This window comes from Papio anubis, chromosome 7 (assembly GCF_008728515.1).
Source record: "Papio anubis isolate 15944 chromosome 7, Panubis1.0, whole genome shotgun sequence".
Lineage (NCBI taxonomy): Eukaryota > Metazoa > Chordata > Mammalia > Primates > Cercopithecidae > Papio > Papio anubis.
In genome coordinates, this window is record NC_044982.1 from 110,549,105 (window position 1) to 110,693,283 (window position 144,179).

The window sequence follows — 144,179 nt, forward strand, 5'->3', positions numbered from 1 at the left end:
GTCTACCCAATCTACTTCATAGTCATCCAAAAAGAAATTATAGAGAATTAAAATATATATGCTTAAGGAGGTTCCTGGTATCAGTCTGAAAGGAACCGTTATATTTGGGTAGGTGAGGGGTTAGTGGCCTTGCCTGGATGTCATTATTTGCTTCCTTGCAGTTCCCAGGGTCTTCCAGCATCTGTCTCTGGAGTTCCAGTTTCAACCACCCTCTCAGACAAGTTAAAATTTTTTCTCCAAGAATGCTGCCTGTGGCCGGGCGTGGTGGCTGACGCCTATAATCCCAGCACTTTGGGAGGCTGAGGTGGGTGGATCACAGGGTCAGGAGTTCAAGACCAGCCTGGCCAACATAGTGAAACCCCGTCTCTACTAAAAAATACAAAAAATAAGCCTGGCGTGGTGGCGGGCGCCTGTAATCCCACCTACTCAGGAGGCTGAGGCAGGAGAACTGCCTGAACCTGGGAAGTGGAGGTTGCAGTGCCGAAATTGCCATTGCACTCTAGCCCGGGCAATAGCGTGAGACTCTGTCTCAAAAAAAAAAGAATGCTGTCTGTGCTTTCTCCTAAAGCATCTTAGTGTGTGCCTTCTCCATCCTTTCTTCTAGCACACATTTATTTTCAAATATTTTTAAAGACCTCTCTGTAGGAAAGGCACTATAATAGCAGGTGTGATAAGAAGGGATGAGAAGACAAAAATAAGTTTTACATGGTCTCTGCCCTCAATAGCTCTCAGGCAAGATGACTGCACAACCATGATCCATTATGCAAAGTGATGGGCCATGAAAAAGACACAGTGCACTGGGATTTGAGAGAAAGGACAGATCAGAGGAGGTTTCATAGAACTGCTAGTATGTTATCTAGGTCAGTATGTTATGTCCAGATATTTAAAATATGTCAATATATCTGTATGTATATATTATTTTAAAAATTAAAAACAGTCATTAATCTCAGGACTGGAATAGATCTTGTGAGATTATCTGATTCAAAATGGTATCATATGTGTTTATAGACATGGCAAGTGAGACTCACAGAAAAATATGCTTGCTCGTGGTACTTTTGTGAATTTTAAAAAATTGTCATGAGATTGCTTGAAGACCTTAGGGATTTCATGTGCTCTGTCATATTCAGAATTGATCCATTCCATCAATTGATTTTTAACTATACAGGAAAATCCTTCCTAAAATTTGATTGGGCCCTATTTTAATTACCCACATTAAAGTGAACTTTTAGTCACATGGAGATCTCAGTCACATGGAGATCCCAGATTCATAGGATTTGGCAGTTTCAAACCAGATTTCTTCTACAGCTTTCTGACCCATGTCAAACATTTGCTGTAAGTGTTTCCACCCAGTTTTTGCAGTAACCATGAAATAATCTTTGTTCTCTGGGTATAGCTGGCAAGAGTATGCAGCCATGACAAGTGACTGGCAAAAACGACTGCATACAAGTAAAAACAAAGCACCCTTCTCTACAGCTGTCAGTGGGGTGATGCTTTCAAACCCTGCAAGGACATGGCCTCCTACTTGTATAGGATTTTTGCTTTCAATCATCATGTACATGATGGTAATTGCCAGTTCAAACACATAGTAGCCATAGCTCATGTCATCAAAGTCTAAAATCCCAGACACTTGATATTCAGCATTTCCAGAGGCTGACTTGCTGGACTCTATTAAAATATTATGGTCATTAAGATCTCCATGATTGATACCTGAAAATAGAAAAATCACATAAAAATAGTTATTGAATATTCCAATTTATTCCCCTTCCATTTCTCTTTCATAGGCAAAGCCATTCAGATAATTTGATGAGCAGTCAGAGATAAAGGGCCAAGCCCTATTTTTCTTGAAGTAAAATAATTTCATCTGAAAATAATAAAAGCAGTTAATTTGGGGTGGTTGTTTCGCTTTTCATCAATACAAGGCCAGAAGATGGAGACTGCAGTCACTACAAATACCTGATTTTGGCTATTAAAAGAGTAAAGTGAAAAGAACTGCTCAAACCCAGAAATGTTTAAAAAGAATAGAAACATATTCATATTGTTAGAAGAAACAAAGAGTCCTAGAATGAACCAGATTTACCTTTATTTTCATCTAGGATTTTATTTTATTTTTATTCTTTGAGATAGAGTCTCACTGTGTTGCCCAGCTGGAGTACCCTGGCACAATCTTGGCTCACTGCAACCTCCATCTCCTGGGTTCAAGCAATTCTCCTGCCTCAGCCTCCTGAGTAGCTGGATTACAGGCGTGTGCCACCACACCCAGCTAATTTTTATATTTTTAGTAGAGACAGGGTTTCACCATGTTGGCCAGGCTGCTCTCGAACTCCTGACCTCAAATGATCTACCCGCCTCAGCCTCCCAAAGTGCTGGGATTACAGGCCTGAGCAACCATGACTGGCCTCACCTAGGATTTTAAACAAAATTTTCTGATAATGTGGTAATTCTAAATTTCCCATTTTTTGATTACTGAAATAGGTGATGATATATATATATATATATATATTTGAGACGGAGTCTCTCTGTCTCCCAGGCTGGAGTGCAGTGGCGCGATCTCGGCTCACTGCAAGCTCCGGGTTCACGCCATTCTCCTGCCTCAGCCTCCGGAGTAGCTGGGACTACAGGCGCCCGCCACCATGCCCAGCTAATTTTTTGTATTTTTAGTAGAGACGGGGTTTCACTGTGTTAGCCAGGATGGTCTCGATCTCCTGACCTCGTGATCTGCCCGCCTCGGCCTCCCAAAGTGCTGGGATTATAGGCGTGAGCCACCACGCCTGGCCTGGTGGTGATATTTTAAGTCAGTACTACTCAAAGTGGGGTCTGTGGCCAGTACTGGTCTACAAAATGTTACTAGTCTGTAAGAGATAAGAACAGAGTTGAGAGTGTTTAGAAAATTTTACAGTCATATGACATCCAAGAGTGTGATCAGTGGCCTTGTCTCATTGAACGGAGCGTATAGGAGTTCAAGTTTTGTCAAACTCCCGTGGTTAGTTGCATGTGACACGAACTGTAAGCGAATCATGCATAGTAGGACCATATGCCAGACTGTAATGGGTTGGGGGAAAAAACCCACACTTGTCTTTTACCATAGATAGTCTAAGAAGCACGGATTTAAGCCACTGACTAAAGATTAGTAAGAGATGTCAATGAAGCCCTGAGGCACATACATGATATAAAGTATATAATTTTAACTTTTAATTATAATGCTGACTTTTTCTATATGATTTAGGATTGTGTAAATCATGCTTAAGCAATGTAACATAGTGAGTGGGCACACAGAAACAATATTATTGTAAATCATGGATTTTAAAGTATGTATTTCTGAAATTGGGATATATTATATAATTGACTCAAAAATATATAAGGTAAAATTTGACTGGGCGTGGTGGCTCATGCCTGTAATCCCTTTGGCCACTTTGGGAGGCCAACGAGGTGGATTGCTTGAGTCTAGGAGTTCCAGACCAGCCTGTACAACATGGTGAAACCCTGTTTCTATTAAAAATACAAAATTTAGCCAGCGTGATGGTAGGCATCTGTAGTCCCAGCTATTCGGGAGGCTGAGGCAAGAGAATCACTTGAACCCGGGAGGCAGAGATTGCAGTGAGCCCTGCACTGCAGTCTGGGCAACAGAGCAAGACTATCTCAAAAAAAATTTATATACATATATATATATGGCAAAATTTGACAGAAATACAAGCAAAGAATAGGCAATCTGCAATCATAGTAGGATTAAAATATACTTTAACATGTACTTTACTCAATAATTGTTAAAAAAAAAAAAAAAAAAGCAGACCAAAATGTAAGTGAAAGTTACAGAAAATTTAAAAATTATTAATAAACTTGACATAATGGGCATATATAACTTCATACCCAACACTGCAGAATACACTTTCTTTTAAAGCACACATGAACCATTCATAAAAATTTACCAAATACTACATGATAAAGTGTATTTGAAATGACTGAAATCATATAGAGCTTGATCTGTCTAATATGGTAGCCACTAGACACATGTGGTTATTTAAATTCATTAAGATTCAAACTGGAGGGCTGGATGTGGTGATTCATGCCTGTAATCCCAGCAGTTTGGGAGGCTGAGGTGGGCGGATCACTTGAGGCCAGGAGTTCAAGACCAACCTGGCCAACATGGCAAAACTCCGTCTCTACTAAAAATACAAAAATTACCCGGGCATGGTGGTGCATAATTCCAGCTACTAGAGAGGATGAGGCATAAGAATCACTGGAACCCAGGAGGCAGAGGTTGCAGTGAGCTGAGATCATGCTACTGAACTCCAGCCTGGGCAACAGAGTGAAACTGTCTTTAAAAAAAAAGAGGGCCGGGCGCGGTGGCTCAAGCCTGTAATCCCAGCACTTTGGGAGGCCGAGACGGGAGGATCACAAGGTCAGGAGATTGAGACCATCCTGGCTAACACAGTGAAACCCCATCTCTACTAAAAAATACAAAAAGCTAGCCGGGCGAGGTGGCGGGTGCTTGTAGTCCCAGCTACTCAGGAGGCTGAGGCAGGAGAATGGCGTAAACCCGGGAGGCGGAGCTTGCAGTGAGCTGAGATCCGGCCACTGCACTCCAGCCCGGGCGACAGAGCGAGACTCCATCTCAAAAAAACAAAAAGAAAAAAACAAAAAAAAAAAACCAGGATTCAAGCTGGGTACATTGGCTTATACCTGTAATCCCAGCACTTTCAGAGGCTGATGTGGGAGGATCGCTTGCAGCCAGTAGTTCGAGACCAGCCTGGGCAACATAGTGAGACTCCATCTCTATAAAAAAATGAGTGATGCATGCCTGTAGTCCCAGCTATAAAAAATTTTTTTTTAGCTCAGTAAGATTAAAATAAAATTGAAATTCCTATTCCTTAGCAGCACTAGCCACATTTCAAATGCCCATAGCCACATAGGAGCTATTGTATTGAACAACACAGATATAGAACATTTCCTTCATTGAAGAAAATCCTACTGGACAGCACTAATATAAAGTATGTTCTCTGATCACAATGTAATTACCGTAGAAATCAACAATAATATATAACCAAAAAAAGTTCATCATATTTTGGGGAACAGGATTTATACTTCTAAATATCCATGAGTAATAATACAAAAAAAGTAGCCAGGCATGGTGGCACACACCTGTGGTCACAGCTATTTGGGTTACTGCAGCAGGAGGATCTCTTGAACCCGGAAGTGGAGGTTGCAGTGAGCCGAGATCGCACCACTGCACTCCAGCCTGGGTGACAGAGCAAGACTCCAGCTTAAATAAATAAATAAATAAATAAATAAATAAATAAATGGTGAATTTCATGGTTTGTGAATTACAACTCAATAAAGCTGTAAAAAATAACAGGGCCCTGGTGCGGTTGCTCATGTAATCTTAGTGCTTTGGGAAGCCAAGGTGGGAGGATCGCCTGAGCCCAGGAGTTTGAGACCAGTCTGAACAACATAGAGAAACCCTATCTCTACAAAAATAAAAATATTCACCAGGCATGATGGTAGATAGCTTAGTCCCAGCTACTTGGGAGTCTGAGGTGGGAGGATCGCTTGGGCCCAGGAGGTCGAAGCTGCAGTGAGCTGTGATCGCGCCACTGCACTCCAGCCTAGGTGACACAGCAAGACTGCCTCAAAAAAAAAAATTTAGAATTACACATCCAAACATACCATACCATGAAAACACTTGCCAGAGAATGGGACAAAATATTTGTAACACATATAACTAGCAAAGGACTCACATCCAGAATATATTTAGCATTTCTACAAATCAATGAGAAAAAAAAAATTCAATAGAAAAAAGGCCAAAGACTTGATTTGGCACTTCTCAAAAATATATTTCAAGTGGTCAATAAATAGGGAGATGGATTTTAAAACCATGATGTAATGATAAAGTATTATGTACAAATCAGATTGAGAAAATTTTAAAAGTCTGACCACACCAAGGGTATAGAACAATGAAAACTTTCACACTCTTCTAGCTGTAGTATAAATTCATAGAACCACTTTTGAAAACATTAGTATTATCCAGTGAAGCTGAATATAGACATTAGACATGTCCTATGACCTAGCAATCCTACCCCAAAGTATACACTCAAAGACTAATGAACATGTATACTGAGACTCAAGCATGTTCACGGCACCACTGTTCTTAGTAGCCCCAAATAAGAAACAACCCAAGTATCTTTTAAGAGTAGAATAATGTGTGGTATATTAGTGAATACAATATTTTAGTTATAAAAGTTAGCCAACTCTAGCACATGCAATGACACGAAGAATCTTATAAAAGTAGTATTGAGAAAAGAAAGGGAAGACAAGTGAATATATACGGTAGAGAGGCAGAGCAGGAACAGGGAGACCAGTTATAAGGCCACGGCAATCATCCAGATCATAGGCTCTCCTTTGAAGAAAGAATGGATAGAATTTGATTGGATTTGTGATGTGAGAGAAAGAACAAAGTGAAGCCTGATGACTCCTAACTTTTTGTCCAGATTAACTAGGTGAATGGTGGATACCACTTTAATGAGATGAAGAAGACTGGGGGAAAAACAGGTTTAAAGGGAAAAAAATCAACTCTGTTTTTACGCTACACCTTACATTGTGTTTACACAAAGTAAGTAAACACCGAGAAACACATACTGCCTATCTTAGGCCTTGATAGAAATGCCCTTCAGTTACTTGCCTTTTTTTTTTTCTGAGATGGATTTCACTCTGTTGCCCAGGCTGGAGTGCACTGGCACGATCTAGGCCCACTGCAACCTCCACCTCTAGGGTTCAAGCGATTCTCTTGCCTCAGCCTCCTGAGTAGCTGAGATTACAGGCACATGTCACCATGCCCAGATAGTTTTCCCATTTTTATTAGAGACTGGGTTTCACCATGTTGGCCAGGCTAGTCTCAAACTCCTGACCTCAAGTGATCCACCCACCTCGGCCTCCCAAAGTGCTGGGATTACAGGTGTGAGCCACTGTGCCCAGCCAGTTCCTTGCCTTTGACCAGTACTTAATGCTGGATGAAAAAGCTGGTTATATCTAGATATATACCCTAGAGAAACACTTGTCTGTGTACACAGGGAGATATATACTACAGCAGCGGTTCCGAACCTTTTTGGCATCAGGGACTGATCTCATGGAAAACCATTTTTCCATGGACAGGAGACTAGGGGAGGGATGGTTTTGGGATAAAACTGTTCCACCTCAGATCATCAGGCATTAGATTCTCACTTAGATCTCTCGCATGCGCAGTTCACAGTAGGGTTTGCGCTCCTACGAGAATCGAATGCTACTGCTGATCTGAGAGGAGGCAGAGCTCAGGCGGTAATGCTTGCTTTCCCTCTGCTCACCTCCTGCTGTGTAGCCCAGTTCCTGGGGTCTGGGGACCCCTCTACTAGAGGGTTCATTGAAGCATCATTTATGTAGCAAAGAAATGGAAGCAACCTAAAATTCCATTAACAAGAGAATGGACCAAAAAATTATAGTAATAGTACATGCAAATAAGTTATGGTATATTCATACTATGGAATACTATTTAGCAGTTAAAACTAATAAACTGAACTAAAACTACAAATATTCATATGACTCAATCTGCAAAACATGTTGAATAGAAAAGGCAGGTTGCAGAATAATAATACACAGTGTGATACCATTGATGTAAAGTTTGAAAAACACAAACCCTACTATAAATAATTTATAAATCATACATATGTAATGTGCAAATTTAATGGGAAGAAGAGAGGTAGACTCATGTAAAGTTTAGAGGCGGCTTCAAATGTAGCAATTTTGAGGAAAGTAAAAATATTATTATTTAAAAAGCAATAGAAGCAAATATGGCAAAATTTTAAGATTTGATAAAGCTAAATTGTACCTCCATACTTTTTTGATGATATGAAATTTGACAGTTTAAATATCAAGAAAAATACTTAATTGGGAGAATACTCACATTCTCGAAAATGACTTAACTTGGGCTTTACTTCCTCCTTGAATAGATGAATGACATGCTCGACAATCTCTCGGTTTCGATTCTGGCCCAGGACATACAGGTATTTCTCCAGAAGAGGAACATTTTTCAGATTCCAGATGAAGTTCTTCCGATGAAGACTACTTAACTTTGGGTGATGGAATTTCTAAATCAATCAAAAGCGAGATATTCTTCGTCTCTTGAGAGAGCAACCACTGTTGAGAGGTGGGAGGTGCTGTACATTTTTTTTTTTTTTTTTTTTTTTTTGAGACGGAGGAGTCTTACTCTGCCGCCCAGGCTGGAGTGCAGTGGCATGATCTCGACTCACTGCAACCTCCACCTCCTGGGTTCAAGTGATTCTTCTGCCTCAGCCTCCCGAGTACCTGGGATCACAGGCATGCGCCACCATGCCTGGTTAATTTTTTTTTTTTTTTGTATTTTTAGTAGAGATGGGGTTTCACCATGTTGGCCAGGCTGGTCTCAAACTCCTGATTTCAGGTGATCCACCTGCCTGGGCCTCCCAAAGTGCTGGGATTATAGGTAGGAGCCACTTCGCCTGGCCGGTGCTACATATTTTTAATCAACCAGACTTTGTGAGAACTCACTCACTATCACAAGAGATCTGCTGCTTCAGAAGACTACCTGCTCTAGACTGGCCAGGGAGTCTCTGAGGGAGACAGGTGGCATTCTCTCATGGTCATTGACTTGCCCCATTTACTTTAACTCACAAAACAGTAAGCCCTTCATATCTGTGCAGGATCTCTCAGTTTGGGGAGCACATTCCCAGCTCACTTGATCCTCATAATTATGTAAAGATAGGCATTATTGCCCACAGCTTACAAAAGAAATTGGAGGCAGCTCTAAAGAACTCTGTTCTCACCCATGCCCCTTGTAACCTCTTTGACTTCATCTTCTACTGGCTTTGCTCACCTACTCCAACCACCCTGGCCTCCCTGCTGTTCAAGGAACATGCTAGGCATGTTCCCACCTCACAGCCTTTTGCTTTTGCTGTTTCCCTTTTTGGGGATGCCCTTCACCAGATGGTTAGTGCCGTCATTTCTACCAGGTCTTTACTCAAAAAACACCTTCTCTGTGAGAATGTCCTGACCACTCCATCTAGAATTTCAACCCTCTCCCTGATATTTTGTACCCGTCATCTCTGCTTATTTTTTCTCCTTACCACTTATTGCTAACATTTGTCATAGTTCACTTACTTATTTTACTGTCTACTCTCACTAGAATATAAGCTCCATGAGGGGTAGGGCTGTTTTTTGTCTGTTTCGTTCACTCCTGTATCCCCACACCTAGAACAGTGTCTGGCATATTGAAGGCACTGCTTGAGCAATACTTGCTGAATTAAAGGATGTTCTTAGAATTAAAAAATTCTGGAATTGGAAGGGCCTTTAGACTTTGACCACTCTATCTAAAGATGTAAATAATTTTCACTATCGTTGCACGAATGGGAAAACTGGGGTTCACAGAGGGATAACAACTTGTAATTATAAGGCTGAGGGAGGACCTGGATCTTGTGACCCACAGTTCAGACCTCTTTCACAGAGTGAGTGCTGGAAGATGCCTTGATGGTCATCCAGTGAAGTTTATTTCAAACCTTTTTGCACGACTTGCAGTAAGAAATATATTTTACATCATAACCCCAGTATACAGGCACACACATATAAAGAAAAAAGTCTCAGTAAACAATACTCAGACCATTATATGTGACATATTCTGGTGTTTTTAAAAATTATATTCTGGCCGGGCATGGTGGCTCATGTCTGTAATCCCAGCACTTTGGGAGGCCGAGGTGGGTGGATCATTTGAGGTCAGGAGTTCGAGATCAGCCTGGCCAACATGGTGAAACCCCATCTCTACTAAAAATACACAAAATTAGCCAGGCATGGTGGTAGGTGCCTGTAGTCCCAACTACTTGGGAGGCTGAGACAGGAGAATAGCTTGAACCTGGGAGGCGGAGGTTGCAGTGAGCCAAGATTGCGACACTGCACTCCAGCCTGGGTGACAGAGTGAGACTCTGTCTCAAAAAAAAAAAAAATATATATATATATATATATAAATAAAATTTAAAAAATATGTATCTTTTAAAAGTTCCTCTAGGCCGGGCATAGTGGCTCATGCCTGTAATCCCAACACTTTGGGAGGCCGAGGCGGGCAGATCACAAGTTCAGGAGATCGAGACCATCCTGGCTAGCACGGTGAAACCCCATCTCTACTAAAAAATACAAACAATTAGCTGGGCATGGTGGTGGGTGCCTGTAGTCCCAGCTACTTGGGAAGCTGAGGCAGGAGAATGGCATGAATCTGGGAGGCAGAGCTTGCAGTGAGCCGAGATCATGCCACTGCACCCCAGCCTGGGTGACCAAGCGAGACTCCATCTCAAAAAATAAATAAATAAATAAAAATTTAAAAAAAAAAAAAAGTTTCTCTGAATGGATTTCAATACTCACTATTATGACCGGGAGTTTGAGAACCTTCCCCTGATGATTCTCTTATCAGTAGCATTTTCTTGCTAAATAGTCATGTAGCCTGTTTGAATACTTCTTGATATGGTTTGGATCTGTGTCCCCACCAAATCTCATGTCGAACTGTAATCCCCAATATCGGAGGTGGGACCTGGTGGGAGGTGATTGGATCATAGAGGTGGTTTCTTATGAATGGTTTAGTACTATCCTTTGGTGCTGTTCTTGTGATAGTGAGAGTTCTCATGAGATCTGTTTTATTGTTGCTGTTGTTGTTTGTTTGTTTTTGAGACAGTCTCTCTCTGTTGCCCAGGCTGGAGTGCAGTGGTGCAATCTTGGCTCACTGCAATCTCTGCCTCCCAGGTTCAAGCAATACTCCTGCCTCAGCCTCCTCAGTAGCTGGGATTACAGGCACCCACCAGCATGCACAGCTAATTTTTGTGTTTTTAGTAGAGACAGGGTTTTACCATGTTGGCCAGGCTGATCTCGAACTCCTGACCTCAAGAAGGCTGCAGAAATTTGCATACGTAAAAAGGAGCCAAGCAATAATAGCCAAGACAATGGGGAAAAGTTCTTGAAGTCATTTCAGAGACTTGTGGCAGTCCTTACCATCACAGGCCTGGAGGGCTAGGAGGACAGGATAGTTCTGTGGGTCAGGCCCAGGGTCCTGCTGCCCTACACAGCCTTAGGATATTGCTCCCCACATCCCAGTTGTGCCAGCTCAAGCCATGGATCAAAGGGGTATGGTACAGGTACAGCTTAGACCACTGCTTCAGAAAGTGCAAGCTAGAAGCCTTGGTGGCTTCCAAGTGGTATTAAGCATGTGGGTGCACAGAGTGTAAAAGTTGAGGCTTGGGAACCTCTGCCTGGATTTCAGAGGATGTATGGAAAAGCCTGGATGTTCAGTTAGAAACCTGCTGCAGGGGTGGAGCCCTCATGGAGAATGTGGAGGAGAAATGTGGGCTTGGAGCCCCCACACAGAGTCCCCACTGGGGCACTGCCCAGTGAAGCTGTGAGAAGAGGGCCACCATCCTCTAGACCCCAGAATGGTAGATCCACTAGTAGTTTGCACCCTGCCCCTGGAAAAGCCACAGGCACTCAACACCAGCCCTTGAGAGCAGCCACAGGGGTGGGGCTGCCCCAGGCCTTGGGAGCCCACCCCTTGCATCAGTGTGCCTTGGATGTGGGACATGGAGTCAAAGGAGATTATTTTGGAGCTTTAAGATTTAATGACTGCCCTGCTGGGTTTTGGACTTGCATGAGGCCTGTAGTCCCTTCCTTTTGGCTGATTTCTCCCTTTTGGAATAGGAGTGTTTACCCAATGCCTATACTCCCATTGTATCTTAGAAGTAAACACCTTGTTTTTAATGTTATAGGTTCATAGGCAGAAGGGTACTTGCCTTGTCTTAGGTGAGACTTTGGACTGTGGACTTTTGAGTTAATGCTGGAATGAGTTAAAATTTGGGGGAACTGTTGAGAAAGGATGATTGAATTTTGCATTGTGAGAAGGACATGACATTTGGGAGGCCAGGGCAGAATGATATGGATTGGCTCTGTGTCCTCACCAAATCTCATGCCAAACTGTAATCCCCAATATTGGAGGTGGGGCCTGGTAGGAGGTGATTGGATCATGGCGGTGGTTTCTCATGAATGGTTTAGCACCATCCTCTTAAGGCTGCTCTCATGACAGTGCGTGCATTCTCATGAAATCTGTTGTTTAAAGGTATGCAGCACCCCCGCCTTGCTCTCTCTTGCTCCTGCCCCTGCCATTTAAGACACCTGATCCCACTTTGCCTTCTGCCATGATTAGAAGCTTCCTGAGGCCTCCTCAGAAGCAGAAGCCACTATGCTTCCTGTATAGCCTGAAGAAGCATGAGCCAATTAAACCTATTTTCTTTATAGATTACCCAGTCTCATGTATTTCTTTATTACAATTCACGAATGGACTAACACACTTCCCATGGTATGTACTTTTTACCCTTATTGAGATGGCTTTGTGTTCTTCCCTTTGTGCAGTTAAAATCTGCCTCTGCCTCTCTAGCAGTATCCATGCCACTGGTTCCAACTATGACCTCTGAGACCATCTGGAACAGGATTAGTCCTCCAGGTTTTTGAGGATAGCACTCCTGCTCTCTCTCTTCTTTCTTTTTTTTTTTAATCTGAGACAGAGTCTCACTCTGTTGCCCAGGCTGGAGTCCAGTTGTACAATCTCAGCTCACTGCAACCTTTGCCACCAAGGTTCAACTGATTCTCATGCCTCAGCCTCCCAAGTAGCTGAAATTACAAGCATGTGTCACCATGCCCAGTTAATTTTTTAGTATTTTTAGTAGAGACAGGGTTTTATCATGTTGGCCAGGCTGGTCTTGAACTCCTGGTCTCAAGTGATTCACCCACCTTGGCCTCCCAAAGTGCTGAGATTACAGGTGTGAGCCACCCCACCTGGCTTTGGAGCTTCTCTTCTTTTTTTTTTTTTTTTTTTGAGACAGAGTCTCACTCTATCACCCAGGCTGGAGAGCAATGGCATGATCTCAGTTCACTGCAACCTCCATCTCCCAGGCTCAAACAATTCTCCTGCCTCAGCCTCCACAATAGCTGGGATTACAGGCAACTAACTTAAAAAATTTTTTTTCAGTAGAGATGGGGTTTCACCATGTTGGCCAGGCTGGTCTCGAACCAGAGTCTTCTCTTTTGTACATTTAACATCCTGTGTGTTAAATGCCAATTGTGATCACAAAGACATTGCATAGTAAGCACTGAAAAAACACTGTTAGGAGCTGTTACTTTTGGAGACTGGGATTATAGAGGAATGGAGATGATGGTGGAGAGAAAAAAATTTTCATTTTATACCTTTCAGTACTGTTTGAAATTTTATACTGTGCATATTTATTATTTTTAAAGAAAGTAAAATAGCTGGGCATCATGGCTCATGTCTATAATCCCAACTAGTTGGGAGGCTGCAGTGAGACGATCACTTGAGCTCAGGAGTTCAAGACTACCCTGGGCAACACAGTGAGATCTCATCTGAAGAAGAAGAAGAAGAAAGAAGAAAGAAGAAAGAAGAGGAAGAGGAGGAGGAGGAGAAGAAGAAGGAGGAGAAGGAGAGGAGGAAGAGGAGGAAGAGTAAAAAGAGAAAGAGGAAGAAGAAGAAGAGGAGGAAGAGGAGGAGGAAGAGGAAGAGGAGGAGGAGGAGGAAGGAAGAGGAAGGAAGAGGAAAAAAGAAGAAGAAGAAAAGTGAAATAAAATATTCTAGTTGGGTTTCCAGTGGAGCGACAGTCTACTCAGGGAAGGCTCTGAGTCAGCTTCTGAAATGATGGCACGATTGTCCCACACAGCCGTGGAACTTCTCTAGTATGGGGTACTGGGAAGAATCCTGGGGTTGAGTCAGACAGATCTAGGTTTCAACTGGTTCTACCACTTAATATCCCAGATATTAGTTTCCTTAGATAGCAAAATCAAGCTATCAATGACCAGCTTTACAATCAATTGTGGATTCACTAAGACATGAAATGAAAACTTCATACATATAGGTGCTCAATACATGTTTGTTAAAATCAGTGTTGTCCTTGATCTGCCTGATTTCTCTGGCTTTTCTATCCACTTGGTTCCTTGCTACACCAACCTGAATTCTTGACAATTTAATCAGCACTCTTTATTAGCCTATCTTAGCCTGCCTCTTGTTATTAGGCTGGTGCAAAAGTAACTGCAGTGTTGCAATCAAAAGTAATGGCAAAACCACAATGACTTTTGCACCAATCGAATAACTCCCTCATTCTCTACCTCACACCTCAGCTCCCATTTCCCATGCATATTGTATTCTCTAGTACAAAGCTTTTACCACAGTCATACTCATAAGCCTGTCCTATATTTTCTTCTTTCTTATAGTTAATGAAATCTCCTGAGATTGACTTCCAGCCCATCTGTGGACCAAATGGCAACCAAATTCCAGTACTATTTGGTCCCTTCACTTGTTAACTCCTCAGTTCTGGCCCCTACAATCCCCAGAACTCCTACCTTCTTTGGATCCCACAGGCCTACCTGACCAACTGCGGGAAGCTTCAATGGCCCAACCATGTCCCCAGCAGAGCAGCCACCAGCCTCGGCCATGCCTACATGACTAAAATACCACACTTGTATATATTATCTTTTATAGACTCTACAGTTCTCATACTTACAGAAAAACTAAGAACTTAGCTCCTGCAAAGGCATAGGGTAAGCCTGGGTGAGGGGATGAGCAAAAGGAATAATGCATGATAAAAATGCATGTAATGCCAAATGAAGAAGGCTTGGTTCCCTCTAGAGCTCCATTGTCCTCTGTAAGACAACTTAAAGTAAGTTGCACAGCAGAGCAGTAGGTGGCTAAATGCACAGCAGAATTGACTCACTGTCAGCAATGATGTGGTGCTATTTCCCTCTGAAACCGTATTACTTTTTCAGAATATAGCAGGAAAAGTTGAAAGTTCAGTGGCCATAGGCATATGAATGAAGCCCACAGATAGGGCAGAAGGAAAGGTTACTGGTAAAGGAAAGCTATTATGTAGCAGACAGTCATTTAAACAGCTCAATAGTAGGTTTAAGTCTGAGGAAGGTAGACAGACTTTACTGAGCACTACAATCAGTTCAAAGGTTTTTGTTTTGGGTTTTTTTGTTTGTTTGTTTGTTTTGAGATGTTGTCTCACTCTTCTACCCAGGCTAGTGTGCAGTGGTGTGATCTCGCCTCACTGCAACCCCCGCCTCCTGGGTTCAAGTGATTCTCTTTACCTTAGCCTCCCAAGTAGCTGGGACTACAGGTACCTGCCACCACGCCCGGATAATTTTTGTATTTTTAGTAGAGACGGGGTTTCATTATGTTGGCTAGGCTGGTCTGAAACTCCTGACTGCAACTGATCCACCCACCTTGGCCTCCCAAAGTGCTGGGATTATAGGCGTGAGCCACCGCACCCGGCCCAGTTCAAAGGTTTTCTAAATAAAATTAATATGTGAAGAAAATTTCCTAAAAATAGATTAATTAGAACGGGCTATTTAAATCCAAATTATATTATTATGAACAAATGAACATTTTAACGAAAGACCACAAATGAATTTGCTCAAACTTAATTGAAAATTATTTTAAGTGAAATGTTTAATATGTCTACCACCCAAACCCTTGTAGAAGCTCAATAAATATGTGTTGAATAGATGAATAGAGTGCAATATAAAATGGTGATTATTGTAAGTACAGAAAAAGGTCTGTGGGTTTATAAACATATGCTAAGCACCAAGTATGCCCCTGGGGCTGTGGAATAGTGTGGCACATGGAATAAATGGTTCAGAGAATGTCATCTCTGGATGATGGAATTACCAGTAACTTAATTTTTCTTTGTATTTTTATCTAGTTTTCTTTAAATAATGGATCACACAAGGATTTTTAATCAGAAAAAAAGGTTACAATATTTCTATTTGATGATCTAAGGATAAATGAATACTACTTACACTGCAGGGGCTTCAGTTTTTTTTTTTTAGACAGAGTCTCGCTCTGTCTTGCCCAGGCTGGAGTGCAGTGGTGTGATTTCGGCTCACTGCAGCCTCTGCCTTCTGGGTTCAAGTGATTCTCCTGTTTCAGCCTCCTGAGTAGCTGGGATTACAGGCACCCACCACCACACCCGGCTAATTTTTATATTTTTCGTAGATGGGGTTTCACCATGTTGGCCAGCTGGTCTCAAACTCCTGACCTCAGGTGATCCACTCGCCTTGGCCTCCCAAAGTGCTGGGATTACAGGCGTAAGCTACTGCGCCCAGCCTGGTCTTGAGTTTTTGGCCAAGAGGGGGTTTACCCTCCTGCCAGAAAAATCAAAAACAGTGGACAAAATACATTAAACACTGGTTTTCAAGTTATTAGACATTAGGTAATGAAAAACAGTGATCCCTGAGAGAATGAAAACAAATAAGGGTCCCAGGTGTGGTGGCTCACGCCTATAATCCCAGCACTTTCGGAAGCCGAGGCAGGTGGATCATTTGAGGTCAGGAGTTCAAGACCAGCCTGGCCAACATAGTGAAACCCTGTCTCTACTAACAATACCAAAAAATTAGCTGGGCAGTGGTGGCAGCTACTCAGGAGGCTGAGGCAGGAGAATCCCTTGGGCCTGTGAGGCGGAGGCTGCGGTGAGCTGAGATCGTGCCACTGCACTCTAGTCTGGGTGACAGAGTGAGACCCTGTCTCAAAAAAATTAAAATAAAATAAAATAAAATAAAATAAACACACAAGGGTAGTTTGCCCCAGCTCACTGCCTTGACAGAGAATGTGGTGCAGAGAGGGAAGACCCAGATGGAGCCCAGAGGACTCTCTGAGTTGAGGAGGTAGAGCTGAGAGTCCGGGAAGACCAAGGTAGTTTGAGTTTGCAGGACAGATGACCAGGAATGGGAGAGCTGCAGAGAGAGAGCACTCCAGGGATCTGCATTATGTTTGCCTTGAGAATTTAGCAGATTGGTGTATGACCCATGTGTAAATGTGAGGAAACTACTCAAAACTGGGGAAAGAGCTACCTGAAGGGATTAGAGGAGAGTACCTGGCACGCACAGGGCCAGGAAGAGTGCCTGTTCCTACCGTCCACACTGGAAAACCTCACAGTTCACAGGACACTGAAGGATTCTGATTAGTAAATTGATCCTTGGTCCCATCTATTAAGTAGTAAAAGCATGACCCAAAAGGATCAAACTGCTTCCAAGTAATTTCACTACATCCACTCAAGGAATCCCAGTGGAAGGTAACCATAAGAAACTCAAGGAAAACTATACAAAGTCACACCTTAATCAAACTGCTCAAAACTGGAGATAAAGAGAATTTTTTTTTTCTTTTTTTTTTTTTAAGATGAAGTCTTGCTCTGTCACCCAGATTGGTGTGCAGTGGTACAATCTTGGTTCACTGCAACCTCCACCTCCTGGGTTCAAGTAATTTTCCTGCCTCAGTCTGCAAACCACCTGGGATTATAGGCTTGCACCACTATGCCCAGCTAATTTTTGTATTTTTAGTAGAGATGGAGTTTTGCCATGTGGGCCAGGCTGGTCTTGAACTTCTGACCTCAAGTGATCCGCCTGCCTCAGCCTCCCAAAGTGCTGGGATTACAGGTGTGAGCCACCCCGCCCGGCCTCAAGAGAAAGTCTTAAAAGCAGCCACATACATACAAGAGACACATTACATTAAGAGGAACAATCTGATGGCAGATTTCCTGTCAGAAATAATGCAAGCAATGGGCTGGGAGGCAGAGGTCACAGTACTGCACTCCAGCCTGGATGACAGACAGAAACTCTGTCTCAAAAAAAAAAAGAAAAGAAAAGAAAAGAAAAAATGCAAGCAAGAAGTGGAGCAATGTCTTTCTTTCTTTTTTCTTTTTTTTTTTTTTTTTTTTTGAGACAAGGTCTTGCTCTGTCACCCAGGCTGGAGTGCAGTGGTGTGGTAACAACTCACTGCAGCCTCAACCTCTTGGGCTCAGGTGATCCTCCCACCTCAGCCTCCCAAGTAGCTGGGACTACAAGCATGCACCACTACACCAGGATAATTTTTTGTATTTTTAGTAGACACAAGGTTTCACCATGTTGCCTAGGCTGCTCCCAAACTCCTAGCCTCAAGTGATCCTCCTGCTTTGGCCTCCCAAAGTGAAGGGATTACAGGCGTGAGTCACCGCACCTGGCCTAAACCTCTTTTCTGTATAAATTACCCAGTCTCAGGTATTTCTTTATAGCAGCACAAGAATGGCCTAATACTAAGACCAACCCCCTGGCGAGACGTGGGTAGCTCATGCCTGTCGTCCCAGCACTGGGAGGCAGAGGCGGGAAGATTGCTTGAGCTCAGGAGTTTGAGACCAGTCTGGACAACATGGCTAAACCCCATCTCTACAAAAAATACGAAAATAAATTAGATGGGTGTGGTGGCACACTCCTGTAGTCCCAGCTACCCGGGAGGCTGAGATGGGAGGACTGCTTGAGCCTGGGAAGTTGAGGCTGCATTAAGCTGTGACTGTACCATTGCACTCCAGCCTGGGAGACAGAGTGAGACCCTGTCTCAAAAAAAAAAAAAGACCAACCCCATCTCTTCCTCCTTCTCCTCAGCCCACTCAAAGTGAGGATGACAGTGAAGACCTTTATGATGATCCATTTCTACTTAATAAATAGTAAATATATTTCCTTTGTCTTCTGATTTTTTTTAATATAAAAGGTACTCAGTCAATATTGAATAAATGAAGATGTTTTATGGGTGAGTCTAAAAGGCACCTGTCATACATTATATTGTTTCTATAGGGCAAAAACATCCTTAACATACACTATTAATCCATTTGCAACCTAGCTATTGCTTCATATGGAACTCCAGCTGATTATACTGTAACTGGATGAAATCATCACGTTTCCATTTGTGAATATTGATTGTTTTCAGTGAGCAGCATGAAGAATATCATGAATTTCTAAAAATTTAGGTAATCTTTCCAATACACCAGTAAGATTTATTTATTTTTTAATTTAAAAAAATTGGCCGGGCGCGGTATTTCGCTTGAATGCGACTTTGGGGAGGCCAAGACGGCGGATCACGAGGTCAGGAGAGATCGACCATCCTGGCTAATGCAGTGAAACCTCGTTTCTACCAAAAAAATACAAAAACAACTAGCTGGGCTGGCGGCGGCGCTCAGTCCCAGCTACTCGAGGCTGACAGTGAGTAACGGTAAACTCGGGAGAGCTTGCAGTGAGCTGAGATCCCACGCACCGTAGCCTGGCGACAGAGGAGACTGCCTCAAAAAATTAGCACCAGTACCTTGTGAGACAGTGTTGCTCTGTCGCCCAGGCTGGAGTAGTGGTGTGATCTCGGCTCACTGCAACCTCCACCTCCTGGCTCAAGCAATTCTCCTGCCTCAGTCTCCCAAGTAGCTAAGACTACAAGCACATGCCACCATGCCCTAAATTTTTGTATTTTTTAGAAGAGGCAGGGTTTCGCTATTTTGGCCGGGCTGGTCTCAAACTCCTGGCCTCAAGTTAGATCCCTCTGCCTCAGCCTCCCAAAGTGCTGGGATTACAGGCGTGGACCACCACACCCGGACTACACCAGTAAGAGTTTGGCAGAAGTTAGCCTTACTGTCATAAAATGTATGCACTCTAGGACTCCATTCCCTTCATAACATACCTTAGGTGCACCATACATAAAAAGAGAATCTGATTCTTAGTTTATTTTAAAAATAAAATAACAAACAAACGTCCCTTAGAATAAAATAAAGCCCCATATCTTACCTGCAGTGTCTTATCCAATTTGGCAGCTAGCTTTCCAATTTCATACAATAGCTGGGGGCTGATGGGAATCTCAGCTATGGGTCTTCCTGGGAGGTAAGTCAGCAGCCTCACCAAGTAGCTTTTGATTTCAGAGCCACTATCTAAATGGATGGAATAAAATATCCTTTGACTATTTTAAATATATACATTGAGAGACAGATAGATATAGATATTTAGATATAATAGAATTAGAAGCTATTATGCCTTTGCAAGTATTATTGAAAAGAACAGAAATTACAGAACAACAACAAAAATGTGCTAATCTAAAACAGCTCGGCAGGATTCTATGAGGCAGAGTTGAGTGGATGAAGCAAGAAGGTAGAATACACAAACCTTAAGAACACTGGAACTGGCCATTTACATACCAACAAAATTATAGCCCTAACTCTGCTGGCCTTAGCTCTACACAGAAATTACCTACTGTGGTAAATGAAAGCAACAACACATACTCTTTCATAAGTTCACAGTTGAAGGGAGTGAGGTACCAATAAATGACTTCCAGAATCAGGCTTCCTGCAGGACAGCCTGTGTTTGCAACACACAGGACAATAACTATGTCTCAGGGAATAATGGGCCTCAGGTATTTGTAGCAATGCAAATTAAGAAAGAATGGTGAACAATTAAGAGAGAAAAAGACAATCAAGATTTCGAACCTTTAAAAAAACTTGAAGAAATTGGTTTTAGCCTGCTGCCTAAAGAGCTGAATTAGGTCCATTGTTGGCATTTTAGTATTTTGAGGTGAAAAGGACTGTCTCACAGATGAGGACTGGTGGTCTTAGGGATTTAAGTGGTCTATGTGTCCAAGGTTACATATACAGTAATGACAAAGCTAAAATCTAAAATTCCTGATTCCCAATATGCTTTCTACTATACTGCAGCACCAGAATTTATAGCTTCTCTAAGTAATAAAAATATTTTATTATTTTTCTGGTTAAAAAAAAAAACCGGCCGGGCATAGTGACTCATGCCTGTAATCCCAGCACTTTGGGAAGCCAATGCAGGCAGATCACTTGAGGCCAGGAGTTCAAGACCAGCCTGGGCAACATGGCAAAACCCTGCCTCTACAAAAACACTACAGAATTAGCTGGGCGTGGTGACGCGTGCCTGTAGTCCCAGCTACTCAGCAGGCTAAAGCGGGAGGATCACCTGAGCCCAGGAGGTCAAGGCTGCAGTGAGCTGTGACTGCGCCACTGCACTCCAGTCTGGATGATAGAGTGAGACCATCTCAAAAAACAACAAACAAATAAAAATAAAAACCCCAAACCACCAACAACAAAACAAACAAACAAACAAACAAAACAAAAAATGTTCCCCTGATTTTCACAAGTTCCCTTAGTTACTGTCTGTCAGGGCCTTTCTAAACAGAAAACTTATACCACATTGGGCTCTAACCACTACTCAATCAGAGGACCAATCACCACTTTGATGATGCTGTGGCTTCTCCCAACACTGAAAAAATAACCACCTCTAAGGGTGTACTATTGAGGTTGCTAAAAAAAATAACAACCACATCTACACTTGGAATTATGAACTTGCCCTTCATAGTTCTACTTGTGGTCAAAAGGCAGTGATGTGTCTGGATAGGTAATGGGTCAGCAAGTTGGTCATCTCTTACCTATAGACACGAGAGAAGCTGTGTTGTCTCCTTTAGTGCGACACACAGAGGATGTTGGAAATCCAGCTGCTTTCAGAAACATGATGACGTGATTCAGCACTTCAATCCGGTCTGGATTTTTGCTAGCCTTGGTGTTGCTTATTTTGAGGACATATTCAGTTGGGCCATTTTTGGTTTTTGAAACGTAGACATGAAAGTTTTGGTCATCATAGCTAGGAAGTGGCTGGACCTTGGAAACTTTCAACCCAAACACTGACTCCGCTAATGCAGAGGCCTGTTCCTCACTGAAAGTGGGTTTGCTAAGAGCCTCTGACTGCTGATCATTTCCACTTGACATTATGTCTAGGGGAACAAAAAGTAGCAAACAGAAAGGGGACATAGGATGAATATATTTATTTAAATAATTTTTCTCAAGACAGACCAATAATGTTTTTACTGATTCTGTACTTCTTTTGATTGTTAAGTTTTACTCATAAAGTTAAAAAATATCAAATCAGTGAATAAGATCAAAAAGTAGATGTTTTGGCAAGTGCAAACAAATTCTTTTTTTTTTTTTTGAGACGGAGTCTTGCTCTGTCACCCAGGCTGGAGTGCTGTGGCCGGATCTCAGCTCACTGCAAGCTCCGCCTCCCGGGTTCCCGCCATTCTCCTGCCTCAGCCTCCGGAGTGGCTGGGACTACAGGCGCCCGCCACCTCGCCCGGCTAGTTTTTTTTGTATTTTTTAGTAGAGACGGGGTTTCACCGTGTTCGCCAGGATGGTCTCGATCTCCTGACCTCGTGATCCGCCCGTCTCGGCCTCCCAAAGTGCTGGGATTACAGGCTTGAGCCACCGCGCCCGGCCAACAAATTCTTATAGGACAAATTATTTTTAAACTTACCTCCCAAACACAGATCAGGAAAGCACATTGGTATCACCTCGTCCAATCCCTCCTCCTCCCCCATTAATTTTATAGGGGAAATTTTGGTTCTGAGAGGTTAAGTGACTTGCCCAAAGTTACATATTAAGTCATAGTAAGAATTCAGCTCTCGGGCTGGACCTGGTGGCTGAAGGCTATAATCCCAGCACTTTGGGAGGCAGAGGCAGGCAGATCACCTGAGCTCAGGAGTTCGAGACCAGCCTGGCCAACATGGTGAAACCCCATCTCTACTAATAACACAAAAATCGGCCGGGCGTCATGGTGGGCACCTGTAATCCCAACTACTCAGGAGGCTGAGGCAGGAGAATCACTTGAACACGGGAGGTCAAGTCCGCAGTGAGCCAAGATCGCACCACTACACACCAGCCTGGGCAACAGGGCGAGACTCCATCTCAAAAAAAAAAAGAGAATTCAGCTCTCCAGACTTCTAATCCATGATTATGTCCTTTTGACTATATTCCTACCATCTTAGGTTTAACAATAAATTCAAATACAGTGATCTTTTATAGTCACAGTTTTGCTAAATTATAAGGATCATCATTTAATTTATTATGCATATTTTAAATAGAAAAACATAGACTGATGAGCTAAGTATTGTGTGAGTCACTAGAGGAGATAAGGCCAGAGAGCCAAAGAAAACCCTGTATTAACTATAAGTATTAACCTGAAATGACTGAATCAACACTGAAGTGACTGAGATTACCTTAAATTGTAAAGAATATGTTTTCCACTGCTGAGAGGAATAGCGGCTTAAAATTAAAATTAAGGTCAATTGCAAAAAATAAAGTTACATTTAAGTTTGTGACCTATAAAATTAATATCTACCAAAACTGTGACAGAAGCTGAGAGGGAGAGAAATTACTACAGCCTAAGGGAAGACATTCTTGAGAAGATAGATTTGAACTTTTACTTTTAAAGATAGAGATGGGGGTCTCACTTTGATGCCCAGGTTGGTCTCAAACTCCTGGCCCCAAGTGATCCTCCCACTTATACCTCCCAAAGTGCTGGGATTACAGGCTGAGCCACTGGACCCGGCCTGAATTGATTTTTTTTTTTTTTTTTTTTGAGACAGGGTCTCGCTCTATCACCCAGGCTAGAGTGCAACAGCGTGATTACAACTCACTGTAGCCTCAACCACCAAGCTCAGTGATCCTGAACCTCAGCCTCCTATGAACCTCTGCCTCCTGGGTGGCTAGGACTACAGAAGCCACCATATCATGCTAATTTTTTGTATTTTTTACAGAGACAGGTTTTCACCATGTTGGACAGGCTGGTCTTGAATTTCTGGGCTTAAGTGATCTGCCTGCCTCAGTTTTGTAATCCCAAAGTGCTGGGATTACAGGCATGAGCACTACGCTGGGCCTTGAATTTTTAAGTATGATTTGGATACATGGGGGAGGCAGGAGACTGTTTTCTTTTACTTGGTAATTCCACCCTCTGCTACTCGTAGCTGGTATATTTCCTGAGCATCTAGCTACATATGAAAGACAATGTAGGGCTTCTGAACATCCTTCAGGAACCAAATATTTAAGGTTGTTACGATCTCATGTTGTTTTCCCAAAATAGTTTTATTCTAATCCTTCTTTCATACTAAGTTGTAAATAATTGATAACATCGTGAGAGTGAGCTGCATTTTAGGGTATGTTTTGATTGCTGTTCAGGGGATACGGTATTATATAAAAACAATCATATGGGCTGGGCACAGTGGCTCCTACCTGTAATCCCAGCCAGAACTTTGGGAGGCCAAGGTGGGAGAATCACTCAAGGCCAGGAGTTCGAAACTAGTCAGGGCAACATAATGAGACCCCCTTCTCTATTGAAAAAAAATAAAGAATCTCATGAACAGTTAGCTTTTCTGGAAAGAGGAAGATGTGTTGCTTCTGACAGGGAAGGGGCATGAGAGAACTTTCTGAGAGGCAAGTGTTCTACATCTTGATTAGTTTTTGGTTACATGGCTTACATTTGTCAAAACTTAAAACCTAAGTAAACTAGTAAGATTTGTGAATATCACTGAATGTAAAATTTACCTTTAAAAAAGAAAGAGCCTTTCTGAGAAACTGGCTAGGAAAAGGGAGGTGGATCTTAGGACTTTCTTGGAACTCCAAAAATCAGACCATATGTCTGTTAATGCCTAATTTACTTGGCTCTGTCACAGCAAAAACCCACCTAACTCCAGTGAGGGAAAGGGGATAACATTCAGGAAGACACACCAGAAATCTCCTATATGACCCCCTCCCTGCCTCAATCCCAGGACTATAAGCTGATGACTCAAGTTAAAATAAGGGTAGGTAGAGACAGTGGCTGACGCCTATAATCCCAGCACTTTGGGAGGCTGAGGTGGGTGGATCACCTGAGGTCAGGAGTTCAAGACCAGCCTGGCCAACATGATGAAACCCCATCTCTACTAAAAATAAAAAATATATAAAAATAAAATAAAAATCAGCTGGGCGTGGTGGCTGGCGCCTATAATCTCAGCTACTCAGGAGGCTGAGGCAGGAGAATCACTGGAACCCAGAGGGGTGGAGGTTGCAGTGAGATGAGACCGCATCACTTCACTCCAGCCTAAGGGAAAGAACAAAACTCTGTCAAAAAGAAAGAAAAGAAAAGAGAGAAGAGAAAGAGAAAGAAGAAAGAAAAGAAAAAGAGGAAGGAAGGAAGGAAGGAAGGAAGGAAGGAAGGAAGGAAGGAAGGAAGGAAGGAAGGAAGGAAGGAAGGAAGGAAGGAAGGAAGGGAGGAAAAGGTAAACCTCAAACGCTAACCACCCCCTGCCCCCCTCCATGGCCTTCCCTGATCCTCCTACCCAAAGTGATTGCTCCAGCCTCTTAACTTGCATAGCTTGTGCCACTGGTCGGTTTCCATCACCTGTTACTGCAAGTTAATGCATTCTTGACAATCATGTTTCCTGTTTACTTTCTAACCAGGCATTTGCTTTCAGAAGCAAGTTAGGCCATTCAGATTTTGTTCACTGAAAATATTGTGACAAAGCCTAAATGGAGTTTCAAAACAATCTTTGCACTTGAAACTTCTGGGAACCAACACATCCTGTCACACTGTATTTAGGCTTAAAACTTTACAAGGAATTTTAACATTCCTTCTGGAGAGAGGTAAACTGGTATAAGGTAAGTATTCAAAATGTAATATGAACTGAAGCATTAACTCCAAGATGAACTCCTGGAGTCATTTTCAACTCCCAAAGTGTGAGAGATGTCAGAACAATTCTGAATTTTTTTTTTTTTGAGACAGAGTCTCGCTCTTTCACCCAGGCTGGAGTGCAGTGGCGCGATCTCGGCTCACTGCAAGCTCCACCTCCCGGGTTCACGCCATTCTCCCGCCTCAGCCTCCGAGTAGCTGGGACTACAGGCGCCCGCCATCACGCCCGGCTAGTTTTTTGTATTTTTAGTAGAGACGGGGTTTCAGCATGTTAGCCAGGATGGTCTCGATCTCCTGACCTCGTGATCCACCCGCCTCGGCCTCCCAAAGTGCTGGGATTACAGGCTTGAGCCACCGCGCCCGGCCACAATTCTGAATTTGAAATGAATGATAAGTTCCTAAAGTTGGAAGGAACCTTAGAGGAAACTGGTGAAGGCCAATCTCCTTTCTAGTCCAGATGTTCCCATACAATCTTTGACTTGTTAAGCTCCTTTTAGGAGAGCCCTGTTTTCCATAGCCATATAAAGCAAGGTTGTTAGCTCTGGCCATCCAAAGCGACTGATGTAATAAAAAGTTGTGCTAGGAGAAATAGGACATATTTTAGTCCCAGCTCTGCTACCTAACCTCTGAAACTCTGGACTAGTCATGTTCTCCTCTAAAACAGAGTTGGACTAGATTATTAATAAAAGTCTCCTCTAGCTCTAGTATTCTTTTTTTTTTTTTTTTTTTTTTTTTTTTTTTTTGAGACGGAGTCCTGCTCTGTTGCCCATGCTGGAGTGCAGTGGTACGATCTCGGCTCACTGCAAGCTCTGCCTCCCGGGTTCATGCCATTCTCCTGCCTCAGCCTCCCGAGTATCTGGGACTACAGGCGCCCGCCACCACACCCGGCTAATTTTTTGTATTTTTAGTAGAGACGGGGTTTCACTGTGTTAGCCAGGATGGTCTCGATCTCCTGACCTCGTGATCCACCCGACTCGGCCTCCCAAAGTGCTGGGATTATAGGCGTGAGCCACGGCGCCCGGCCCTAGCTCTAGTATTCTATGCCGCTAAAGTTCTTTTAAGTTTGCCTTTTTTCTTTATACAAGGGCTCCAAATCATAGAACTAATGGCACAGATCAACTCCTGAAAGTAAAGAAAAACAAAGAAAAAAATACGTTTATCAGACATGTCCATCTTAATCAAATGTCTTCTATGTATGGAGAGGAATTCTCCTTTTTTTTGAGACAAGGTCTCACCCTGTCACCCAGTCTGGAGTAGTGGCGCAATCACTGCTTACTGCAGCTTCCAACTCCTGGGCTCAAGGGATCCTCCCACCTGAGCTTCCCAAGTAGCTGGGACTGTAGGCAGGTGCCACCACGCCTGGCTTTTTTTTTTTTTTTTTTTTTTACTTTTTGTAAAGACAGGGCCCCACTATGTTGCCCAGATTGATCTCGAACTTCTGGGCTCAAGCAATCCTCCTTCCTTGGTCTCCCAAAGTGCTGGGATTACAGGTGCAAGCCATCATGCCTGTCTTTTTAATTTTATTTTATTATTTTTATTTTTTTAGAGACAGTGTCTCGCTATGTTGCCCACTCACACATTTTTAAAAATTATTAACTTTTTTTCCAACTTCATTCAAAAGGAGAGGAGGAATTCAGGTACTATAGGTTGTTGCTCTATATATCCGGCCAACAGTATTTTACCTCCTGAAAAAGCCCGCAGGAAGCAAGTGTGATTTCCAACTCCAGGATCTGCGCCAGACTCTCACCACCTTTGTCCTACAGCCAGCGGGGGCTGGACCTTAAGCTCTGTACTTTGTGCAAAGTATACCAGACAAGAAACTGGAGTCATTATTGATTCTTTCCTGTCCCTCACTCCCAACGTGTAACAAAGTCTAGTAAATTCAACCTTAGCATGTCTTCCAACTCTACCTTTCTTCTCCTACATTCCTTTTTGCTGCGTCCTTCCAAGGGATTATACCCAGTCAATGTCTGTATTCTCAGCCCCTAGGCTAGTCCCTTATTTAATATTAAATGGTGAACCAAGGGTGACCTTCACTCCACAGACCCATGGGGCAGTTCACACCCAAGGGGATCATGAAACAGAAAGGTGGGGAATCTAGCATCTGTAGTTTTTCAAAGACAACAATACACTACTAGGTGCTTTTAAGGGTCTTCCTGGTGGGTGAAGGGGAAAGAGTGGTGGGTGAGCGGGCTGTGGAGGGGCTGCTGAACCAAGAGGCAGGAAAAGAGAGGAGGAGGGCGTACGAGTCAGGTTCGCAGCGTTATCAGTGAGGTCCAGTGGAGCTCAGAGACTGCTCCCAGTAGACACCTGCCAGGCGCCGGCACAGTCCTCGGCCAGCGACCCCACACAGACCTGGGAGGGCTGCCCTCGACAGCTTCTCGGGTGCCACGCTTTCATTCTGGGGGCCCAGCTCAGCCCTCCTAGGTTACAGGTGAGGTCCGGGGAGAAGGGTGACTTGCCCATCACGCACGCAGCGAGCTGAGGGTAGCGCGGACTGGAGGAACCTGAGGCGTAGGACTCGCAGCTCCACACTCGCAGCGAGACTCCCTGCCCTCGGGGACGCCCCCGACTCCCGCAGCGGGGAGGCGGGGCTCGTCTCTGCTTTCCCCTCCTTGGTTCACCCGCAGCGACCCGACGTCCTGGGGTGGATCCCGCTCTCCAGCAGCCGGGTATTGCGGCCTCGGCCCGGCACTGTGGCCAGGAGGTACAGCAGGGTCCGCAGGGTCCGCAGGGTCCGCAGAGGCCGCAGCCCCCGCGCCCCTCCTCCAAGCCCCGCGAGTCCTGACTTCTGATTGGCTCCCCCTCGTCCCTCGCCGCCCAGTCAGCGCAGACTATTGGAAGGCGGGGCGAGGCCGGGAGACCGGGATTTTTTTCCTGGCCCCGCCTAGGAGGCTGCTACAGAACAGAACAGAAATTCAGAGATCCGACTTCCGTTGACTTTCTGCAACTCTGCCCCGCCTTCTCACAGTGAGTATCCCAGTCGGAATTCGGCTACATTTTCATGAATCGGACTCCTTATTCCTGATTGGCTCTCCGGGTTGCCGCCCCACCCCGAGTGGGCAGGTTTTCGGCTCTTGAGTGGCACCTCCGAGTTCCCCAGGGTCCAGGTTGTCGTGGCGGTAACCCTGACAGCTCCTCACCAGCATCCACGTTTTGTTTCCTAGCCTTCCCTCCTTCTGTTGGAGGCACGTATCCTGGAAGTGATACGTTTAGAAAACGTGGCCCCAGGGAGACTCGACCCTAGACCAGCCCCAGGAACTGCAAGAGTCCTGTTTGGAAGGCCTGAGTAAGGCCTGGCTGCGTTCCGCGGGGAGATGCTGGAATGTTAGAACCCGAACAGTTTAGGCAGGGCGCAGGTGGCTCACGCCTGTAATCCCAGCAATTTGGGAGGCCGAGGCGGGAGGATCACCTGAGGTCAGGAGCTCGAGACCAGCCTGGCCAACATGTGAAACCCCCTCTCTACTAAAAATACAAAAATTAGACTCGGGGGTAGGTATGCCTGCAGCTGCAGAGAGATGTACGGGAACAGACACACAACTCTCCCTCCCAGATAAGCGCAACAAAGAGATGCAGAAGCAATCCAAGCCTCTGATAAACTCTCCCACCCCGAATCCTTAAAAACTTACTTAGTCTGTAAGAGTGTGCCTCTGACCTAACTTGGGCAGACGCCCCTGTCAAGTTTGTTTTCTCTAAAATAAACCTCTCATGATCTTAACTGTCAAGGGCATGAGGCACTGATAAATAGCTTGATGCCCTTCTCCAGCCAAGCAGGACTTCTCGGGTAAGTCAGAGCACTCTATCTACTGTAGGCTACTGGAAGAGAGTCATGGGCACTGGTCCACTCATGCCTGCAACTTGGTCTCTATTTTGTTTTTGCCAAGGCACATCCACCCTGCTTTCTGTCAGGATATAACACACTCGGATTATCTATAGTCACCCTGATTAACTTGGATGATTCTCAAACCCCTATCAACCACCTACTGAGGGAGGCTTCTTCCCCTGCTTCACTTCTTTTTTTTTTTTTTTTTTTTAGACAGAGTCTCTCTCTGTCACCCAGGCTGGAGTGCAGTGGCCGGATCTCAGCTCACTGCAAGCTCCGCCTCCCGGGTTCACGCCATTCTCGCCTCAGCCTCCGCAGTAGCTGGGACTACAGGCGCCCGCCACCACGCCCGGCTAGTTTTTTGTATTTTTTTAGTAGAGACGGGGTTTCACCGTGTTAGCCAGGATGGTCTCGATCTCCTGACCTCGTGATCCGCCCGTCTCGGCCTCCCAAAGTGCTGGAATTACAGGCTTGAGCCACCGTGCCCGGCACCTGCTTCACTTCTAATCTCCAAAAGGCAGGGCTGTTTTTCACAACCCCAGGGGAACATAATTAATATCTCATTCCTTTAGATTGTCAGAGTAATTTTGACTTGGATTTTTCTGTAACCAGAATTGGAATCCTGCTGGCTCCCTTAGGCCCCTCTGCATGCCTTTTCCCTTGAGTGGCTTCTGAGTTATTTCCACCTGACATTATTCCAGCTATATTGGTATTTTTCTACTTCTCTTGGGATGAGGGAATGGGAATTAAGATTGAATCTGTAAATTGTGAGAATTGGAGGCAGGGCTACTGGATCCACAACTGCCTCTTTGGTATGTGCCTGTTTCCACTCCGTGAATTCTTTTGAAATATTGTATTTGGTAGGGTGCGGTGGCTCATGCCTGTAATCCGAGCATTTGGGGAGGCTGATGGAGGTGGATTATTTGAGTTCAGGAGTTTGAGACCCGCCTGGACAACATGGTGAAACCCCATCTCTACTAAAAAGACAAAAATTAGCCGTGCATGGTGGCAGACCCCTGTAATCCCAGCTCCTAGGAGGCTGAGGTAGGAGAGTCGCTTGAACCTGGGAGGTGGAGTTTGCAGTGAGCCGAGATTGCACCACTGCACTCCAGCCTGGACCACAGAGCAAGACTCCGTCTCAAAAAAGAAAAAAAAATGTACTTTGTAAATTGCCTTTTTCACTTTAAGTGACCATTTCCTTGTTTTAAAGAATATCCTCATACATAAATCTTTCGTGCACTTTATGTGTTTAAACTGCTCAGCGTCATATTACTAGGAATAAGATAATAAACACTTTTAAGGCCTTTTTATTTATTTATTTTGAGACAGGGTCTCAATCTGTTGCTCAGGAGTGCAGTGGCACGATCTCAGCTCACTGCAGCCTCTGCCTCCTGTGCTCAAGGGATCCGCCTGCCTCAGCCTCCCGAGTAGCTGGGACTATAGGCACGCATCACTACGCCCCGCTCCTTTTTTGTAGAGACGGGTTTCGCCATGTTTCCCAGGCTGGTCTTGAACTCCTGGGTTAAGCAATCCTCCCACCTCAGCCTAGCAAAGTGTTGGGATTACGGGCGTGAGCCACTGCACCCGGTCTAAGCCTCTTAATACATGTTGCCAAATCATGTTTTCCTCTCAATAATGCCAACATTGGATATCGTGATTTTTTTTTTTTTTTTTTTTTTTTTTGGAGACGGAGTCTTGCACTGTTGCCAAGGCTGGAGTGCAGTGGCGCCATCTTGGCTCACGGCAAGCTCCGTCTCCCGGGTTTACGCCATTCTCCTGCCTCTCAGCCTCCTGAGTAGCTGGGACTACAGGCGCCCGCCACCACACCCTGCTAATTTTTTGTCCTTTTTTTTTTTTTTTTTTTTTTAAAGTAGAGACGGGGTTTCACGGTGTTAGCCAGGATGGTCTCAATCTCCTGACCTCGTGATCTGCCCGCCTTGACCTCCCAAAGTGCTGGGATTACAGGCGTGAGCCACCGCGCCTGGCTGGATATCATGATTTTTAAAAGTTCCACCAACGTAAGACAAGATGTGTTGTCATTTTTTTTTTTTGAGACGGAGTTTTGCTCTGTCACCCAGCCTGGAGTACAATGGTGTGGTCCCAGCTCACTGCAACCACCACCTCCTGGGTTCAAGCGATTCTCCCGCCTCAGCCTCCCAAGTAGCTAGGACTACAGGCACATGCCACCATACCCAGCTAATTTTTGTATTTTTAGTAGATACGGGGTTTCACTATGTTGGCCAGGCTGGTCTCGAACTGACCTCGTGATCCGCCTGCCTTGGCATCCCAAAGTGCTGAGATTACAGGCGTGAGCCACCGTGCCTGGCCAGATATCTCATTTTAAGCCGGGCGTGATGTTGCAAGTCTATAGTCCCAGCTACTCCAGGAGGCTTAGGCAGGAAAAGTGCTTGAGCCCTGGAGTTCGAGGTCAGCCTGGGCCACATAGTGAGACTGGTTTCTAGGGGTGAAAAAAATGTCATGTCGTTGTATTAACGTTTCTTCAGTTGGCTACTGGAGCAGTTTTACGTAGTGGCTCTCAAACGTAGCTCAGTGGCTGGTCATGGTGGCTCATGCCTGTAATCCCAGCAGTCTGGGAGGCTGAGGTGGGAGAACTGATTGAGGCCAGGCTTTTTTTTTTTTTTTTTTTTAAAGAGCTCAGTGATAAAAAAAAAAAACTGGAGTGAAACAAAATGAACAATTTGCAGTGAGAGTATAGACATGGTTTTACATTATAAAACAATGTCCCATAAAATATCCCAGCAGTTTTATGATACTTCCTTTATATATTACAAGTTGTTTAAAATGCTCAAAATTGGCTTTAGTCTCCACAGTGGGCTACAGCTAAAGCAGCGCTTAGAGGAAAATTTAAATATTTACATTTACATTGGAGGAAAAGTGTTAACAAAGCTGGGGGAAAGGAGGAAATTAAATAAGTAACAGGAAACACTTAAGAGCAGAAACCAATAAAAGACAACAAACCGGGCACGGTGGCTCATGCCTGTAATCCTAGCACTTTGGGAGGCTGCGGCAGGCTGATCACGTGAGGTCAGGAGTTTGCGACCAGCCTGGCCAACAGGGGGAAACCCCGTCTCTACCAAAAATATAAAACAAATTAGCTGGGCATGGTGGCACATGCCTGTAATCCCAGCTACTCGGGAGGCTGAGGCAGAATTGCTTGAACCCGGGAGGTGGAGGTTGCGTTAAGCCGAGATCGTGCCACTGCACTTCAGACTGGGCAACAAAGCCAGACTCCGTCTCAAAAAACAAACAAACAAAAAAAACCCAAAACCAAACAAAAAACCAGAAAACAATGTAAAAAATTGGCTCTTTAAAAAATCAATTCAATTTCTAACCCCTTAGAAAGACTGATCAAGGAAAAGAAAGAAAACACAAATTACCAATATTGGTAATAAAAAGGGACCCTGCCACAGACCATACAGATATTAATAGATGGAAAATATTGAAAAAAAAATGCTTTAAAATTCAGTACTACCACCACGTAAACACAACATTCACAGTGACAACACACTTATTTAAGAGACAGGATCTTGCTGTCACCCAGGCTGGAGTGCAGTGGCATAAATCATAGCTTGCTGCTGCCTCAACCTAGGCTCAAGCATCCCTCCTGCCTCAGCCTCCTAAGTAGCTGGGACTACAGGTGCACACCACCACACCAAGCTAATTGTTATTACTAAGAGACAGGGCCTTGCTATGTTGCCCAGGGTGGGGTCAAATTCCTGACTTCAAGTGATCCTCCTGCCTCCTGCCTTGGCCTCCCAAAGTGTTGGAATTATAGGTGTGAACCACCTCGCCTGGCCCACACTTGTCGTTATACAAGCAAATTTTGTGAGAATTATTTGCTTTTGCAATAAATGCATTTTTCAAGTATACAACACAGGTTTATAACATACATCAAATCAAAATGGTAAAGCTGAAGCTACTTTGTAATTAAAAAGCAAAATTAGCATCAAGTGAAAACTGTAAACCAACTAAATGTTACACTGATGAAGCTGGAAATTTCCTCCCAGGCGGATATTCAAACTATCAGCTTGTGCCTATGTTGGTATTAGCCTTTATAATGCAAAATTCTTAGAATACTAAATTGGAATCCTTAGAAAATTCTAATAAAGTGCCAATTGTGGTTTATGATTACTGAATTCTAATAAATAAACCTTACTCATTTAGGTTGCTAATAGTGGGAAGAAAGGATACATCTTTTTGAATCAATGTCCCCGCCTAAATCTCATGTGGGATTGTAATCCCCAGTGTTGGAGGTGGGGCCTGGTGGGAGGTGACTGGATTATGGGGGCAGTTTCTCATGGTTTAACACCATCCCCCTTGGTGCTGTCCCTATAGTGAGTTCTCCTGACATCTGGTTGTTTAAAAGTGTGTGGAACCTCCCCTGTCCCTCTCTTCCTCCTGCTCCGGCCATGTGAAGTGCTTGCTCCCACTTAATCTTCCACCGTGATTGTAAGTTTCCTGAGGCCTCCCCAGAAGCCAAGCAGATGCCAGCATCATGCTTCCTGTACATCCTGCAGAACCATGAGCCAATTAAACCTCTTTTTAAAATAAATTACCCAGTCTCAGGCATTTCTTTATACAATGCGAGAACAAATACACCTGGGATCCTGGCTCCCAGCTTCCAATGACTTGCTTCATGAACATTAATGAACAGGCAGCACAGAGAGCAGGCATCCTCCTGCCCTGCGCTGCTCCTGTAGCACAGAGGCACAGGAACACATAGCATCTGGATGGCAGCACATTTCGTGTTTTTTTTTTTTTTTTTTCTGAGACGGAGTCCCGCTCTGTTGCCGAGGCTGGAGTGCTGTGGCGCAATTTCCGCTCACTGCAAACTCTGCCTCCCAGGTTTACGCCATTCTCCTGCCTCAGCCTCCCAAGTAGCTGGGACTACAGGTACCTGCCACCATGTCCGGCTAATTTTTTTATTTTTAGTAGAGACTGGGTTTCACCATGTTGGCCAGGATGGTCTTGATCTCCTGACCTTGTGATCTGCCCACCTTGGCCTCCCAAAGTGCTGGGATTACACGCATGAGCTACTGTGCCCAGCCGGATGGCAGCACATTTCCTACATCATTTTGTTTTATTTTCAACTACTACAAAATAGAACAAGAATCAAATGTGATAATACAATTTTCTTTATTAAAAATAATTTACAGCATCAGTAACATATACACAATTGTCATCAACTGAACTTCGCCTCCAATATATTTTTATACAATACTTAACATTATTGAACTTAAAACTGTTACACTGTTTTGTTGGCTTTAAATAATAGACAATGATTTTTGTCTATTACTTAGTGATAGACAAAGTGATTACTTTGTCTGTTACTTAAGTGAGATTATGTTTTCATAGCCACATATTATGTGTAAAATTGATAGAAACATCAGCAATATCACCCTTTAGGGGAAAAAACACTGAAAAAGCCAAAGTCCACCCTCTTCTTCTCTCTTATTACTCCAATCAAACTAAGATAGGGTAAACATCCAGTATCTTAGTATCTTCTCCTAAACCTAAAGACAAAAGAAAGGTGTCTTCTATTCAACCACAGAAAAATGTCAAATAATTTCTCCTCATCCTCTCATTCATCACTGTGAAAGCAAATGAACACAACCTTGTTACCATATATGCAGGCAACTATGATTCTGACTTAGGTCCTAGCTTTACATTCCTTTAGTACAACTGTTGTTTGATTACCAACGAAAACCTGAGCACTCTGGCTAGAGGGATACTAGTACCTTCTTTCAAATGTCAGCATGGAGATAAATAGTGACAACTGTCATCTTAGATACTTTTTAGATATAATAATGGCAATTCAGTGGCTGGATGACATTTTCATTGATTCCATTGTGTAAGAGTAGCAAAACCCCAAAATATGAAAATGGCAATGACATGTAGCATAATGTTTTTAAAGTATAAAAAAAAAACCTGCTGTTGGTAATGACCTTTGAAATTGTACTTTAAGCTTACAACACTGATTTGCTTTTCTTGTGTGTCTGACATTACACTTCCTTATTTTTTTTGGTAACACAAAATTATCCAGGTATAGTCAAAAAAGAAGATATAGACAATAAAAACTAACAGATGCCACATTTTGCAAACATAGCATTTGGCTAGAGGCAGAATTATAAGGTATACATATTAAAACATACATCCACGACTCTCCTCCTCAATTTGGAACCATGTTTATCAAGTTTTTACTTCATTGTATATAAGCCAAAAAATTAAGAGAACCTTGATTTGTTCCTGAAATACAAGATTTGCTTGTATTATTACTGGACTAGGTAGACTGGATATGTGAATGTTTAATTCATAGTTAGCTAGCTTTACCATCATCTCCTGAATCAGCTGCTGAGGATGCCTGTGCCTCCGCCCATAACTATATATAGAGTATGCTTTCAAAACAATATAGGCCGGGTGCGGTGGCTCACAACTGTAATCCCAGCACTTTGGGAGGTCGAGGTGGGTGGATCACGAGGTCAAGAGATTCAGATCATCTGGCCAACATGGTGAAACCCTGTCTCTACTAAAACTACAAAAATTAGCTGGGCGTGGTAGCGCATGCTTGTAGTCCCAGCTACTCAGGAGGCTGAGGCAGAAGAATCGCTTGAACCCAGGAGGCGGAGGTTGCAGTGAGCCAAGACCATGCCATTGCACTCCAGCCTGGTGACAGAGCAAGACTCCGTCTCAAAAACAAAACAAAACAAAACAAAACAGATTTGTTTCCTGCTGCACAATCTGGAATTACCATTTCTTCAGAGCACATACAGGCATTTCATCATTCAACTTGTAATTTCTCCTAACTCATGTTTTCATGTAAATTAAAAACACATGCACTGACAAATAAATATACAGTATATATCAAGAACACAATATAATTTGAAAGTGTCGAAGAAAATACTTATACAAAATTTAAATAAGGAAATCATTTTGTCAAACTCTAGTCCATCTTATTGTCTAAACACATATTTGCAAAATATTTTCAAAAGATTGTATGATTATGTGCAAAGTTCTCAGTGGTCTTCATCCACTGGTTTGGTAGTTTCAGCATTTTGCTTAAAACAAGTAATTATTTATGCAATGTGAACTAATTCTGAATTGCAGTAACTAAGTCATAGAAAGATCTCTATGTGAAAAAAAAATCACTACAACTAACCTTTAGCCTGCTAAATTTCTTAATTAAGAAATGGTATGGAACCTTCTATAATTAATTTTCCAACCTTTTTTTAAAAAATTGCCAAACATCTTGTTGACAGAACATTTGATGTGATGGGCAGACATGCATATTGAGGATACATAGTACTCAGCAATAACTTAAGTGTTTTATCCTTACAGTCAGCTTTGGTTAAAACATAACAAAATTAATAAAATCATGCATCGCAGGTGATAAATGATTCAAAATGACAGGAAATCAATTTAATGAAGAAATAGCAACATTTAAAAAATGCATAGGGTTGAGTACCCGTATAATTGAGGGTGGATAATTTAAATGTCTAGAAGAAATCAGTTCAGAGTTTAATGATTAAATAACATTCTCTTTAGCAACTATGAGTGTGAAATTTTGGTTAATGACACCGAAAATATTAGGTTATAGGAAGTTACAGTATTACATAAGGTGAGCAAAATAATCTAATCCAATTAATATAATGCCATCGGGGGCTTGTCAGATAGTCACAGTGGCAAACTGCTGAAACATTAAAGGCTGCGTCATATGTGATATGTATTTCCACTGCTAATACATGGTGCCACACAATCAGTTGTATTTTGCCATGGTCCATCTTTGTATGTGGAGGGAACCTTGGCTGGACTGGACAGAATGATTGTGACCTGGGGCAGGTTCTATCCCTTGAAGTTAGACTAAGGATAAACCTGATTATATGACAAACTAAGAATGCCAAATGTGTCCAGCTCAATTCTGAAGAGCAATTAATATACTTAAAAGGTCCACTTATAAATGAGATTCCAATGACCACAATTTTAGAGTCTAATCTGGCTTCTTGTATTTCAATCTGCTACTCTTAAACCAACAAACAGTAGTACACAGTTTTATTGGTGCAAAACTAAACAACTCCAGGAAGGTTACTCATATAAGAATCTTCAACACAAATTCTGCCTTTATTTACAAAATGGTCTGATAAAATATCGCCCCCCCCATACTTACAGGTCTCTTCCACAACACACTTCACACGTTGATTTTAGCAATGTTAATAGCACCATTCGTATATTATTTAAAATCAAGAAGATTTCATTTCAGTTACTATGTTGATTCATCATCATTTACATCCATGGATGAGATAAGTGAGTATACTGGGACTATCTGCAGCTCCATGGTAAGGATTCCTGGGTCCAGCACAAAAGGCTTTGCAGTTATCAGTTATGAAAGGTATCCATGGTAAGTAGATACTATGAGAATTTTCGTGCCACAAAGTTTAATAATCCTCCATGTTTGTACAATGTTATTTCCACATCATCTTCAAACGAAGCAATCACGCTGAATACTTTTCCAGTGCTTGTCTTTAAAGAAACAAAAACATCTCATGTGAGCAAGTAAATCTTCCAGGTGCTACTTGGTGGTTAAGACCATTTGTCTTCATATTTAATGACTATACTTGCCACATATTCTGTCTGATTTATCCTGGTTCTAATTTCTTATATTCTGATTGCCTGAAACTTTTCTGCTGCTTGAAAAACACCTGAGATACCTGATCATGGGCTTCATAGCTAAGTAGAAAAATAGCTACATTTAGATTTTGACTTATTAATTGGGGAAGTTATACTCACTATTCATATTCATTTTACACCAAATATTCATTGCATATAATCAATAACTCCTACTCTTTCCCCTTTTTTCTTAGTTGTAAAGTCTGTTTTGCTCTAACTTTGAACGTTCAACTTTGCCCTCTCTTTGGAGTGGTATGTATGCCTCCGTCAAAATTAGATCGGGACAGCAAAAAAATGACCACCATGAAAAGGAAACTGGCACTTGTTAAGTGGAAGTCAAGATTCCTCCATGTGTTCTTTTTTCTGGTATAAGCATCCAGTTCTTTCCACTTTTCCTCAGAGAACTTGAACTATTAACATAGCTAGATTTAAGTATGGCGGAGGGAGTCATCTTAAATGGCAACTTAACATGCATTAAGGGACTTCACTATATAATTTACAGCAATTGATGCGTATTCAATTCATAAACATTTGAGTGCATAATCATATATTTGAAAATTTTAGAGATACCTGTATATTCAATGTAATTCCAGGAGACAGTTCTTCAGGAAATGTTAAAGAAAATGTTTCTCTACCGGAGAGGCCCAAGGAATCTGCATTTTCTCCTGGAAGGAACTGAAGTGGAGCTATGCCAATTCCAATCAAATGATCTTTGTGTATTTTTTCATAACTTTCGGCCAAAACAGCTTTCACACCCTGTAATAAATGTGCATTTTATTTCCTCCAATCACTTCTGAAAGTTATTTACTGAGCATTTAAAGGGGGTAAAAATCTACTTTGGCCTTTCTCTAAATACTTTTAGTCTAATACCTCATACTGCATCAATATTCTATCAAAGTATTTACAGAAACTTTTTATAGATTATTTTTCTGAATTTTTATGGAGCTCCCTAAATTATTCTGGCTCCCCTTCTGCTGCTCTAGGGTTAAGTACTGCCGCTGCCTACCACATCATAAGAGCTCTATAAATGGGCTGGTTCCTTTGACCCCAAAGTAGGGCTCAGAAGGATTTCTATTTAAACATGACAGATCTAATATATGTGTTCAACACTCTTGAAATGCCACTAAAATAAAGGAATAAAGAAGGTATATGGGGCCAGGCACAGTGGCTTATATGCTTATAATCCCAGTACGTTGGAGGCTGAGGCAGAAGGATTATTTGAGGACGGGAGTTTGAGACCAGCCTAGGCAATATAGAGAGACCCTGTCTCTACAGAAAAAATAAAAAATAAAATAAAAAATAACAAGAACAGGCTGGATGCAGTGGTTCATGCCTATAATCCCAGCACTATGGGAGGCCGAGGTGGGTGGATCACTTGAGGCCAGGAGTTTGAGACCAGCCTGGCCAACATGGTGAAACTCCATCTCTACCAAAAACAGAAAAATTAGCTGGGCATGGTGGTATACCTGTAATCTCAGCTACTAAGGAGGCTGAGGCAGGAGAATCACTTGAGGTCGGTAAACGGAGGTTGCAGGGAGATCACGCCACTGCATTCCAGCCTGGGCAAGAGAGTGAGACTCTGTCTCCAAAAAATATAAGTAACAACAATAATAAAGAGGGTATAAGCCCATAGCAACGAAGGGAATAGGATGAGAGAATTCTATAAATATTTAGAAAACAGAGATAGGTAACTGATTTAGAAGACAATGTTGAAACCACAGAATGATAAAATGAAATTAGAGAGTGATACCAGTCAAGGTCTGAGTTAATGTGCAACACAAGCCCCAGGAAAAGGATTGAGATTCAGAGGATGAGCTTCTCAGAATACTTGTGGATACAGGTTACAAGGCCACACAAAGCATCCCCACTCCACAAGAGTAGAGGTTTATTCTCTGGAAAAAAAAAATGAGCCAAAGGCTCTAGACTTGTGTTTTTCAACTTTTTTCTCCACTGTCTACCCAAGGAGTCTTTTAAGACTTCCCCCCCCCATAATTGTGTCTTCCTGTTCACCTCCTTTCTCTCCAAAATTTTAACACCACTAAGATGCCGTGTATCTTTTTATGTACTCTATATTTATCTGTACTTCACGTGCAAAAAGTAAAATTTTTTTTTTTTACCACCTGAGAACCAATTTCTGTTCTTTGGGAGTGCCATCACCCCTCTTGAGAATATATTCTTTTTAAAAAATTTTTTTACTCATTTTCTGTTACAGCAGAAATAAGGAAGAGAATACATTCTCTAGACTGACAAACACTGGGCATAGGGGCTTGAGAATACCCCTGAAACAGGAGACTAAGTAGATGTCTACATCCTGAACAAGTCTCTTTCCTTGAAGACACTGAATGGCCTCAGAGAAAATACAGATAAGGACATATAGAATCTCTCAATGAAAAAGGTAGCTTATCACCCAATCACCTATAGTAAGGCACAGTAACTGACAAAACCCAGCCCCCATCCACGGCTTGTAATCAGTTTTTTAATATCTAACAAATGGAGGGCCAAGCATCACCTGCCATATGAGGAAAGCTTTCAACATCAAATACAAACACTAAAACACTTTCCAGGATAAAAAAGAACCTATACCTATCATTAATACTCATAATAATACTTATAATTAGTATCTTAAAAGGATGAGATTTTGGTTTATTCCTATAGCCCCTCAGAGTATTTACATTTTAAAGGAGATATTAAAGATTAAAATAAGAATGAGGCCTACATGATATGTGTTTCAGCCAGCCTTTTTAAAGCTACAATTGTAAAGAGAAGCACTTGTCAGTATGAAATGGCAAAAAGCACATGTCACATGACTATTCCCCCCAGCAGATGGCCTATTTGCTCTGCAATAAGGAAACAGTCTCAGGAGAAATGTCCTCCTGGCAGACAGCCAGGCACCACAATCTCCTATTTAGGGGGAAAAAAGGTGAAGCTTGGCCCACTACTTCAGAGTCTTTTACCCACTAATGGGGCAAATCTGAGAAAACTGAATCAAAAGGAGGCAAGTAAAATTAACAGTGGGGGCCGGGCACAGAGGCTCAAGCCTGTAATCCCAGCACGTTGGGAGGCCACAGCGGGAGGATCGCTTGAGCCTAGGAGTTCAAGATCAGCCTGAGCAAAATAGGGAGATTCCATCTCTACAAATAATACAAAAATTGGCCAGGGGTGGTAACTCATGGTTGTAGTCCCAGCTACTTGGGAGGCTGACACAGGAGAACTGATTGCACCTGGGAGGTCATGGCTGCAGAGAGCAGTGATTGCGCCACTTCACTCCAGTCTGGGTGACAAGGACACGGTCTCAAAACCAAACAAACAAACAAACAAAAAAAATCAATACGTATAATTATAAAACAACAGTTTAAAACAGAATTTCCTTTCCCTCTATTATGCTGACTTCTTCACATAAGACTGATGTAGGTTTAACCAAACTCAAGAGTATTAAAATGATACTAACGAAATGAGTACAAAGTATTATCTAAGATCACTGAAACAAACAAAACCCTCTATACCTATGAGGTTCAAATAACTATAAAAAATCCAAATAAACTTTGACAGTATGTTACTGACAAAAGGGAACATTTAAAACTCTTTGAAGCTTAAGATGATAAATTTTAAGATTCAATACCAGTAAATATGGTCCTTTGGCAGCCCAGTCTCTGGAGTTTCCTGAACCATATTTCTTTCCTGCTAAAATAATCAGCGGGATACCTTCTTTCTGGTACAGCTCTGCAGCCTCAAATACATCTAGCTGTAGATTAAAACAAACACAAAAATCTTTAATACAAATTTTGATCCAGTTAGAATTGTCTAAATACTTTGTGTGCATCCTCACCGTCTGTCCTGACGGAAAATGAATTGTTTTAGGAGCTGGTTTTCCAATAAACTTATTAAAAAGCTTGATATTTGCAAAAGTGCCTCTTGTCATTACAGCATCATTACCTCTTCGAGCTCCGTAAGAGTTGAATTCACGAGGGGTAAGGCTACAAGAAAGTAATGAAAGTCAGTTTTCATTACATATGGAAAACAATCACACACTACTGAGTTGTAAGACTTATTAAAAATTTTTTTTATCACAGAAAATTTCAAACATAAACAAAAGAAAACAAAACCATGAATGTCCACACGCCTATCACTAAGCTATAACTTAACGGATTCTTGGTTTCTTCTACAGTCAACCCCATTAGATCATTTTGAAGCAAAACTGAGATATATTTTAACAGCATACATTTCAGTACATTTCTCTAAAAGATATAGACTTAAAATCTTTACACCAAAAAAAAAAAAAAAATCACAATAATTTATTAACATCAGATAGTCAATATTCAAATGTCACTGATTATTTCCAAACTACTTTAAGTTGGCTTGTTCAAATCAGGATCAAAATGCAGTTCATAAATGCATTCAGTTGATCTCAAGTGTTTTAATCTACAGTTGACCTTTAAACATAAATTTGAGTTGTGTGGGTCCACTTATACAACGATTTTTTTCAACCAAATGCTGACAGAAAATATATTATTCACAGGATGCAGAAAACTGCAAATACGATTTTTCATGCATCTGCAGGACTGACTGTAGGAATTTTTCATGCATCTGCAGGACTGACTGTAGGAATTCAGTATGTGTGCATTTGGGTATACATGGGTGGTCCTGGAACCAATCCCACATCTATACTAAGGAGTGACAGTATATGTTCCCTCTCCTTCCTCCTGCTTGTGCTCTATCTGATGAAATAAAGTCACTTGTATACTTCTCTGTACCCACATTGTGTTGACTGCATCTCCATGGATCATTTAACAAGTTCTTCTGCCTTCTGTTCTTGTAAATCACATGTTAGATCCAGTGGCTTGATAAGATTTGGGTTTTTAATTTTTGGCAACAATGCTTCATAGGTCATGTGTACTTCTATCAGGAGGCACAAGATAGCCAATTGTCTTTTCCTGGAATGTTACCAGCTCATTGTGGTCTAGATTGCTTATTTTACTAGAGACTGTAAAATAGTGACACTATAATTCACCCATTCCTTCTTCATTTTTTAGCTATAAAAGTTCTATAAAGAAAAACTTTCCAGCAGGCATGGTGGCTCCTACCTGCAATACCAGCACTTTGGGAGGTCAAAGTGGGAAGAATGCTTGAGCCCATGTGTTGGAGACCAGCCTGTGCAACAAAGGGAGATCTCATCTCTACAAAAAATTTAAAAATTATGCAGGCATGACGGTGTGAGCCTGTAGTCCCAAGCTACTCAGGAGGGTGTGACAGGAGGAGTGCTTGAGCCCAGGAGTTCCAGGCAGCAGAGAGCCAACTGCCATTGCCCTCCAGCCCGGGCAAGAGTGAGACCCTGTCTCTACAAACAAACAAAAGACAAACTTTCCTTCATCAATGATTTGGTTATGCTGAAATACATTCCATACAGGAAAGGCTGGTTAAAGAATTGATAATATTTACCAGTTTTCAAGCTAATGAGCTGGTCCTGGCCCTGAGACCTTTAGACAGAAGACTGATGGTCTCTTGACAACTCCCTTGTTTTTGGTAATCTTGGTAATTTTTGGTAAAATCGTGTACATTTTCCAGTCCCAGATCTGGAATCACTAATTTCTCCATGAAGCACTGGTCCACCATACTGGGAAATAGTATTTAGAAAACATAATCTGGGTGCTAGGGGTATTGCTACTGGATTAGTGACTACATATAACGTTTTAGGGAAAAATAACTGAACATAAATATCTCAACAATCAACAACTGACTTTCATCGGCCTCTGATCTGGTCTTTTACGCAGAGGCAACAATACTCTAAATTTGTGCATTTAAATTCTTACTTCAGGGTGGGAGTGTTAGGAGGTTTGAGTGTCTTTATTTTTAGAAAATTCTAATTGATGAACACTACTGGATTAAATGTGCTAAGAAATACATACCAGAAGGCGTAATAATTACAAAAATTGTACATTTGAGAGAAGTGTTGACTGTTTTTTTTTGGAAGTATGTCACAATTATGATGAAGATGGAAATCACAATCAAAAAAATATTTATAGGAAAGAAAACTTATTTCTCACCACTTTATAATAAAAGCTATGCAATATTATCACATGTCAAGACAAGCTATATGGACATTTTGGCCAGGCACGGTGGCTCATGCCTGTAATCCCAGCAATTTGGGAGGCCGAGGTGGGCGGATTACTTGGTCAGGAGTTTGAGACCAGCCTGGCCAACGTGGTGAAACCCCGTCTCTACTAAAAATACAAAAACTCTCTGGGCATGGTGGCGTGTGCCTGTAATTCCAGCTACTTGGGAGGCTGAGGCAGGAGAATGGCTTGAACCTGGGATGCAGAGGTGGCAGTGAGCTGAGATTGCACCACTGCACTCCAGCCTGGGTGACAGAGTGATAGTCTTTTGAGTGACAGTCTCAAAAATAAATAAATAAATTTCAATGAAAAAGCCTGTCATTTTAATTAGACAAGCATCAAACAACCATCCAATAAGCTAATCAGGTAGCAGTACTACACATTCTGCTTTTAGCAAAACTTTGTCTCATTGTCAAAACAGTCCTTTGATAACAGGGCAACTCTACATGATTAATCATGTAGAAATGAAATAAAATCTTACTAGTTTAAAATTTTTATCTCCAATATAAACAGCCTTTACATTTACATTTATTGTTCCTATAAAATTTTAGGCTCATGAAGCAGAAATTCATTGTCTTTTGATTTGATACACATCATTCCCAGCCTCACACATGTACATTTCACAGCCCATAAAATACACATTTAAATTCCTTACTCCCATAATGGGAAGCTGGTTTTAACCAAATGAGCAGGCTTCATTTGGTAGGTAAAACCAAGCTGATTTTTCAATAAAGTAGCACTGAAAAAGAAAAATCTTATTTCCAATCAGCTGTTTATTGAGACTATAAGGGCTCAATTTAAAATTGCAATTTCATTGTCTAAAGTCACAAGCAAAGACAGGTACAGAAGGTACCGCCCCCCTCCATTCTCCATTCTTGCTTAAGACAAACACATTGGCAGTCAGATATCTACGATAGCATGTATTTACTGGAAAAAAGGAACATGACCAATAGAAGCCTCTGAATCAATAAGAAACAAGAAAAAACAAAAACACTCTAAAGCCATGTACACATACCCTCTGTTTGTCAAATACTTAGCGGCAGCACTATTCCTAGCGATACTTCCTGCAGGTGATATATGATCTGTTGTGACAGAGTCTCCCAAATATAATAAGACATGGGCATTTTCAATAGCCTGGAGTGCAACTGGCTCTTTGGTCTAGAAGGTAAAAGTTCAAGGCATTTAACTCTTTACAAGACTTCTTAGTTTATAACAATCTTTAAAAGATCAAATAGTCAAACAGTACTTACGAGTTTATCAAAAAATGAAGGGCATCTGATGTAAGTAGACTTTAAGTCCCATGGAAACAAAACTGAATCTGGTGCTTCTAAGGAATTCCACCGTTTATTCCCCATCTGTGAATACAGTTAAAAGGGCTCAGAAGAAGAGGCACATGAAAATGATCAACGGAATAAAATAGTACTTAGGTCAGAACAAAAACAACAAAAATAGGCCTTATCCATTTGGAAAGAAAATTAAGACAGTGTATTCTTCTTTTTTTTAATGTAAAATTTTTATTTTTGCCCAGGCTGGTCTTAAACTCCTGAGCTCAAGTGATACGTGTGCCTTGGCCTCCCAGAGTGTTGGGATTATAGGCGTTAGCCACCATGCCCAGCCAAAACAGTGCATTGTAAAAAATCATGAGGTTTTTGGACAGGATGATTAAAAATTTGCTCCTCAAATTCTAGCATACCAGATCTCCAGGTACACTGTAAGGGGAAAGTTTCAATATAAACTGAACATAAAGACTACAGAGTCCAAAAAAAGTTAAAGAATTTAGAAAGATTTCTACATGTTGCCACAGAGAGATTAAGCATGTATGAGGTATGCTGTTAATGTCTAAGAATGTTATAATGGAGAAAAACCTCTGCTTTTTCAATATATTTGTTCCACATCAAAGCCTTCAAACTACATCCAAAAATCTCACCATTTCTTAGGCCAGGCACAGTGGCTCACACCTGTAATCCCAACACTTTGGGAGGCTGAGGTGGGTGGATCACTTCAGTCCAGGAGTTTGAGACCAGCCTGAGCATCTTTATTTTTTATTTTACAAAAAATAAAAAAATTAGCTGGGCCTGAGCGCCTGTGGCCCCAGTTACTCGGGAGGCTGAGGAGCAGGATTGTTTGAGTCCAGGAGGTTAAGGCTACAGTGAGCTGGTTCAGGCTACTGCACTCCAGCCTGGGTGACAGAGTGGGGCACCATCTCCCAAGAAACACCAAAAAATAAATAATAATTTTAAAAAATTGCATAATTTATATAATTATTCTCTTTACAGCTTATTTGCCTCTTCCCAGGAGAATTCTGGGTTTTGTTCACTGATGTATTCTGAACACCTAATCAATTCTTTCTTTTCCTCCTCAACTTTTATTTTAACTTCTGGGGTACATATGCAGGATATGCAGGTTTGTTACACAGGTAAATGTGTGCCACGATGGTTTGCTGCACGGATCATCCAATCAACACTAATCAATTCTGATACTCTAAGACATTTTCTTTCTTTCTTTTTTTTTTGAGATGGAGCTTTGCTCTTGTTGCCCAGGTTGTAGTGCAATGGCACGATTTCAGATCACCGCAACCTCTGCCTCCCAGGTTCAAGCGATTCTCCTGCCTCAGCCTCCTGAATAGCTGGGATTACAGGCATGCGCCACCACACCTGGCTAATTTTTCTGTATTTTTAGTGGAGATGGGGTTTCTCCATGTTGGTCAGGCTGGTCTTGAGCTCCTGACCTCAGGTGATCCACCTGCCTTGGCCTCCCCAAGTGCTGGGATTACAGACGTGAGCCACTGTGTCCAGCCGCCATTTGCTTTTTAATTATAGATTCCAGATACAAACTATTACACATTGAAAACCGCGTTCAAAATAACGTAATTTTAATTTTTATTCTAGTCAGAAAACAAGATATATGAAATAAAAGAACACTGCAAATTGATTAAACTATTTAAGAAACACATAAGACTCTTACTTCTATTTTATCTTTTAATGCTTTAAACATGGATAGTATAACATGTTCTTCCTCTACTCGATGAACTTCTTCTCGACTAGGCCAAATATCATGCAGGTAAATGTTCTTGCCGGTGGAGTCAGTACCTGGTTAAAATTTTTGAACATGACACTCAGTAAAAAAATAACTCTCTGAAAATGTTCATACCTTTTCAAAGACATATTATGGACATCAAGTAAATGATTCAACTGGGTGCTTCAGGCTTAAGCGGCTGGAAGAACTAATTACCTGCACATTTTATTTTCTTCACATAAACACAGAAATTAATAACTATACATTATCATAAGTTTTCCTGAAATAATTCAAAGAACAGATGGTCTAAGAAACATTTCAAAAATATAATGACTTCTGTGGGGAAACATATGTGTAGGTATACATATACATAAAGGAAAAGATACCTAAAGGTTCTGTCTGGAAATCTATATTCACTGTGCCTGCTATGGCATAAGCTACCACTAACGGTGGAGAGGCAAGATAATTGGCACGAACACAATCACAAAGACGACCTTCAAAATTTTTGTTTCCAGATAAAATTCCACAGGTAACCAAATCACCCTGAAAAAAAACACAAACACACAAACAAACATATTCAATTCTAGAGATGGTACAAATTTGGATAATCATATATAAGCAATCTTAAAGTCTGAGGGCGAGATTAACCAAAAAACATATTACTAACTTTTAAATACAGAACTATCCATCTTGCGAATAAACTAAATCAATTCCTTATATTATGAAGGAATTATTTCAAGGATCTACAAATGAGTCTTTCAATCATTTAAACATTCACAGGTTACAACTGCCAAGAGGTGCAGAGTTTACAGAAATATAAACACATCAATATATATTTTCTATAATTTAATAACAAAACATAGTTAAGAAAACCATTTAGATGGCCTGCCGATCCACACATTTTACCTGTTTTACCGCATTTAAAACTGCTTCTGATAAGGGGGCTGTATTTCCCACACAAGTTGAACATCCATAACCAACGATTTCAAATCTGCATTTCAAAAAATAAATGTGACTGAATAGCACATCACAATATTTATAGAGAAAAGACAAGTCTTATCTTGTATTTCTATCCCTGTAGTAAGATTACTTAAAAGACTATTCATGACACATGGATTAACCTTCATCAATATATTCACTTCACAACATTCTGAGCAATCAAGTCTAACTCTCAGGCATGCTATTTGAACCAACTCACTGCAGCCTTAACCTCCTGGGCTCAAGCAATTCTGCTCCTCAGCCTCCTGAGTAGCTGGGGCCACAGGCGCTCACCACCAGGCCCAGCTACTTTTTTTGTAAAATAAAAAATAAAAATGCTCAGGCAGGTCTCAAAGCTGAATGCAAATCTTTGAAGAGCCTTAACAGCACTTATCAATGCACAAGAGAATTCCCCCAAATACTACTTGCTAGGAATATAACATGACCTTTTAAAATAATTGATTCTGTACTTCCATCCAAGGGTTTAAAATGTAAACAGGACCTGGCTATAATAACCTGACCAAAGGTCCCAAAAGAGGCACTGTAACTGGGCACTCTGATAGGAGTAATCTCTTAATTATCAACCAGTTAAACCCAAGAAGAGTCCCTGACAATAAATCCAAGATGATACAACTAAAAGATTACAGGCACAGTCCTCTAAATTACTTTCAGATGCTATTCTAAAAGCAAAAAAATCTAAAATTTATCCATTTTGCAAAGGAACTGATGACTCATATGTTCCAAAACAGACACTGAAAATACAGCTAGGCTGGATGTGGTGGCTCAGGCCTGTAATCCGGTCTGAGATGAGTGGATCACTTGAGGCAATGAGGTTGAGACAAGCCTGGCCAACATGGCGAAACTCTGTCTCTACTAAAAATATAAAAATTAGCTGGGTGTGGTGGTGTACACCTGTGGTCCCAGCTACTCAGGAGGGTGAGGTAGGAAGACTGCTTGAGCCTAGGAGGTCGAGGCTGCAATGAGCTGTGACTGCACCACTGCACTCCAGTGTGGGCAACAGAGCAAGACACTGTCTCAAAACCAAAAAATTCCTGCACAACTAGCATCAATTGTTTTGGATTACATAAAAAACGTATGTAATTTTTTTTTTTTGAGATGGAGTCTCGCTCTCTTGCCCAGACTGGAGTACAGTGGCATGATCTCGGCTCACTGCAACCTCTGCTTCCCGGGTTAAAGCAATTTTTCTGCCTCAGCCTCCTGAGTAGCTGGGACTAGAGGTGTGCATCACCATGCCTGGCTAATTTTGGTATTTTTAGTAGAGACGGAGCTTTACCATATTGGCCAGGCTGGTCTCAAACTCCTGGCCTCGTGATTCACCTGCCTCGGCCTCCCAAAGTGCTGGGATTACAGGCGTGAGCAACCGCGCCCAGCCCAAAAATCGTAAGTTACTTTCTCCAAAGTTCAGGGACAACTTAAAATTATGTATTATAGACCCAGTAACCTCATAAAACTAAAATTATGACAATTTTCAGTTAATAAATGCAAACTGTAAGATTTCTTTCTTTTTTGAACTGACCTACACAACTCACAGACATTGTACATACTTGGTATCTTTTCTTGTACTGTAACTGTTATTTGGTTATACTTGTTTGTCTTGTCTTTCCAACTAAGTATCTTGAAGCTAAGACCACATCTCCTACTTCTGTGTATCTGAGCTGGTGCTTTGCTCATTTGATATGCCCAATAAGTGTTTCCTGAGTGATAAGGCATCAAAAATTGTATGGTAATGGCAAGGTAGCAAGTAAAACTAAAGCATATTTTTTCTATCCTCTTTTCTTTTTGTTGTTGTTGTTTTCTGAGAGAGTGTCTCGCTCTGTCCCCCAGGCTGGAGTGCAGTGGCGCAATCTCGGCTCACTGTAAGCTCTGCCTCCCGGGTTCACACCATTCTCCTGCCTCAGCCTCCTGAGTAGCTGGGACTACAGGCACACGCCACCTTGCCCGGCTAATTTTTTGTATTTTTAGTAGAGACAGGGTTTCACCGTGTTAGCCAGGATGGTCTCGATCTCCTGACCTCGTGATCCACCTGCCTTGGCCTCCCAAAGTGCTGGGATTACAGGCGTGAGCCATTGCGCCCGGCCTCTATTTTTTTTTTTGAGATGGAGTCTTGCTCTGTCGCCCAGTCTGGAGTGCAGTGGCAAGATCCTGGCTTACTACAAGCTCCGCCTCCCGGGTTCACGCCATTCTCCTGCCTCAGCCTCCCAAGTAGCTGGGACAACAGGCGCCAGCCACCGTGCCCGGCTAATTTTTTTTTGTATTTTTAGTAGAAATGGGGTTTCACCGTGGTCTCGATCTCCTGACCCTGTGATCCGCCTGCCTCGGCCTCCCAAAGTGCTGGGATTACAGGCGTCAGCCACCGCGCCTGGCTCTCTATCTTCTCTTTGTATATGAAAGGCACAAACAAGCAGCTTCAGTACCTACTGAACACCAATATCAATATGAACAGCGATAGCTGTCACTTACCCAAGCTTACTGAGATACGGTAATACTCCACTTGAACTGAGGTAATGTGTAACCATCCCACTGCCTGGCGATAAACTTGTTCTTATATAAGGTTTAACACGCAGACCAGCTTCAACAGCCTTTTTAGCCAAAAGACCTGCACAGCCAACAAACAATGATTTATTATGCCAATGTTTCTTTCCCTCTCTCACTCATATTAAAGTAAAAAGTGAGAAGTAATTTATTTAACAGATTCATCTCCAATTCAGATTAAAGTATGAATTCATAAACTCATTGTCATTATTTTTTCCACTTTATTCTACTGATTTGCTTCATTTACAACAAATTTAAAATTACAGCAAATATACTAGCCTTTATGTTGAAAATTATTAAGATACAGGCTGACATCATTCACACAACTGGAAACAAAAGATGCACATATATAAGTACACATTAACAAAACCATCTTTTTTTTCTTCTTTTCTTTTTTCTAAAGCGAACCATTTTAAAGTCATAATTACAATAAGCTAAGGGGAATGTAACACATTATACATGGTCTTATACATCGAAGGAAATGTTCCAATGGGCGTACAAATTGATTTCATTTACAATCCTTGCCAAGACAATGATCTTTTACTACTTTTATAACTTTTAATGAAATCTCCCACACTGTTATGGTTAACTTCCAGATAATCAAGAAATACCTGCTAAATAACTATAGTTCTAAATTAACAAGAGAAGCAGATACAACCTAAAATTAATTGATAGGTAAGTTATAGTAAACAGTAAATTTACCTTCAGTGTAATAAAAACAAAATAACATAAATCAAACTCAGGCTCCTTAAGACCTAACTAAAATAATAGAAAGTCTCTCAATATCAAATGTAGACACTCTTGCATCATCTAAGAAACAGAAAGTTACAATAACAGAAAAGCTAACAATAATTAAGGAAAAAAAAAAAGTATGGCCATAAACTACAACCCACCTGCGGCAAGCATGACAGATGGATTGCAATTATTGGTACAACTGATAACTGCAGCAATGACCACTGATCCATGAGACAGCTTATATTCACTTCCTTCATAATGAATGGAGACAATATCCCTTTGTTTTTCAGCTGCAATTTGGAAGCCTTTAAATCCAACCTATACAAATTTCCACAAAAATATAAACTAAACATTCTGAGTATGTACAGAATAAAATACCGGCAGAAAACATAGCAGACTGGACATCTGATGATTTAACATTAAAAATCATATTTGTGAGTGATGCTGAAGGCCCATAACATTCAGTAGTTGTTTAATTCAGCTGAAGCATAAATCTGCATAGGCACAATAGGAGTCTGGTATGTTCACAAGCAAAATTTTTATCTACTAAGGAAGTCCAGCCTACCACTCAGAATCCAGATCTTATTTGGCTTTGTTGTTCTTAATCATCCCTGTTTACAGTAATTCTCAAGAGATGGCACATATTTTTTTCTGCTAAAATGACCCCAAAGATTTCCTCCAAAGGGATCCTGTATGTGTCAGTGTGGTATAGCCGAAACAAGACTGGCTATGAGTTGCTAATTATTGAAGCTAATTAACAGGTACATGGCAATTCAGTGGACTATTTTGTTTTTGTACAAGTTTAACATTTTCTGAACAAAAAGTCAAGAAATCATAAAAAGAAAGGCTCTGAAAGGAAAGTCAAGTACTAGAGATCTCAGAATAGAGAAAGTGACAAGACTAAAACTGTGATTCTGAGACAGAAAATACAAACCCCAAAAAGCCAGAGACCACCTGCTATTCAGTCACATTTACCAAATTTTATGACAGTAGGGCAGGTGTGGTGGCTCATGGCTATAATCCCAGCATTTTGGGAGGCTGAGGTGGGCAGATCACTTGAGGTCAGGAGGTGAAGACCAGTCTGGCCAACATGGTGAAACCCTGTCTCTACTAAAAATACAAAAATTAGCCAGCAATAATGGTTAATCCCAACTACTTTGGGGGCTGAGGCAGGAGAATCACTTGAGCCCGGGAGGGAGAGGTTGCAGTGAGCCGAGATTGTGCCACTGCACTGCAGCTTGGGCAACAAAGTGAGACTCTGTCTCAAAAAAAAGAAAGTTTCTGTAATGATGTATTCAATTATCTATGCTGTTCATCAATACAAGACCCATATGTAGTTATTCAGCATTTAAAAATGAGACGACTGTGACTAACAAACTCAACTTTAAATTGTATATAATTTTACTTGAAATAGACACAATCAATCTCTGATCCTCACAATGGAACTGTACCAAATGACTGACTGGCACATCAGACAGAAGGAAAATAAGGGGGCTGCTGGTGTGTGCCATAATATATAAAACATAGCAGTGAACTGAGTTTATGGGTCACCTTGTTGGTTCTTTACTACTTAGCACAAAGCTGGTTGAAAAACACAGATAACAATAACCTACCTTTTCATTTAAGCAAGCCTGGAAATCGCTTTTCATATCTGTCACAGCAACTCTATCTTGAGGTCTTTTTGGACCACTAACAGATGGAACTATTGAATTCAGATTAATCTGGATCACCTAGGAAATGAGAAAGATAAAGAACAAGGAATCAGAATTTCTTACAATGGATTCCAATTCAAGCATTACTTTCTAAAGCAGAATAAGTATATTCGTATTTATTTTAATGCAATTTGTTTTAATAGTACAATACACCCTCAATCCCAAGAAATAAAGATTTTAAAACAAGCACATTTAAATGTATGAAACATGAAAATTTGCTAAAAGCAAGACTAGTAGATCAGTATGCAATTAAACTACCACAACACCAACTGTACTGCATATACAAAATCTGGTTTCCCAAGTGTTTTTTCTCATAAAGATAAACACTGTCTTAACTGATGTCCAATGATAAAATAGATGCCTGTATCAGCTCTCAACTTATTGCCTCTGAGCTCCAAATTCACCCTCCTTTGCCAGCTCTGTGATCACAGAGGTAAACCGTTAGTAAACATTTCTCCTTTGTCAGCACACATGATGTGACAACTGGTCACTAGAGGGTGCTGAAGGGACACAGCAGAGAAAGGGTTCTTTTTCCTGTTCCAGAGGGTTTCACTGGCCAGCAACCCAAGCTTTTATTCCTTGGTTAAGAAATCGTATTTTTTGTTAAAAATCTCACTTCCCAACTAGATTTTTATTTATTTCTTCTGGTATTTCTATTATTTCCTTCAAGCATTTATGTGAATATAATCAACTCGAAACTTTTCATCATGGCTTTCAACATTATTTTATATCCCTGTTTATTCTGACTGATCCAACTACTTACACTTTATTTATTATTATTATTATTTTTATTGAGAAAAGGTCTCATTCTGTTGTCCAGGCTGGAGCACAGTGGCACAGTCAGGACTAAATGAAGCCTCAACCTCCTGGGCTCAAGTGATCCTCCCGCCTTAGCCCCACAAGCAGCTGGGACTACAGGCATGCGCCACCATGCCTGGCTAACTGAATTTTAGTAGACATGAGGTCCCACTGTGTCACCCAGGCTGGTCCTGAGCTCAAGCAATCCTCCCGCCTTAGCCTCCAAAAATGCTGGGATTACACGCGTGAGTATCCACAACTGGCTTACTTATACTTTCATTTAGTGGATTCAGGTGATCCTAGTCTTTGCCCATAAATATCCATTTAAGAAGTTTCTCTTGAAATCAACATCCTAATGATTTTAATTTCTTTATATAGTCAAGTTTGTTTTTGTTTTTTCTTAAGAGACAGGGTCTTGGGCCGGGCACAGTGGCTCACGCCTGTATCCCAGAAATTTGGCAGGCTGAGGCAGGTGGATCACTTGAGGTCAAGAGTTTGAGATCAGCCTAGCCAACATGGTGAAACCCCGTCTCTACCAAAAATACAAAAAATAGCCGGGCATGGTGGCACGTGCCTGTAATCCCAGCTACTTGGGAGGCTGAGGCAGGAGAATTGCTTGAACCCGGGAATTGGAGATTGCAGTGAGCTGAGATCACGCCACTGCACTCCAGCATGGGTGGGTCTTGCTATCACTCAAGGCTAGGTGCAGTGACTCGATCATAGTTCACTGCAGCTTCAAACTCATGGGCTCAAGCCATCCATCCCTTTTCTGTAGGGACAGGGCCTTGCTTATGATGCTGGTCTTGAACTTCTGGCCTTAAGTAATCCCCTTGCCTTGGCCTCCCAAAGGGTTGTAATTACAGGCATGAGCCACCACACCTGGCCTGGTGAGAATTTTTTTTTTTTTTGAGACAGAGTCTCGCTGTGTTGCCCAGGCTGGAGTGCAGTGGTGCGATCTCAGCTCACTGCAACCTCTGTCTCCCAGGTTGAAGCGATTCTCCTGCCTCAGCCTCCTGAGTAGCTGGGACTATAGGCACATGCCACCACGCCCAGCTAATTTTCTGTATTTTTAGTAGAAACAGGGTTTCACCGTGTTAGCCAGGATGGTCTGGACCTCCTGACCTTGTGATCTGCCCGTCTCGGCCTCCCAAAGTGCTGGGATTATAGGCGTGAGCCACCACACCCGGCCATTTTTTTTCTTTTTTTTTTTAAAGACAGTCTCACTCTGTTGCCTAGGCTGAAATGCAGTTGTGTCATCTCGGCTCACCGCAACCTTCGCCTCTTGGGTTCAAGCAATTCTTGTGCCTCAGCCTCCTGAGTAGCTGAGATTACAGGCCCCCGTCACTACAACTGGCTAATTTTTTTTTTCTTTTTTTGTAATTTTAGTAGAGATGGGGTTTCACCATGTTGGCAACGCTGGTCTTGAACTCCTGACATCAGGTGATCTGCCTGCCTCAGCCTCCCAAAGTGTGGGGATTATAGGCGTGAGCCCACCGCACCTAGCCAAGGGTTTGTAACAGGCATATTTATTTCATTTTATTCTACCACCAAAGTTTTCCCTTTTTCTTATTCTTTCCACTTCTGTAGTTTAAAAAATGTGAAGAAGGAAAATACATGGAAAAAGCACTAGATCTAATAAATAGAGGTGAAAATGATGGAAAATGATCAGAAGTAAAAAGATTTGCCCAAAGTAGCACACAAATTCAATTTCTATGGGTCCTATATGTATTCATTTATTCACCTAACATGTTTACTGAATATCTATTATGTGCCAGCATTGTTCTAGGAGCTGGGGATACAATACCAAACCAAATTTCCTGTCCTCATGGAGTTTAATGAACAGTTAACTAAAACTGTAAAGCCATGTTGTTAGAAACCCTTGACACACTCCTAGAAAATGAATTTTATTAAAATTAAGTCTTTCCTGGAAATGAATTCTGCCTATTTTGATATACATTTCCAACAGATAATCTTTTTTTTTTTTTTTTTTTTGAGACGGAGTCTTGCTCTGTCACCCAGGCTGGAGTGCAGTGGCCAGATCTCAGCTCGCTGCAAGCTCCGCCTCCCAGGTTCACGCCATTCTCCTGCCTCAGCCTCCCAAGTAGCTGGGACTACAGGCGCCCGCCACCTCGCCCGGCTAGTTTTTTGTATTTTTTAGTAGAGACAGGGTTTCACCGTGTTAGCCAGGATGGTCTTGATCTCCTGACCTCGTGATCTGCCTGTCTCGGCCTCCCAAAGTGCTGGGATTACAGGCTTGAGCCACCGCGCCCGGCATTTTTTTTTTTTAGACAGGTTCTCACTCTGTCACCCAGGTTAGAGTGCAGTGGCTCACCACAGCTCACTGCAGCCTTGACCTCCTGGGCTCAAGTCGTCATCCCTACTCAGCCTCCTGAGGATCTGGAACCATGGGAATATGCCACTACTCCTGGCTAATTTCAGGTAAGTATTTACTTAGATTGTAAAATATCTTTAAAACTAATATGTAAGACTGCATAGTAGTGTGTATCTTTAATAAAGGAATTTTGCAAAATACACAAGTAAACCAGATGCAGATAACATCAAAACTGATTATTCTGAAGGCAGATATTACTCTTATCATAAAGTAGAAATAAATTAGAGCAAAGAATTAAGAGTCACTATTACTATTTTAAATACTAAAAAATTAGACTTCATAGGCTGGGCTTGGTGGTTCACACCTGTAACCCCAGCAATTTGAGAGGCCAAGGCAGGAGGGATTGCTTGAGGCCAGGAGTTTAAGACCAGCCTAAGCAACATGGCAAAACCCTCTCTCTACAAAAAAAAAAAAAAAAACCAAAACCCAAAAACCACAACTAGACTTCACAAAATATTACAAAATTCACTACAATAAAACTCTATGTAAAATTAATGAGTAAAACAAAAGTACTGGGCTACAATAACATTACTTAAATAATAATAATGATAATAATAATAATAATGACAATAATAATAATGATAGCTACCCCCTCAGCCAGGCCCAGCGGCTCCTGCCTGTAATCCCAGCACTCTGGGAGGCCAAGGCTAGAGAATCCCTTGAAGCTAGGAGTTTGAGACCAGCCTGGGCAGTAAAAGGAGACCCTGCCCAGGGTCCAAAAAATAATAACATTAAAAAAAATAGTAATATTATAACAAAAAGGGTGGCTCACGCCTGTAATCTCAGGAAGGTGGGAGCTTGAGCCCAGAGGTTGAGGCTACAGTGAACCACGATTGTGCCACTACACTCTAGTCTGGTGAGAGAGCCAGACTGGGTCTCAAAAAGCAAAACAAAAAGATTAGCTACCCTTTACTAAGTATTTACTATGTGTCTGAACTATTCCATGAATTTGTTTTTAATATCTAAGAATCCTTAGAGGCAGATATTATTGTAGTATCTAAGAGATGAGAAAACTGAGGCAGAAAGGCTAAATAAATTGCCCAAGGTTATACAGCTAACATGTCTTAGAGCTGGGATTCAAACCCAGGTGGTCAAGTACTCCAGAATTTCCTTTTTTTTTTTCTTTTTTGACACAAGTCTCACTCTGTCACCTAGGCTGCAGTGCAGTGGCACGATCTCAGCTTACTGCAACTGCTGCCCCACAGGCTCAAGTGATCCGCCCACCTCAGCCTCCCAGGTACCTGGGACTACAGGCACAAGCCATGCCCAGCTAATGTTTGTATTTTTTTTTGCAGTGAAAGGGTTTTACCATATTGCCCAGGCTGGTCTCAAACTCTTGAATTCAAACAATCAACCCACCCCAGCCTTCCAAAGCACTGGGATTACACCACAATTTACACTCTTTACTACTAGGTGGGTTATTCTGCATATACCTGGGAGTATTCAGGTTCTCCTGAAGAATTCTGGTCATTTCGAAACAATTTCACAGCTTTAAGGTATGTTTCCATTGATTCGAGTTTGGCTTTGCTAAAACCTAAAACCAAGATGAACAAACAAAATGCAGTGAGAAATTTCTTTACTTATTTTTTTCAGACAGGGTTTCACTTTGTTGCCCAGGCTGGAGCACAGTCCTGCAATCACAACTCACTGCAACCTTGACCTCCCTAGCTCAAGCAATCCTCCCATGTCAGCCTCCCAAGTAGCATACCACCGTGTCTGGTTATTTTTTTACAAATGTTTGTACAGATGTGGGGGGGGGGGGGGGTCTTTTTTTTTTTTTTTTTGAATAGGGTGGTCTCGAACTCCCAGCCTCAAGAGATCCTCCTGCCTTGGTCTCCCAAAGGGCTGGAATTATGGGTATGAGCCATAACATCCCACCAATAAATTTATTATTTTTAGAAACAGGGTCTCACTGTGTCATCCAGGCTGGAGTACAGTGGTGCCATCATAGCCCATTGCATCTTTGAACTCCTGGGTTCAAGTGATTCTCCTTCCTTAGTCTCCCAAGTAGCTAGGACTACAAGTCTGTACTGCCACGCCTGGCTAATTTTTTATTTTTTATTGTCTTGTAGAAATCAGGGTCTTGCTATGTCGCCCAAGCTAGTCTCGAACTCCTGGACTCATGTGATCCTCCTGCCTCAGCCTCCCAAAGTGCCAGAATCATAGGTGTAAGCCACTGAGCCTGGCCTCGGTAAGGAATTTTGAAATCTTTGGGGGTAAGAGTACTGAATTCCAGTGATGAGCAAGAAACAAATACTATTTACATATTCATTTACATTTCTCTTTCTCCTAATCCTTGAGAATCTACCACGTGAGAAAGCCCAGACTACACAGAGAAACCACATGAGGGTGTTTTGCCTGACAGCCTTACCTAAGTCCTCAGCTGATAGCTCGTAATTTGCTGTCAGACATGCAAGCAGAACAAGCCTTCAGGATTCCAGGCCCTGCCTTTCAAATCTTGCAGTTGAGGCTTGAAACATGAAACAGAGATGAACTGTCCCCACTGTGCCCTGTCTCAATTACCGGCCCACTGAAACCATGAGCTAATAATTACTGCTTGTGCAACCCACTAAATTTTAGGATAATTTGTTACACAAGATCACTAAAATCTTAACTCAAGATTAATAAGCAAGGAATGAGGCACTTCTAACCATTTCTACTTTGAATGTTCTACCAACTCAAATGCAGAAGTTTTGCCTTTGGGGGGATCATTCCCTCCAGGATTCTATATAACCATTTATCAATTTTGCTGTCTGATTAACTAACATAATAATCTGCCCACACACTGAAGAATACTACAATATATCCTCCAAATATATATCTATGCTTAGAAATGAGTAACTCAGCAATGATTACCTCATTAAAGAGATTAAAAAAAGAGATCTTACTTTATAAAGAGCAGCCTTATGAAATATCAACATTATCTTGTTTTATAGGTACTTTCTACTTTAATCTAAACAGTCAATAGAAGAGTGACCAAAATTCCTAGTTAATCAGGTGACAAAAAATTTGGAACCTGTGGTCCTATGTTGTTTTTTGCAAAATTTTGTGCTTCTTCTTCTTTAGATAGAAAACTGGTTCCCAAACCCCTTTGTCTGATAGCTCCTCTACTCTTGGTTGTAGAAGGGGACTGCTGTAAATATGTTTAAGGCTGACTTCCATTAAACTGCAATCTCTGACCCCTAAGTAGAGGTGGAGGTATCCATTATTTTGGGGAAACAGTCAAGTCAGGACCAATGGTTTGAATAATTCCTTTAAATTGTTTTCAATGCGTCACAGTGAACTAGGGTTTGAGGACACAACACTCTTTAAAGACATCTGATGTTTGCTTGGAAGTTGTTGTTTCAACATAATGTAATTTTGTGAATATTAAATAACATGTATAAGGTAGTCATTTATAAAATATTATCAAACACATTGGAAATGTAACATGCTTATTCTAATGATCTTTTATCTTCTTACCTGTATGTTCTAAATGTTTTAATGTCACATTGTCAACAGGGAAAAAGCTGAGGATAGCACCATATTCCGGACACATGTTTGCTATTGTAGTTCGATCAACTATAGATAATTGTGAAACTCCACTTCCAAAAAACTCAACAAACTTTCCAGCCACTCCTACTTGCCTGAGGTGCTATAAAAGGGATACACAGAAACACATACAAAATTGCAAAGACAAGATTAGCAAGGATTGTTTGAAAACTATAAAATATAATTTTTAATCAATACTAGTGATGGTGAAGGAATGAGATCCTTCGTTGTCCTTAAGAATCAATTCATTCTGGTTTTGGGGGTATTTTAACATAAGGAGTAAAGACTGGTCCAATGTCACTGTTAATCAGGGTAGAAAGGGGCCTGAAAGCTCAAGGTGGCTATAATTAGCATTTTCATGTCTTTGAAATCAGGGCACATCAACTCAATAGTGTGTCTGTTTAGCTGGCAGCCCTTTTCTTTCTTTCTTTTAGAAACAGGGTCTCACTCTGTTGCCCAGGCTGGAGTGCAGTGGTGTGATCACAGCTCACTGCAGCTTCCAACACTCCAGCTCTAGCAACCCTTCCATCTTAGCCTCCCGAGCAGCTGGGAACTACAGGCATGTGCCACCACACCCAGCTAATTTTTTTTTTTTTGAGACGGAGTCTCACTCTGCCACCCAGACTGGAGTGCAGTGGCCAGATCTCGGCTCACTGCAAGCTCCGCCTCCCCGGTTCACGCCATTCTCCTGCCTCAGCCTCCCGAGTAGCTGGGACCACAGGCACTCGCCACCTTGCCCGGCTAGTTTTTTTGTATTTTTTAGTAGAGACGGGGTTTCACTGTGTTAGCCAGGATGGTCTCGATCTGACCTCGTGATCTGCCTGTCTTGGCCTCCCAAAGTGCTGGGATTACAGGCTTGAGCCACCGCCCTTGGCCACCCAGCTAATTAAAAAAAATTTTTTTTTTTTGTAAAGACAGGGTCTTACAGTGTTGACCAGGCTAGTCTTGAACTCCTGGCCGCAAGTGATGCTTCTGCCTTGGCATCCCAAACTGCTGGGATTACAGGTGTGAACCACTGCATACAGCCCCTTGTTCTTTCTTAGCAGTGCATAAAACAGTGGTGTTTGTTAACCACTGATGGCATCTTAGACTTAATGAAATACTAATAGACTGACGAAACTGTATATTTAAATAAAAAATTATATACTGACTATAAAAATTTTTCAAATTGTAATTACTGGCCAGTGTTTACAGCATCTTTAATCACAGGCAAATCCCACTTTGGTAGAATTTATTAACATGTGGTTTCAAACTTAATTCCTTCTAAAATTATTTTTCTTGGTTATTATACTCTCAAGTAACCCAACCAGTTATTCGTCTTTTCTAAATTGTAAAATGGTCTCAGATTGGTATACGAGTGACTAAGGAGGTGACTAAGAATGAAACTATCCTCAATCTATGAATAATATTAAGCCCTAACATTTTATAAGTGCCAGGGATCACTTAATCCAAACCCTTTTTTATAGATACAGAAACTCAAACCCTAAGTGTAAAGATGTTTCCTCATGTATGGTTATATTTTTTAGGATGAGAGAAATACAGATTAGATATTACAAACCAAAAGCTGCTCTCATCAGAAAAACAACACAGGATTACTCCTGTAAGGATCATAAATGGAACAGGGTCTCAAAAAAGAAGTAATAATATATTCAATAAATGTAAACATACTTAATAGTTTAATTTTTTAACAATAAATTAAAATGTCAAAACACACATAGTAATATTGTCAGGAAAAAACAGCCAGAGAAGGCTAAAAAGTTGCATTAATTTTCAGGATGTCTAAAGTAAAGAATTGATTTCTGTAAAAACATAATGGGATATTCCTTTTCCTTTAGAAATAATCCTGCAATTCCCAATTGACTTCTTGATCTTTTGGTACCATACATTGAATCAATAATTTCTCTAAGATGCCAAATTCTTTTCTAATTAGGGAAGAAGGATCAAGACCAAATGCTGGGAGGGAGGCATTATCATTTTCTTAAACTGGAGCATCCAGAAAGCCTTCATATCAATAATCTAAGCAAAAATGCTGAGACTGATACTCCTGAAAGCCTTTGTACCAATCATCTAACCAAAAATGCTGAGATTGGGATCCAAATTGGAATTACATGTGGAACATTTTCCAGGTACAATCGTTTAACAAAATAGGACTTAATCATTAAAATAAAGTTAGTAAAAGCCAGACATTTAGAAGAAGAGTTACAAATTATTATTCACTAGGAAATCCGTGAGTCTGTGTATTAATACGCTTAAGAAGCTCAGTATACATATTGAAGTTCTGCAGCCAGTATTTTAGAAATTCAGAGAAAAGGTTTTTACATAATCCAGAGAAATGTTAAAACGGCAAAAGAAAAATGATATATCACATTTCTACAGTCCATGTTTTTGAAAGCATTACTTAGTAGAGCAACAGTTTCTAATGGGCAAATAATTTAAAGAAGATACAATTAACTTTTGCTAAACATTTTTTAAAAATTCACGTAGAAAAATGAAAAAACATCATGTAGTCAGCAAGTGTTCATTAAGGCAACAAGGCACTAATAAGGCATAATGGTTAAGAGAATGGACTCAAGAATCTGACTGCCTGAAATCTTTGTTCTACCCCTTACTACTCAGCCCTTCGACCCTTTGGTAAGTCACTAAACCCTACACTGTACCTTAGTTTTCTCAGTTACAATGAGAATAGTAATAGCACCCATCTCACAGACTTGTTACAAGGAATAAACGAGCTAACATAAGTGAACACAACAAATTTCTTTGTATTTATTAGTACAAAGTAAATGCTACATTTGTTGTTATTACTATAACTATGATGACATGGCTAATGTCAGAGACCTGAGGATGCAGTAATGAACCCAAATCCCTGCTCTCATAGGGCTCTTCCATTTTTATAAAAATAATGTTCACTAAGTTGTAGAGCTACCACAACTTTAACTTACCTTTGTAATACCAAGAACAACATCTATGGATGTAACAAAAGGGTTTGATGACCCAGTTAACTCACATCCAACCACCTCTGGTAAAGTAAGAGAAACTGGCAGACCAAGCATAACTGCTTCTGTTTCAATGCCTCCAACCCCTAATGTAATAAAGACAGGTATATTAGCACCGTATATTTAAAGATAATTTATCTCTGTAACATCTGAGTCTCTAGGTGTTTCATGAGCTTGTCTTACACAGTACTTTACAGAGTTGCTATATTGCTATTAATGTAGACACTGAACCCAAGGCTTCCCAAAAGAAATGACTCCACGCGCATGGTCAAAAAACTATTATTTTACCTTTATATTCAAGACAAAGTATTAGTTTTAAGTATATTCAAGTTAAAATACTAGTTTAAGTATTCATTATGCTAGGCACTGTACTGTATTCAAGATACAGATAAAAACAAAATCCAGTCTCTGCCAACCTCAACAAGTTCAGTCTAATGAAAAAGGACAAAAAATTCAACAATTATAACACGCTGTGAAAGAGTAAGTTTACAAAGTGAGGTACACTGAACTCGGCAAGGGAGTTAAGGCTTTCAGAAGATAACTGAGGCCAGTCTTGGATGAGTTAACAGTAGACACATTTCAACAAAGTCATGGTCGGCAGAATGCATTCTGCCAGAAGAAATAGCCTATGCAAAGTCATGGGGTATAAAAGAGCACAGTTAGCTGGGCTCAGTGGCTCACGCCTGTAATTCCAGCACTTTGGGAGGCCGAGGTAGGTGGATCACTTAAGGCTAGGAGTTCGAGACCAGCCAGGCCAACACGGCAAAACTCCATCTCTACTAAAAATACAAAAATTAGCTGGGTGTGGTGGCATGTGCCTGTAGTCCCAGCTACTTGGAAGGTTGAGGCATGAGAATCACTTGAACCCTGAAGGTGGAGGTTGCAGTGAGCCAAGACTGTGCCACTGCACTCCAACCTGGGTGACAGAGCAAGATTCTGTCTCCAAAAAAAAAAAAAGAGACAGCCCATATAAGTAAAGAAATGACTAGTCTCTAAGATGGGTGTTGGTGAGTGGCTAAAGGGACACCAGAGGTTGTGAAGGGCCTTGTATAAAATGGCAAGAAATGTGGACTAATAAAGAAGACCAGGAGAAGCCACAAAATACCTTAGACAAAGAAGCAACCTTTGTAGACATATCATCATCATTCAATTACTTCACAAATGGTAGTGCTGTGCTAGGCACTGTGTAAATTTCTTTTGATAAATCCTCTTTTACAACACTGATCACAAACTCTCGATTAATATTTTGTTGTTGCTGCTGCTATTACAGATGAAAAACACGGAGCCTCAAAGAGGCTATAAAAACTCAATAATTTATGTTCTTTTACAATGTTCTTGACATTCTTAACCCCAAAAGAAATGAAATATATTTAGTCATTTACTTACCCCACCCCAGAATCCCTAAACCATTCACCATCGTTATATGTGAATCCGTGCCGACTACACTGTCTGGGAAGAGGAGGTCCTTTTCTTCAAAAACCACTCTTGATAAATATTCTAAGTTTACTTGATGAGCCATTCCAGTTCCAGGAGGGATTACTGCCACATTCTTAAAAACTCTTGAACTCCACTATATTTTGTTTAAATTTAAGAAATACAAATGTTAGTATATGAATCTGTGTTCACAATCAAGGTGTAATATTAACACTACAAATATTTTAACTAATGTTCAATACAGTAAATACAAAGTTCATTATCACATAGTTAAAAACAAAGATACAGATACTGAACCTAAATACATTTTTTATTAAGACACCCTTTAGGTCAAACAAAAATGTTTAAAAAGTCCAGACAAATGACAGTATTCAACTGTGTTCCAAAGATTCTCAGGAATGGGAAGAAAGAAAGGCTCAGTGTACAAGGCTCCCTCCAAGCTCTCTCTCCTAAACTAGAGCCACTGTTTTCATCTTTCTTTACACAATGGGGTTTCCAATAAGATTTCATTTGAGGCACAAAAGCGTTCTACTACTACAATGCCTTTAGAAACTACTAAAGTGGCTGGGCAGAGTGGCTCATGTCTGTAACCGCAGCACTTTGGGAGGCTGAGGTGGGCAGATTGCTTGAGGTCAAGAGCTCAAGACCAGCTTGGCCAACATGGCAAAACCCCGTCTTTACTAAAAATACAAAAATTAGCCAGGCAGTGGTGCACACCTGTAATCCCAGCTACTCAGGAGGCTGAGGCATGAGAATCGCTTGAACCCAGGAGGCGGAGGTTGCAGTGAGCCAAGATCACACCACTGCACTCTTGTCTGGGCAAGAGCATGACTCTTCCTCAAAAATAAAAATAAATAAATAAATAAATAATAAAATAATAAACAGGCCAGGCACAGTGGCTCATGCCTGTAGTCCCAGCACTTTGGGAGGCCGAGGCAGGTGGATTACCTGAGGCCAGAGGTTCAAGACCAGCCTGGCCAACATGGTGAAAACCAAACTCTACTAAAAATACAAAAATTAGCCAGGCGTGGTGGTGTGAGCCTCTAATCCCAGCTACTCGGGAGGCTGAGGCAGGAGAACTGCTCGAACCTGGGAGGTGGAGGCTGCAGTAAGCTGAGATCATGCCACTGGACTCCAGCCTGGGTAACAGCGAGATTCTGTCTCCCCACCCACCCCCCACCAAACAAACAAACAAACAAACAAAAACAACTAAAGATATAAAAATTGTACCTATCATTAGTTTATATATTACAATACAAAAATTTCCCTGAATCATTTATACCTTAAAAAACTGAAGCCTCTCTCGATTTCTGCCGAATTCTACTTCTTGATTTTTTAACACTGTTTCAGGTCTAAAAGGAAGAAGAGCTGGCATTAAATGTATGTGTTACAAAAAATACTTGCCTTGTTTCTTTCTAAGTCATCATTCTTAGGCATATATATATATACACAAATATATTATTAAAATCTTTGGAAGAACTATTTATTAGGTTTCTCAGAATTATTCTTTTTCAACAAAGTTCTGCTTTAAAATAACACACTAGAAAACTACAAAAATGAGTTGTACTTTACGGAGTGTAAGAAAGCCACATTACACCAATGTCCAAACCTGTACTTAAAGTGATAATAAAAATACACTGTTGGGTTATCCACTTCAAGAAAAGAGGACGGTAGTAGCTTCGACAAGCATGTACTTTCCTCCCCACCTGGCTCTTGTGCCTGTTAAACTAGGAGATGGGTGCTAATTATTGCTATGCGGCATTGATGAACAATATCTCAACATCATTTTATAGTTTAAAACCAGCTTTTTGCAAAAATATTTCATTTATCTCATACCAAAAGAAGGCTCTACTTTATGTATAAGTAACAGTTCACTTTACATGGATTATATAGTTTATAGGAATTATTTAAGAGACAAAAATAATTGACCTCTATGCAGTAACATAGTACCATTTTTAGAAAATTATTTCTATCTAATAGATATTTTAAAAAATTATTTCAAACAGCTTTAAGCTGGTTCTTTTACCTGCCAGCTGGTGACTGGGTGTTCACTAGACTATCAATATAACTTAGATTACACATGTCCTCCAGGGACCAGATTATTAGTCCAGATAATTACAGTTGTTTAATAGTCAACTTTTTTTGAGACGGAGTTTCACTCTTGTTGCCCAGGCTGGAGTGGGAGTGCAATGGCGTGATCTCGGCTCACCGCAACCTCTGCCCCACTGGGTTCAAGCGATTCTCCTACCTCAGCCCCCTGAGTAGCTGGGATTACAGGTATGTGCTACCACACCCAGCTAATTTTGTATTTTTAGTAGAGATGGGGTCTCTCCATGTTGGTTAGGCTGGTCTCAAACTCTCGACCTCAGGTGATCGATCTACCCCCCTCAGCCTCCCAAAGTGCTGGGATTACAGGCGTAAGCCACCACACCCGCAAAACTTTTTTTTTTTTTTAAACAAAGATTACTTTAATAATTCATAGTTGAGTCATCTTTTGAAGCCAAGCATATCTTAGGGAGATTTTTTCAGGGCCTCAGGGAACACAGCTTTCTGAGCCACTCCAATTATTTTACCTTTCAACAGCACTTATGGCTACAAAGTGCCATATAAACATTTATGGGCTCACAACCTGACTTCAAATAGGGGGTAATTTGAAGTGCCAAAGGTTATGCTCTCATCTTTCTACTCAACTTTTTAACTCTAATTAATACTTCATTGACATATTAAAGGATACCAATGAGTCACTATTATCACATAGCCAGGAACTACAATAAAATCTATCTTAATGCTTTGTAATTCAGAGTCAAAATTATGGGGAAATGTTACAGAAGATTGGATTTTTAGAAACAAAAATATAGCACTAAGCATTTACGATGTGCCAGTTATAAAAAGAAACAAAAACTAAAGAAATCAATGATTTTGAATCAATAAATCTGCCTTTTCAGGAAATTAATTTCTGTATAAGAGGTGTTAATCTCAAAAGTCAACATGTTCCTAACAACCAGGACAACTAGGCAACAGGAACAAGAAAGCGATTACATAAAACTGTCAAAATTTGATGGCAAAAGACTCACAGATTATACTGAATCCTTAGAAAGGAAGAGCATATGAGGTCACTATAACCTGTGGCTTTATAAAAATCTTAAGCCTAAAATTTTAGAACTAGGCAGAATTTGGAAGATCCGGTCAGGAACAAAGGAATTAACGTATTATTTGGTACTTAGGATAAATGAATGGACATTACTCTTAGCTACTCTAAATCTTAAATGTGTTAAACTTTTTAAAACCTAAAGTGTAAGTATTTTTTACTAAATTAAAAAAACAAGGCCAGGTGGAGTGCCACATACCTGCAGTCCCAGCACTTTGGGAGGCCAAGGTGGGATGACTGCATGAGCAAAGTTCAAGACCAGCCTGGGCAGCATAGTGAGACTCCATCTCTACCCCCAAAAAAGGTAGATAAAATTAGTCAGGCCTGGTAGTGTGTGCCTGTAGTCCCAGCTACTCTGGAGGCTTAGGCAGGAGGATCACTTAAGCCCAGGAGTTGGAGGCTGCAGTGGACTACAGATGGTGACACTGCACCCCAGCCTGGGTAACAGAGACCCCCCCATCTCAAAAAAAAAAAAAAAAAAAAAAAGACCGTTTACTAACAATGGGATAAATTGTTATATTTTACATGAATTATTTAAACTAAGACAAAAACAATTCACATAACTCTCTTAAAAATAAAAATACGGCTGGGCACAGTGGCTCATGCTTATAATCCCAGCATTTTGGACAGCCAAGGTAGAAGGATCACTTGAGACCAGGAGTTCGAGACCAGTCCGGGCAACACAGTAACACCCCTTGTCTACAGAAAAAATTAGCCAGGCATGGTGGTGCGTGCCTGAAGTTCCAGCTACTTGGGGAGCTGAGGCGGGAGGATCACCTGAGTCCACGAGGTCAAGACTGCGGTGAACCATGCTTATGCCACCGCACTTCAGCCCAGGCAATAGAATAAGACTCTGTTTCAAAACAAAACAAAAAAACCCACTTTGGAAGGTCAAGGCAGGAAGATCACTCGAGCCTAAGAGTTTGAGACCAGCACAGGCAACATAGTCAGACCCTGTCTCTAAAAATAAATAAATAAATTTTAAAAGTTTGGAAACTTTATAGTATATATTTTAAAAAGTCATAGGACTCCTTTCCCCGCCCCCCCCCCGAGACAGAGTCTTGCTCTGTCACCCAGTGGCATGATCTCGGCTCACTGTGATCTCTGCCTCCTGGTATAAGCAATTCTCGTGCCTCAGCCACCAGAGTATCTGGGATTGCAGGTACCTGCCACCATGCCTGGCTAATTTTGTATTTTTAGTAGAGATGGGGTTTCGTCATGTTTGCCAGGCTGGTCTCGAACTCCTGACCTCAGGTGATCCGCCTGCCTCGGCCTCCCAAAGTGCTGGAATTCCAGGCATGTGCCACCTCACTTGGCCATAGAACTCTTTTTCTTATTTAAAAAAATTATCTATTAGGAAATGAAGCCAAATCCTAGGAATAGAATTATTTTGTAGGCATATTTACTACTTTCCATGTTACCATATAGAAAATCATTTATTTAAAATAACTTACTAGATTTGAAACATAAAAAATAAAAATTTTATTGTTAACATAGGGTTTTTTTTTTTTTTTTTTTTTTTTGAGAGAGTCTCATTCTGTCATGCCCAGGCTGGAGTGCAGTGGCGTGATCCTGGCTCACTGCAACCTCTACCTCCTGGGTTCAAGAGATTCTCCTGCCTCAGCCTCCTGAGTAGCTGGGACCACAGGGGCATGACACCACACCCAGGTAATTTTTTGTAGAGACAGGGTTTCACCATGCAGCCCAGGATGGTCTCAAACTCCTGAGCTCCAGTGATCCACCTGCTCTGGCTTCCCAAAGTGCCAGGATTATAGTTGTGAGCCACCATGCCCAGCCAACATAGAGCACTTAATGCAATAGGAAAAGATAAGAAATCCCCTAGTAGGAAAAAAATGCTAAAAATATATACAGGGAATTAACATAAGAAATATGAATGACATTATAATGAGTATACGAATGGTACAAATGTACTAAAGTAAAAATTTTAGTTTAAAATGAGACCCCATTTTCTGCTTACAATCGTCAAAAAGATAAATTATATTTACAGATAAATCTTAAGAAAGGTTTGTTTTCTTAGTAATGGTAACAGAGAATGGTACTTAGAGATCACCATTTTCACTAAATTTACTTCTTTTAGTATAACAGGAAATACATATAAAAATTCAATCCAGTACTTAAGTGTGAAGGTAACATATTAGTTACAATACAACATAGTAATTGGGTGGGAATGAGAATAAATTTGATTTTCTTAACTGGAAAATAACCTGGTCTTAATAAACACTAAGAAAAACAATCTCATACTCAGGCACTGGTTGCAAATGAAAAGGACACAGGATGGGTGTATTCTCAATCTGTGAAGAAAATGTTCCTGAGTTTCGGCCTAGTTCTCCAGAATCACAAGATCCTCGGCAGGTAGTCTGGCCTCTGCAGGGAAGCTTCTTAGGCTGCACTTTAAGTGGAGAAAGCTTTCCTGCTTTCTGCAGGTCACCACCTCCAGGGTTTGGTGCATTCTGTATTGCACTGTCATTCCAAAAAGAAAACAAAATAAAGCCATTTAAAAGCGACAAAAATTAGCTCTTAAAAAAAAAGCACACTAGCAACGCTATCTAGAAGTAACTGAATGATGTTTGAAGGCTACTGTATCATTTAACTCAGGTTTCAAAGGCAAATCTCAGATTATATATATATGTGTGTATATATATAAAACAGGTCATTTAAATTTACAGAAATGAAAACATAATTCTAAGAGTCCAGTAAAATCACTTTCATATACTCTACTAATTCACATAACTTTTAGCAAGTACTGAAACAGATTGTTTCCCCCTAACAACTTAAAAGAAATTTAGAGCTACAGTTTATCTCGAGGGCAAAATCTCTCTCATGGGCTATAATAAATTACAGTCTTATTCCACTACTCCTGGGAATGTTTTTAAAAAGTTAATTTATGGCAACAGAAATATGTCTTCTCTAGTTTGGTCTTAGTCAAAGGGGCCTTATAAATACAAGATACTTATTTCAGTGGAAGGAAAATAGAGCTTTAGTGAGTTCAATGTTTTTAATCACCAAATAATTAAAACCATTCACGGCTCACATCTTTCGATTCTTTCTGAAAGACAAGTAGGTTAAAAAACAAAAAGGAAACAAAGACTGAATTCAGAGGTTCACTCCAAAAGGCAGGTCCTAGGCGTATACATTTCTACCAAAAATGTCAGCAGAAATACACAAATATGAAAATAACTTTACACTCAGACTAATTCCAAAAAAACCCACCATTCCAAACTTTTCACCAGTTTTAGCTTTTATATACTAGCCAATACTAAATTTAGCATACTTTTCTCTGCCATAAATTATCTCTATTCCTTTTCCTCTACACGACACATTTCCAGTCAGTTAACTTGCATGGCTGTCTATCTGTATTGACGTACCATTTACTGAAGTCAATTTGTAAAGAATGGTCAACTGTAAGATCTGTTGGACAAGCAGGATGGACTTTCTTAGGATCACCTCCAAGAGTTTTCACTGCCTCCCTCATAGCAGCAAAATCCACCATTGCCGGTATTCCACTAAAAAATAAAGAATGGTCAAATTATAGTCCAAATTGTTTTTTATACATGCTTAATAAATGATCAATATAAACTGTTTCATTTTCGCATTTTAAAAGTATCCCTGTCTAGTTTACATTCATTTTTCATAATGTAGTTATTATCTAAATTTAGGAGTATCCTGGTTTAATGGGAATTAACATTAAACATTATCTAAGGACTGAATTACTTGGGCAAATGTGCCAAAAATAATAAGAGAGAATTTTTGGAGGCATAAGTGAACTTCAAGGAAACTGCCTGTGAAACTCTCTTTCGCCATGTATTTTTTTTGATGCACCCTCCCCTTTTCCTAGTTCCACCCCCTTCTGCCTAGTGCCTTCATGTTACCCCAAAGCTATCCACAGTAGCTTTTGCCATTTTACATTCATTCACCCATCTATCCAGCCAAATATATAACAAGCATTATCAAATACCTTCAGTGTGCTAGATACCAATGGTACAAGGCCAAGTCAGACATAGTTCTGGCTCTCAAAAAATTTTAGGGAAGATAATGATTACAGAATAGTATCGTAAGTACTATAATAGCTGCATAAATTAACAGCTTGAGGCCAGGAGGTTGATGCTGTAGTGAACTATGATCACGTCACTGCACTCCAGCCTAGGTGACAGAGTGTTGACTGTATCTCAAAATAAGATCAAGTTTTCAATATGTTAAGTTTGAGAAACCTATTGGCTATGTGGAAATCATAAGCAGGTAGTTAAGCAAAAGCAGTTTCTGAATAAATAGTGTAAGAAATACCATTTATTTCTTATGCGGCTATGTATCGCAAGTACTGTAATGGCAGCATACATAGGTTACAAAGAGCTGTGGCACACAAACCAGATTTGAGTGAGTGGCTGAAGAGGATGTTCTAGCTAACCCCTATGCCTCTTTCAAAACTCAGCTCAAGGTTAACTCTTCCAATAAATAATCCCTGGACACCCAGATCAGGCAAAATCTTTCAGAGTATGGTAAAGGCTCTGGATTTTGTTTTAAGTGTGATGGAAGCCAGCTGGTATATAGAGGGATAATATGACTTGATTAACATTTGTAACCAAGTCACTCCATCTTCTGTGTAAAGAACAGACTATTGATTCCAAGTGTGACAGCAAGGATACCAGTTAAGAGACTATTGCAGTTACAGTCCAGGTTAAGAGAGAATGGGACTAGAACCACAACGACAGTGATAGAGGTGGAAAGAAATAATTGGACACAAGATATATTTCAAAGGTAGCACTGACAGAGCTTGCTGATAGACTGGTTAGAGGGTATTAAAGAAAGAGAAAAATCAAGGCTAACTCCTAGATTTGAAGCCTAAACAAATGGGAGCATATGGTGACATTTACTATAACAGAAAAGACTTAGAAAGAAATAGGTGAGTTGAGACAGACAATCAAAAAATCAAGTTTTGATGGCTGGGTATAGTGGCTCATGCCTGTAATCCCAGAGCTTTGGGAGGCAGAGGCAGGAGGATCGCTTGAGCCCAGGAGGTTGAGGCTGCAGTGAACTATGACTGCATTACTGCACTCTGGCCTAGGTGACAGAGTGAGGCTCTACCTCAAAATAAAATCAAGTTTTCAATATGTTAAGTTTGAGAAACCTATTGGTTACATAGAGATCATAAGAAGGTAGTTAAGCAAAAGCAGTTTTTGAATAAATGGTATACAAAACAGGTGCCTAATTTTTAATGAATTGCTTCAGTTTAGAAAGGGCAAAATTTTTAAGTTTATAAACTAACCTTAAAATTAAAAAAACAAAACAAAACAAAAAAACAGAGCCATCCATCAGGGAGTCTGAATTTTTATTTTTTTTCTATTTTTAGAGACAGGGTCTTTCACTGTCACCCAGCCTGGAGTGCAGTGGTGGGATCACAGCTCACTGCAGCCTCAACCTCCTGGGCTCAACTAATCCTTTTGCCTTAGTTTCCAGAGTAGCTAGGACTACAGGCATGCACCACTATATTCAGCTAATTTTTAAATTTTTTTTTTTGTACAGACAGGGTCTCACTATGTTACCCACACTGATTGCAAACTCCTGGGTTCAAGTGATCTTCCTGCCTTGGCCTCCCAAAGTGCTGGGATTACAGGTGTCAACAACCACACCCAGCCAAGAGTCTCAATTTTAAAAAGGAAACACACTCTAAGAGTTCATTTATGAAAAATAAACCCATTACTTACGTAAAATCTTGAAGAAGAACACGGGCAGGGAAAAAGGGCACTTCAACATTGCTTTGTTTGGTTTTCCAGTCTAAAATGTTCATAACATCTTCCTTCTTCATTAAAAAGCCATCACAATTCCGTACAGCAGCTTCCAACAAGACCCGTATTGAATAAGGCAGAACATCTGATTCAATAAAATATTACGATTAACAAGCAAACAGTCATACCTATATATTATTTTTAAAATGCCACAGCAAAAAGTTAGATAAAGACAAAAATGCAGGTTTCTCAATTTAAACAGTTCATTTTTAGTCTAACAAACTAGAGTATAACATCATTCATGTTAACATCAGGTGTTTTGTAACTGACTTTCCTGTACATAACCTCAAAGCCCTGAAAAAAGCAGAGATAAAAACCTTCATACAAGAGTTGCATTAATTTAGGAATATCATACTGCAACCATGACAAATACTTGACATTCAAGGAATTCACAGAAAAACTAAAAAGCACAGAATATCAGAATTGAATTCAATAATGTAGACATCCCCTAGTATGGCAAAAAGAAAATGATTAAATTGTATAAAGTCTTTAATAAATTTAAATTATTTCCAACAAAAATGACTAAGTTTAAAAGTAAACTGGAATGCCTGAGTGAGTAAAATTCATTTCACAAAAACTTTGATTCACTCTTAATTACTTTAAGGACACAACTGAGAAAGTGATTTCAATATTTTTAAATTTTCAATCATATTAAATTCTCACACCAGATTGTGCCACACAAAAGTGTTTCCTTACGATTTAAAGAGAAGACTGAATTAATATGGGGTTAGTTGAATAAATCACTGTAATTCACACAATGGATTACCATGCAGCTGTCTAAGGGAGTGAAGTTACATGCTGATAAACAATGAGCTCCAGAATATATCATTAAGAGAAAAAGCAGGGCAGAACAGTGTTTCTAGTATGCTAACTTTCCTGTAAGAAAGAGAGTTTAAAAATATACCCATAATATATTATTTTAAAATAATTAAACATAAGATCATCAAATGTGTATTATGAGAAATATAATTTTAAAAATACATTAGCATGTGTATTTTAATAAAAAGAAACAATGAAAGGATAAACGAAAAAACTAAGCATATATCTCACACAGCATTTCCACTTACTTCCTTATTGGGAGTACCTTCTTGGTACTAAATACAAAAAGAATCACAAGAAAGAAAAGTATATTCAGTCATTAGTGCTGCTATTCAGAGACTGTGATTTGTGTAACAAGCAGCAAGCAAAAAAGTACTTTTTGTTACTATGGTTTCAAGAGCATATAAGTTTAAAATCAGAGTAGCTAATGACAGCTAAAGTAACACGAAGTTTTTTTTTTGTTATTTCACAGGAGCGTTTGCATTTTGGGAATGAAATTGTTAAACCTGAAGTCTTGGAGAATATGCTAACTGTTCACTGGGTGGGGTGGAGGGGGGTGAGGAGGAGGAAGTATACAGAGAGAAGACTTCTGTGTCTGTTGAGTTACATTAGTTCAGATCGTCTAACCATTGTTCTATATATGTAATTTAGTTAATACTGTTGTGTTTAAAGTATACAAAACTCCTAATGCTCAAAGTATGTTAAAAGTAAAGGCAGTAAAATAATCCATTTTTAAACATCCCTTTTTTAGGAAGACCTGTCTTCTGGGAGTGGTATTTGTTAACCTACCTCTTAGAGCTAGATACAGTACTGTACTTAGTCACTGAAATGATAGAAGAGGGAAAAGGGGTGAAGGGTGAGGCTCTTTGCCAGTGTCTCTATACCCAGAGGACAGGTTTTAGATATTAATCATAGGTCTCTATGTGCATTGTTGGTAAAGCATCTGTTTATTGTGAACAAAGTTCAATCTTTATTTTGCAACATCTAAGCTTTATAGATGTCCTGAGGTGACAATGTATGATAAAAAGCAGAGCTAGTGAGTTAGCCAATTTGTAAATATCTTGGTATAATTGATAGAAAAGATGCATCTTGAACATAGAACTGTTAAACCACCTAGGTAGTGTATATCAGGACTTATTCAATAGGTTGGCAGCTGAAGGGCAGAAGGTAGCTTTGGGGTTCTCAACTAACAGTTCATGATATGTGAAAAAGCATGATACATACTGTATGATCTCATTCACATAAAATTGGATGTCATGTATATATACACACACAAGACCTAGAAGGGTATGTCAAACTGCTTATGATTGTGGATGACTTTGTTCCTCATTTCTTGTGTTTTTCAGTTTCCAATAGTGCACGTTACTTTTTTTTTTTTTAATGAAGCTTATTTTTAAAATCTGGGGAAAAAAGTCACAGTAGCCAAGTTAAAGAAAAAAAAAGTCCTTACACTTCAATTATAAACATGGATATGAACTTATGTTTTTCTCTTCCTAAAAAAAGGTATATCCTAGCTCTGTCACTGAAAATGCCCAGAATAACAACAACCCAACAGTAACAAACCCCTAATAACTGTTTGTTTTTTCTAAACACTATTTCCTAAACACACACAACAGAACACTTTTTCAAAGAAATGACTGATTCTAGTCTGGAGAAGGATTTGTACAAAATGACCCTGGGATATCCAGTGTCTGAAACCAAAGAAGTTATCAAAGACTAATAGGGACACTAATGGGTCAATTTGAGCATCAAAATGAGTAATAACTATAATTCACCAAAATACATCAAATATATAAATAGCCCTTAGTTCATAATGACTCTTAAAAAACCTTTCATTGATCACCAATGAAAGTTGCTAGGGCATCAACTCATTACTCTGAAAACTGACAAAGGGGGAAAATCAATAGTTAACATTATCTTTCCTTACTTCAGGTAACCAAATAGAGAAAAGTACTTTGTTATAGAAGAATTACAGCTAGTAAATGTGGAAGAAATGATGTAATTTGAAAGATCACCAATGTGCAACACCTAATGAAATAATGGATCTAGATAATGGTCACAAATAGGCGCTAAAATCATTAGGATTTATGTGGATGGGGAACTTGCAAGCTGATAACACTCATACCCACTTAGCATCACCAAAAGTAAGAGATCAGAGATATTATTTGCCTCCTGATGAAACAAAAACTACATGTACCAACTAAGAAGTGTTCTTGCAAAAACAAGGACGTAAATAAACCTGAATCTAATTAAACCTCTAGCTCTAACTCCCAGTTAACCGGAAACACAGGGGATAGTAGGAAAGTATGAAACCCCAAAGAAGCTATCAGCCAAGTCTAGAATGTGGGACATTCTATAGAATAAAGAACCTAGGTTTTTCAACACAAAAATGGCATGAAAAAAGAGGAGAAGAGGACTATTACAGATTAAAAGAGACTTAAAAGACATAACAACCAAATACTATGTGTTGGCCCTATTTGGACACTGTTTCATCGAACCAAATGTAAAAATATATTTTTGAGACAACCAGAAAAATCTGAATATGAACTCAGTTTTAGATTTTATTAAGTGGACGGGCTCAGCGGCTCACCGCCTGTAATACCAACATTTCAGGAGGCCAAGGCAGGTGGATCACCTGAGGTCAAGAGTTACAGACCAGCCTGACCAACATGGCGAAACCCCATCTCTACTAAAAATACAAAAATGAGCCAGGCATGGTGGCATGTGCCTGTAATCCAAGGTATTCAGGAGCCTGAGGCTCAAGAATTGCTTGAACCCGGGAAGCGGATTCTACACTGAGCGGAGACCTTGCCACTGCACTCCAGCCTGGGCAACAGAGTGAGACTGTGTCTCCAGAAAAAAAAAAAAAAAAACTGATTATATTAAGGGATTACTTAATTTTGTTAGGAATAACAATGGCACTGTGATTTTTTAAAAGTCCTTTTATATATCAGCTACGTATATGGAAGAATACAGGTTAAAAAATGGTGAAATATATGAAACAAAAAATTGGCAAAATGCTGATAAATGGCTGACAATTATGTGGTGGGTTATAAGACTATTCTCACCCTACTTTTTTTCCCGATTAAGAATATACTGATTGGCCAGGTATTGTGGTGTACACCTATAATCCCTGCACTTTAAAAGGCCAAGGAGGGAGGATTGCTTGAGTTCAGGAGATCAAGACTAGCCTGGTCAACATGGTGGAAACCCCATCTCTGCTAAAAATACAAAAAACTAGCCAGGTGTCCTGGCGCGCGGGTATGGCTCCAGCAACTTGGGAGGCTGAGACAGGAGAATCACCTGAGCATGGGAAGTCAAGGCTGATCCTGCCACTGCACTCCAGCCTGGGCAATGGGTGTGAGACCCTGTCTCAAAAAATAACAACAAAATGAATATATTTATTCACTTTTCTAGTATGTTCCAGCACTAGGTGAACAAATGAGATGTGGTATCTGCTCTTACGAAGCTGGAGCCTACTGGGAGATTCGGACCATAAACAAGTAAACAAACAAATATTTAGAAACAGTAGAAGGTGCTATGAGGGAAGTGAGTAGGGTTCAGGACAGAAGATAACACCCTTAGATGGGGCGAGTGGTGAAGGCACCTCTGCGAAAGTGTGATGACCAGCTGGGAGCGGTGGCTTATGCTTGTAATCCTAGCATGTAATCCTTTGGGAGGCGAGGCTGGAGGATCATTTGAAGTTAGGAGTTTGAGACTAGCCTGGCCAACATAATGATAGGCTTAATTTTTTTTAGAGCAGTTGTAGGTTCACAGCAAAACTGAGAGGAAGATATAGAGACTTCCCATATACCCGCTACCCCCACACATACGTAGCCTCCAACACTATCAACATTCCCCACTAGAGCTGTACATTTTTTACAATTGATGAACCTATATCAACATATCACAATCACCCCAACTCCAGTTTACATTAGGGTTCATTCTCAGTGTTGTATATCTCCCTACTTTCATGTTTGAAAATTTTCACACACACAGACTCATAAAACTGTATGTAAAGTAGAAAAAGGGCTACAGTATCCTTTTTGAATACTAGATTAAAAGCCTGTATTTACTACAGGTATGACCTCTGGAAAGTGACTAAGTTAATACATTTTCTTACTAAAATGGGTCTATCAGCTACCTAACAGAGATGTGAAGAATATCTTTCCTACCTCATCTATCCAGTTGGTACATGTAAAGCTCTCAAAGTACAATAAATAGTTGGCATTTAACCAGTATTAGTTTCCATCTTTACTTCAATCAGAAACATAAAAAGTCCCCCAAGCCAGGGGGAATTACAGGGTAAAATTTTTTTTAATAGAACATTTGGAGATAATGGGAAGGAAAATATTATCACAGAAATTATATACAAGATTAACCTTTTATTTAGATAATTATTATGGAAAAACAATCTCAGGAATATTTTTTGTTTGTAAAAGTTATAAACCCACTAGAAAAAAAAGTGACAGGGAGAGGCAAAGTCAACAAAATTTTGAAAAACAGAGTATTACTAGATGGATGACTAGTAATGGATTGAGCAGAACAGAGGAGAGCGAGCTGAAATTTATAAATGTCTACATGGGGGAAAAGTAAGCAGAAACGAAGTTTAGGAAATCAGGATTGCCTGGGATTTCTTAGGAGGAGTGTAAAAAGCTAGCAGACAATGGAACAATGCCTTCAAAATTCCAAATGAAAACAATTTCCAACCAAGAAATTTTTACACAGGAAAACGATCAATCAAGCAAGGTCTCAAAAATGTATTTCTCGGGCATCCTTTCTTAGGAAGCTAGTGGAGGACATGCTCTATAAAACCAGAAAGTAAACAAAAAATAGAAAACCACTAAATCTTAGAAAGTCTCCAAAACAGAGAGCAGACTCTTCTACGACAACGGCTATGCAAGCTACAATGCAGTCAGTCCCAGATGGACCAGAAGATGAAGTCCAGATAGGAAGTCACCAACAGAAGAAAAAAAAATAACCCATAGATTACATGATTATACCAAGAGGAGGAATTTAGTTCTTTTGGAGAGTTTAGAGATGATTTATTCATAACAATATAGAATACTAAGCAAACAAAAAAAGGCAATCCATTAATCCCAGGAAAAATACAAAGTTATATGAGAAATAAGATACAATCATCATTTACTACACGGACTAAGAACATTTATAGTCACAATAACATAAATGCTGAACATTGACTCCACCAAAAATTATGAGTTGCATAAATACACAGAAGAAGTGCCAAATTACCATTTTCACAGTACAAAACTACTAAAGTCTAAGACTGGAAAATCAAGAAACAGTAGTATAAGAAGGGCAATTTAACAACATGGAGGAAATTACCAGAAGAAACAGTCAAGGGAATTGAAAATAGTATTCTCTGGGGAGTAGAAATTGGGGACAGGGCAAAAGGCTACTGTTTTAGTTATAACTAAACAAGTAGGGTTTTAAAAAATTCTTATTCAAAAATTAAAAAGCAATTATCAAATAAGAGTGCTATGAGAAAACACTAATCACAAATGTATTTTATTTTTTTTTGAGACAAGGCCTTGCTCTGTTGCCCAAGCTAGAGCGCAGTGGCACGATCATGACTCACTGCGCCCTTGACCGCCTGGGCTCAGGCAATCCTCTCACCTCAGCCTTCAGAGTAGCTGAGCTACAGGCATACACCACTATGCCCAGCTTATTTGTGTAATTTTTTTTTTTTTTTTGTAGAGATGGGGTTTCGCCATGTTGCCCAGGGAGTTCTCAAACTCCTGGGCTCAAGCAATCCTCCCACCTTGGCCTCCCAAAGTACTGGGATTACAGGCATAAGCCACCACACCCGGCCCCACAAATGTTAACTCAACATTTTGTCATGAAGAAGCACCAACGATCTCAAATTTGTCTAAATTTGCAAAAGTAAAGACTAGAGACCTACTGCCAGGGAAGATGTAAATGAATAAATATACCACTCTCTCTGAAAACAGAAACAAAATGTCTTATTTCTCCCTGTGGTAGCCAATCTCCAAGATGATACCAATAATACTTGCCTTCTGATAGTCATGCTCTCATATAATCTGTACTGAAATCAGTTCTGCTTGTCTGACTCAATAGAGTATGGCAGAGATGACAGAGTGTGTCTTCCAAAGCTGGGCTATAAAAGTATTTTGGCTTCAGCCTTCCTCTCTTAGATTACTCGGTGAAAAGTCAGCAGCCTATTATGAGACTATTGAGCAGCACTGAGGAGAGGCCCATATGGAAAAGAACTGAAGCCTCTCCATCATCAGGAAGCGCCAGCCTGTCAGCCATGTGAGTGAGGCCTTGGGCCACGACTATTCGACTAAGCCACTGCAAATTCCCGACCTACAGAAATTGTGACTTTCATAAATGTTTATTGTTGCTTTTGGTTTAATTTGCTATGCAATAGACAACAAATATGCTTTTCTTCCTCAACTTTTCCAACAATAACATCTGCAGTTGTTTATTTAAGACTAAGGGGCAGATACAGAGGTACTTTATATAAATTATTCCATTTAACCCTTAAATTAAACCTACAGGTAGATATTCCAGTAGAAGAGTTATAACAAGAGAGTAAACTAGCAGATGTGAAAAATGAACACATGCTCCGGTTTTTTTCTTTTTAATAGAGATGGGATCTCCCAGTGTTGCCCAGGTTGGCCTCCCAACTTCTGGCCTCAAGCAATCCTCCAGCCTTGGCCTTCCAAAGTGCTGGGATTAAAGGCAGGAGACACCATGTCCAGCCTTGGTTTGCTTTTTCAACAATATTAATTCTACATCCCCACTTTCAAACAGGTATAAAGTTCAGGAAGGCCCATTTATTCCCTTTCTTCCTCCCTTCTCTCGCCATCTCACCTCCACATATGCTCTTATGCTCCAACTATACCATCTTGCAAGTTCCCTAAACTTCAGAACCTCTCTGATCCCCACTCTTACCACACCTGTTCTTCAACATTGTGGGGACTTTCTCCTTATTCATAGGCACCAGCCTATCCACGCTTTCCTTACTTACGCAGTTAGGGTCAATGTGGTTCAATCTCTCATCCCCAAACCCTACATTAATCCTCTTTGTTCTTTTACCCCATTTGCTCAAGAAAACACCAATCCTGTTCTTTTTTCACCCCACCCCCGCAGTTGGTCCACTCCATATCACCTCCCTGCTTAAGAACTATTCTCTCTTTTTTAAAACTATAATTCATCCTTTCCAAGTGTATGATTTAGTGATTTTTGTAACGTTGTTTACCAAGCTGTACAATCAACATCATAGATCAGTTTTAGAACATTTTCATCATCTCAAAAGATCTCTCATGCCTATTTACTGTTAATCCCTCTCCCACTCCTCTCTAACCCAAGAAACCACCAATCTATTCTTTGCCTTTCCTGTGCATTTCATATGAATGCAATCATAAAATAAAGTCTCTTACGTCTGTATTTTTTTCACTGAGCCTGCTTTTTACAGTTCATCCACATTGTAGCAGGTATCTATAGTCAATTTCTTTTTACTGTTGAATAGTATTCCATTGTATACCAAAGTTTTGCCTATTCATTCACCCACTGCAGGACATTTAGGTTGGTTTCCACTCTCAGCTATGAATAATGCTGCTAAGATCATTTGAAAATCTTTCTGTAATAAACGTTTTCATTTTTCTTGGATAGATACTTAGGAATGAAATTGCTGGGCCACATGGTAAATTTATGTTTAACTTTTTAACAAACTGCCAAATTGTTTCCCAAAGTGGCTACACTATTTTACATTCCCACTAGCAGTGTATGAGGCTTCCCATCTCTCCATATCCTCCCCAACATTCGTCATTGTCTGTCTTTTATACAGTACCCATTCTAATAGGTATGAATGGTAATTTGTTGTGGTTTTAAGTTTTATGTTGAGGAAGAACAATGAGGAAAAAATTCCTAAAACATCAACGCAGAGAAACTAGTACCCATGTAAATACATGATTATAACTTCAATCAGGTCTTCACTATTCACCCAGAAATCCTAATGTTTCTCTGATCTGCTTATTTTCCCACACTCCACATCAATTAACTCTTATCTTCATCCACTCTCCTTAAAATTTAATCTCTATCTTCCACAGGACCTACCCCCACTTCCTACCCCACTGATAAACAGAAACTAACAGTTACCTCTCAACTTCCTCCTACTATACCCACAAGCCTCGCTGCCTCTGAATTCACCCTTTCACCAGTTAAGGGAGCTGCGGACTTCTTCCTCCTACTAAATGATAACTTCTCTATAGGAGTTTTGCATCCTATTTCCATTAACCATTTTAGGACCCAAGAGTCATCATTTCCTCTCTCCTTTTTTTGCAAACTGGTTTCCAATTCAGTTGGTTTCTTCCCATCAACATTTAAACAGCTCTTAGCCCCAACTGACAACAAAAGTACTGCTTTCTTCAAATTCTCTATATTTTCAGTGCCCACTTTTCTACCTTCCATTCACCTTAGCCCTAATCTATATGATTTCTATCCTTAAACACAAATGAAGCAGGTCTAGCTAAAGTCCCAACAGCCTTGTAGCAATATTCAACAGAGTTATTAATTACCTCCTTTTTGAAACACTCTTTCTACTGGATTCCACAGCACCATCTTCCAGTTTTCTTTCTAACATACTGTTGGAAGGCAATTTTCCATGTCTCCCATCTCACATTTCTTCAAGACTTGTGAACAGAGGCAATGACTGCCTTTGTTCCAGACTACTTTTTCAGAGATGTCTATATAGTGAATAGTCTTCAAATACACCATAGCGTCTCGCTCTGGAGCAAAGAGCAGGCATGCTTACTACCCATTATAAAACACTTGGGTTTCCTAAGCCACAGTTCCTTTCCTGTAACACAACCCCTGTGTGTGCAGGTGTTACCTGGCCTTCTTCAACATTACCCTGTAGAAACTGGAGCTTGGGAAACCAACATAAATACTGGTAATAAGGATAATGCTTTGCTGTGAGTAAAATCCATTGTCTTGGATCCAGGAGTCAGGTGCCTCCTGCCAACACACAGGAAATTACATCAGGTTAATTTATTAACTTTCGAGGAAGGTAAAATTTTAGATCCTCTACAGTTCTTTTTCATTTTTAAAAAATAGAGATAGAGGTCTATGTTGCCCAGGCGGGTCTCTAAACTCCTGGGCTCAAGAGATCCTCCCGCCTCAGCCTCCCAAAGTGCTGAGATTACAGGCGTGAGTCACCATGTCAAGCCTTTATAGTTCTTAACACTTCTAGGTAGCCCTATTTTCCTTTTTAACCTCTACTTCTTTATCTGATCTTTAAATGTAGGAGTTCCTCAGAGTTCATATTGAGACTCACTTTTTTTCTTACTCTACACTGTTTCCTCCAGGGAGTACAACTGCCCCTATGGCTTCAATTATCACTACATCTACACTAATAATTCCAAAATACTTTCTGTAGTCCAAGTCTGTCTTCTAAGCTCCAAAATCACATGCCCGATTCCTCCTGAACATGTTTACTTTAATACTGGTATGTTCCCAAATTCACTAGTTACCTAAACTTGAACTCAGTGACTTCCCTTCTGCCCCTTCCCCTTATCATCACCTCATCTTCCATTTCCTAGAGCAGTAAATAGCACCACCATCCTTCCAGATGTTTATGCCAAAACAATGAGGCATCTTCCTCAATGCCTCTCTCCCACATCTTTTTGTCTTCTATCAATATCACCATTAAATCTAGTCCAAACCACCACTACATCATCTCTCGCTTAGATTCCTCAGGGGGTGCCTCCAACACCATACTGTGATTTTCAAAATGTGGTCCTAAACTGCTGATGCCTTAGCAGGACTCAAAGCAGGGGCACCAAACTGTACTACAGGTTGAGTATCCCTAATCCAAAAATCCAAAATCCAGCAGGTGTGGTGGCTTACTCCTGTAATCCCAGCACTTTGGGAGGTCGAGGTGAGTGGATCACCTAAGGTCAGGAGTTTGAGACCAGCCTGACCAACATGGTGAAACCCTGTCAGGTGCAGTGGCTCACGCCTGTAGTTCCAGCTACTAGGGAGGCTGAGGCAGGAGAATCGCTTGAACCCCGGAGGCAGAGGCTGCAGTGAGCCAAGATTGTGCCATTGCACTCCAGCCTGGGAGACTAGAGTGAAACCCCATCTTAAAAGAAGAAAAAAGAAAAAAATCTAGAGTGCTCCAATGAGCATTTCCTCTGAGTGTCGGTGCTCAGAAAGTTTCAGATTTCAGATTTTCAGATTAGGGACACTCAACCTGTAGTACTTGTATTGTTTATTATCACACAAAATACCAGTTTCACTTAAAAATGTCCCTAAGAAGCAGAAAAACTTAATTTTACTAAATCTCAACTGCTGAGGTCAAGTCTTAATATTCTGTGTGACAAAAATGAAATATATTTATACAACATTTCTACTCAATACCAAAGTACATCAGTTGCCTGCAGAAAAACTCTTGTATGATTGAGTTGCAAGCTAAAATTAAGCCATTTTTTTTCAAAGAACAGTTTTTCACTTGAAGGAACTGACAAATTATGGTTACTCAAATGTGTATATTTGGCAAAAAGTTTCTCAAAAGTGAATGAAGGCTGAGCACGGTGGCTCACACCTGTAATCCCAGCACTTTGGGAGGCCGAGGTGAGTGGATCATCTGAGGTCAGAAGTTTGAGACCAGCCCAGCCAACACGGTAAAACCCCGTCACTACTAAAAATACAAAAAATTAGCCAGGCGTGGTGGGTAGGCACCTGTAATTGCAGCTACTCGGGAGGCTGAGGCAGGAGAATCACTTGAACCTAGGAGGTGGAGGTTGCAGTGAGCTGAGATTGTGCCACTGCACTCCAGCCTGGGCAACAGAGCAATATTTGAATGAAATAAGCTTCTACCAGTCTGCTCATTACATTGTTGGTCTTTGAGAAATAAGAGTTCATCAAGTTATGCAGAACTTCCAAATGTGGACACCATTACACTGTATATTAAAACACACACACACACCCCCACACACATATACAAATACATACAAATGTGTTAATATCACCACAGCCCTCTCAACATGGGAGCCGGAGTCCCTATATAGCTGTATGCTCTGAAGGCCTCCTGCCTGTGCCAGTACCTGGACTGAGGCACTCTCGTAAAGAAGGCCTGCTGCTCTGACAGCACGTGGACTCCATCTGTAAGCTGCCTCGAAGGTCACATATTGAGCCGTCACTCCTTCTGCAAGCTCCGACACGGCCTATGAGCTCTGAAGGGCTCTTGCCCCCTACCAGCATCTGTTTTCCCAACGCATGCCCACACCACTAGTTCCTGATCATTAGATCCCCTGCCTGCACTCCAGAGGGTGGCCTACTGCCTACCCAGCAACTCCAGACCAGCTCCAACCTGGCCAAAACCAATATACTTCTCTGTTATTTGTGAGCCAACCCACACCTATTCCAGTGAGTTCTGAACCTCTTCCAAGTTTGTTCTTCCTTGGGTATTCTCCCTTAACCCTACAGTACTATATACAATTTTTCTGTATTACAATTATTCTTATCATAGTTAATAATTATGTATATTAAGTTTCCTCTGTTTAACCTATTATGTGGTTTCTATCTCCTGACTAGACCCAAATTGCTACAACATAGTACTGTACTTTACGCATATTTTCCTTGTATGTCCCCATTACTAAATCGTGTGTTTTCTTTAGCACAGATACTATCTTAGCCATCTTTCATTTGCTAGAAATATACAAGTACTCAATAAATATTAGCTGAATGACTTAAATGGTATTGTTGAGAGACTCATGCAACAAGTAAAAAAAATGGACTAGATTACATCTGCCTTTTCTAATTAGGAATTTCTAGAATTCTATGAATCCACAAAGCTAACCCTTTAAGGACAGGTAATTAAAAACACCACGGAGGAACCAGGATGCTGGTAATTTAAACTGGTTAAGTATAGTAATTCATGTTATCCCACTTCTGAAATAATCTGGTAACAATAAATATCCTTTGATCAGTTACTTAGTAGAAGATCCAATAGGTGGTTCAGGCTCTGAAAAAAAAAATGCTGAGGTCTGCTATTGTATATGGGAAGCATCTGATGAAAGGCAAACCAAGGCTCCCAAGACTGCAGATTCTACTATTCAAGGCTAAATAGCTGCTGCAAAGATTAGAAAATAAAGTGTATCTCTCAGTAGAGGGGTCACAAACTCTGTCTCATGTCTGCTGGCCTGCAGACATGTTTTGCTTGTTCTGCAGAGTTTTCACATTTTAAATTTAACTGCCAACATTTAAAAAACCACAGGTCTTTCAATCAGAACACTTTACAATACAACCTTATACTTCTGCTGGAACTTAGTAAGCACCTACTCTATATAGGACATGTGCCTTCCTGTTTGCCACACAATTCCCAGCAGAGCATTTCACTTGTTTATGTTGCCTCTCTGGTCCCTATAAGCATGAGCTTGCAATCCCTGCTGTAATAGGTTTTTACAAGCATAGGTTTTGGAATCAAGATTTTTGTTCATGCTTCTGTTCCACCACTTAGTAGGTAATGGTAATTAGTTGTGGGACCTCGGCCAAGTGTATAACAGAGCTTATAGAAGTGGATAAATACATACTCAACAAATACTTTAAAAAAATTTTTTTTTATTACTGACATTACTAAACTGGGAAATAGTATGGTATTGGAGAGAAAAGGTGTTGGTCTTGAAATCAGAAGATATGAGTTTAAGGCTAAGTTTCCTCACCTAGAAGATATGTTGTGACCTTAGGCACATTACTTAGATTTTTAACCTTATCTGTATTATCTGCACACGGCAGATTTAAAACTATCTTCCCTGCTTATCATGAAGCAGCAGAGTGAAGTAAAAGGGTGTTGTTATTGGTAAAAATGGAAAATTCCAAGTTCAAGCAGTAGTGAAGAAATTACCCATGAGGAATATCAGTACTCTAGTAAGCAGGCTTTAGATAACTAAATGTAACAGAGAAATCCATCAGCCTGAAGGAAGGGGGAAAGACTGAAGCCACAGGTTCTCTAAGCCTGCCAAAAGCCCCCAAAGAGATTGCATCTTTGGAGTCCAGACTGGGAAAGGGGGGCTAGAAGACCAGAGCAGGAACCAGCCAGCATAGCTACAGGGTAAAGCTAGCCCTGCTGAAGGCTAGGGGCCTGGAGAAAAGATTAGGAAGCCCTTCTAAAAGGCCCTGTAATCACATCAGGCCTGGCAACAGGACTCACCCATGCCCATGTCTGACTAGAAGCAAAGAAGTGTTTCTGTCTCTAACCAGAACCAGGCAGGATAGAGATGATTTCCAATAAAGAAAGTCTGACCTCCACAGAACAACACCTTGTCTCTTCAAATAAATAAACAAACTCTGACCTTTTTTTCCCCTCTTTTTAAACAAATTGCCATTGGGTCCAGCACGGTGGCTCATGGCTGTAATCCCAGCACTTTGGGAAGACAAGGCGGGCAGATCACTTGAGCCAGGAGCTCGAGACCAGCCTGGCCAACATGGTGAAACCGCATCTTTACTAAAAATATAGAAAACAGTCAAGCGCGGTGGTGCGCACCTGTAATCCCAGCTACTCGGGTGGCAGAGACACAAGAGTTACTTCAACTCGGAAGGCAGAGGTCACAGGGAGCCAAGATCATGCCACTGCACTCCAGCTGGGATGACAGAGCAAGACTGTCTCAAATAAACACATACTTACTTACATACATACGTTGCCATTGACAAGAGTCTGAGGAAGCAGAAAACAAAACAGATCCCTGCATAAGATTTTGTTTTTTCACCTGTACTGGCAGGTCCTCAGAATGCCTATACCACAGCCCTCTTTCTAAAAAGTTCCCTCTACACCAATTGCTGGTGGGCTCTGGGTAGTCTTGCCACCCTGTCATGAATGGCTGGGACCTGGAGCCAGCCTTCCAACAGACAACCAATCTAGAGTCTGGCCAGTGGCATAGGGAATAGCCAAGCACAAATGCCACATCTAATAGGCTGCCTCAGTCTTGTTCTGTGATACCTTGAATTTGACTTAGGGAGAAGGCAGAAAACAGATGGAAACAAAGAAGAACCAAGAGAAAAAGAAAAGCAGAATAATGAGCTGGGCACGGTGGCTCACACCTGTAATCCTAGCACTCTGGGAGGCCAAGGCAGGAAGACTGCTTGAGGTCAGGAGTTTAGGAGACTCCCATCTCTATAAAAGATTTAAAAAAATTAGGCCGGGAGTGGTGGCTCACGCCTGTAATCCCAGCACTTTGGGAGGCTGAGGCAGGAGGATCACCTGAGGTCAGGAGTTTGAGACCAGCCTAGCCAACATGGTGAAACCCCGTCTCTACTAAATATACAAAATCAGCCAGGTGTGGTGGCACACACCTGTAATCCCAGCTACTCAGGAGGCTGAGGCAGGAGAATCGCTCGAACCTGGGAGGCAGATGTTGCAGTGAGCCGAGATCTCCCCATTGCACTCCAGCCTGGGTGACTGAGCGAGACTCCATCTCAAAAAAAAAAAAAAAAAAAGAAAAGAAAAAGAAAGGAAAGCAGAAATAGGGAAATCAGCTCAATCAGAATCATGGGCTCTACATAAGCCTACTGAAAGGAACAAAAAGTCTAATCTGACCACACAATCAGATCCCCTCAATTTTCATATTTCCTTCAAATCTTCACAATAAACCCCCCAATTTAATGTAGAAGAAAAAACATTTTTTTCTTCACTTCATTGACCAACAGAAATTGAGCCAACAAGAAAAATAATATCTACTATTGATCAAGGTTCAGAAACACATATTCTTTTCATTCACTACTGGTAAGCATGTAAACTGGCATTATTTGCTAACATAATACAACAGATGTCCTTCGTGGTGCCTATCAAACTGCTACCATTCTCAGTGGCCTGTGGCCTCCTTGGTTACAGCAGCGAAGCAAAAGCCAATCCCCTGGCAGGCTGATGACCAAAAGTCTTGTGAGAAAGGAGACACTGGGGCGATTAGATTCACCTATCAGAAAGGTGTAATCAGGACACAGAGAGACTGAACCGGAAAGGTGTTAAGAGGTAAGCTAGGGTCTGAGGTTGCCATTTGAGGCCATGTACAAAGTGAGTGGGCAGAGGGGGATTGTCTATAGTGAAGTGGAGGAAGTAGAAGAGTGGAACAGGGTAGAAATCTGAAGCTCCTCAGAGAAAATAATAAAGAACTTTCTTAATTCTGGGCCACCACCATTTTCTTGAGAGACAGCCACGTTTCATTGGCCTGGAGAGTGCTGTGCTGTATCATTACAATAAATCCTTCTTCACTCGAGCTAGTGTCTGTTCCTTGGAACCAAAAGGGCCTAATCTAGAATAGAAATTGACAATAAAAGCAAAGTTGAAATGTGGAGGGTTGATAAATATACGGCTGAACATGGACTAGTAGGATAATGTCAGGTAAAGGTAATCCTTGGAAAGTTAGGTACTATGTGTACAAATTACAAGCAAACTATTTCATTGCTTTCCCAACCCAGTCTTTTCAAGAGTCCACATAAAAGATGACCAGATTTGTGTCTCTACCAGCAAGACAACCGGACCAGCAATAGACTCCTGACAAGTGCAGTCAAAATAGGTTAAAACAACAGGTAAGCCAGATACAACGGATCACACCTGTAATCCCAGCACTTTCGGAAGCTGAGGCAGGAGGATTGCTTGAGGCCAGGATTCAAGACCAGCCTAGGCAACGTAGGGAGACCCTGTCTCTACAAAACATTTAAAATTTAGCCAGGCATGGTGGCATGTGCCTGTAGTACCAACCACTTGGGAGACTAAGGCAGGAGGATCACTTGAGCCCAGGAGGTCCAGGCTGCAGTGGGCCATGATTGAACCACTACACTCGTCTGGACAACAGAGCAAAACCCTGAGGAAAAAAACAAAACAAGTACAAGAGTCACCTAGAGGTACAGTCTTAACCGGTTGGTAATCCAGCCATAACATACAAGAATGGTCAGTAGTGGCTATATTGGGCATTATACAAAAATGAGTAAGTAAAGTAAGCTGTAGAGATAGATGGAAGACTGGATATTCAAAAAGAAACAGAAAATAAGGAAACCAGGCAGCCTTCAAGTGACAAACAGAACACTGCCTCTGGCTTAGAAATTCTGGTTCCCTGAAACTTGACTATGCTTTCTTCCTTTGTCTTTGGATGTCTGGAAACTGCAACCTATTTTTTACTTGAGTGAGTTTTTGTTCCTTACAGTCCAAGGTAAAAACTGGAACCAGACCGGGCGCAGTGGCTCATGCCCGTAATCTTAACACTTTAGGAGGCCAAGGTAGGTGGATCACCTGAGGCCAGGAGTTCCGAGACCAGCCTGGCCAGCATGTCGAAACTCCGTCTCTACCAAAAATACCAAAAAAGAAGGGTGTGATGGCATCGGCCTGTAATCCCAGCTACTCCAGAGGCTGGAGAAGAAGAATCACTTGAACCCAGAAGGTGGAGGATGCAATGAAATGAGATTGTGCCACTGCACTCCAGCCTGGGCAACAGAGCAAGACTCTGTCTCAAAAAATAAAAAATAAAAGACTGGAATCAACAGAAAATAGTAAAAGCATAAAAATAAAAGTGTGTGATGGGGTGGAGGGAATAACATACTTTCAACCCAACAATTCTATATAATGACAAGTTTGCACAAAAATGTAAGTATTAGCACATGCAAAGCTTTAGAGAAAAGTTACTATCAGCTTCAATATTCAAAGGTCTGTTAACTAAACCATAATGCACTCATACAGGCAATATCGTGCAGCTATTAGAAGCTGTAGAGAAGTACAGGTATCCCTTTCTACCTGAACTCATGCTCCGTGACTGAGAAACCAAATAGATTCAGATGGCAAGGGATACCTGTATTCAATGACATGGAAAGATGTTCATGATATATTAAGTGAAAAAAAGGGTTACAACATATACTCTATTTTTATTAAAAGTAGCATATTTACATATACTTTTGTATACACATAAAAATGAGACTTTCTGTACCATCTGCAATGTTCTTGTCTTTCTGTGATTCTTCTAAATGATAAAAACTCTCCTAAATAAATACAGGATTTTCTTTCAAAGGCTGCAAGGTAGGATTTGGACACTAAGTCCCAGCTCTACTGGAGGACTAAGCAGTACTGTGGTTAAAAAAGCAAGCAGACAGAAAGGACAAAAGAAAGAGTGAATGAGATGACCTGAGATAAAGAAGGGTGCCTGGGGGCTTTACACCACCAGAGGCCCTGTTGCCCAGTAACAGGTACTATCTTAAAACTACCTTTCACTCCAGCTAGGCCAGTCTCTCTACTGTCTTCCCCTTCATTCGAGATAGTCATTCATGTTTCCACTATGCTGTTCATTCTAATTATCTGGTGTTGACTGTCCTCCATCATACATGGAGACAACACTGATTTTTCCTCTCCCTAAAAATAGCAATAGTTTCAAATTCAGAGATCTACTTAAGAGAGTCACCCAAATCAGCTACTCGAGAGGGTGAGGTGGGAGGATCTCTTGAGCTCAGGAGTTCGCGGCTCCAGTGAGCTATCATCATGTCACAGCACTCCAGCCAGGGTGACAGTGAGACCCTATCTTTATAATTTCTTTTTTAAGAGTTACTCAAAATCTACATTTTGAGACTACCTAGATTTTGACATGTTTCTAGTCAGCGCATTGGAGTGCCAGACAGCCAGCTCCAGAATATTAAAGAGATTCCCCACAACCGGCTAAGTGCAGTGGTTCATGCCTGTAATCCCAGCACTTTGGGAGGCCAAAACAGGAGGGCTGCTTGAGGTCAGGAGTTTGAGACCAGCCTTGTCAATACAGCAAAACTCCATCTCTACTAAAAATAAAAAATTAGCCGGATGTGGTGGCACACACCTGTAGTCCCAGCTACTTGGGAGGCTGAGGCATGAGAATCACTTGAACTCTGGAGATGGCGGTGGCAGTGAACCAAGATCGTGCCACTGCACTCCAGCCTAGGTAACAGAGTGAGCCTCCCTCTGTCTCAAAAAAAAAAAAAGATTCTGCACAAGCAAAATGATATAAGATCAAAATGTAATCAATGTCTCAGATGTGCCCACTTCCATAGAGGTACCTTGAGTATAAATTTGGGAAGCAAAAGGATAAAATAGCAGTAAAAAAGCAGAAATCAAATAATCTGTGTTGAACTCTAAAGTCAGAATAAGAGAAGGCATCAGGCTGGTAACGCAGATAGACTAGGCTAGTTCACTTACCACTCACTCCCAACCACTTCTCCCTTTCCTTTCTCTATTGTAAAAGCTGTAAAGGTAAAATACAGTACCCCATCTTATCTATAGCTTTCTGTGGTTTCAGTTACCTGCAGAACAGCACGATAAGATATTTTGAAAGAGAAAGACTATATTCACATAACTTTTATTACAGTACGTTGTCATAACTGTTCTATTACCAGCTATTGTTAATCTCTACTGTTCCTAATTTATAAATTAAGTTATATCACAGATATGTACGTATAGGAAAAATATATATACCAAACAGTATATACACAGTTTGGTACTATCTATAGTTTCAGGTGTCTACTGAGTGTCTTGGAACATATCCCCCATGGATAATAGAAGACCATGATTATTCCATCTTTCAGCCTTCTTGAAGCTAAGAGTGGCCACTGACACTTTGGCCAAAGAGGCAAAAGCCCCTGGAGAGGGTTTTTCTTCTTGTTTTGTTCCTCCACCTGCTTGGAACACAGACATAATGCCTGGAGGTGCAACCAAAAGAATAAAAACAAAATGGGAAGAAAGGACGAGCCCAGATCCTTGCTGAGATTGGTGCTGCACAGCCCCATTCTGCCCATCTCCACACTTCGTTACGTTAGAAAAATAAACTCCTATTTCTTAAAGTCATTGGACAGCAAGTTTTCAGTTCCTTGCAGCTGTAGGCATCCCTAATACGGTTAGCATGGAGCTCAGAACAATGTTTCTCAACTACCTTTACTCTGCAACATTTATGAGGGATAGAATCCATTTCCTTCATTAATTGTTACTCATTACAACAGTCATTCTCAACCTAGCAGGCATCAAAATGTGGAATGGAGGCAGAGAAAACTGGCTCTGAACCTTGGTGACTACCAAAGCAATATCTTTTTGTAGGGATATGTCTAGGAGGCAATTCAATCTGTTCCTTTCAAAAATGCAGTAAGAATTTTTTGTTCTAAGGCTAAACAACCAAATACTTCCTAAGTTCCTTTCTTTCAAAGTCAATTCTTCAAATTTTACTCCTTATTAGGAAATTACTTAATTATTACTTAATAACCTCTCATAATAATCACTCTATTGAAAAACCAGGAGGGGTTGGGCGCAGTGGCTCACTCCTATAATCCCAGTACTTTAGGAGGCTGAGGTGGGTGGATCACTTGAGGTCAGGAGTTCGAGACCAGCCTGACCTACATGGTAAAACCCCCGTCTCTACAACTATCTGGGTGTGGTGATGTACGCCTATAGTCCCAGCTACTTGGGAGGCTGAGGCAGGAGAATTGCTTGCACTCAGGAGGCAGAGGCTGCAGTGAGCTGAGATCACACCATTGCACTCCAGCCTAGGTGACAGACCAAGATCCTGTCTCAAAAAAATAAGTAAAATAAAATAAAATAAAAACCAGGGTATTGACCCCACATAAATAAAAACCAACTTTCTGTTTTGAAAGTATTTATATTCACAGGTATTCTATTATTGCATTTATCATGGTTATAAAAACTGGTAATTCTGGAATTATGTTAAGTACACATGTACTCTGTACAGTTACGTACAAATTCCCATGACAGCTTATTTCCCAGAGAAAATTTAACTTTCAGATTATCAATCATTCCCTTTCAATGCATTTTACAGTTGTTTTTGATAGTTTCCTACTGATTCCTTAAATTTGAGAAATATAGGTCATCTTCAAGTAAGCACATTTCTACAGATTATACACAGAATTTATACTCAATTTTCAAAACATCATATGTGCTCCTTTAATTTATTAAACTATGAAATCTGGGTTAAAAGACTTCCAAGCCAGGATCACTAGATTATTTTGGAGAAGTAAAAGGGAAATAAAACGACTGTTCTTGTAAACAATCAATCTAGCTGTTTTCTTTTCAAAATTAATGCAAACTCATCATCAGTGAAGGGATAAAATTAATGTGAAAGACATACATCATTAAAAAAATGATCAACCTCCTTTAACAAACATATCAACACAAATCACTGCAGCTACACATGCAAGGTAAAGGATATTGCTCTCATTTTGGCAAACTGTTTATTTTTAAATGACAACCTAATTCTAAAATGGGGATTCTCTAAGATACCCCAAAATAGCTGTATTTCACAATACACAAAACCTATTACACACAGCAGTCAAGAATATTTAAATTCCTCAAAATCTACAGAAAAATCAAAAGAACAATCTTCTTAATTAAATAATGCAAGAAAAAAAAAGGTTAAAGCTCCTTCCAAAACTGACTGCAACAGATGTGGCATTCAATTTACCTTTTCATGTCACTGTCATGAAAAGTTCACAAAGAATAATCAGTCTTCTAAACAGGTCTCTTTACTGGCCTAATTGAGAAAGTTACTCAACTGTCAGTAAAGCCAAAACTTCCATTCAATGCTCTATAGGTCACCCACATTCACTCTTCTGAGACCACAGAGAAAGGTTTGACCTTGATAAGGTGAATGAGAATGCCTGCCAAAACTGTAGGTGTGGAGGTTGGGGCAAATCACGCCCAATACTTCAGAACAACTCAAATCAATGGGTCCTGTTGGTGATTCCTATTCAACAGACAGCAGAAAGAACAGATGTGGGCATTGTTCATTTGACAAAGTAAAATAGGCCAGGCATAGTGGCTCATGCCTGTAATCCCAATACTTTGGGAGACTGAGGCAGATGGAACACTTGAGATCTGAGACTAGCCTGGGCAACACAGCAAGACTCTATCACTACAAAAAATATAAAAATTAGCCAAGTGTGTTGGCACGCACCTGTAGGCCTTGTTACTTGGGAGGCTGAGGCAGGATTGCTTTAGCCCAGGAGTTCAAGGCTGTATGAGCTATTATCATGACATTGTGCTCCAGCCTGGGCAACAGAGCAAGACTCTGCCTCAAAAAAAAAAAAAAAAAAAAAAAACCAAGAAAAGAGAAAGTAAAATATACATTTAATTGGTGTAGAATATAATCAGTCAGTCAGGTTCTTCTAAAAATCACATTAGGCCAGGCGCAGTAGCTTACATGTATAATCCCAAAACTTAGGGAGGCAGAGGCGGGAGGATTATTTGAGCCCAGGGGTTCAAGACTAGCCTGGGCAACATAGCAAGACCCCCGTCTTCACAAAAACTTGAAAACTGCATTATTGGTTTCTTTGAGGAAAAAAAATAGTCCTTAATTAACTTAGATTTTTAAGTGAGAAGTTAAGGTATGGGCCTACATCTTCCCTGAACAAAAGTCGTCATTTTTTTTTTTTTTTTTTTTTTGGGAAACGGAGTCTCACTCTGTCACCAGGCTGGAGTGTCTTGAGATCTCCAGCTCACTGCAAGCTCCGCCTCCCGGGTTCCGCCCATTCTCCGAAGACCTCAGCCTCCCGTGGCTGGGACTGAGGCCACCACCTGTGGCTAGTTTTTGTATTTCTAATAGAAGCCGGGGTTTCACCGTGTTAGCCAGGATGGTCTCGATCTCACGGCCTCGTGATCCGCCCGTCTCGGCCTCCCAAAGTGCTGGGATTACAGGCTTGAGCCACCGCGACCGGCCTGAACAAAAGTTGTCTCAAGAGGAGTATTTAAAATGTTATAGGTATGTGTAGGTGTACCTGTTACAATACGGTGGAAATACATTTAAAATTTCTTCAGCTCAGCTTGACAAATGCATTTTCATCATTAGAGACTAAACAAACCCAAGAAAATGTAAAGCAACATTACCATACTTGGTGCCTCCAAGTTTAGATACATCAAAGAACTTCTTATGTGAACTGTCATTTAATGTTTCAATAAGGTACTCAAAGGCGTATCCTGAAAAAAAATATATATTTTCATTAAACGCAGCAACAAAATATCTTATTCAAATGAAAATACCTGGAAACTAGCTTTATCCAATAGAATTTTCTGCAATGGTAGAAATATTCTATGTTTGAGCTGTCCAGTAAAGTAGTCATTAGCAACGTGTGGCTATTGAGCACCTGAAATGTGGCTACGGTGCCTAAGGAACTGAATTTTTAATTTATTTAATTTTGATTAAAGTCACACAGGGCTAGTATCCACCACACTGGACAGCACAGCTCTAAACCATAATTTGTCAAGTAAAAACTAGTAAGATAATTCACTCCTGAAATGTAACGAAGAAAACCTGGAAAGGGACAATAAGAATGATTTAAATAATCCACGGGGACGTTTTGGAAAGACATGTCTTGAAAACTGCAGAGACAGGAATTTGTGAATTCCACAATTAACATTAGAGGGACTGATTAAAAATAAAAACCAAAAGACGGATTTTTACAGAGCATTCAATAAACCAAAACAAAAAAACTTCTCAATTAAGTCCTTACCAGAGCGTAGTACTGAAAAGTAACAGAATATCTAGGAAATTAGCATATTCTCCCCGAAAGAGACAAGTCCTTCTGGTTTTGCACGAATTGAAGCTGAACTACAAAGTCAAAGATCCAGAGGTCTCATTTGAATGTGCCTCAGCTCCCAACATTCTAGGGGGCAGTGGCGGGGAGGCAGCCTTGAGGTTGAAAAGAACCTTCAGATCTTTTGTGCAGACTCATAGCGGTGGGTGGGCAGGACCCTCAACATTGTTAAGGCTTTCATCCAAAAGGAGAAAACATAAGCACAGCCCATTTTCAGAACAAATAGTCTTTTTTTCTTTTCTTTTCTTTTTTGTAGAGGGAGGTGGACGGGGGAGGAGACAGCGTTGCAATAAATGGTCCGAGAACTGACTGACCAATGTTCAACCTTGACTGCCCCTGATTCGGTTTCCAGAGGCACAGAGAGACTGAGGGGCCTGAGGCTGGACCGTGGAATCAACATCTAGCTGCGTGAAACCCGAACACGGAGACGCAGGCCCCCGCCCTCATCGCTCGCCAACGAGGGGGCGGGCAGGGGAAGATGGTGGGCCTCTCCCTGCCCCTGGCGTTGCTGACGGGGGCCAGGAAGTCGCTGGCAGCAGGCAGCGGCCACCGAAGAGAGAGGGGTGCTGGTCAAGGCCAGCGGTGGGGCGGCCCGCCCTGCGGGGGTCGCGCAAGAGGGTGAGGACCCAGAGCCCCAGCTTCCGCGGCCTAGGCTCACAGGGCGGCCCAGCAGGCAGGCCCTGAGGGGAGCACAACCCGAGCCCCGAGGGCCTGGGCGCCTGCCGAGCGACTCCAGGCGAGAAAAGCAAGGAATTCGGCGCCTAGACAGCGCGCGTTTCCAACTGCCAGACCCAGCTCGGAGGCCCGAAACTGACCTGCTTTTGGGGCGTCCATCGCCGGAGACCATATTATCCCTGCGGGGAGGGGGCCAGCGGGGGAAGAAGGGGGAGGCCGGGCAGGGAAGAGGGGGAGGAAGACAGGCGGACTGGCAAGGGAGGAAAGAAGGAAGCAGGCTCGCGCAAATATCGCGAGAGCCGCAGAGCCAGCCCCGGGTCTGCGCTCGCGGGATTTGTCGCCTAACTCCCGCGAGATCGTCGGACAGGAAAACAAAGAAAGAGAAGGGGCGGAGCTCACCAGAAAGCGATTTCTCGCGCCGTTGCCCCTGTTCTCGCGAGCGGGGGCGGAGCGCCAGGGAGGCTCCGTTGGTGGCATTGGCGTGGCTAGTTTGGCCTTGGCAGCGATCCGTTACTTAGTTTTGGCCTTAAGTTTTCTGTTGGGGTCATGAGTTCGAGCGGTGTGTGCGTTCCCACGAGGTGTCTGTTGGAGTCAGGGTCGGAATAGGAACTGTTAGGAGAAAGAGCTCAAGGAGAACTGCTTTCACCTAACTATAAAGCCTTGCATTAACTTGTCAGACATGGGCGACCCACACTCATGTTTTCAAGTGGGGGCGGCCATACTGATCGGGCGCGTGGGAGGTGCTCAACTGTTGAATGAATGAATTTTTTCTTACACTCCCATAGCTTCCGTCTCTACCGACTTCTTCCCAGTGGCAGTTAACATGCTTAAGCCTCTCCATCCCTCCGCTTCAGCTCCTTCAGTCCCTATGTTCTCCACCTACCAAGCATTATCTTCTGTGGGCAGCAACTTTTTTTTTTTTTACCAGGAAGAGTTGCTCATACTCGCTCTCCCCGACTCACTTCTTATCCTCTTCCAGTCTGGCTTCCACTGCCAGAAATGCCTTTAGCCAAGGTCAGCCATAACTCCACTTTCTAATCTCACATATCTCAATCTTGACTGGTTCTCTCCCATTGTTGAAAAATACTCTTCCATCAGCTTCTGTGCCCTCAGACTCTACTTTCTTTTTTTCTCCTAAGGGTGCTTGATCTCAGGCTCCTCTGCAGGCCTCTTCCTCTGCCCAGCTTTTAAATGTACTGGGCACTTGATTGGCACAGTAGCTCGTGCCTGTAAATCCAGCACTTTAGGAAGCCAAAGTGGGAGGATGGCTTGAGCTGAAAAGTTCAAGACCAAACAGAGCAACATAGTGAGACCCCATCTCTACAAAAAAAATTTTAAAATTAGCTGGATGTGGTGGCATGCACCTGTAGTCTAAGCTACTCAGGAGACTGAGGTGGGAGGATCACTTGGGCCCAGGAAGTTGAGGCTATGGTGAGCCATGATTGCACCACTGCACTCCAGCCTGGGCAACACAGCAAGACCCTGTCTCAAAAAAAAAAAAAAAGTATTGGACATTAAATGTGCCCCCAGGGCTCTGGTCTTGTACCTTCTCCCTCTGTCCATTTTCCCTGGCCCATCTCATACATCTTTTGATTTAAGTTATTAGTTAATATATTGATGCTTCCCAGTCTGCCTGTGACCTAAACCTATCTCCTAAACGCGGAGGTATATATCCTAGTACCCATGGGATGCCTCCACATCCCAAGGCACCTCAAGCTAAAAATCTCAAAAACCAAACTCATCATTTCCCTCTTTAAACCCCACTATTTCTTTTGTATTGCCTGTATCAGTGAATGGCGCCACCATCCACCTGGTTGTCCAAGTCAGAAATCAACACATTATACCTGACTCCTTCACCCACTCCCTTTAATCATTGATCCAAGCCCTGTCAACCCAAACTCCAATATATTTCCTTTATTCACCTTGCTGTATTTTGTAACATCTCTTTAAAATCCCAGCATGAAATTCATAGGTAATACAATCTACATACACAACAATATATACTCTACTTAATGACCTAACTATAATATAAAGGAGAAAAATAGGAAAGTAATTTATTAGCAAATAATATGTATTACAATATGTAGGTGCACAGGCATGTCTCTATTAGATGACAAAATTGAGTAATCAGATGCTTGTATCTACTTATAACGAATGAGTTTGGTTTTACAGGACATATAATATTCGACTGGGCCAGGCACAGTTGGTGGCTCAAGCTTGTAATCCCAGCACTTTGGGAAGCCAAAGCAGCAGGATCGCTTGATGCTAGGAGTTTGAGACCAGCCTGGGCAACATGGTGAGACCTTGTCTCTACAAAAACTTAAAGAGTTAGCCAGGCGTGGTGGTGCATGCCTGTAGTACCAGCTACTGTGAGACAGAGGCAGGAGGATCACTTGAGCCCAGAAATTCAAGATTACAGTGAGCTATGATTGTGTGACTGCACTCCAACCTGGGTGACAGAATGAAACCCTGTCTCAAAAAAAGGTAAGGCTGGGTGCGGTGGCTCGCGTCTGTAATCCCAGCACTTTGGGAGGCCAAGGCAGGCGGATCACGAGGTCAGGAGATCAGCCATCTGGCTAACACAGTGAAATCTCGTCTCTACTAAAAGTGCAAAAAATTAGCCGGGCGTGGTGGCGGGCGCCTGTAGTCCCAGCTACTCGGAAGGCTGAGGCAGGAGAATGGTGTGAACCCAGGAGGCGGAGCTTGCACTGAGCCAAGATCACGCCACTGCACTTGAGCCTGGGCAACAGTGCAAGATTCTGTAGGTAATATTCAGCTGAATATGGTCAACACTTTTTATTTATGTCTGACATTGCAAAATAAGGATTCAATATATACGTACATATGCATAAATATATATTATGAATGCATATATGGTAAATGCACATATGTAAATGCACATATGTATAAAATGTACATATGTATCATGAATGGCCTCTAAAGACTAATGAAAATATATTTGTGACTCAAATTTTGGAAGTGTTGTCACTATTGTGATTTTCTGAAATGGTGAATAACTCTTGGTAAAGTTCAAAACAACAACAAAAAAAAACCTTTGCTTTTTTTACACAATAGTTGTATTCCTAGAAAATTCCATATATATTAAAACCATACACAAATTACTTTTGTTTTTACTTGTATATGGGATTAAACTCTAGGCTCAGATAATTATAAACAAATGTATTGCTATTGTTTTTATGTTTGTGTGTATGTTTAATGTACTTGAATCTCTGACAGTATGGGTCTTGTTTGATTCTTTCTTTTTTTTTCTTGAGACGGAGTCTTGCTCTGTAGGCCAAGCTGCAATGCAATGATGTGATCTTGGCTCACTGCAACCTCCACCTCTTGGGTCCCGGTTCAAGCAATTCTCCTGCTCCAGCCTCCTGAGTAGCTGGGAATATAGGCACGTGCCACCACGCCCAGCTAAGTTTTATATTTTTAGTAGAGATGGGGTTCTACCGTGTTGGCCAGGCTGGTCTTGAACTCCTGACCTCGTGATCCGGGGTTTTACCATGTTGGCCAGGCTGGTCTTGAACTTCTGACCTCGTGATCCACCCGTCTCAGCCTCCCAAAGTGCTGGAATTACAGGCGTGCACCACCAGGCCTGGCCCTTGTTTGATTCTTTGTTGTGTACTTCTATAGTGTGGAATGCAGGTAATCCAACATTCATTAAATCCCAAGAGTGCCCCATGATGGTGACAAACAAAAACACCCATTTTCTCAGTGTCCTGCTTCCACTGAGAAGCACTAACTTAGAACAATCATGATATGTTCCCGTGTGGCTGGACTCATTACTTTTTTTTTTTTTTTTAACAGTTTTATTTACTTTTTGAAAATTTTATTTATTTTAAGACAGAGGTCTGTTTATTTTCCTAGGCTGAGCTCAAGGGATTCTCCTACCTCAGCCTCCCAAGTAGCTGGGACTACAGGCATATGCCATCTCAGTCAGCTTTAACAGTTTTATTGAGATTTAATTTAAATATCATAAAATTTATCTATTGTTAAACCTTCTTATTTTGTGATAATTGTAGATTTACATGTAGTTGTATTAAGTAATAAAGATCCCATATACTCTCCACCTAGTCTTCCCCCATGTAGCATAGTACAATATAAAAATGAAGAAATTGACATTCATGCAATCATTCCACCTTGTTCAGATTTAGGTAGTTCTACATGTACTCCTTCGTAGGGGGTTTTGTGTGTGTGTGTGTGTGTGTGTGCATGCACATGTGTATTTAGTTCACATGTGTGGCTTTGTGTGACCATCACTACAGTCAACATATGGAACATTTCCAAGGATCCTTCCTGTTACCCTTTTATAACCGCAGCTGTTTTCCTCCTAGGCTGCCATTTCCTCATCCCCTACACCCTATTTTGAATGTTATACAAATGGAAGCTTATGGTATGTTTTCACAGTACATTTTTTTTCAAGTTACATTTCCAGGGAGATTTTAGCACCCCTTTAGATCAGTGTCTTGGGCAATGTCCAGGCTGGTTCATCTCTCCTTTTTTTTTTTTTTTTTTTTTTTTGAGAGAGTCTCACTGTGTTGCCCAGGTTGGAGTGCAGTGGGGTGATCTCGACTCACTGCAGCCTCCATATGCCGGTCTCAAGTGATTCTCCCACCTCAGCCCCTGAATAGCTGGGACCACAGGTGCATGCCACCGCACCCAGTTAATTTTGGTATTTTTTGTAGAGACAGGGTTTTCCTATGTTCCCTAGGCTGGTCTCAACTTCTGTGCTCAAGCTGTCTGCCCACCTTGGCCTCCCAAAGTGCTAGGATTACAGGTATGAGCCACTGCACCTGGCCCATCTCTACTTTTTAAATTAAACATTTTATTTTGAAAAACAAAATTTAAGAATACAGAAGAATTGCAAGATAATTACAATAAAATTCATATACACTTTAACTAGATTTATTTATTCACTGTTAACATTTTGCCACATTTGCTTTGTCTCTCTCTGTCCCTCTCTGCTATTGCAGAGGTAAGATCCTCATTATTTCTTATTCTTTTTCTTTTTTTGAGACACAGTCTCACTATGTTGCCTGGTCTGGAGTGCAGTAGGTATTCACAGCAAGATCATAGTGCACAGGATTCAATCAATCCTCCTACCTCAGTCTCCCAAGTAGCTGGGACTACGGGTGTGTGCCACTGCACCTGGCTATTTCTTATTCTAATTTTTTTGGTACCATTTCAGAGTAAATTTTAGAGATTATGACCCTTCAGTCCTAAGTACTTTATCATGTATCTACTAAAAATTATCAAATTCAGGAAATGTAATTGATACAATATAATCAATTGTATCAATACAATTCCTATCCAAATTTTATGAACTTGAATTATCAAATTGTATTAAAAATCCATAGTCAAACATTGACACAATTTACAATCCATATTTAAATTTTGTCAATTGTCCCAATATTGTTCTTTCTAGAAACCCTTCTCCAACCCAAAATGCTATCCAGGATAAAGCATTGCATTTAGATGTCGTATCTGTTTAGTCTTCTCTAATTTGGAACAGTTCCTTAGCATTTCATTTTCTCTTATGGTATTGACATTTTTAAAGAGTATTGGCTGATTGTATTGTGGAATGTCCTTTAATTTAGGCTGGCATGACTGTTTCTTCATGATTAAGTTTAATTATGCATTTTTGGTAGGTATGCTACATAAACCATGTTGTGTTCTTTTTGGTGCATCATATCAGGAGGCACCTGCCTTTACTTAGTTCCTCTTTTTTTTTTTGGTAATGGAGCCATCACTTAACTTAAAATCAGAGCAGAGTTTTAATCCCAGGTCCATGAGACTCTTTTTTTCTTCTTCTTTTGAGACAGGGTCTTGCTGTTACTGAGGCTAGAGTGCAGTGACACAATTAGCTGACTGCTGCCTTGACTACCTGGGCTCAAGTGATACCCCCATCTCAGCCCTGCAAGTAGCTCAGCCTCCCAAAGTGCTGGGATTACAGGCATGAGCCACTGTGGCTGGCCTCCATGACACTGTAGAGCCCATGTTTTCACCCACCCACACCTCTGTGATTAGACATGGTCTCAGTTATTACAGGGGGTGAATTGGAGCCTCCCATAGCCTTTCTAAATCTTCTCAGTATGATCTCTCAGTAGCTAAGTCCCCAGTGAGGCCATGTTCTTTCAATCTATGTTTTAGTTCTACACGGAGAAAGTCTGTTTGGTTATTGATAGTTCCAAAATAAATGTCACATCTTCAAGAATCAAAAGCATGATGAACAAGATCTCCTGCCATTCTGTGGCTGACCTTTGTAGCCACTGCTGAGCCTCATCGTGGGTAAGATGAGAGCAGTTGGCTACCAGCCCTTGGCATATGAAATTAAAGGGAACCATTGCTCATCCAAAGCAGGTAACTACATGTTCTGCCTATCCAGCCAAGAGGAATGCAGATAAGAGTTTTTTCTCTTCACTAATGAGAGTAGACCACACATTAAAAGGGTTTTATGTTGTTGTTATTGTTGGTCTGTTTGTTTTTGTTTTTGTTTTTTAGAGATGGAGTCTTGCTCTGTTGCCCAGACTGGAGTGCAGTGGTGTGATCTCAGCTCACTTCCACCATCTACCTCCCAGGTTCAAGCAATTCTCCTGCCTCAGCCTCCCGAGTAGCTGGGATTACAGGTGCATGCTACCATGCCTGGCTAATTTTTGTATTGTTGTAGAGATGGGGTTTCACCATATTTGCTGGGCTGGTCTTGAACTCCTGACCACAAGTGATCCTCCTGCCTCGGACTTCCAAAGTGCTGGGATTACAGGCATAAGCCACCGCACCCAGCCCACACATTAAAAGTTTTTAGAAGCTCACTGAAATCCCTGTCTATTGCCAGCAGGTGATTAAGAATGTTGTTGCAGGCTTATAGAGCAGAACACTGTCCTTGGAACTGTGTTAAGATATGGAAATGGAAAAGACCCTTATTCCTCAGACCCTAATTCCATTTTCTAAGGGAAAAGGCAGAATTGCCATCAGTAAAATGACATGGAAACATAAATTTCAAATGTACTGTTGTTATGGGTTGAATTGTGTCCCCCACAAAATTCATATGTTGAAGTCCTAATTCCTAATACCTGTGTATGTGACCTTATTTGGAAATAGAGTCATTGCCGATGAGATCATACTGGAGTAAGGTTAGTCCTAATCCAATGACTAGTGTTCTCATAAGAAGAGAAAACAGGCACATAAGACACAGAGGGGAAAGGCCATGTGAAGAAACATCAGCACACAGAGAGAAATGCTGTGGGATCATGAAGATGGAGATAGCGTTGACATGTTTACTAGCCAGGAAGAGAGGCCTGGAGCAAATTTTTCCCACAGTTCTCAGAAGGATCCAACCCTGCCAACACCTTCATTTCTGACTTCCAGCCTCCAGAACTATGAGGCAATAAATTTCTGTTGTTTAAGTCTCCCAGTTTGAGAAATTTGTGATGGCAGCCCTAAGAAGCAAATGCAAATACCTTTTTGGAAGACCCAAGGTACGGTGAAGACAGTGCAGCAGAGCAGTCAGGAGTCCTGGGTTTCAATCCCAGCCTTACCCCAATTCTGCTGTGTGGCTATGCCAAAATGAGTGAATCTATCAGGCTTCAGCTGCAGAATTCACTGGTTGAAGCAAACTTCCTAGGTTCAAGAATGATTTTTATAGACTGTGATTTTATGTTTCCACTTTCAGACATAAGTCCTTTCCTTTGCCTCTCTCATCAAAGAACACCAGTATGTCCTATCAAATTAGAGCTCCTGATGTCTCTCGGTTTATCTCTTCTACTGCTGCTTTGGTTTGGGTTCCAATCACTCTTATCTGGACCATTGCTTTGGGAAGGAGACTGAGGGCATTTGATCATTTTTAACCAAAAAATAAATAAATAAATAAGATGATTTTATATGGCTCAGCCTAAGAGTCATTTCCTAAGTGGTGTCCCTGTTTCAGGCTTGCCTCCCCAACCCTCTCATCATTGCTCTAATCATGCTTTATAGCCCCACCAGGATATTCTTTCTTTTTTTGTTTTCATTTTTGTTTTTTTGAGATGGAGTCTCGCTCTGTTGCCCAGGCTGGAGTGCGGTGGTGCAATCTCACCTCACTGCAAACTCTGCTTTCTGGGTTCAAGCGATTCTCCTGCCTCAGCCTCCCAAGTAGCTGGGACTACACACACGTGTCACCATGCCTGGCTAATGTTTTCATATTTTTAGTAGAGATGGAGTTTTACCATGTTGACTAGGCTGGTCTCCAACTCTTGGCCTCAAGGGATCCACCCACCTCGGCCTCCCAAAGTGCTGGGATTACAGGCATGAGCCACCGCACCCAGTCCCATCAGGATATTCTTTCTGAAAGGCAAATTTGATCATGTTTGCTTAAAATCTTCAAAATCTCCCTGACCACCTTCAAGATGAAATCGTAACTTTCCAGCCTAGCCTTTGACACCTTTTGGGGCCTGATCCTCGCCTACTCTCCAGTCTTACCTCTTGTCCCAAGCCCCATTCTTAACTAACACGGAACCCAAACAGAACTAATACCACCTGGATTTCCCTGAAAATAAGCCTCATTCTCCTTCAAACCTTTGCACATTCATCAGCCAACTTCTAGTTGTCAATCAGAAGCTGAAGCTCCTCTTTTTGAAGCTTTTTCTGCTCCTATGCACTCCCCTCCACTGCTACCCTGGGCTCCCTCTTTATTGCCCTCAAAGCCACTCATGCCTCTCTCTCACAGCACTTAGCTCGCCATGCTGTAATTCTTTGTTTGTCTGTTTATTCACTAAACTGAACTCCCTGAACACAAGCACCAAGTGTTTACTCTCTTTCCCTAGCTCCTAGCGCAGGCCCTGGCATATGCCATTGCTCCAGAGAGTCTTGTTGAATAAATGAATTGATAAGTGAATGAATAAATGAATGAAAGAAACCCGATTCTGCATGAAAGAAGTTCTAAATCTGTACAACAGGAAAATGAGACATAAATGATTTGAATTATGAAATGATTCATCTTTCAAAAATAATTTTCTACAGGAATTCTGTAAATAGCAAGCTATCCTACTGATTTTGAAAATATGACTTATATTTTAAAATTCCATCGATAGAAACCTGACTCTTGTAAAGTGGTGGCCTGGATACTTTGGTTTGGTTCAACCACCATTTGAGTATTATGTGCTAATACCAGAACAGTGAGGAGGATGAGACCTGCCCTTGAGAAGCTTACAAATAGATAACATTAGTATAAGTGATGATAAAAGTAATAATAGTTAATGCCTATTAAACCTTGTTACGGCAGAGGGCAGTGGTTCACACCTTTGGGAGGTCAAGGGTGGCGGATCTCCTGAGCCCAGGAGTTGGAGATCAGCCCAGAAAACATGGTGAAACCCTGTCTCTACCAAATATACAAAAAAATTAGCTGAGTATGGTGGTGCATTACTGTGGTCCCAGCTACTCAGGAGGCTGAGTTGGAAGGATTGCTTGAGCCCGGGAAGTGGAGGTTGTAGTGAGCCAAGATTGTACCAACTGCACCCCAACCTGGGTGACAGCATGGACCCCATCTCAAAAAAGGAGGAAAAAAAAAAAATTCTTAAATACTTTACATACATTATCTCATGAGCACAGTGGCTTACCTGTAATCCCAGCACTTTGGGAGGCCAAGGCAAGGAGATCGCCTGAGGTCAGGAGTTCAAGACCAGCCTGGTCAACATGGCGAATCCCTGTCTCTACGAAAAAATACAAAAATTAGGCATGGTGGCGCACATCTGTAGTCCCAGCTACTGGGAGGCTGAGGTGGGAGAATCTCTTGAATGTGGGAGGCGGAGGTTGCAGTGAGCTGAGATTGCACCACTGTACTCCAGCCTGGGTGACAGAGTGAGACCCTGTCTCAAAAAAAAAAAAAAAAAAAAATCCTCAAAACACCCCTAGAAGGCACGGTATTGGGTTGTTTTCAGCTATAAGTAAAAGAAACATTCAACTCAAACTGGCTTAAATATAATACAAGCCACACCTTGTACCAAATGAAGTTCTTGTATTTTCTCAGAAACATTAGCCAGCGGCATGGGCAACAGAGCAGCTCCCTTACAGAATCAGAGAAAGGTGGAACTTGAGCAACTTTGTGAATGGCTCACCTGCCAGGAAAGAGCAGTCCCATTGAACAACACACATTTATCTGATGGCTGATCTTAGCCAGGCCTTATGGTAAAGGCTGGGGACACAGGATATAAGGCTAGCTCCAGGATGTAAGGGTTGTCCCTTAGTTTGAAGAATTGGGACAATGAGAGAGAAACAGTAACAATGTGTCTGAGGAGTCAGAAAAGATGTTACTGAGAGGCAGTAGTAGCTGAACTCAGAAACTTGGTGATCAGGATCTTTGTGGACATTTGATAAGTCATTTCCTGTGTCTCCTGTCCAAATGATTCTGAACTTCCCCTGGGCAATTCAGCTCTTCCCCAATTCGCATCCACAGGTCCACCATGGATCCAGTATTCAGATCAGAAATTGGAGATTTAACCTAATTAGAAGCAACAACTCACAACAAGACTTGTTAGGGCTTCTGAGAAAGGGAGGCTTTCTTTTTTCCTCAACAAGTTGTGAGAGCGAGGTTCTGACATCTGGAACTGCTAGAGCCATTTTATCACCACAGGGGTGAGTTTGGAGGTGTGGCCTCCACTGTGTGGTACCTTAGAATAAAGCCATTCTCTATGGAAGGCACAAACAAGAGAGAGAGAAATTCTGGACCCCAGGTGTTATTCTTTCCGTTTCTGAATCAAGCCTTGCCTGTTCTCTACAAGAACATTCTTTGGAATTCTCTTCAGTTATGTGAGCCAATGAACTTCCTTTATGGTGTTAAATAAAATTTACAGGAGGTCATTGGTTTGGATTGAGCTCCTGCACTAGGCCCAACAGACCAAACCATAATGGAGTCACTCATGCTGAAGTTCCATGCCACCAAGCCTAAATCAAATCATTTACCTGACCTTAGAAGAAATCAAGAGAGAGAAGTAGTCAAATCCCCAAACAGGCCAGCTTTAGCTGGTGTGATAAAGAAGTCCCTTCTGCTTCTACCTTACAAGGAAGGTAACTTTGAAACAACCAATCTGCTTTTTGTTCTCTGTTTCTACTTTATTCAGCCCTTTTCTGCCCATAAAGCCAACCTCCTCTGCTCAGCTCATTGGAACACTCATTTCATTTTATAGTGTCAAAAGACAAAAAAAAGACAGAAACTAGGCCGAGAAGGGGCTTGAGCCAGGAGTTTGAGACCAGTCTGGGCAACATAGTGAGACCCCGTGTCTATTTGTTTTAAAAAAGCATAAAGAAATTTTTTAAAAAATTTTAAGTAAAAATAATAATAAACAAATTTAGTTTAAATATTTCTCCATTATCAAAATATCAATGACATTCTTCACAGAAATAGAAAAAAAAATCCTAAAATTCATATGGAATCACAAAAGATCCCAAATAGCCAAAGTTATCCTGAGTAAAGCTGGAGGCATCACACTACCTGACTTCAAAATAGTATTACACGCACACCCTGTAATCCCAGCACTTTGGAAGGCTGAGGTGGGCAGACCACCTGAGGTCAGGAGTCTGAGACCAACTTGGCCAACATAGTGAAACCCTGTTTCTACTAAAAATACAAAAACTAGCCAGATGTGGTGGTGCATGCCTGCAATCCCAGCTACTAGGGAGGCTGAGGTAGGAGAACTGCTTGAATCCAGGAGGTGGAGGTTGCAGTGAGCCAAGATAGTGCCACTGCACTCCAGCCTGGGTGACGGAGTGAGACTCTGTCTCGAAAACAAACAAATAAACAAACAAAGCAAAATATTACTACAAAGCTATAGTAACCCAAACAGCATGGTACTGGCATTAAAATAGATCCTTAGACCAATACGACGGAATAGAAAAGTCAGATAGATGTAAACCCACAGGTTTATAGCCAAGTCATCTTTGACAAAGGATACACATTTATAGTCAACTGATTTTTGATAAAGGTGCCAAAAACATACATTGGGGAAAGGACAATCTCTTCAATAAATGGTGCTGTGAAAACTGGATATCTATATGCAGAAGAACAAAACTAGACCCTCGTCTCTCATCTTATATGAAAATTAAATCAAAATTGAATAAAGACCTAAATGTAAGACCTGAACTATGAAACTACTAGAAGAAAACATGGGAGAAATGCTTCAGGTCGGTTGTCTGGGGAAAGAGTTTTTGGATAAGACCTCAAAAGCACGGGAAACCAAAGCAAAAATAGACAAATGAGATTATATCAAGCTAAAAGGCTTCCGTGAAGCAAAGGAAACTATGAACAGAGTGAAAGGACAACCTACAGAGTGGGAGAAAGTATTTGCAAACTATCCATTTAATAAGGAATTAATAACCAGCTATATAAGAGGCTCAACTCAATAACATAAAAGTAAATAATTCAATTAAAAAATGGGCAAATTGTTTGATAAACATTTCTAAAAAGAACAAGTAAATGAAAAGTGATGAATATCGCTAATCATCTGGGAAATGCGTATCAAAACCATAATGAGATATCATCTCATTCAAGTGAAAATGACTTATCAAAAAGACAAAAAATAACTGGTGAGGATGTGGAGAAAGGGGGCCTCTTGTACACTGTTGGTTGCAATGTAAGTTAGTACAACCACTATGGGGAACAACATAGAGGTTCCTCAAAAAACTAAAAATAGAACTACCATATGACCCAGAAATCCCACGGCTGGGTATATACCCAAGAGAAAGGAAATCAGTATATCAATCAATGAGATTCTGCACTCTCATGTTTATTGCCGCACTGTTTGCAATAGCCAAATTATGGCATCAATCTAAGTGTCCATCAACAGATGAATGGATAAAGAAAATGTAGTGTATATATGCAATACAGTATTATTCAGCCATAAAAAAATACGGTCCTATCATTTGCAGCAACATGGATAAAACTGGAGATCATTATGTTGGGGGTCCCAAGTTTTTATTTTTCTTTCACAGAGCCATGCACAGAGAGACAAATATCACATGTTCTCATGCACACGTGGGAGCCAAAAAAGCAGATCTTATGGAGGGAGAGAGTAGAATGAGGGTAACCAGAAGCTGGAGGAGAGTTGGGGGATGGGGGGGTGCATGAAGGGATGTTGGTTAAGGGGTACAAAAGTATAGTTAGAGAAAAGGTATAAGTTCTAGTGTTTGGTCTTGCTTTGCTGCCCAGGCTGGAATTCAGTGGCACTATCTCGGCTCACTGCAGTTTCAACTTCCCAGGCTCAAGCAATCCTCCCACCTCTGCCTCCCGAGTAGCTGGGACCACAGGCATGTGGTACCAAACCCCATTAATTTTTATTTTTTGTAGAGACAGGGTCTTTCTATGTTATTCAGGCTTGTCTCAGACTCCCGGCCTCAAGCAATCCTTCTGCCTCAGCCTCCCCAAGTGCTAAGATTAGAGGTGTGAGCCACTGCGCTCAGCCCAATTTGTGTTTTTGTTTGTTTTCTGAAACTTGCACTAAGAGAATTTAACTGATGTAGCTATTTACTAGCTGTGCAGTTTTGGGCAGGTTACTTAACATCTCTGAGCTGCAGTTTCGTCAGCTGTGAAGTGGGGACAATACTACTAACTACTTGGATTGTTGTGCCAATTAAATGTATCTGAGGGTTTGTATTTATTTCCAATCGTGGCTGTAATAAATTACCATGAATTTAGTGGCTTAAAACAGCACAATTATCTTACAGTTCTGGAGATCAGAAGTCTGAAACGGGTCTCATTGGGCTAAAATCAAGGTGTCAATGGAGCTGCACCCCTTTCTGGAGGCTCTAGAGGAGGATTCATTTTTCTCACCTTTTCTGGCTTCTGGAGGCTTCACACATCCCTTGGCTCCTGGCTCTTCTCCATCTTCAAAGCTAGCAATGGTGTCACTCGGACCTCTCCCTCAGTCTTCACATCTATCTCTGACTCTCTGCCTCCTTCTTTCACTGATAATGAATCTTGTTGTTACATTGGGCCCATTGGATACTCCAGGATAATCTCCCCATCTCAAAGTCAGCTGATTAGCAAACATAATTCCATCCTAAGCCTTCATTTCCCCTTTTGCCATATAACATCACCTATTCACAGCTTCCAGGGACTAGGGCATGGACATCTTTGGAGAGGTGGGGGAATTATTCTGCCTACCACAGTGGTCTATTTGGGTATGGACATGTATCTAGCACTCAGTGAATCATTCCCATATACATTGAAGCACAGATGAAGAACATTTAACCCCACTTGGAGGGAATTTTAAAAGGTTTCTAAGAAACCTTAATAGAAAATGATTTTTTTGAGCTGTGTCCATTTAAAAACAATGTCCAAGGCTGGCGCAGTGGCTCATGCCTGTAATTCCAACACTCTGGGAGGCTGAGGAGGGCGGATCGCTTGAGCACAGGAGTTCAAGACCAGCCTGGTCAACATGGGGAAACTCCATGCTGAAACTCTACAGAAAACAGAAATATTAGCCTGGCGTGGTGGTGCACACCTATAGTCCTAGCTAGTTGGGAGGCTGAGATGGGAGAATCACCTGTGCCCAGGGAGGTCTAGGCTGCAGTGAGCCACAATCACACCACTGCACTGCACTCCAGCCTGGGTGACAGAATGAGACCCTGTCTTAAATAAATAAATAATAAAATAAAATAAAGACAGTCTGCCATTTACTGAATACATCAGACAGTGTCTAGGCTGTTTGCATAAATTATTTGTAATCCTCATAATAACCTTGAAGATAAATATTATTAACCCTGTTGTACAGAGAAGAAAACTGAGATATGGAAAGACATAATCCCTCATTAGCACTAACTCATTAGTTGGTGGAACTAGGAAAAGTCGTTTTTGGTAAGAGCAAAAGAAGAAAAAATGCTTAAAGTTTAGGGCCCCTACTAAAGGGAAGACGGGCCCAGGAGGGGCCTTGCACTGTGGTTTCCCAGATGGCCGGAGGACAGTGTCTGGGTGCTGGGAGCGATGTTTGGGGAGAGAGAAAAAAAGGGAACAGGAATATAAAGGATATTTGGGATGATGCGGAAGTCACGTCCCACTTAATTTACAGATTTCATAAACACTTTAAAATGTCACATGGCCACGTGTGGTGGCTCACACCTGTAATAAATGTGAATAAAATAATAAAATTAAATGTCAGAGCAAGAAGGGAAGATGAGAAACCATCTAGTTTAATGGCTTTATATATGGGCATGGGACTTGCTTAAATTCCCACAGTAAGTTATACAGTGAAATAATGGCAGAGCAAGAATGGGAAACCAGATTGTGGGCCTCAATCCAATAGGCCTTCTGGGAACCCACGGGCCAACTGCTCTGGTTTCCTGAATTTAGGAACAAGCTGAATCCTCTTAGAACCACTCCTCTGTTCTCGATTCTCGGGGGCTCTTCCACGCAATTCTACAGGCTGAATCAAATGGTTTGTGCCCAGAAAATACCAGGTGAAGCTCAAAGTTACAGCTTGAGCTGCTGTTAGGCCTAGTCGCCTCCAGGAGGCAGCAGCAGGCATTGTCCCTTCCAGTGATGTAAACAGAGACAATAAGCAGCATTTGACCTTGACACCCGTGGTTAATAAAACACTGAGGGACCAATAAGGGATTGAAGTTCCCACTGTACCCTCTAGCATGGCAATAAAAACGTTTTGTTTTGTTTTGTTTTGTTTTTTAACATTTAAAACACCCAAATGGCACTTTCAATCAAAACCAAAGTATTCTTTTTTTTTTTTTTTTTTTTTTTGAGACAGGGTCTTGCTCTATCGCCCAGGCTGGAGGGCAGTGGTGCGGTAGCTCAGTGCAGCCTTCGACTTCCCAGGCTCAAGCCGTCCTCCCACCTCAGCTTCCCAAGTAGCAGGGACTACATGCCAGGTGTACGCCACTATGCCTGGCTAATTTTGTTGCCCAGGCTGGTCTCAAATCCTGGGCTCAAGCAATCCTCCCGCCTCAGCCTCACACAGTGCTGGGATTTCAGGGGTGAGCCACCATACCCAGCCTCAAAGCAGCTATTCTACTAGACTAGATGTCTATTCCAAATGAAGCTGCCCTACTCAAAACATTGCAGTCACTCTTCTTTCAGAGTCGCCTTCAGAGCTGGGACTGGACCAGAAGGGTCAGGCTTGAGGGTGAGCATCTGCTTTGGAGGCCATTCATCTAAAGCCTGTAAGACTAAAATCTGACTTTTTCAGGTGCCCTGGGCCTGTCTCCTACAAACTTCCACTCCTCCCCCGCTGATAAAGAAATATCATCCTGGACTGGGCATGGTAGCTCACACTTGTAATTCTAGCACTTAGGAGGCTGAGGAGGGAGGATCACATAAGGCCAGGAGTTGGAGATCAGCCTGGGCAACAGAGTGAGACCCCATCTTTACAAAAAGTAAAGAAATTAGCCAGGTGTGGTGGTACATACCTGTAGTCCTTGCTATTTGGGAGGCTGAGGTGGGAGGATCACTTGAGCCCGGGAGTTCAAGGCTGCAGTGAGTTGACTGCACCACTGCACTTCAGCATGGGTGACAGAGCAAGACCCTATCTCTAAAAAAGATAAATATATATACATACACACACACAATCCTGGTTCAGGCCACCATCATCTCTGCTCTGGATGATGACAGCAGCCTCCTAAATAGTCTTAGCACAACAGCCGGAGGATGCTGTTAAAGTGGAAGCCAGCTCATGTCATTCTCTGCTCAGAACTCCACACTGGCTCCCATCTTACTCAGTGCAAAATTCCAAGTCCTCCCAGTGGCCTCCAAGGTCCTGATCTGACTCCTCCTCTTTGGCCTCATCTCCTACATCCTTGGCTCACTCTGTATTGGTCTCATTCCTTGCTCTTCGCTGTTCCTTGAACACCAAGCACACTCTCTTCTTTAGGCCTCTGCCTTTTCAGGTACGTCCTCCTAGATAGCCAAATAGATTGCTCCCTCACTTTCACTGAGTCTCTGCTCCAATTTGCCCAGCTCTGTGAGGTCTTCCTGAACACGCAGCATATATGGCGAACCCCAGCACCCCTTATACTCATTATTCTTTTCATTCCTCTCCATAGCACTCATTGATACAGAATGGCTGAGCTCCCAGCTAAACTCCACCCTTAAGCCTGGAGCCATGGCCCTAAGTGAAAACAGCTGACCCCCCCCCCCCTTTTATTTTTCCATGAAAATGTTGCTTGTTTGGCCTGCCCTGCCCGTCTCCTGTGCCCATAAAAAGACTTCAGCTGGCAAAGCAACACAAGCAGCTGACCGGTGGGGATGCAGCCTGCTGGGATTTGGGGATACAAGAGGCTGAACAGCGAGCAGAGAAGCAGCAACTGAGTGTTGGAGTCTATGAATAGATGCAGCTAACTTCAGACAGTGCGGCTTCAAGAAAAGATCACCTTCTTCCTGCACCATCCCCTTTCCAACTCCCATGCTGCTGAGAGCCATCACCCAATTAAATCCTCTGCATACACTACCCTTGAACCCATTTGTGTGACCCGATGACCTGATTCTTCCTGGATGCTGGACAAGATCCTGGGTGCTGAGAGGGCAGGGGCTTGGACACTGCTGCAGGGATGCACAGAGCCTGCTCCTACCAGAGAGAAGTGACTGGCCCATTCCAGCATTCATTCTCTCCAGTTCCTGTACTCGCTTGCTTGCATGCTCCCTCTCATAAGAACTGGCCAGCAGCGGGCTGAGTGAAACAAGCCACTCCCATTCCTACCCACGAAGGGGGTCAAGGTCAAGGGAACCATCCCATCTCATTATCATGGTCTAACATGCTGCACATTTAACTCATTTGTTTGTTGTCTATTTCCTACTAAAACGTAGGCTCCATGAGGGCAGGGACTTGGTTGTTTTGTTCACTGCTGTATCCCCAGCCCCTACAATTGGCACCTGGTAGGTGTTCAATAACTATTTATTGAAAAAAAAGCATGGATCAAGTGACCCTGCAGGCAGGCTCAAAGACTCAACTTTTCTCTCTGCACCTGGAGTGGGAAACATCAGGGGCAAAGATACCTCTATTGATTCTGGTCATATTCACCTCTGTGACTTCAGTTAAGTGAGCGCTTAAATTTTCAAGTTGAAAAGTTTTTTCCTCATTAAGGGTGTATCTATTGTGTTGGCAGCAGGGATGGTGGAAAATTGCTCAAGCAGCAGCAAAAAGCAGAAGCCAGACAAGCTGAGGCTCCTCCAATCCATGCGGTGGAGAGCCCTAGGGAAGGTGTCTCATTCCTGGGTCAGATGTCACAAATCGCATGCTTTTTCTCTCTTAGTTTTAAAACTGCCTTTGCAAAATTCTGACAGTGAGAGAAATCTGACATAGTTGATTCCCTCTTGCTTCTGACTTCCAAGCCGTTCTTGGTCATTCCTGGGTGTAAGTCAAGTTAACCTTGGGAAGAATTCATAGTTTAACTTGAACGCAAAGATGATAATAATCCCTTCCTAAAACTAACTCTCTCCTCTCTCAGGGACTGAAAACAGTCTATGTCAGACTAATGAAAAGCCATAAGAGGCTACGTGCAGTGGCTTACATCTGTAATCCCAGCACTTTGGAAGGCAAAGGTGGGGAGGTGGGGAGATCACTTGAGGTTGGGAGTTCAAGACTAGCCTGGCCAACATGGTGAAATCCCATCTGTACTGAAAATACAAAAAGTAGCTGGGTATGGTGGCACATGCCTGTAATCCCAGCTACTCAAGTAGGCTGAGGCAGGAGAATCGCTTGAACTAGGGAGTTGGAGGTTGCAGTGAGCCGAGATTGTTCCACCATACCAAGACTCTGTCTAAAAAAAAAAAAAAAAAAAAAAAAAGAAAGAAAGAAAAAAAGCCTTTAGAATATGGGAGGGGCTAGAATGTAGGTATAATTTCTTTTTTCTTTTATTTTTTTTTTGAGATAGAGTCTCGCTCTGTCGCCCAGGCTGGAGTGCAGTGGCCGGATCTCAGCTCACTGCAAGCTCCGCCTCCCGGGTTCACACCATTCTCCTGCCTCAGCCTCCTGAATAGTTGGGACTACAGGCGCCCGCCACCTCGCCCGGCTAGTTTTTTGTATTTTTCGTAGAGACGGGGTTTCACCATGTTAGCCAGGATGGTCTCGATCTCCTGACCTCGTGATCCACCCGTCTCGGCCTCCCAAAGTGCTGGGATTACAGGCTTGAGCCACCGCGCCCGGCCGGTATAATTTCTATAATCCCTGAAACATGAGCAGTAATGCTCAGGGGTCATGTGGCCAGAGGTCACAAGACTTGTGACTTTCCTAATTGCTGCTATAGATAACATCACTATTGTAGAACCTAAGATTAGATTTTTTTGAGATGTTTTCCAGACTGACCCTACCTGGACTCGTGACTCATGACTCAGCTGGTCCTGTGGCCCCACCCAGAGGCAGGCTCTGTGCATGAGGACTGCTTTCCACACCACTGTAATTTCATCCCCAACTAATCAGCAGCACCCATTCCCTAACCCCCTGCCCACTAAATTGTCCATAAAAGCCCTAGTCTCTGAGCCTTCAGGGAGACAGGTTTGAGTGATAACTCTAGTTCGCCTGTCTAGGTCAGCCTCGTGTCAATTAACTTGCTGTACTCCAATGCCACAGTCCCAGTGAATTGATTTTGTCTGTGCAGCAGGCAGGAAGAACCCATCTGGTGATTGCAGTTTTAGGACCCAGCATGCCTTTGTGTGTTCTTAAAACAAGATGCTTTGTCCCTGGAAATGTAATGACTTGATCCTGACATTCAGAGAGAAGGGAGATTAACATAATGTTCATGGAAGGAATTGAAGTTTGGTTCCCAGGTTCCATAGCTCAGAGCATGCCACATCCCTCACCTGTGTTCTCCCTTTCCATGCCCTTGCCGTCACCTCATCTAGGGCTGGATTTCCCCTGGCCCCCTGACTCTATATATAACAGCCCAGCTGAGCTTCCCAAGGCACCAAATTGATGACAGCCACTTTCCTGTTCAAAATCCCCAGTCCATGCACAAAAGATCAAAGTCTAAACTCTCTAGCTTGGCTGGGCGCGGTAGCTCATGCCTGTAATCCCAGCACTTTGGGAGGCTGAGGGGGCGCAGATCACTTGAGGTAAGGAGTTTGAGACCAGCCTGGCCAATATGATGAAACCCCATCTCTACGAAAAATACAAAATTTAACCCAGTGTGGTTGCGGGCGCCTGTAATCCCAGCTACTTGGGAGGCTGAGGCACAAGAATCACTTGAACCCAGGAGGCAGAGGTTGCAGTGAGCTGAGATGGTACCATTGCACTCCAGCCTGGGTGACAGAGGGGGACTCAGTCTTTAAATAAATAAATACATACATACATACATAAATAAACTCTCCAGCTTGATATGTGAGCCCTCTCACCTTCCTGGATCATCTGCGTCATCTCACTGAGTCATCTGCTTTCCAGGGGAAGCAGGCCCTGAGCTTCCCCACATCAGCCTCTCTGTTTCTCCTGTTCCACCCTCACCCCCCATTCATCTCCCATGACAGTATGCCACCCCCTTCCTCTCCAGCTAGGCAAACCCACCCATCCATCACCCTGCACCCTTTTTTTTTCCCTGAAATCTTCCCAATCTTTCACACCTCAGTGTCACTGCTTCTCTCTCAACATGGCTGACATCATTATTGGAGCCTTCCTTCCATGGCAGACCCATGGAAGGGCCCTTTCAAACCAGGCACTGCTGAGCAAAAGGGAGGCTGGGTTGGAAGGATTTGGCAGAGCTACAGAGGACCCTTCAGCACCACTGCCTCCCACTAGCCCCAGCTCGTGAGGCCCTCCCCCAGCCTCTTGGCCTTTGACCTTTCAGAGCCCTGCCCTACACATTCTGCCTGCTCCTTGTCACCCTGCCCCCCAAATCAATCTTTCATCATGTGAACATCTATCTCCCAGCACCAGGTATGTCTGTAAGATTGAATTTTTTTTTTTTTTTTTTTAGACAGGGTCTTACTCTGTCACTCAGGCTGGAGTGCAGTAGTGTGATCTCAGCTCACTGCAGCCTCCACCTCCCAAATTCAATCAATTCTCCCACCTCAGCTTCCTGAGTAGATGGGACTACAGTCGTGTGCTACCACTCCCAGCTAATATTTGTATTTTTAGTAGAGACGGGGTTTTGTCATGTTGACCAGGCTGGTCTTGAACTCCTGACCTCAAGTGATCTGCCTGCCTGAGACTCCCCAAGTGCTGGGATTACAGGCATGAGCCACTGCACCCAGCTGCATTGAACATTTTCTATTTTTTCATGCAATTAAGCCCAAAACACAAGCCCATTACTGTATCTGGTACTCAGCTAAAGAAGCTGCTGTCTGTCTACACTGGAGGAAAAGCTGGCTGTATTGATCTTATTCAAAGATAATTTTGTCATGCAATATATACAAAACCTAGAGGATTTTCAAGGTCATTTTGACTAAATAGGATTTTTACTTTAAATCCTGCTTTAGAACCTATGCCTGTATAAGATATGGCTCTGCTATGTAGGGTTTGTGAGATTATTAGGAAGTATGACTCCATTTGGAAAAATAGCTGCTCTGAATAGGTAGAAACCTTTGCAAACTCTCTGAATCCTAGGATGTCTTCTTCTGTAGGGCGTGAGCCTTGAGAGGAAGCTGGAAGCTGATTCAACTGATACAACAGTGTTCTGACCCCTTTTTGTCAAATGAAGCAACTGAGGCCTGAAGGAAATAATGTATACAGTGGTCCATTTCCAAGACAAAGTGCCTTAAATCAGCTTAGGTCAGCAAACTACATAAGAAACAGGATATACTAGGCCCCTGCTTGGATAGCCAACGCCTGCTTGTTGTGCGCAGCCCCCTCACCACCCTCGTCGCCTTAGTTGCCCTCACCCGAACCAAAGAAGTTTAGTCTAAAATGAAAGTTTATTAGTCTGCAAAATAGCTTACTTTGTCTGTTCTTATCAGCCTACCCAGCTACTTAGGTCATAAGTCAAATACTTAAAGAGCCCCTGAGTTAACTAGGATTGCAATGCATTGTGGGCTGCAACAAAATGCAGCAAGACAACGCTAAAGAAAATACCTAAAGCTCCTACCCAACAAACAATAGACGACATCCAGGAAGATTGTGACCCCCCCGCCCATAGTACTCAGCCTATGAGGAACAGGGGAAGGGACCTGCTCACTAGGGGATAAATTGCTTGTTAAAACTGTGCTGGGTGTGTCTGCCCATCAGACACCAAATCTTGCAAGACCATCATTAAAAGTCTCACTTTTGCTGCTCTCCAGGTCTCTGAGTTTATTCTTCGGGTTTGGACAGGTAAGTTTGTTTCTCACAAGGCCCAGAGAAAGGAAGCAACTTATCAGAAAGTGTGAAGGAGAAGACAGCAGGTGAGACTCAGCTTGGCAAGTTGTCACAATCAGGACACTACCATGATCAGATACCACAACCGCTGCTGCTAGCTGAAGAGTCACTCTGTGCCTGCCACCATCTATACTAGTTAATGCCTCATGCTCCGCTTCTTAATACGCATAAAGCTTGTGACTGGACACTGGAATTTCTCAAGGGCCACTGAAAAATCAGCAGACCCAGGAGAAGTATGGCCTCCTCCTCACCTTTCCGTTCAAGCCCATCTGGTCTGCTGAGCCCAAATCACACCAGAAATCTTGCTGCAGGGGAGTCTGGGAAATACAGATCTGAGTTTTCCAGCTTCCTCAGTGGAGGAAGGCACACACGGAGAATGAAATTGATGCTGAGGCCGGGCGCGGTGGCTCACGCCTGTAATCCCAGCACTTTGGGAGGCCGAGGCGGGCGGATCCCGAGGTCAGGAGATCGAGACCATCCTGGCTAACACGGTGAAACTCCGTCTCTACTAAAAATGCAAAAAATTAGCCGGGCGAGGCGGCGGGCGCCTGTAGTCCCAGCTACTCGGGAGGCTGAGGCAGGAGAATGGCGTGAACCCGGGAGGCGGAGCTTGCAGTGAGCCGAGATCGCGCCACTGCACTCCAGCGTGGGCGACTAAGTGAGACTCTGTCTAAAAAAAAAAAAAAAAAAAAAAAAAAAGAAATTGATGCTGAGCACCAATTCATCATTATAAACTTGTTTTTGTTATCCAATTAGCTACAGTAGATTCAGATTCAGGTGTCTACAAATCAAAACCACTGTCCCACACAGGTTCTGTCTCCGGTGAGAGCGTCCCTTCTCACTCCCTCCAGGAGATGCCTGTTCCATTGTGTGACAGGCTGTCTATGAGGATGTTTTCTTTCATGTTGAGCTGAAACCTGTGCTCGTCTGGTTCTCACCTGTCCCAACTTTGCTTTCTGGAACCAAACAGAATGCATCGACTCCTGTTTCCATTTAACTGCCCTTTGGTGATCTGAAGATGGTGATGGTGATGTTCCCCATACTGTTCAGCAGCGCTGAAAACACTGGTTTCCAAATGAAAAAGCGTGGAGGCAAGCCAGGCACCAATGTAAAGGTGAAGAGAGTTTGGCATTAAAGAGATGACAAGGGCAACTATTCATTGTCTTCCACTGAGGGGAGAATATATTCACCTTGTCTTAGCAAGGGTAAAAACCAACTTAGCAAAGGTAAAAGCCAATTCACAACTCCCAGGCTACTAAGAGGCTGTAGAAACCAATTAATTCAAAATGCATTATATACAGTGCACTAAATTGGTCACCAGAGGGAGTCTAGATATAATAGGATCTTTGGCTAGAACCATCATTATGACAGTTTGTATTTGGAGAGCTTTTTCCTTCTCTCATCCAAAGGAGTCCCAGCACTTTGCCACCACCTGTCTCATTAATGAACACACTATCTTAGTGAGCGAGGCAGGTGGCCAGTCTCATTATCTCACTTTTTAAAGAAGGGCACCTAGAGGTCAAGTGACTTTTGTTTCACAGCACGCTAATTAAAACCTTCTGTAGCTGTTATTTGCAAGTTCATGGGCTCCTTAAAAGCTTTGTCAGTGATTTCAAAAGCCTAATTCACTTACTAACTGCTTTAACACTTCCGTTAAGAAGAGGAGTAAAAAATAAACCATAAAAGAGCAGTTTTGTCCTCATTCTGGTTATGTATGAATGTCAAAGGATTTGGTTAAAAAAATTAACTGCCTGTTGAGGCAGGGTTTATTCATTCACAATCTTGCCGGTTTCTCACTTTGAGTAAATATTATGGACTATACAAAGACCAAGACCTTGGTCCCAAGAAATTACATTTATGGACTATAATTAAATATTATGGACTATACAAAGATCAGGACCTTGGCCCCAAGAAATTACAGGTGGGAAGGGCTGTAGGAGTGGGCTAGAGGAGGATAAAGCCATTTCTGGTTGGGGTGATATGGAAATGCTTCATAAAGAGATGGCAAAGGATGGGGAAAAAAACAAAGCAAGCAGTGGGCATTCATTCTCTACTGTGGGGCATCCTGGGCCCCTGGCCAAGGCGTGCTGGATGCCCAGTCCTTGTCCTGCCTCCTGCTCTGCTCCCCAGGGTCTCACAGATTCTGGTGCATCCCACTATCTTTCCAGCAAATTCCATTTTGGCTTAAGCCAGCCTGAGTCTCTGGTCAGTAGACTACTTTCTGGGCAGTACCAATGAGTGAACAAAGTCCTGGAGGAGGGGAATACCAGGCCTTTCAGGGGATTGGACCGAGTAGATTTGCAATGGCAAGGTGTGAACTGCCAGTCTTCTTCCAGATTGTTCCAAGTACCAAGCTCACATTTTGAAAGTGTGCTGCCATTATATAAAATGTGACCATTGGAGGAAGCTGGGTGGATGGTACATAGGATCTCTCTATATTTGTTTGGCAGCTTTCTGTGAGTATGATTACAGCAGGTCCTCAAGTAATGTCATTTTGTTCAATATTGTTCAATTTTGTTTCATTATAATGTTGATGAGAAAAGAAATGGATTCCTAGCTGGGGTCACTGTCTGTAGGGAGTTTGCACATTCTTCTATATCTGCCCGGGTTTTTTCTCTACTTACTGTGGCTTCCTCCCACATCCGAAAGATGTGCACATGAGGTGCATCGGCATGTCTACATTGTCTCAGGATGAGTGCGTGTGTGTGTGTGTATGTGTGTTTGTGCGTGCACACACCCTGCGATGAGATGGTGTCCTGTCCAGGTTGGGTTCCCACCTTGCACCACGAGGGGCTGGGATAGACTCTGGCCACCTGTCACCCTGAACTGGAATAAGCAGGTTGGAAAATGAATGCATTAATAAATTAAAGTTATTTTAAAATACAAATTCAGCCGGATGCAGTGGCTCATGCCTGTAAACCCAGCACTTTGGGAGGCTGAGGCGGATGGATCACAAGGTCAGGAATTCAAGACCAGCCTGGCCAACATGGTGAAACCCTGTCTCTACTAAAAATATAAAAATTAGTCAGGCATGGTGGCAGACATCTGTAATCCCAGCTACTCGGGAGGCTGAGGCAGGAGAATTGCTTGAACCTGGGAGGTGGAGGTTGCAGTGAGCCAAGATTGAGCCACTGCACTCCAGCCTGGGTGACAGAGCAAGACTCCATCTCAGAAAAAAAAATAGTAAAAAATAAACAAATAAATAAAAAATAAAAATTCATGAAGTGTATGATAATCATCCAAATGTTCAACAGTATACACTGCAGTACAAAAGTGCTCAGGAAGCTCTCCGGATCTGAGATTGTTTTTGAACTCCAACTCCATGGTGGTAGGAGGTGCTCCTGACAATGTTCACTTTGCAAACATTTGTTCCTTGATTTTATTTTTTTAATTAATTAATTTATTTATTTTTATTTATTTATTTTGAGACGGAGTCTCTCTCTGTTGCCCAGGCTGGAGGGCAGTGGCATCATCTCAGCTCACTGCAGCCTCTGCCTCCTGGGTTCAAGCAACTCTCATGCCTGAGCCTCCCAAGTAGCTGGGATTACAGGCATAAGCCACCACACCTAACTAATTTTTGTATTTTTAGTAGAGACGGGGTCTCGCCATGTTGGCCAGGTTGGTCTTGAACTCCTGACCTCAGGTGATCCACCCACCTCAGCCTCCAAAAGTGCTGGAATTATAGGCGTGAGTCACAGCGCCTGGCCTTTTCCTTGATTTAACCCATCACTATGACGGCTGTCACTCACTGATTTACCAAAAATAGGGTAATTACCTACTTGTTTTTATTACTCCTTATTAAATGCATGTATAGCACACATTTATTTTGATGTTTAATATTAGAAGTGTTTTGGGTCTTTATTTAGAAGTTTGGTGATACTTTAATGACCAGAAATATGCCATAAGAACTTAAGTCTTATTTATACCAATTAGCCTGTAGTGGCTGGGCATGGTGGCTCACACCTGTAATCCTGGCACTTGGGGAGGCCGAGGCAGGCAGATTGCTTGAGAACAGCCTGGGCAACATGGTGAAACCCTATCTCTAAAAAAAACAAAAATTAGCTTATAGTAAAATTGGTTTTCTTATACATCATTTCACTTAAAGTCATGGGTTACAAAAACCTATTGACAACATTAAGTGAGAACTCCCTGTATTTTTAAAAAGGTTTTTTGGGGTTGAGGGAAGGCTGAGGCAGGAGGATCACTTGAGCCCAAGAGTTCAAGTACAAACTGGGCAACATGGTGAGACCCTCACTCTACTAAAGATAAAAACTTAGCCAGGCATGGTGGTGCCTGGAGACCCAGCTACTTGAGAGGCTGATGTGGGAGGACAGAACAGGTGAAGATGTGAGAAATTGCCTCCTGGATCCACTACTGCCTGAAGTTTACTCTTACAAACTGCTGGGATGTGATGCATGGGTGTGTTGGCCCCAACTAAAAAGGCCAGGGGAGAGGTGAAGGGACAGACAAAGATAGTGTCCTAGTCCTTTTGAACTGTCATAGCAAAATACCATAAATGAGTAGTTTAAACAACAGATTAACAAATGTATTTCTTTTCCTTCCTTCCTTCCTTCCTTCCTTCCTTCCTTCCTTCCTTCCTTCCTTCCTTCCTTCCTTCCTTCCTGTCTGTCTTTCTTTTTTTTTTTTTTTTGATATAGGATCTTGCTCTGTTGCCCAGGATGGAGTGCAGTGAGGTGATCTCTGTGAGCTCACAGCAACCTCTGCCTCCCTGGCTCAAGCAATCCTCCCACCTCAGCCTCCTGAGTAGCTAGGACCACAGGCCCAAGACACCAAATCTGGCTAATTTGTGTGTGTGTGTGTGTAATAGAGACGGAGTCTCACTATGATGCCCAGGCTGGTCTTGAACTCCTGAGCTCAAGCATTCTGCCTACCTCAGCCTCCCAAAGTGATGGGATTACAGGCATGAGCCACCATGCCTGGCCATAAATGTATTTCTCTCAGCTCTGGAGGTTGGGAAGCCCAAGATGAAGGCATTGGCATATTCAGTGTCTAGTGAGAGCTCATCCTCTGGTTCATGGATGGCGACTTCTTACTGTGTCCTCACATGAATGACAGGGACAAGGCAACTCTCTGGGGCCTCTTTATAAGGGCACAAATCCCACTTATACTCATAATCCTTCATGATTTGATCACCTCCCAAAGACCCCACCTACTACATCACCACATTAGTCGTTAGGTTTTGACATCAGAATTTTGGGGCAGCAAAAACGTTAGCATAACAGATGGGAAGAGCAATAATCAGATGAATGAATGGATAAATGACTGCTCACTGGTCATGTGCGAGACACTGAGCCAGGGGCCACGTATGGATTTCATTTAATCCTCACATCAACCCTTCCTGGCAGGGGGTATCATCTTCCTCTACAGATGGAGAAAAGAAGCAAAGTGTCTTGTTTTGGCTAGCAGGTAGCAGAAGTATGATGAATGTGCAGGTCTGTTGGCTACAAGCCAGGACGGCGGCCATCAGGCACTGCTCCACCCCAACCTGCACCTCCAGCCCCCTCCTCAACTCTAGGGGCACAGACTATTTCCCCTCAAGGTACTAAAAAGGCTTCACATTACCTCATCTACACCCTATCCTGTTTCATTTTGTTTTTTTTATCTGTAGCTGTTTGCTTTACAAAACAAAAGCAGTAAGTCACTCAAATATCCATTAAACAGATGAATGAATATACAATAATATTTTACAGCAGAGTTTATTTCTCAGCAACGTAAAAAGAATGAACAATTTATATGTCTACATTGATAGTATCAAAATAAGCATGATGACAGAGCACCCAGGGATTGTAAGAGGAAACACTTTATTACATCAGTCCAAAAATTCTAGAAGGTAGAAAGTACTCCATTGTACAGCAAAGTAAATCAATGGTTATCTGGAGGGCAGAAAGACTTTATAAAAAGGCTCCAGGTAAATGTAAAGGTGTTAGATAAATTCATTATTGTGACCCTGATGATGGTTTCATGGGATTATATGAAATATAAGACTTATACTACAGCTTAAATATGCATAGTTTATTGGATGTCATTTATACTTTTTATTTATTTATTTTTTTTGAGATGGAGTCTCACTCTGTTGCCCAGACTGGAGTGCAGTGGCACAATCTCGGGTCACTACAACCTCCGCCTCCCAGGCTCAAGTGATCCTTCCAGTCTCAGCCTCCCGAGTTGCTGGGACTACAGGCACATGCCATTAAGCCTGGCTAATCCCATCCTGTTTTAAGTGAAGTTGCCCGTGCCCCATGCTCCTGGCCACAGCTGATTGAATCTGGCGTGGTCACCGCACCTGAGAGCCAGCAGTCCACAGCAGGCTACCACTGGTGCAATTGCTGGACCCACTGGCATATATGTTACTAATCTTGATGAATCTTGCCAAATTGCTTTCCACAGAGGTTGCACCACTGGATACTTCCACTTCCCTATGCCCTTTGATAACCATCTGTCATCAGGATTATTTTTCTTTTTTTTTTTTTTTGAGACAATGTCTTACTCTGTCACCCAGGCTGGAGTGGGATCATAGCTCACTATAGCCTCGACCACCTGGGCTCAGGTAATCCTCCTGCCTTAGCCTCCCAAGTAGCTGAGAAAACAGGCACACACAACCATGGTTGGCTAATTTTCTTTTATTATTACTTTTTGTAGAGAAGGGGTCTTACTATGTTACCCAGACTAGTCTTGATCTCCTGGCCTCAAGGGATCCTCCTGCCTTGGCCTCCCAAAGTTCTGGGATTACAGGTGTGAGCCACTGGCCAGGATTTTACTTTTTAAAGAGGATCTTGCTATGCTGCCCAGGCTTGCCTCAAACTCCTGGGCTCCGGCAGTCCTCCCACTTCAGCCTCTCAAGTAGCTGGAACTACAGGCATGAGCCATGATGCCCGGCTTGTAATCAGGATTGTTGATCTTTACAATTCTCAGGGTAATGTTTTAAAAATCAGCTTTATCAATGTATAATTTCATATGATACCCAGGGTAGTTTTGATTTGCATTTTCCCCTTTAAGAAGTGAGGCTCCACCTTGTTTCATAAGCTTAAATGATGAGAAGATTTCACGGTCCCTCAAGGAGAAATACTGTCCTACTTGGTATTTTATCTTAGCACAAATTCCCAGTTTGTGCCAGGCAGTAACACACCCTGTTTATCTTAAATCCCCAGGTACAGTCGTTTGGGTCTTCACTGGTTTTAACCCCAAGGCTGTATGAGCTTCATGTACATTATCCTGTCTGTTGCTCCCAACACTTCTATGAGATGATGATGACGATTTCCATTCTAAGAATAAGGAAGCATAGGAGACACAAATAAGCCAGAGACAATACTGAGTTTAAATCCTGGTTGGCTTGAGGCCACAGCCCATAATCTTCTCACTCTCTCACTCCAACTTGAATTGGAATCAGACCACCAAGATGCCCACCGCAGCTTGGCCATTAGTTGCTGTGAGACATTGAGAAAATCCTTTCCCCTTTCTGGTCTCTGTGCAACGAGTGGTTGGAGTTGCAGACTTCCATGAGCTGGGTGGGAGAACAGGGCAGGAAATAATCCAGGACTGTGAAGCTGTCAGTTTTCTTGTTTATCAGAGTTTAGCAAAGCAAAGGAAAAGCAAAACTCCCACTCCCCAAAATGCAGGCAGCATCCATTCAGTCTTGAATTCCAGGGAAGGGCAGGAGATGGGGACAGGTCCATATTTCAAGCATTTATCCAACATATGCAGGGCAGGCCAGCCTCCTCAAGAGGCTTTCTTTGTCCCAGGAACAAATTAGAAAGGCAGGTGGAAGTAGTTATCCCTGTTGAGAGAAACAGGGCACAGGAACTTACTCAAGCCCTGAAAGATGATGAGAATGAAAACCAGATTTCACAGGGTTAAGGGAGCGAGTAAAGGAAAGCTCCCATTTAGTTTTAGAAACACAAGGCACACATTTTAAAGGAAGGGGAAATGAGGCATAGACAATCACATGACTTATGCAAGGTCACACAAGTTTTAACACGTGAATACAGGTCTGTGGATTCCCAATGTGATGTTCACCATTTCCCCATCCCCCTGCCAATCAGTCAAGCTTTACCCACTTACCCATGTGCAGGGAGACTTGAGAAGGCCTACACTGTTGGAGAGGAGCAGTAGGATTTAAGTCTTGATGACGCTAACAGGATACAGCTGCTGGGCTTCCTAATTTAATTGGACTGTTATTATCTGCACACTGATGATGCTGTTGAATACTTTGCCTTTGGATGTTTGGTTAAAATGACTCTGTGTTTTGCTCTACCATTTACTGGAATCTGCAGGGACAGAACTATACTCTCTAAAGGAATACATGAAAAATTCCAAAGGTGTGGTTCATCCTGGGAACACATGGGAATTTTTGCCCACAGTTTATAAAGCATCTCCATCCTTTTAAGCACCTCTTGGCTGTCATAGTACATGAACTATATTTCCTCAGGGAAGCTCAGAGAAGCTCACCTCTCTCAAAGGTGCCACTCCATGTTGACCACAGTCCTGGCTACATTCTGTCATTGGGGTGGGTGGATGAGCTGTGCTGGGGCAAGCCTGGTGGTGCTGAGAAATGAGGGAGGCAGTGCTGAGGAAAGGCCAGTCCATGCATTGTTGACTATTGTCCCAGCTGTCTTTTGTCATTACTATCCATGCCCTAGATTGCCAGGGCCTGGAAAAAAGGATACAGGTTTGACTCTAGTTCTGAACCAGGATGAAAAGGCTGAGCACCAAGCCTTTGAGGTTCAAATAAACTGGGTTTGAGTCCCAGTTCTGCTTACTAGCTGTTGACTTTGGGCAAGTCATTCCACTTCTCTGAGTCCCAGTTTGTTCATTATCAAAGTATGAATGAACAATAACAGCACATACACTATAGGGCTGTTGAGAGGATTAAATGAGATAATGTGTGCCAGCTGATTAGGACTCCGTAAAGGATAGCAAGGCACCATTATTTTACATACCATTAAATAAAAAGAAACATTGTCAATTAAACTATTGCACAAGCCTTTCTTATCTAAAAAAGATAGATACTATCTTTCTTTAAATAAGAAAGGTATCTATGAAAAAGTTCTGACTTTACAAGTTGATATTTAATAATGTCACTTTTATACATATATAAAAGGGAAAATGTAAACAGAATAAATTCACTTTAGAAGGGTGCAACTCTTTTGAATCACTTTAAATTAAAAATTTTTTTCTTTCTCTGTACTTGAATGGATGCAAACTGAATCACTTGTTGATTTAGCATCACTAGTGACCATATTTTCCACATAGTATTATTATGGGCACGTTTCTGGCCAGAAAGCTGTAGCCAGTGGTGCCTTTGCCCAAGTTGTGCTTGGGCTATTGGGTTCATTCCACCCACTCAGCCTGGCAGGTTGCAGTCAGCTCACACTACTGGCCTGGATCCCACACCTCCAAGAGAGACTGTAGTCAGGTGTGGAGTGGTGAGGGGTGCATGAGCGAGCTGAGCGAGTGTGGGGTCTGGTCACTGTGGAGTCAGACACACGAGTTGCCATGGGACGGACAGCTCCAGGTGTTGGCATGGGTGCAAGCTCTCTGCAAAGCTGCAGCTGGACCAGGTGCGCTGCAAGCAGCTTCCCCAGCTGGCACTGGGGAATGTGGCAGCACCTGGAAGCTTGCAGATGCCAGGAACCACAGGGCCCCAAGGAGGGAGTCACAGCCCTGGCTCTGGGAGCTCCCAGGTCTGGACTCCCTGAAGGGCCACAGCTGTTTGCCCACAACGTAGCAAGCAAGGGGCATGTTTCAGGCCTATTTGTATTACAGCAGCTCTTTTAGCCTCATCATTGTGTGGGGCCCGAGTTTTTGTCCTGCAGTCCTAAGTTCTTGTCCTGCAACCAAGAAGAATGATGTAGTCAGATAAGTGGAGGGTGAGCAAGATGAAGGGGAGTTTTATTGAGCAAGAGAACAACTCAGAGAAGACCCTGCACTGTAGCCAGGGTGTCTGGAGGAGCGTTCTGCCCCTAGCAGAGAGGGTAGCTCCTCTCTCCAGCTGGCAGTCCAGTCATCCCTGTGTCCTCTACCCTGCTCTGGCTGAGCCTGGGGCTTTTATGGGCCTCGGAGGGGAGGAAGTGAGTACCAATTGGTCCATGGGCAACCACAGGCGGGCTAGAAAAGACACAAGTCTCCACTCTGGTCCATAGGATTGGCAGCCCAGTCCCCAACCTTCAGACCCTCCTTGGCCTGAAAGTGGAGCCTCACCAGGGACCTGCCCCCCTCCACCCAGGAGCCCATCTACCTGCTGTGCTGACCATGGCACCCAGGCTGCTTGTACCAATGGGCACCTGCAGGCCAGCACCAAACCACCCTCAGCCCCTCAATCCCCAACCCCTCATTGTCCAAAGTTCAGAGGGGAAAAAGGCAGCAGGGCCCGAGCATGTGCACACCCTGCCTGGGCTCAGTCCCCAACCCCACTCTGGGATTGGAGCAGGTGCCAGCAGCAGGGAGAGGCCAGGCAGTGGAAAGAGGCACTTCTGAGCCTGCAAGGGCAGTGCACGGCCTTCCCAGGCCCCCAAGAGCATACAGAGGCCTGGGTCCACAAACCCAACTTGGGTGACTGCTGCTGCACCCAGGAAGGCTGGGCTGCTGCCTGCTCCCCGCTCCTCCTGGCCCTGTGGAGCATGCAGCCCTGGCCCATATCCCCTCACAGCCTGAAGGAGGGGCTCCACATCCTCGCTGGCCCCTGGGTGAGCAACCAAGGCAGAGGTTACATTCACCACAAGCTCCCCGATGTTGCCCCAGTGCTCAGGGGTGACCAGGCTATCAGGAGTGTCAGGCTCAGCGGTCACCCTGATGAAGGGCAGACCCCAGGGACACGGCACTGCTCCCACTTCCAGCCCCAGCAGGGCAGTGGTAGCAAAACGGGGCCCCAGCTCCCTGCCCAGTTCCTGCATTCCTTGTGCATGCACAGTGCCGCCCTGGGCCCAGTTCCACCTCCAGGCCTTCTCTGCCAGACTGCGCAGCTCCCGCACCAGCTGGTGATTTGACCTGGCCCCATCACCCACCAGGGCAGCGGGCTGCAGTGGTGATGGGGGTTGGTGGGGGTGCTGTCTGCCTCCTCCCCGTACCCTCCCTGCAGTGGCTGACGTGATGGCAGTGGCTGCTCCGGACCACCTGCCACCGCCATCAGTATCATCTTCCAAGCCATCAACAGTGTGAGTGATGCACCATTTCTTACAAGGGATCTTTCCTACTGTCCCCAGGCTTTCCTCACAAATCACCCAGCCTCCCCAATGTTTATATATGTGTGACAGCTATATCTGATGGCCACATGCTAACCATGATTGTAAGATGCATCTGCATTCAGAGATGTCTAAATGTGAGTGTCAAAGTGTGCATTCTTTATTTATTTATTTATTTATTTATTTTTGAGATCGAGTCTTGCTCTGTTGCCCAGACTGGAATGCAGTTGCATGATCTCTGCCCACTGCAACCTCCGGCTCCCAGGTTCAAGCAATTCTCCTGCCTCAGTCAGAATTACAGACACGCACCGACACACCCAACTAATTTTTGTATTTTTAGTAGAGGTGGGGTTTCGCCATGTTGGCCAGGCTGGTCTTGAACTCCTGACCTCAAGTGATCCTTCCACTTCAGCCTCCCAAAGTGCTGGGATTACAGGTGTGAGCCACCATGCCCAGCCCAAAGTGCATGTTTTAGAATAATAAAACATAGTACTACCGATGTGTTACAATCAGTGATGAAATGTAGTGAGACATTGGTAACTAACAATAATTAAAGCTTTTTTTTTTTTTTTTTTTGAGATAGAGTCTTGCTCTGTCACTCAGTCACTGCAACCTCCGTCTCCTGGGTTCAAGTGATTCTCGTGCCTCAGCCTCCCAGGCAGCTGGGATTACAGGCATGCACTACCACACCCAGCTAATTTTTATATTTTTGATAGAGATGGGATTTCACCATGTTGGCCAGGCTGGTCTTAAACTTCTGGCCTCAAGTGATCTGCCCACCTTGGCCTCCCAAAGTGTTGGGTTCATAGGCATCAGCCATCATGCCCAGCCTAATTAAAGCTTTAAAGTTTGTAAGTTGCTTACTTCAAAAATTAGAGTATTCATTTCTACTGTTCTTCACAGCCAAGTTGCTACTACCGTTATTACTATTACATTTACATAACATTCTCTAAGTGCCATTCACGGACATAAATGCTTTATGTAAATTATTAAAACATTTAATTCTCACAACAATTGTATTAGGTAGACATAATTATTATACTCACTTTACAGATGAGGAAGCTGAAGCAGAGAGGTGAAGTAACTTGCCTGAGATCACACAGCTAGTTTGTTTCCAGAGTCTTGTTCTTAACCACTACAGCAGGATTTCTCAATCTCAGCACTACTGACATTTTGGGCCAGATGAATGAATCTCTGTTGAAGGGGCTGTTCTGTGCATCGTAGAGTGTTTAGCAGCATCCCTGACCTGTATCCACTAGATGCCAGTAGTACCGGTTACCCAGGTGTAGCAACCAAAAAAATCTCTAGACATTGCCAAATGTCCCCTGTAGGGAGAAATCACTCCAGTTGAGAACCACTGCATTATAAGTGGCCCCTTTGGGCAGCCACTGGTGAAGCCAGATCCCAGGCCTTGATGCAGAGTGTTTCATTCAAGTCTAGAAATTATGGGAAGAACCCAAGACTCTGGTCATGTGGCCAGTCAGCCTCTGGTGGAGTCATGTAGACCTGCAGAGAGCTAGCTGCTGTGGTAGTGGTCGAGGCAGAGCCAGTGGCCAAGGGTTCAGGAGATAAGTGAGGCCAAGAGAATCTAGGAGATGCATCAGCCGTGTCTGACATGACAACAACCTCACAGAGAAAGTATTAAATAATTCTCCTTTGTCCTTCAGACCCAGCCCACTCTTTTTTTTTTTTTTTTTTGTGCTTTGAGACAGGGTCTCACTGTCTCACCCAGGCTGGAGAGCAATGGCGTGGTCTCAGCTCACAGCAACCTTCACCTCCTGGGCTCAAGTGATCCTCCTACCTCAGCCCCACTCCTCTTTGTTCCCTTCTTAGGGACAATCACTGTCATGAATATAGTACATATCCTTTTGGTGTGTTTCATGCTTTCACCTTTATAAATTTATATTCATCAACGATAAATACATAGAACTGATTTTTGTTTGAAAACGTAAACTTTTTTTTTTTTTTTTTTTTTTTTTTTTTGAGACAGAGTCTCATTCTGTCGCCCAGGCTAGAGTGCAGTGGTACAATCTCGGCTCACTGCAACCTCCACTTCCCGGGTTTAAGCAATTCTCCTGCCTCACCCTCCTGAGTAGCTGGAATTACAGGCACCCACCACCACATCCGGCTAATTTTTGTATTTTTAGTAGAAACAAGGTTTCACCATGTTGGTCAGGCTGGTCAGGCAGAAGAACTTCTCCCGACCTCAGGTGGTCCACCCATCTCGGCCTCCCAAAGTGCTGGGATTACAGGCGTGAGCGACTGCACCCAGCCATAAATAAAGTTTTAATTTTGCATGATACAATTCTGTTTTCACTCAACAGTATATTTTGAGAAGTATCCATAATAACACATACAGCTTTAATTCATTCCTTTTAATTGCTGTGAAATAGTCCATTGTATAATTATGCCATATTTTACCTTGTCATTCTCTTATTGGCGGACATCTGAGTTGTTTCCAGTTTTGCATAATTACCAGCATCTGCAGTGAACATCCTTGGATGTGTCTGCTTGTGTGCACACTGAACTTCTCTTGGGTATATGGAATTGCAGGCTTATAGAGAATGTAATTGAAATTAAATGTTCCATTTTGTCAGATGCTGCCAAGTTGTTCTCTATTGGGTCTATTTCAGTTTACACTCCCACCAACAATGCATAAAAGTTAGCCTTTTCTACACTCTTACCAACACTTGATATTGCCATTTTAAGAAATGTGTGTGAATCCAAGTGAGTCTATTCTTACTGGGGGTGGGTCAAGCATGTGAACAAACATCGTCCATCATGTGTGTCTCAGAGGGGAAAAGGCTGAGCATTGCTCGGTCTGTGAGAACAGTCATGTTTGGCCACAAACATATCGAGATTTAAAAGTTGATGAATTGCTTAACAAGCCCTGATAGTAAGTCACTTTAGCCAGTGAAACAAAAACTGCTCTTAAAACAAAGCAGTCATCAAATTAACTGCTGTGATGAAAGGACTTCCCAGTGGATTTCATCAATGTGGTCTGAAGTTTGTGCAGCAAGTCCCTGTAGATGTTCCTCAGTGGTGCAATAACGTTGAATCTGGAGGTCTGCCCTCCCGTCCACAAGGCTCTGCATGTGGGCAGGTGTGAAATGAGAGACTTGCCCCTATCCTGATGCATGATCAAGTATTGGTAGGGTAGACCGTGGTGGTCTGCATCTTTGCCCATCATGGAAGAAGCTGGGGTTGACCTAGCAAGACTGCTTCAGGAGGTGAGCTCTGCCGGTTTTAGTCCTCTTCTGTACTGGGACCACCTCTTGACCCAGGCCTTTTGGGCCCTTCTGGCTCACCTGCTCCCTCTCAGTTATGCACCTCCTCCCCTCCGAGTCATAGTCTTCAGGGTATTACAAAAACACAGCAGGAAGCCCAGGAATCAGACCTGGGTTCCACTTCTACCCCATTGTTCAGTGGGCTGGCAACTGCATCTGTATAGTGGGGACAATCCCTTCCCTTGGGATCTGCAGGGGTTAGTGTGAGGAACAGCACACAGCAGGAAGGTCTTTGGAAACTACCAAGTGTCAGGCTGGGCATGGTGGCTCACGACTGTAATCCCAGCACTTTGGGAGGCTGAGACAGGCGGATCACCTGAGGCTGGGAGTTTGAGACCAGCCTGACTAACATGGAGAAACTCCGTCTCTACTAAAAACACAAAATTAGCCGGGCATGGTGGCGCATGCCTGTAATCCCAGCTACTCGGGAGGCTAAGGCAGGAGAATCACTTGAACCTGGGAGGCGGAGGTTGCGATGAGCCAAGATCGTGCCATTGCACCCCAGCCCGGGCAACAAGAGCTAAATTCTGTCTCAATGACAAAAAAAAAAAAAAAAAAAGGAAACTATCAAGTGTGGTAGGTAACAGGTTAGTTGGGAGGAAAAAGGCAGTTTAGTGGAGGGAGCTCCAGTCTGGCTATTCAGTAGCCTAGTCTTCACCACTTAACCACCTAAGTAACTTCAGGAAGTCTCCTCTCTCTGGCCTCAGTTTCCCCATCTATGAAATTAGAGCGTTGAACTAGATTAGCCCTCCCCAAGCCATATGTCACAGAATTCTCAAGTTATTTCATGGAAAAGGGGTTCCATCGTCTACTCAGTCTGAGTTCTTACCAAATGCGGTAACTAATTTGAGCTCAATTGAAAGGCAGCATTTAAAAGCTCTGAAACATCTTGTGGAAAAGATGTCTCCCTAACATCTTTGGCTTTGGAACCCTTTTGCTGTTGGGTGAATTATACCATTTTAACGTCTCTGAAATCAGGGCTGTGTCTCACAATGGCTGTATCTTAGAGTCTTTCAAATATGATTGTTTTGAGATGGAGTCTCACTCTCGCTCTGTCGCCCAGGCTGGAGTGTAGTGGTGGGATCTTGGCTCACTGCAAACTCCACCTCCCAGGTTCAAGTGATTCTCCTGCCTCAGCCACCTGAGTAGCTGGAACTATAGGCACATGCCACCACACATGGCTAATTTTTGTATTTTTAGTAGAGATGGGGTTTCTCCATGTTGGCCAGGCTGGTCTCGAACTCCTGACCTTAGGTGATCTGCCTGCCTCAGCCTCCCAAGGTGCTGGGATTACAGGCATGAGCCACCACACCCAGCCTCAAATATGGTTTAGTAATAGCTGTCAATCTTGAGTGTCAACTAAACACAGGCACTAAGTAACTTAATAAATTAGTATTTATTTAGTTTTTCATTATTTCCAGTAATCCTGAAACTTAGGGACTATTATTATCCCCACATTGCAAATGAGAAAACCAAGTTGCAGGGAGATTAAGAAACTCACCTGGGATCACATGGCTAATAAACAGCAGAGCTGGGACTTATATCCTGATGAGGCTGAACTCTTTTTAAAAAATTATTATTATTATTATTATTATTTGTACAGATGGGGTCTTGCTGTGTTGTGGGTCTTGAACTCCTGGCCTCCAGTGATCCTCCTGCCTCAGTCTCCCAAAGTGCTTGGGATTATAGGCATGAGCCACTGTGCACAGACAAGACTCTGATCTCTCAGGCCCATCTGGAATCCTATCTGTGATCCAGTGACCATGAATGACACACGGCACGGTTCTCAAAGGCCTTGAAAGTACCATGTTCCTTTAGAAAGAACAGAATCATAAATGAGCAGAACCTTTCTAGCACTGGCATCAGAAAACAAGACAGTGGGCCTCTGAATGTACCCAGGCTAGCATGTGGAGCAGCAGGGGAGTGGCAGTGGGAGGCAGGCAGGCAGGCATGGAAGCAGAGGGACCCGGATCTGGCCTTCCAGCAAGGGGTTTTATGAAGTGGCTTTGCTGGGCAAAGGGGAGATCAAACAACTGACCCACCTAGTAATAAGGACTGCACCCTAGACGTGGATCCTGCCCCAAACTTTGCAAAGCCTTTCCCACTCTGACAGTCCTCAAGGTACACCTGTGAGGTAAGCAGGTAGATTCACTGCCCTCACACACCTAGGTGAGGATGCAGAGGCCCAGGGGAAGTAGAACCTAGAAATGCCTCCTTGTAGCTGTTTCTCACTGGGGTCTACACAGGCTGTCTGTTCTCCCAGCTCCAACATGCAGGAAAAAAGCAGACATTGCTTCACCTTGGGATATGGATTTCTAGGCCAACCTGTTTCTGATGATGGCAATTACAAAGTCCATCCCTTCCACTTCCTTGTGTCCCTCAACAGCCTGGTGGCCCTGCTGAGTTCCTAACATCCTGCTTCCCAGAGAAGAGCTGAAACTCATTCCTGTTGAAGTATCTCTGTCTGTTATCAGCTGCGTTCCTCACGCAAGAGGGATTTGTGTCTTGCAAGGGAAGGAAGCTCTTATAACCAGGCACGTTTTTCAAACTGTAATGTGCATACCAACTCTGGGGGATTGTGTTTAAAATGCTGAGTCTGATTTTGCAAATCTGGGCAGGGCCCGACATTCTTGCATCACAAGCTCCCAAATAATTCTATGACTGCTGGTCTAAGGACCACACTATGAGAAACAAAGATAGTGGTTTGATGGAGAGCCTGGGGCTGAGATGTCTGAGCTCTGCTTCAATGCCTTCTTTCTATCTAGCTGACTTCAGGAAGCTACTGACCAACTTCTACTCTCAATTTTCATCTGTAGAATAAGAAATGTTTTTAGTAATTAAGAAATACCCAAATATTAGTAAATACTGAAAACAGTAGTAACTTTCTAGTAGAATAGTTGAGAGGATTAAATGAAAAAAGTACATACGAGGTACTTAGCTCAGAGCCCGGCACTTGGTAAGCCCTCACTAAATATTAATTAGCAGCTATTATTAGGGGGAGTGGAAAAAGCTAGTTTGGTAGAATTGCAAGCACCAGGAAGTCATCAGGGAGGTGGGAAAAAAGGGGATTCTTTCTGGCATCAGGAAGGTAAAGCCATTCTTATTCGGCCTTGGAGCCTTGGAGGCAAGGTCCCCTCCTGTCATTCACCAATGCTGCCCGCTGGTTTCTCTGGAAAGAATGAGAATCCTGGGTCATTCTGGGCAGCGGTGACAGGTCCAGCCTCCTGTCTTTGCAGCTTTGTCTTCTCAGCAGTGTCTCTGTGGGTTTTTCACTTGCTTACAGCCACCCTCGGCTGCTTCTTCTTAAATCATCTCCACATCACAGAGGGTTGGGAGCCCGCCTGCATCTCAGGGGCTCCAGCTGTCTCCCGTGGAATATGAATAGTACTGTCGAGCTGTTTGTCTTGTTGCCTTTGCAATCTGCTTTCTGCACAATGTCTAGGATGAGCACATTTGCAGGCTCAGTGAAGCCATTATTTTTCTTGGTGACATTTTCTGGCAGCAGTCTAAATTCATGAAGAGCTGAGGACAGCCTTTGCCTATGCCTGGAAATGGGTGGCCTACTTCCCCATTGCCATCTGTGTCTATTTGTCCCTGGACTTAGACACAGACTCATTCACACTCAGACCAAAGAATCCCAGCTCAGTGGAGCTCAGGTGTAGCCCTTGTCAAATTGAAAGGTACATGGGATGCCCCAGGGATCTTGTTAAACTGCAGACTCAGTAGATCTGGGGCCAGGCCTGAGAGTCTGCATTTGTAACAAATTCTCAGCACCATCTCATCTGAGGGTGCTGGTCCATGGACCAACCACACTGAGTAGCCTAGTGGTTCTCAAGCTTCATCCTGCATCAGAATGACCCGTAGGTCTTATTAAAATACAGATTTCTGGGCCTTTTCCAGTCTGATTTGGAAGGCCTAGGGTAGAGTCCAATATTTTGCAGTTCTAAGAAGTTCTCAGGTGATACTAATGCCGCTATTCTAGGGACTACACTTTGAGAACCATTGTTTAGTTTCCTGACCCTTCCATTACCTTTATTATTATTCCTTGAGTTCTGTGACTTTCTTCAAGTTCTCCAGTCCTGACCACTTGCCGCAGTTTAGTCCTGCTGAGTACCTCCAGTCTGTCATATCTATAACTGACAACGCCCCAACTTGGCCAATGACACTTTTGTGTTCCTTTTGGCCTCTGTCTTGAACCCGTTGCCCTGGCTTGCTTCACACTCTGCAAACTTGCCAGCCTCATTTTCTCACCCACAGCTTCTCCTGGTCCTTTCAGCCTGAGCCCTAACATGGTATCTCCAGCATTGGTCTTTGTATCACTGCTCTGCCAACCCCAGACTTCCTGCCCTGGGTGAGGGGTCCACTCCTGCCCTAGGCACCCCCCTCTTTTTCTGGCTCCTCTAGGGGCACCAGGCAGCTGTCAGGGTCCTGGCATGCAAGGCTGTGCCCAAGAGAAGCAGAAATCATGGAACTAATTAAACCAGTGTGGACCCAAGTCCCTGGAATTCAGGAGGCTGTCCTCTCCCACCCACCCCAACAGAGCCCTGCAAAGGCTGGAGTGAGTTAGTTTGACCTTCTGGATTGATGCAGTTAATGAGATGGTTGTGTCGTGCTTTGTTTACCAGGACTGGTTTCTGGGCCTGGCCCAAGGCTAGGTTGGCTTCCACGTCCCAGCCCAGCTTGCTCCCTTGAGCCTCCCCCTGGCCAGTGCCCTCTAGGGGCCAGGGCTGGTATGTTATTGCTAACTACTCTGAACTCCTCTGCCTCCTCTGAGGAACCAGGGGACAATTCCTCTGACCTTTCCCTGCAAGCTCCATCTCTGTGAAACTTGGTCTCACAAACTAGCCTTTCTGGCTTGGAAAATCTGTGTTTGAAGTCAGAGCAGAAAAAAAACAAACAGGCTTTTCAGGGCCCTGCTTGTGGCAAGTAAGTGACAGCCTGAGGGCCTGGTAGCCATACCTCTATGACTAATAATCTTTGGCCTCAAAGATGTAATTTTCTTTCTCTTCCTTGCTATAGCTCCCAAAGTTCTTTCTCACCTATATGACAGCTCTTGCCTCAATTATTCTAGGTCGTCTTCCCGGAGTCTAGCACACGAGAAGGCCAAAGGCTTGGTATCAGACTGGCCTGGGTTTGAATCACAACTCCATCACTTTCTAGCTGTGTGACCCTGGGCAAGTGATTTAACCTCTCTTAGCCACAGTTACCTCATCTGTAAAATAAGGAACATAGTACCCATCACCTCACTCCTAGGGACAGTCCAGGGAGAAAGTGAGAGGATGTGGTGAAGCACCTAGCACAGTGGCCAGTACACAGGGGTCTTACTGGTTACCCCCACCCAACCCCAGCACCCTCCAAGGGGCTGGGCTTCACACAGCTCAGCTTTTCAGACAATAAATGAGTGGATCAGGCCGGGCGCAGTGGTTCACACCTGTAATTCCAGCACTTTGAGGGGCCGAGGCAGGTGGATCACTTGAGTTCAGCAGTTTGAAACCAGCCTGGCCAACATGGCGAACCCCTGTCTCTACTAAAACTACAAAAATTAGCCAGGTGTGGTGGTGCATGCCTGTAGTCCCAGCTACTCAGGAGGTTGAAGAAGGAGAATTGCTTGAACCTGGGAGGCAGAGGTTGCAGTGAGCTGAGATGGTGCCACTGCGCTCCAGCCTGGGCAACAAGGCGAGACTCTTTCTCAAAAAAAAAAAAAAAGAAAGAGAGAAAAAGAAAGAAAGAAACGAGTGGATGGGATTCTAGGCTGGTTTGGTTCCTTCCTGGCTCTAACTTGAGTGAGAATAGCAGACAGTACTAACAGACAGTACCGGGGAGAGGACCTGAAACCCAGGCCCGGCTGAGCACCCCTCCCAGCCTGTGCGACCCCAGGGAACCCACCTTCCCTCTCTCTGCCTTGGCGGTGTCATCTGTAAATGAGACCACTCAGTTGTAAAACCCAAGTTCTCTCCAGCTCCATGATTTGAAAATAGCTACTAATAAAATCAATAAACATGTCTAATTTTTGATAATTTTTGTCAGTGAAAAAAAAAAAAGGAATAAACACGTCCTGGCTGGTGGCTGGGACTTGTGTGAGCACGTGGAGTTGCTAGGGTGGGTTCTGGACCCTCCTCAACCCCTGCTCTTAGTGAATGCTGAAAACTAGGACACAGTTCCTCCAACCCTAGGTCACCCTTCCATGATTCTGTCTCCATCGCGGAATTCCTAAGCCCTTGACTTCCAAACCATGCTGTTACGGTGTCTGTGTTTTTCCTCTTTCTCATCCAAGAGCTGTTTCCTGGTGAGTCGGACATGTTGAGCCACATGTGGTAGAGCAGTGAAAGGTTCCAGAACCTGTAGGTGGTCCCTCCCCAGTGGGCTTGTAATCACTTCCCGGATTCCAAAGCCTCATTATGTGAAATCCAAGCTGGAAGCCCATCCAGAGTTTGCCTCTCCCATCTCAGCTGTCAGCGGGTGCTTGAATTGTTTAGAACTGTTTGGAGGGAGGTGGGAGGACTGAGGCTCAGGAAGGTCTGTTTGCAAACTGCCCCCCAACACCCCCCCCCCAACTTCTCCTTGTTAATGTTGGCCCTGGTGGAGTCTCCTTTGAGAGCAGTGGTCTCATCCTCTGGTGTCCCTGCTGTGGGCCTGCCAGCCTCACTGGGCTCAGAGGCGGAGCATTCGACTTGGGCCTAACTCTCTCACTGGGGTGGGGGCTGTGGGGCAAAAGGCGGGGATCTCAGGGAACAACTATTATCTTACTTGTTCACATTATCAGAATTAAACTGGAAATGAATCTAGACATCTTGTTGTACCGTTCCTTCCTTAATACCTTCAGAAAGAGGGACTGAACACCTCCTACAACCCAGAGCAGGTGCTATGGGGAGCTTCAAAGAATTATCACATACTAACCCTGCCCTTTAGGAATGAATAATGTAGAGACAGATAGGAGGTAGTCAGCTTTCTTTTTTTTTTTTGAGACAGAACCTCACTCTGTCACCCAGGCTGGAGTGCAGTGATGCAATCTTGGCTCACTGCAACCTCCACCTTTCGAGTTCAAGCAGTTCTTGTGCCTCAGCCTCCCGAGCAGCTGGGACTACAGGCGCATACCACTATGCCCGGCTAACTTTTGTATTTTTAGTGGAGATGGGGTTTCATCATGTTGGCCAGGCTGGCTTGAACTTCTGACCTCCAGTGATCAGCCTACCTCAGTCTCCCAAAGTACTGGGATTACAGGCGTGAGCCACCATGCCCAGCCTCCATTTATTCTTTTATGTATTGGGTCAACAATCTGTCACTGAGCCCTGCTTTGTCTCTTAGCTCTCAGGTATAAATGGATGTTTTTTGAGGGAAGAGGGAGGACTGAAGCTGAAGAGATTCTGATTCTATATGTCTACTCCCTTCTTGGGGCTAATGCAAACGGGGGATGTTGAGATGGGAAAATGCAGCCCTTAACCTGGGGTTGCATCAAGCCTAGCACACAAACAACTAGAGATGAGGCAGACTCTTTTAAGTGCCTTTATAAGGCAGAAAAAGTGAACTGGGAGTGTATAGGAGGCAAAGATCACTCCCAACTGGGGAACCCAAGGTGGCTTCCTGGAGTAGGCCACTAGCTGTGCCTGTAAGAATGAGGATAGGATTCCTTCAACTGGAGACGGAAAGTAGAGAATTGTAGGTACTTATAGATAATGGCAATGTGTAAGAAAACCCATGGAAAGGCTGGAAAAAGCAAGTTGTGCTCAGGAAACAAGTTCATTAGAAATTAAGCAGGAGAGATTATCCTCCTCTACTGAATAGCTGTATGGTCTTGGCTGAGTCACTTAAATTCTCTGGGCTTTACTGCTTTGTGTATACAATGGGGAAAAGGCAGACAACTCCTGTGAAGTCTCCTTCCTTCCTTCCTTCCTTCCTTCCTTCTTTCCTTCCTTTCTTCCTTCCTTCCTGCCTGCCTGCCTTCCTTCCTGAACAAGACTAAGTCGCTGCCCTCATGGAATTGGGAGGAAGAAAATAATAAATAGGACAGGCCGGGCATGGCAGCTCATGCCTGTAATCCTAGCACTTTGGGAGGCCAAGGTGGGAAGATCACTGAGATGAGGAATTTGAGACCAGTATTGACAACATAGTGAGGCCTTGTCTCTACAAAAAATACAAAAATTAGCCAGGTGTGGTGGCGCACATCTGTAGTCCTAGCTACTTGGGAAGCTGAGGCAGGAGGATTGCTTGAGCCCAGGAGGTTGAGGATGCAGTGAGCTGTCATTACACCACTGTACTCTAGCCTGGGTGACAGAGCAAGACCCTGTATCAAAACAAAAGCAATAACCAAATAATAAATAAAAGAGAAAGTGCTAAATGCCTTGGAGAAAAATAAAGGAAGTGGAGAATGGGTAAGATAGCAATTTAAGCAGGATGTCAAGGCCAGGTTTGGTGATTCACACCTGTAATCCTAGGACTTCGGGAGGCTAAGGTGGGAGGATTGCTTGAGCTCAGGAGTTCAAGGCCAGCCTGGGCAACATAGTGAGACCCCCATCTCTATAAAACAATAGAAATTAAAACAAGATGTCAGGAAGTTCTCACTGATAAGATGACAATTGACCAACAACCTGAAGGAGATGAAAGAGGCAGCCATGTGGATATATGGGGAAGAACTGTCTTCTGGATAGAAGAGACAGGGAGTGCAAAAGCCTTGGGGTGGTTGCAAGCTTGGTGTGTTCAAGGCCCAGCAAAGTGGAAAGCATGGCTGGGATAAAGAAGAGTAGCTCTGCTGGGCGTGGCAGCGCATGCCTGTAATCCCAGCACTTTGGGAAGCTGAGGCAGGTGGATCACCTGAGGTCAGGAGTTCGAGACCAGCCTAACATGGTGAAACCCATCTCTACTAAATGTATAAATTAGCCAGGCATGGTGGCAGGTGCTTGTAATCCCAGCTACTTGGGAGGCTGAGGCAGGAGAATCGCTTGAACCCGGGAGGCAGAGGTTGCAGTGAGCCGAGATCGCATCATTGCACTCCAGTCTAGGCAACAAGAGCGAAACTCCATCTCAAAAAAAAAAAAAAAAATGTAGATCTCCATGGAAACTGGCTCCAGAAGGACGTATAAAACTGGTCTTCCTTTTGCCAGGGTAAGTTTCATCGTGTAAGCAGAAATAGCTTGATTGGGCTGGTTAGCAGGAAGCACTTTCAATGCTAGCATTAGCAGCTGGCCCGAGTGCCTGGGGTGCCTGGTGCACCTGGGGGCAGTGATTGACTGGGCCAATTGTCTGAGAGCCTACTTCCTGATGCACCGACTGCAGGGATTCTCCAGGAGCTCCTGCCCGGGGCTCAGTTTGCAGCTGTCTTTGGAGCATAGCAGGGTAGAGCACAGTGTCGCCCATGCCGCAGCAGCAGGCCTCTGGCACTAATGCTGCTACTCTTCTTACTGGACACTAGCCCTGTGCTGATCCTCAGTAAGGAGACAGGACAGTGTGGGGAGAAAGCATTTGACAATTTACCAGAGCCCTGCTTCCCAATCCCCAGTATCTCCTTTTGCCCCTGGCCTGGGAAGTTATTCCTTCCCTCATTCGACTAGCCAAAGGGTCCCTCGCTTGCTACTCAAGGGAAGCAAGGACTCATCAGAGCTCCAGGAACAAAGTAACTTTGGCTTTGGAGTCACCAAGGCTCAGGGATATCTATGGGGCTGAGAGATGAGGATGAGTGAGGATGGGGCTCTCAGGTCCCAGGGGAGAAACAAGATTATGATTGGGAGGTAGAAGAGGAGGCAGAGGAAGAGAAAGACTGCAGATGCTGGGGTCCCTTTGGAAGGACATTGTGGATGCTGTGGCCCTTCCAGGTCAAGTGCACAAGCAGAAGGGGTCACTGTGGGGTGTCCAGGCTGACTGGGGTCCCAGAGAGCATTCCCCAAGCTCTGGGTCCTGCCTGATGCTGGCTCCGTCTTATGGTCCTGTGTGCTCAAGAATGGGCTGGATGTGGACCCTGGGAACCCAGAGGCCAGACCACTGGGCTTCGGGGAGGATAACAATGTCAAACCCCCATATTAAGAGGAACAAATATTTATTACGTGTAGCATTCATTCTATAGCACTACACTTGTACTACCTCATTTAGTCCTCACAACAACCCATTACAGGAGGCACTATTTTTCTTCCCGTTTTACAGATGAGAAAATTGAAGCCATTATGAGGACAAATAACTTACCTAAGGTCCCAGGGCCAGCAAGAAGCATGGCTGGGATTTGAACCCAGACAGCCTGGTTCCAGAATCTATTCTCTTAACAGTTCCTAACATCCACCCCAACCC

The 144,179-nt window shown here is 42.4% G+C and overlaps 2 protein-coding genes across 9 annotated transcripts; both read right to left on the reverse strand.

Annotated features, from left to right (window-relative positions):
• Positions 1-456: 456 nt before the first annotated feature.
• Positions 457-28,137, reverse strand: HYKK (hydroxylysine kinase). 7 transcript variants are annotated; one of them, XM_017960837.3, is made up of 6 exons: positions 27,860-28,137; positions 27,069-27,173; positions 21,320-21,661; positions 19,666-19,805; positions 7,928-8,111; positions 457-1,707 (listed from the first exon to the last, which is right to left on the reverse strand). In XM_017960837.3, exons 3-6 carry the CDS (start codon positions 21,654-21,656, stop codon positions 1,247-1,249), a joined length of 1,122 nt encoding a protein of 373 aa, XP_017816326.1. In that variant the 5' UTR covers positions 21,657-21,661; positions 27,069-27,173; positions 27,860-28,137; the 3' UTR covers positions 457-1,246. The 7 variants fall into 7 exon arrangements, with proteins under 7 accessions (XP_017816326.1, XP_017816325.1, XP_017816324.1 ...); XM_017960836.3 differs by having other exon boundaries at positions 27,069-27,178; XM_017960835.3 differs by having other exon boundaries at positions 27,069-27,178; positions 27,742-28,137.
• A 6,210-nt stretch (positions 28,138-34,347) lies between these two features.
• IREB2 (iron responsive element binding protein 2) lies at positions 34,348-97,469 on the reverse strand. 2 transcript variants are annotated; one of them, XM_031668443.1, is made up of 22 exons: positions 97,307-97,469; positions 95,785-95,874; positions 73,011-73,176; positions 70,677-70,814; positions 69,553-69,771; positions 65,425-65,494; positions 64,095-64,278; positions 62,655-62,794; positions 59,647-59,818; positions 57,618-57,718; positions 52,896-53,012; positions 51,441-51,600; positions 50,476-50,611; positions 47,923-48,007; positions 47,403-47,559; positions 46,966-47,090; positions 45,252-45,356; positions 45,017-45,159; positions 41,718-41,865; positions 41,511-41,633; positions 38,462-38,647; positions 34,348-37,744 (listed from the first exon to the last, which is right to left on the reverse strand). In XM_031668443.1, the coding sequence occupies exons 1-22, from the start codon at positions 97,323-97,325 to the stop codon at positions 37,634-37,636; spliced, it is 2,895 nt and encodes a 964-aa protein (XP_031524303.1). In that variant the 5' UTR covers positions 97,326-97,469; the 3' UTR covers positions 34,348-37,633. The 2 variants fall into 2 exon arrangements, with proteins under 2 accessions (XP_031524303.1, XP_031524304.1); XM_031668444.1 differs by lacking the exons at positions 69,553-69,771; positions 73,011-73,176; positions 95,785-95,874; positions 97,307-97,469 and having other exon boundaries at positions 70,677-70,771.
• Positions 97,470-144,179: the final 46,710 nt, after the last annotated feature.

Coding starts and splice junctions, on each gene's coding strand:
- HYKK (XM_021940800.2), bottom strand. CDS start 21,698: ATGTCCCCTTTCTGTTTGCTACTTTTTGTTCCCCTAGACATAATGTCA. Junction 19,806..21,319: donor AGCTTCTCTCGTGTCTATAG/GTAAGAGATGAC, acceptor CCATCCATTTAG/ATAGTGGCTCTGAAATCAAA. Junction 1,708..7,927: donor GTTAAGTCATTTTCGAGAAT/GTGAGTATTCTC, acceptor TTCTATTTTCAG/GTATCAATCATGGAGATCTT.
- IREB2 (XM_031668443.1), bottom strand. Junction 62,795..64,094: donor TTTAGGGATTCTGGGGTGGG/GTAAGTAAATGA, acceptor TTATTACATTAG/GGGTTGGAGGCATTGAAACA. Junction 45,160..45,251: donor CTTCATTTTTTGATAAACTC/GTAAGTACTGTT, acceptor TTTACCTTCTAG/ACCAAAGAGCCAGTTGCACT.